Source organism: Schistocerca piceifrons, chromosome 7, assembly GCF_021461385.2.
Source record: "Schistocerca piceifrons isolate TAMUIC-IGC-003096 chromosome 7, iqSchPice1.1, whole genome shotgun sequence".
NCBI lineage: Eukaryota > Metazoa > Arthropoda > Insecta > Orthoptera > Acrididae > Schistocerca > Schistocerca piceifrons.
The window spans coordinates 284,851,682-284,995,860 of NC_060144.1; positions in this window are offsets into that span (position 1 = coordinate 284,851,682).

The following is a 144,179-nucleotide window of genomic DNA, read 5'->3' on the forward strand; positions in this document are numbered from 1 at the left end:
CGCTCTTGACAGAGGTGCTCTCCCAGTGAAGTACTGAGGGGAGACTTGTTCCTCGCTGCAAGAGCGACAATGGAACGGCGCCTCTCCACACCAGACGTGAAGGGGTATATCTTTCGGTCTCTTCCATTATTCCTTCAGCTCAAGGCGTCAGAAATATCGTCTGCCAATCAGTATTGCTCTTCTAAAACGGGAGAATGACGTTTCGTTTAAGGCGACCAATCCGGAAACCTGTATCATTGGCGTTTGCCTTCTCCCTGTGCAAATCTCTGAAACTGCATGATATGTGTAAAGAATGCGTAGGCTGGCCGCTCCCACACAATGTAGCGGAATTTGCTTTTAAGCCAAACACGGGGTTGTTCCCCCCTTTCACTTGGGCCCACGCTGTCTGCTAGACAGGCAGTCACTGGCCGACATGGGCTGGGTCATCCTCTGAAGGGACCAGCGTCCCGTTGTGCGGTTTCTCTCCTGAACTAAAAGCTTCTGTGACCGTCGTGTCTGGAATGGATGTGTGTACGCCAGCCTCGAGTATTTCAACCACAGTGTGCTTACTTGTTAATTGCATATCGTTTACATGAAATCCTACAACACTGACTTTATCTTATCGAGTTTGGATTCGAATGAAGCGTCGTGATGTGCGGAATATGATTGTGAGGGCGGAATATGTAAGCAATGAAGGTCAGGAGACCACGATGTCTTACAATGTTAGTAAACTGTCGAAGTGTCTGTAGCAAGATCCCCAAGTTAATCTCCGAAATAAACAGTAGAAATGCCAATATTGTATTAGGTACCGAAAGCTGGTTGAAACTAGACATTAAAAGCAGTGAAATTTTGAACTCGTATTGGACAATGTTTAGGAAGGATAGGTCTGATGTTATGGGAGGTGGTGTGTTCATTGCAGTTAAAAGCTGTTTAAATGCCGTTTAACCATTGTATTAGGATGTTTCTATAGACCACCAGTATCCGCAACAAACGTCGCAGAACGTTTCAGAGAATGTATTGACTACATAGGAAGTAAATATCCAAATTATCCATTAGTTATAGGTGGAGACTTTAATCTAGCATCCATTGACTGGGAAAATTACACATTTATCACAGGGGGCAGAGGCAAAGTTATTCTAGGAGCACTCTCAACATACAAGCTTGAGCATTTGGTTTGAAAACCATTTCGAGATGGGAACATATTAGATATCTTGGTGACAAACAGACCTGATCTTTTCGAGGAAGTTAATCTAGAAGAAGTTATTAGCGACGACAATGTCGTTGTGGCTTCTATATCAGTGGAAGTGGCAGAAAAACCAAAGACACAGCGTAGAGATTTCTTGTTTGGGAAAGCAAATAAAAGTGTCATTAATGAATATCTTCAAAGTCACCTCCAAGCATTCATCGCAGTACACAAAGATATTGAGCAGCTTTGGTCGGAATTTAAAGGTATTGACCACCATGTGCTAGAGAAGTATGTGCCTAGCAAAAGTGTAGGGGAGCAAAAGGATTCACCTTGGTACAACAAACATATCTGGAAGTTGCTGAGAAAGAAGAGAATTTTGCACAGTCGTTTTAAACGTAGTCACTGCCCCGCTGACAAACAGAAATTATGCAAAATGAAAGCAGCTGTCAGAAGGACAATGAGAGATTCTTTTAACGAATTTGAATGCAATATTTTATCTGCAGATTCTAAAAATAACCCCAAAAAATTTGGTCGTACTAAAATCTATGAACGCTACAAATAATTCAATACATTCTCTTGGTGACAGTACGAGTAATGTAACTGATGATGATAAACAGAAGGCCGAAATTCTAAACCTAGCTTTCAAAAACTCGTTTACGATAGAGGACTGCAGCACCATTCCCTCTTTCAATTATCGAACGAACGAAAGGATGGCTGACATAGTGTTTAGTGTATCTGGGATTGTAAAACAGTTAAGATCCTTAGACGCCAGGAAGGCATCTGGCCCAGATGGTAACCCTGTAAGACTTTATGTTGACTATGCTACAAATATAGCACCATTCTTATCCGTCATCTACCAGAGATCATTGGAACGGCGTAAAGTTCCACGGGACTGGAAGAAGGCCCAGGTCATAGAAATCTACATAAAGGGTAGAAAATCGGATGCACATAATTATCGGCCAATTTTACTGACATCGATTTGTTGTAGAATCATGGAAAATATTTTGTGTTCAGACATAATGACCTTTCTAGATCCTGAGAAACTCATCTGCAGAAACAGGCACGGTTTTAGGAAACAGCGGTCATGCGAGACACAGCTGGCCACTTTGTGCATGATATACAACAGGCTCTAGATACCGGCTCCCACGTTGGTGCCATATTTCTCGACTTTCGAAAGGCGTTCGACTCAGTTCGGCACTGTCGCTTGCTACAAAAAGTACGCGCTTACGGTCTATCCGATGACATATGCGGTTGGATAGAAAGTTTTCTAACAGGCAGGGAGCAGGGGTGAATTCAACAGAAACAAGCGTAAGTTCAGGTGTGCCCCAAGGCAGCGTAATAGGTCCTCTGCTTTTTACGATTTACATGAACGACCTGGTCGATGGTATTGACAGCGGACTTAGACTGTTTGCCGATGATGCTGTAGTCTACAGGAAAGTAGTATTACACGAAAGTTGTGAACAAATCAATGAGGATTTGCAGAAAATAATTGCGTGGTATAATGACTGGCAGTTATCTCTCAATATTAGTAAGTGTAACCTACTGCATATAACAAGGCGAGAATCCCAATTAATGTATGAGTACGAAATAAATGAACGGTCTTTAGAAGCGATAACATCAGTCAAGTATCTGGGTGTGACTATTCAAAATGATCTCAAATGGAATGATCACATTACACAAGTAACGGATAATGCGAACTCTAGATTGCGGTTTTATTGGTAAAATCCTGAAGCGATGCAGTCCTTCAAGAAAGGAAATAGCTTATAACACGTCAGTTCGTCGAGACTTGGATTATGGGACCCTTACTAGTTGGGTCTGATTCAAGAGATTGAGAAGGTCCAAAGAAGAATGGCAGGATTCGTGACTGGTACATTTAGCCATCGCGAGAACGTTACAAATCTCACAGAAAGTTTGAAGTGGTACACACTTGCAGATAGACGGAGCGCTAAACAGGAGCTGCTCACTAAATTACGAAATATGATCTTCACCAAGGGTGTAGAGCATATATTATTACCACCAACTTTCAAATTGCGCAATGATGATGATTCAAAGATAAGGGAAATAAGAGTACGTACTGTGGCGTTCAGACAGTCGTTTCCCCCTCGCGCGATCCGCGAGTGGAACAGTGGGAGGGGGTGGAGGGAGGGGTGAGGGAGGGGGGGGGAAATGTGACTTTGGCGCGAATTGAGCCCTCCGCCACACACCGCTTGGTGGCTAACGGAGTATATATGTAGATGTAGATTGAAAGTATGCCCACAAGAATTGAAACTGTCGTCATGGCTAAGGGTAGGTCAACACCATATTGAATTCCAGCAATACCGATGGAGGGCGCCATGAACTTGTAAGTCATTTCCACCAGGCGTCCGGGTACTTTTGATCACACAGTGTTGGTGTAAGAGGTTAACTGGAATGAAATATTTCCTGACAATGCACCATGTACACTATTGATAAATAACACCAAAGCAGTGGGCCAAACAGGTATTGAAATATATGCTTGTCATCTGCACGAAGTCCTATTACAAATTTTAAAATTATTTGTTTGTGTTTCATTTCCTGCTTAAGGGGACAGGCATTCTGCTAGCTTGTTAATATACCGAAACCGGTAGCATATTTACAATGTACACCCGATATTGTTATAGGCCGGTATGTCGACATTTCATCCTTCAATATATCTTTAGCTTCTGTCGATATATAGAGGGCGGAGAATGATATAGTCTTAAATATCAATATATGGGACTCCCTTTTTTATAAAAAAAAAAGTATCAGCAGTCCTACTTACAATCACGCAGAGGTCTCATTATGCGCTCGTTAACTGCTTGGTACACTGAACATAACCAAAATATTTAAAATTTGATAAATATATGGAAAAGATTTGTAATTAGGAGAATCATACTGGAAACGACTCCATATCGATTAATATATCATTTCGGAGGAACTTACATGGTGTATTTGATATATGTTCATGGCTGCTGCTTTTGCCGAATAATTTTGACAGTGAAACTTGCCTGTGATATTTGCCAACCTCCAATTTTTCATGCTTTATGTGTCTGCTATATCACGAGCGGTTTTTCTATGACAATGTGCACCCACTAATCGATGTCTGTGTTGCAATCATAATGCAGTTGTGGTTGTTTGTCTTAACTACATTCTCTTGTGAGCATTAAGGCTCGGCTAATAGGAATTCAATTTGACCAGTCCAGGTGCAGCGTGGTCTGTGATTAATGGGGAACAAAAGACTCCGTTCTATTTAGTTCTTTGATGTATTCGTTGCAAAGTGGAAGTGTAGCTGCTCTCATGTATATCATGAGAGAAAGAAACTGATTGGCGTTTACAGCTTCGGTTTGTATGTCAAATCTTATAACGACAGTTGTTATCTACATTCTCTTATAATAAGCGAGAATGTGATTATACATGCCGTAATGTGCTACTTGGTGTCCCATACTGGTGCAAGGTACTCACGTCTGTGCTGAACCATTTTGACTGATAATGTGGAACATTCAGTTTCGATTAATGTACGCCAGAATTTGTTTTCCCTGTACTATGGATTTTATTCCTAGATGAGTTATATAGGTCCACTCTTCACTCATCTAACGATTCTCTGTATTTTTGTCTACTTCATGAGTACTTAGCGAATGAAGATTTCGGCTTGCACAGGTGCAGATGTCAGGTAGTTCATTTAACTTGAATTATGTCCTTCATGTAAAATGACTGTGTATTTGGGTTGGAATAACACTATGGCACACGATTTTGGAAGTTTGCACAATTTTTGCTGTTCCTGAAGTATATTTTTGTGGTGATTTCGCATTGGTTATTAGTTTCTTTCTACCATGTACAGTTTTTTCACAAACCAAGTAAACCCAATTTTCATTTAATCCTAGGTAGCAAGAAGATAAGTTTTATTGCAAGTAAGGGAAATTTTATTTTGCTAAGACTGAGTGTATTGTGGATTGTATTGTGTATTAAATCGAGGATCTAGAAAAGACGGAGAGGCTTCGTCCCGCCGTAGCCGTCAGTGGTTTACAACCCCACAACAGGCCACAGCGGTCCACCCACCACACCGCCACCCCACACCGGTATGTGTGTAGGTATACGTGGAGACAGTGTTTGTGCAGCAATCGCCGACACAGTGTAACTGAGGCGGAATAAGGGGAACCAGTCCGATTCGCAGAGGGAGATGGAAAACCGTCTTAAAAAACATCCACAGACTGGCCGGCACACTGGAACTCGACACTAATCCGCCAGGCGGATTCATGCTGGGACCAGCACGCGTTCCATCTCGGGAAGTAGCGCGTTAGATCGCGCGGCTAGCCACGCAGGCAACACTGTGTGGATACAAGCCGTCTTGCTTGTCTTCTGTCAATTACATGGTGCATTCATCTCCACCTTGACACGACTGGTGACAAGCTGAACACTTTAGTTTCATCATGTTAAAAGTGATTATTTAAATCTGGGGAATATATTTAGTAGGCTACTGTGGTTGCCGGGAAATGCTTACAGTTCTAAGATGCGTGAGAACTGCTCACTACTTACAGGATATCTTTCGACTTAAAAAATCCACCTGAGAGGGCTCAATGAATTCTTTTGTCAATGAAGTTAAGCCGAGGTTATGGGTATTAGGCATGGTTCGTTTCTGTAGAAGGCTATAGGCAGTACCCTCAATTGCTGGCTGCCACCCAATGATTTAGGGTGAGAAAACACACATCTTGGAATGTGTGGGCTTACGGGAATTTTTAGAGCAAATTGATGAGAAAGATGTTCTCTGATTAGCCCACCTCTGGAGATTTTCTGTTGTGGGAATTTATGAAACGTGGCAGTTTTCCCGCTATTGGCGGAAACATTAACTTTTTCCTTGTTTAGTCGTTGTGGTCGAAACAGTGGAACCAGCAGTGTCGTGACCAGGGACACGTGAAGATTTGGATGTGGAAGGTGAAGGTTGCTGGATTTAGACGTCGAGGGTTCTGAACTTAGACAATGGATGGGAATTTACGGTGTGCGAATTCTGAATAGCGAAGTTCGTGTTGTTCACATTGGGCTACGCACAACCGACTTAAACACAACAGCAGACTGCTGAGAGTATACATCAGTATCAGTGGTAGGTGGGCGTTGACGTTTCTAAAGTGGCCATACCGTTAACACAGCACCGTTAAACACAGTTCCAGTGATGGTTTCGTTTTCATTTATTGTTCAGTCAACCACTGGAGTAACTACACTATTTGGTGGTTTGCAATCGTATCAGTGGTGGAATGTGCAGCTACGATACGGTAATGCTCTCCCAATTGCTTCATACCTTTCTGAAATCACTTTTTCTAAGAATCATCTCACTCAGTCCTATGATATGCCATTGCTTTTCGTACCATAAAACATCAATTTAATTTTATTTGTATGTCATTTGTAGTAACTTGCAGTTTACTTCATTTGCAACTGGGTTTTCTCTTTTGATGCTAGTCAATTGTCAGGATGAGCATTACTGCAAAGGGCATTTGATTCTAAAGCATTATGTCAGGGTGAAAAACACTAAATGAATTACTTTTTCTCTCTTAACAACATGTGGGCAGGGTGGGTTCTTCCTTAGCTCGGGTAAGAGGTAGAATGAAACAGCATTTTTACATAACATAACTTTTATTGAAGATTTGTACAACGGTTTCCTTACTGGACTGTTGTGGCTGGGAGAGCGGCAGCTGTGTCGTCTGCGAAGCCTTCATGCTGCGTGAGCGGCGGCGTCTGATTATACCTGGTAGTGTATATCTCGGGTCGCTGTGTCGCCCAGTTGACTGGAGATGCGAATCGCGAGATGGCCCGTTTAATTACTGAGAACGAAGTCGTGAATCAGATGGTGATACCTTGGATGTGGCGTCCCAGTGTTTCTCTTTGTTATGCAGCCACCTGTGTTGTGCGTCGGCCAGGGGAGCGGCGCTGCGGGGGAAAGCCAGTGTCCCGGACTCGAACAATGGACTCCAGCTTGCCAGTCTTCGGCTGTCAGATCTTCATCACCAGCTCACAGGTGACTGCTGATATGCGGCCGTCTCCTTCTCGTCCTCACGAGTCACCCGAGTACGTAAAAATCTGTCTTCAAATACCTTCTAACTTCTGTTTTCTGGCGGCGAGGCTGCTGCTTGCTTTTCCATTACAGTGGCGGACCTGGTGCTTCTGTGTACGATGTAGTCTCTTCCTGCGTGGCGGTCTTCAGCACCGAAACTGAACTGAAAACTACTCCTCTCGGGCCCACTGCATCTCGCGTATTTATTCACTTCACTGGAGGTGAACGACTTCACGGTCATTGCCTCTTCTGTCACGTTGAAAAGCTTCGAGAAGAATCTTCTTAGCGTCGGTCATTGGATCTTGGAATATAGGCGAGGGCCTGTGATCACATATGACAATTGAGAAACACGTGAGCCGGTCGGGTGATGCCCTGACGGCTGAATCGACAGCTTCTGCTTATGTGGGGAGGGCAATGGCTTCTCCTCGACGTGCTCAGTTGCAAGCGCCGGCCGTTCCCACTGCTGCTCTGTCTGCTGTTTGCCAGTGTGAAATTCTTCTAAACTAAACTTTTTCATTTATTTTCTAATTTCTGCTTCACTTCACATTGATTTCACTAATTTATTTACCTATCTTAAGTACCACTCAACACAATTAATAATTATTATTATTTGTCAACTAAGTAAATGTAGTCATGAAGTTGGTTTTTGAAGCAGTTCACCACCTTAGGATACTATGTTAGGGTCATTTTCGATATAGCGACTCTGTTGGGCATTTTAAATTTTACATTAGGTCTTGAGAGATGTATGATTGAGTCTTCGCAGTTCCATCACTCTGGTACAATTTCATTTCCACACAGAATGGGGTTTTGCAGCATGGAGTAGCTGGCCACACTTGTCACACCCATCTGGCTGTTAGGTGGGAAGCTGTAGTTCACTGTTGACATTCTATACTGTGAAGTATAATTTTCCGGTTTCTAAGAGTTGCTGCGAGTGTATGAATAACCCAAATGTATTACGTTATGTTTGAGAGAGCTACGTAATTGTTAAGCAGTGATAGAACGTTAATAGTCTTGAGAAAAAAATCTACCACACATGTTTTGGTACAATCATGACAAAAGCTGGGTACCGCACAGGGTACAACAAACATGTATTGAGGGAGTGAGAAATCAATATAATTCCCATGTTTTGAAGGAAGTCTCAAAGCAATGTACCAGGTGATCAAAAAGTCAGTATCAATTTGATAACTGAATAAATCACGAAATAATATAGACAGGTAGGTACAAATTGACACACATGCTTGGAATGACATGGGGTTTTATTAGAACCAAAAAAATACAAACGTTCAAAAAATGTCCGACAGATGGCGCTTCGTATGATCAGAATAGCAATAATTTTCATAACAAAGTAAGACAAAGGAAAGATGATGTTCTTTACAGGAAATGCTCAGTATGTCCTCAATCATTCCTCAACAATAGCTGTAGTCGAGGAATAATGTTGTGAACAGCACTGTAAAGCATGTCCGGAGTTATGGTGAGGCATTAGCGTCGGATGTTGTCTTTCAGCATCCCTAGAAATGTCGGCCGATCACGATACACTTGCGACTTCAGGTAACCCCAAAGCCAATAATCGCACGAACTGAGGTCTGGGGACCTGGGAGGCCAAGCATGACGAATGTGGCGGCTAAGCACACGATCATCACCAAACGACGTGCAAGAGATCTTTCACGCGTCTAGCAATACTTTTTTTTTGTTCTAATAAAACCGCATGTCATTCCAAGCATTCGTGTCAATTTTTACCTCTCTATCTACATTATTCCGTGGTTTATTAAGTTTTCAAATTTACACTGACTTTTTGATCACCCGGTACATTACTGTTATTTTTGTATCGTTAATTTGAAGGTCTTAACGTAAAACGTAAGGAGAATATAAAGTACCCTACCATTTCTTCGGCCTTACAAGCAGTTATGCTTAGTGAATCACTATTCCTTTTCCAAGTACCATTCTTGAAGATTTCCGACTGGAGAGCAGCTCAGAAGATAAATGCGATGATAATGATTAGAAGGCGGAAGTAGATTCTGTATCAGAATTATTTAGTGAAAATGAAATAAATAATTTAACTCATGACTTGAACACGAAAAAAAGATGCCGCCAAATAGCTTCGGTCAAGACAAAACAAAACATCTTCTACTGTGCGGACTACCATTCTCTTGGTACAGGAACAGGGAAAGGATATTAATAAAATTCGTTAAAGAAGAAGACTATATCGTTATAAGTTCTGATGTTGAGGATTTATGGGACTTTCTTAACATCACTTATGAATCACGTTAGTGGAGGTTATTTACAGCTACGTCGAAACACAGCCCAAAACGTCTACTTTTACGTGATGGAAGATTGTTTTGCTCAGTACCTGTTGCCCCTTCAGTACACTAAAACAAGACATATAAAAACCTCAAATTTGTGTTCAAAAACATGAACTAAGGAAAACATTCTTGGACAATATGTAGGGATTTGAAAGTAGTTGTCACATTACTTACCAAACAGTCTGGCTACAGCATTCCTAATTGTTATCCCGAAAAACCATTGAAAGGAACAAGTAGGCAATGTGTACATATTACAAGTCTCAGATAACAAACATTACCTGTTGCTCTTTTATGTGATATTTCCAAGGCGTATGATTGTTTATGCCATATTACTCGGTTAGAAAAACTATTCTTATGGAATTGACGGCTTTACACAGCTGGTTATACTCTTACTAAACAAACAGAATGCAAAATGTTGTGCTGAATAACTCAACAAATGTTAGAAGAGTAGAAAACTTCATTGATTGGGGAGAAATCACGATGGAAGACCCACAGGGCACAATTTTTTGTCAATTTCTATTCCTTTTAACGTGAATGACCTTCCACTTAGCAGTCAGTAAGCAGAATTACTACTTTTTGCAGATGATACTAGTCTTATAATAATTCCCTTTGGAGGGAAAACCATGGAAGGCATTATTAATGATGTGTTTCGAAGAACTATTAGGTGGTTCTCTGAAAATGAACTCACCTATAATTTTAAATAGAACACACTACTTACAGTTCTGAACAGCAAATAGAGGCGCACCAACGTCTAATGTAATATATGAGTAGGGCACAGTAAATAGTGTAGGCTCCAAATTTTTTGGTGTACATGTCGATTAAAACATGGACTAGAAGAAACTTAGTATTGAGCTCCTCAAACAACTAATTTCTGCTAGCTTTGCTTTTCACGTAATATCTTTTCTCGGAAACAAAAGAATTAACCTTCCAACACAGCATACTTCAAGTTAATAATATTTTATGGAATAACTTTATGGGATAACTCACGATTTACAAAGAAAATACTGATTTTATATAAACGAGCAGTAAGAATAATATGTGGTGTTCACCCAAGGTCGTCATGTAGGTACCTCTTCAACGAGTTAGCGATTTTAGTTACCCCATCGCAATACCTGTATTCGGTAATGAAATTTGCCTTAGGTAATCCATCAAATTTGAGAAGAACAGTAACGTCCATACCTATAACATTACGAGAACAAAGTGACCTTTATTATCCACTGTTAAGGATGTCAGTGACTCGAAAGTTGTTTATTATGCAGTTACAATAATTTTCAATCATTTGACAAATGGCATAAAAGGTCTGTTAGATGCAAAAAGAGATTAAAAACTAACAAAAAAGATATCTTCTATACAGCTCCCAACGCCATCAACGTATTTGTATTTAAAAAGTGGTAATACATAAGAAATGAAAAGAGACAACTTGCTTTTTAAGTATGATTACTTTAAAGTCATTAAAATAATGTGTTCATTGATGCTAACATGCCCCCTTACTACATATCTTGCCAACGGACTTATTCCACAACATTCTGATAAAAGCACGCTCCAACCTAGTTCACACAATATAATAAATGAACCTATTTTTCAACCAGGCACATCACGCTCATATTGATGAAACACTTTAGTAAACCACTTCCCGTACCTACAGACTGCTTGCTGTACTTGGTAACAAGATTTCCAAATGTATCGTAAGAGAAACTTAAAGAAAGGATCTTTTTAGGGCCTCAGATCAGGAATTTAATGAAACGCAATTTGTTTGAAAGTACAGTGAATTCAGTGGAGAAAAGTGCTTGCGTTTCATTTACAGAAGTAGTGACCAACTTTTTGGCGAGCAACAATGATCTAAATTATAAAACCATGGTTAAAACTGAGTGTTCTCGTGAAATTAAGATGTAACATGAGCTTGAAGCTTCATTTTCTACATTCAGCTTTTGATTTTTTCCCTGCAAACCTTGGAGATACAAATGTAGTACAAGGAGAAAAGATCCACCAGGGCACCAAGAAAATAGAAGAGAGTTAACATGAAAGATGGAATGCAAATATGATGGACAGCTGCTGTTTTATCCTAAAGGGAGATGGTGCTGACGAAGTGAGACAAATAAGGAAGAAAAGTATTTCCTCATGTCAGCTAGAACTCGATGTAGTGAAATTAGCCAAGAAAAACTAAACTGTCATACCTGCGGTGTGTTTTTCTAATGACTTTAAGCACTTTTGAGTGAACATATACCTTTATCTCCCCTAATACAATGTGTAGTGTTTGTGTACACTGTTACAAATGAAATTATTTGTTTTTAATGCAATTGAAAAATGTATTTTTGGAAAAGATATTTCAGGTAAAATTTCATACGTGATTTGTACAAAAATCTGACTTGATACATCATATTCGAAATCAGAATGAACAGTACTTTAAATATCATTTTATTGACATTAGACATCGTACCAAAGGTTTTAAAATGCAGCATAGTGTATTTAAAAGTTGATGCAAAAGCTGTCTATATTTATTCACTCACCATTTCGTTATTTAATTTAGAACATTTATAATGTAACGTTTTCTTTCAAGATGGTCATGGACTTATAAATTAATTAGCACTGGGAATTCAATAGGGGTCATTAGTTTTCAGCAAAATATTTGTTCGGTGACAATTGTTTTCCATGTGCTGCACGCATTTATTCAGCATGAAACAGTATTTCATATACGATTCTTGTGTGTTCCAGAAGATGAGTTGTCTTCGAGCTAAGGATACACGTATAACGTTCTATAAAGCATTTTTCTACGGATACATGCAGTAAAGTAATGCCTCTTAAAGCTTTTAAAATAAAAGAAACGTGTTTAATCTCCATCACCTTTATTCTTCTTTTCTAAGTATTTGCAGCCCGCTGACATCAGACTGCTTGTAACATGGCGGTGTGTAAAGTAACTGTGTCGGTGTGTGTGACAAACAGCATCCTGTAATCTAGTTTCGAACTCGAAGATTTCGACCACAAGTGGAGCTCCCTTCTTTCGGCAAGACAATGCCAGACCACAAACGAACGCTACGAAATCTGCAACATTCCGATTCCTACGGTTCACTGTCGTCGATCAACCTCCTTATGGTCCCGACTTGGACCATTCCAATTGTAATCCGTTTCCAACATCAGTAGACTTCATTTTGTTAGAGATGAAGCACTACAAGCAGAAGTGAGATTGTGGTTCCGTCAATACAGTCAAACATTCTGTAGTGGCAGTATCAAAAAACGGGTCTGTCATCGGGAGAAATATGTTCTTCACCAGGGTGTCTCTGTGGAAAAATATTTATGTAGACGTAGATGGTCAACATTTGTTTTATTTAAAAAGCTTCAGTGACTTTCCACACGAAATTCGGAGGCTTCACTTCTTAGCACGCTCTCGTATTACTCAGTGTTTTCAGTTCCTTTGTAGAAAAGCATTTACATTGCATTTATGCGCCAAACAGGCTCAGTGTACACACCTGTAAATTGGATGACACGAAAGATTTCTTCAGCCATTTAAGAGTTCTATTAACAGGAAACTCGATCATTCAAGTGAATTTAAAAGTTTTTCAGCCAAAATTCACTACGGCGAGGATTAAGTGAGAGTTGTATTAACCAATTATTGACAAGGAAATCAGAAGGCTTTAGTATAGAATTTTTATGCTGGAATAGTACTTTTATTGGTCATAGTGTCAGATAAAAAGGTGAATTTTAATCGAGCAGTTTAAAGTAGTCATTATATTATACTCTCAGAGTTTTAACCAAACACGAGATACTTGCAACCCCTCCAAAATTTCACTGTATTACGTGCGCCCTGTTTATGTGCTGTACAACTCTCCAATAATAACACCATGATATTTAGTGAACTGTATGGTACATACACAGTGCAAGCTCAACGCAGAGAAATCAAGAACAGTTCAGTATAATATGACACGAAAGTGTCCCACATTAACAGACACCGCGTAAGGATTCGCTACATTGCATGTTCTTAACTGCATTATTCTAAAAAAAAATTATTTGTCTTATAGAATCAAACTGTTTCCGATGACAGAGCCAAGCCACAAAATGAAAGTTTTTAAGAAGCACCTGAGGACTGATTCGTTAAAAAAAAAAATTAGAATTAGATAATGCTCATATGTAAATAAACTGTGCTAATGTTATTCCTTAAAAAACAGCAAATGGGGAGAATTTATAAAAGTTTGTATGTGGTCATTAGTCGTAACGAAAAGAAAAGAAAAACTAGAAAAGAAGGATAAATGAAATACTTGCTAGTTACCAAGTCATTTTGTATTAAAAAATCAGTTTTTCTCTAGAGGTCCGTAATAGTATGTAATGTATTAAATCCGATATCTGAAACGTCGTTCGAACGCGCTCTTCAGGACTTTGTGATATTCCCCGCCATTCCTGTTTTCTTGCAGGCTCAAGCTCCCTGTGAAGCACGTCGGAGAAAAGAAATGCTCTCCACCTTACAGAAAAAAAATGAAGCTTCATAACGTTCCTCCTTCTTGTCAACAGATTTGTCTCTAAAACCATCAGAGTTATCTTTGGCAGCGTCATAAATCTGAGATCGAGCTAGGATAAATGAGTGCAGCTAGTTGGCGCTCACAAATAATTCGGCGGAGGAGGGCGGCGCGGCGCGGCGCGGCACAGACAGGCTGCCGGAGTTAGGGGTAAGTGATAAACCGCCCTCATCGAGCCGCCCCCGCCGCCCCGGGCTGACGGGGTGCCGCGCCGGGCAGAGCCCCAGCCTGCGGCCAGATGATATCACTTAGGAGCTATTAAATAAGTTGGCCCCAACTATTTCTCCAGAGAATCGATTAAACGGAGGAGGAAAGGCGCGTGCGAACAAGACCCCGGGGGCTAATTAAATGTTTACCGGGCAGGGGTGTGGGGCGGCGAGCGAGACACGGGAGGGGCCGCGGGGATCACCGACCCCTGGCCCCGAAGCCGACCCGCCGCCTCCTGCCCGCATTATGCAAAGCTCCTGTTACCGCGCTGGCGGCGGCGCGCCGCGCCGGGGGCCCAGTGGAAACTCGCCTACAGGTAGGATGGCAATGCGCGACAGTTTATTTTCTGTTGCAGTTAACGTTATCGGGGGTCTTCAGTCTTCTGACTGGCTTCAAGTGATCCGCAACGATTTCCTCTCCTGGGACTACCTTTTCCTCTCAGACTAGCAACTGCAGCCTACGTCCTCAATTATTTGCTGGGTGTATTCCTATATCTATCTTCCTCTACAGCTTTTACCCTCTACAGCTCCTTTGGTACCATGGAAGATATTCTGTCACGTCTCAGCAGATGCCTTAACATCCTGGCCGTCCTTCTTGTCAGTGTATCCCATATATTCGTTTCCTTTCCGATTCTGCGGAGAACCCCCTCATTCCTAACTTTATCAGTCCACTTAACATCTTTCTTGTAGCATCACGTTTCAAATGTTTCAATTCTCTTCTATTCCGGTTATTCCAGAGTCCATGTTTCACTAGCGTTCAGTGCTGTGCTCCAAACGTACATTTTCAGAAATCCCTTCCTCAAATTAAGGCCTATGTTTGATACTCGGTAGAACTTCTCTTAGCCAGGATTGTCCTGTCTGCCAGTGTTAGTGTACTTTTGACGTCCCCCTTGCTCCGTCCGTCATGTGTTATTTCGCTACCTAAGTAGAACACCTTAATTTTATTTACTTCGTGATCACTAGTCCTCACGTCAAGTTTCTCGCTGTTCTCATTCCTGCTTCTTCTTATTACTTTCATCTTTCTTCGATTTACTCTCAGTTCTGTTCTCATTAGGCTGTTCATTCCATTCCACAGATCCTGTAATTCTTCTCCACTTTCACTGAAGGTAACCAGGGCATCAGCGAATCATGTGATTGATAGCCTTCCACCTTGAATTTTAATTCCATTTTTGAACCTTTCTTTTATCTCCGTCATTCCTTCTTCGTCCTATAGATTGAACAATAGGGGCGAGAGACTTCATCCTCGTCTTACACCCTTTTTAATCCGACAACTTCGTTTTCGGTCGTCCACTCATTGTTCCGTCTTGGTTGTTGTACGTATTGTATATTATCCCTCATTCCCTATAGTTTATTTTTCTCAGGATTTCGAACATCTTGCACAGTTTTTCACTGTCGAATGCTTTTTTCAGGTTGAAAGTCCTGTGAACATGTCTTGAATTTTTAGGGCTGTCTCATCGAAATCTGTACTCGGTAAATACTTGTAAGTGTGGCGCAAATTCTTGCAGATTGTACCACGTACGTTCGTAGGCTTCATCAACTAAGAAAAACACGTTCAACATGAGGGTGCCAAATGTTTGATACTATCAGGAATATAGAAGTAAGGCGGGTAATATACGATACGTAGAACAAACGTGAGGGAAAAATAAGAGTGGAAGGCCAGGAACGAAGTCAGCTGGTTGGAAAGGATATAAGACAGGGATGTCGTCCTGCGTCACGACTGTTCAGTCTGTACACGGAAGGAAGAATGATGGAAGTAAAAGCATGGTTCCGGAGCGAGGTTGAAATTCTAGGTGAAAAGATCACCAAAGACAAGGTTCGCTGATGACATTACTACCCTCTGGGAATTGTTGGAAGAATTGCCAACCATTGTGAACTGAGTGGACAGTCTACATATGTATTCACTTCCACATACGTACTCGACAAGCCACCAGATGGCGCGTGACAGAGGGTAACCTCTGCCACTGTTACTCATTTCCTTCCCTGTTCCACTCGCAAATACAGCCAGCGAAAAACGACCGTGCAGAATTCTCCGTACGAGAGCTGTCTAATGAACAAGTGCTATGAGTAAACCGAAGAAAGACGAAATTAATGAAGAGTAGGAATAACTTGATTAACAAAGAACACAACTTAAAAATTTGGCACCACGAAATTAAAAAAAAAGGAATTCACATTACTCACGAAGCCAAAAGTATATAGAAATACTACTGGCTTAGACAAAAGGAAATGGTATATTATCGATCTTTGCCTTAATTTGAGGAAGAAATTTTAACAGTATATATTTGTTGCTTATCATTGTACGGAAGTGACTATGGGAAAAACGGAAAAGAAAAGAATCGAGGCGTTTGAGATGTGGTGCAAGAGAAATACGCTGAAATAACGAGGTGGACTGATGAGAGATGAGGATATTGTCTGCAGAATCGACTCGGAGATTAATGTGTGAGAAAGAAAGTACGATGAGATAAGTTTTGGACATCAGGGAGCAAATGCAGTGGTGCAAGGGACAGCTGTAGCGGGTAGAAAATTGTAGAGAAGACAGACATTGGAATGTATCCAAAATGTAATTGAGGAACTGAAAGCAACTGGTACACTGACATGAAGAAGTTGACGCAGAGGAGCAATTGGTGGAGTGCCGTTTCGAAACAGTCAGAAGACTGCCGAAAAAGAAAAACATGTAGTGAGACTGGTTCCTGGTCACTCAGAGTAGCGCATGCGAGGAGCGAATGTTTTTCCACAGTGTTTATGAACTAGCAACAGCGTGACTGGAACCAATGTACTGAACCGACAATAGTTCATAGTGTGTTTTGTGATATCAGGAAAAACTGCAACTGAATCACTTTCGTTCAAGTACATAATTCAGAATTCAAGTCCTACTATTGTTTTATATTGATTTTCCACAAGGGAGAACTGTTTTAGTGGGCAAAGTAGAGATTTTCAAGTGCGTTCTCAGTGATCAGTATTCGTGAGCCAATATAGCAAGAAAGTACAGGGAAACAATAAATCAACATGGCGAATTTAGTGACAGGTAGATCACGTGGTACTACTTTGTCCACTTAAGTTAGATTTGTATATCCTTCTAAGAGACCGAGAAGCACTGAAGTCAGTGGACATAACTGCATTAAGAATTTAAAGAGAGATCCGTAGATTTCTTGTTTAAGATTTTCCAAAAGTACGTACGAATTTGTATTTAGTTGGTACCACTATGTATTTGTTTGCTTGCGCAACGATATTGCAATGAATGTATAGAACTTCGTATAAGATTAAGAACAGTGGCAACTCGTACAAATTTACAATGACTCTAATAGTGTCGTCACGCTTAATACGCGGAAGGTACCGAGTGTAGTGGTATGATATACCTATTTAGACTGAAACAAGTGGGATAGTTTAAAATGGTTAAAGTGATACTGTCTGCTTAAGCGACACTGAAGTATCACTCCAGTCCGCTTCAATTATTGCAGTATGCTTTAATATCTTTCTGTCACCAGTAAAAATACGAAAGATTTCCTGATGGAGTGCAAAACGTCTTTGTGAATAACTAATACTCTAAATATTACTACCAAATCTGCTACTACTGTATTAAAGTAACTCAGTACTCGATCAGTGATTTTGCCAGCTATATATGCGGATAGTCTCACTTCCGCTTTTGTCTATGACAGGTGACTTAATTCCACACACTCATAACACCATCACACTTATGAAAATAAGTATAAATATAAAATTGCAAGACGGTATCGTCGCGGAAATCTGGAAGTTACAAGACCCAGAACTCACCAAAGACATCCACAGGATCTTGTAAGATATCTGGAAGACCGTGAAAATTCCCGACTACTGGAAAACTGTCCTGATACACCCACTTCAGAAGAAAGGTGACAAGATTGACCCGAACAACTACAGAGGAATATCCACACTACCGGTCACATACAAGATAATCTCTAAAGCTTTACTAAACAGACTAGAACGCCAGACCGACCACTTCATTGGGGAATACCAAGCAGACTTCCGTAAAGGGCGGTCTTGTGCTGAACAAATTTGGAAACTGAAAATGATTTTACAACACAAACAGAACCTGATCATTACCTTTGTCGACTTCAAAAGGCGTGCGACTCTATCGACTGGAAAACTCTCTTCAAAATTCTAGCAGAATACAAAGTAGACAACAAAACACGGTCTATCATAGAGCAAACCTTGACCAACACGACCTCCAAAGTAAAGTACTCTGGGAAACTATCAGAGCCCTTTAAAATTTTCACAGGTGTCCGACAAGGAGATGGCCTCTCACCTCTTCCTTTCAATCTAGTGTTAGGTAAGGTAATAAAAGAATGCGAAACACCACAACAGGGGATAACCCTAGGAAACCTACAGATTAAATGCCTGGCTTTTCCAGACGATTTGGCGATTGTCACGAAAGGTATAAACGAAACAAAAGACGCTATTGAAAAACTACACGAAATCGCTTCTAAAAATGGACTACAGATCTCTTACGAAAAGACACAGTTTATGAGCCAAACTCTCATCTCTGAACACAAAGTACGGCACTATTTACAAAACGGCAAACTTCAAATACTTTGGTGAAACACTACAAATGAGCGGACATAACAGAGACTCAAACGAAGGAAGAAAAACTAAACTGGACAAGGCATACTAAGTAGTGTGGAATCATTACAACAAGAAGTCTATCTCACAAAAAGCTAAATTACGCCACTACGACACGGTGGTGCTCCCCGAAGCATTATATGCAGCAGAGACCACACTAATCCTAGGGCATACACGTATCAAACAACTAGAAAAAGTAGAACGGAAAATACTTAGGAAAATATTTGGCGCAAATAACAACAATGGAATATGGATCAAGAAACCTACAAAGAAATTATACAAACATACGGAGACAATCACAGAAAAGATTAAAAACGCAGACTACAATTCTGTGGACACCTATACAGAATGCCATCACACAGACTAACCAAACAGATCTTTGACTGGGTATCCACTAGAACTAACAAATGGGTGGCAGAGGTTAAAAACGGCCTGAACCAACTCGACATAACAACACACACAATAAACGACAGAATAAAATTCAGAAAGGTCATTAAGAAAAGCAAAATACATGATATAAACTGTGACAAACGAACACGCATAAAATGGACCGAAGAACGCAAGCAAGATCACAGTCGGAAGATGAAAGAAATATGGGCAGCCAAAAAGGCAATCAAGATGAAGCCGAAGACACGAAGCCGACAAGAAGCATGGACAGAGGACCGGAAACAGAAACACAGCGAGCGGATGAGGGAAGTTTGAGCAGCAAGGAAGGCAGCAAAAGGAATTGGCCATGTAGTTTAGTCCAACGGCGCTCTTTAACGGCAAAAGACCAATAATAATAATAATAATAAAATTGCAACAAAATTTATACGACTACTTAGATCTATATTATTTCTCTGGTTTGACTGAATGGTTGTACATCAACGTAGCTACAGTGGGTTTTTCTCAGAAATATTCTGAATGTTTAAAATGTTATAATTTTTCTGAAACTATTAGATAATCCCGATGCACAAACTGATAAGCAGACAAATACCGTAACACGAAAAGGCTCTAGTATGGTCACTACTCCTGTGTATGAATCCAAATGATTCTAATGTTGCTCTCATTGATATAGTATGCACCGGCGTGACTCACTGTTAAACTGGCCTCCAACACAAAGTTAAATAACAAAGCGATGACAATGAATTAGAAACAATTGAAAAATAACAAGGTGATGGCAACGAAAGAGAGAATAATTAAACAGCTTCTCTCATTAATCTATAGCTGCACCCCAAACCAAAGTTAAATTACAAGGTGATGACAACGAATTAGAAAACAATTTGACAATAACAAGGTGATTACAACTAAATAGCCGCGCGGAGTGGCCGCGTGGTTCAAAGCGCTATGTCACTGACTGTCTGATCCCTCCCGCCATAGGTTCGAGTTCTCACTCAGGCATGGCTGCGTGTGTTGTTCTTAGGATAAGTTAGTTTCAGGTAGTCTAAGTAGTGTGTAAGTCTAGGGACCCATGTCCGAAGCAGTTTGGTCCCTTAGGAATTCACACACACTTGGATATTTTTGAAAAACGAAATAGAGAATACTTGAACAGCTTCCCTGCTTAATATATAGTTGGTCCCCGCAACAAAGTTAAATAACATGATGATGACAACGAATTAGGAAGCAATTGAGGCTGATCCCCAAAACAAAGTTAGTTAACAAGGTGATGACAACGAATTGGAAAATAATTGAACAGCTACTCTCAAGGAAGTTATATAACAGGGTCATAAAGAATTAGAAAACAGTTGAGTAATGGTCGCAAAAGGAAAGTTAAATAACAAAGTGATGACAACGAATTGGGAAAGTGTGGAATACTTTGTCAGCAACGCAGCAGAGTTCCTTTTCTTGTGTTAAACGTTGCTACCAAGTGTCTGACTGCGAGTGATAGTGTTTGTACTTAGAATGTAATACCATTACGTTTTAGTATTGCTAATATTCTGAAATGAACAATTTGGTCACAACTATATACGACGTCTCCAGTTTAGCGTTTAGTTCCAATGTAAGCAGATAATAAAGTGCTGAAAATAGTGCCTACCAACACAGATGTGTCAGTGGGATTTCTTTCAGTCTCACCCGTGGCCTATCTCTAGTTCTCCCAAACCGGCAGTTGTTTTCGACGCTGCAGGAAGATGCAAAGACGGCAAAGATTTCATAAACGATCAAATTAATTATAAAGTTTGAGTTACTGCATCTGCTTCTCTGGTCCACCTTTCCGATCGACGAAACCTCTTAATACTCTTTATAAAGGATATTGAAATGGGAATCTTCTGCTCTGATATACGAACACAGTTTTTAAACACAATAATGGACTACCATGTAGAGCTTTATTTGATTAGCATGTCCTCAGTTTATTGATAGTTCACTATCAGATTTAACTTCTGGTTTGGTCCTAGCATTCAACGCTATTAACAACAGTTAATTAGTAAACTGTTTTATAATCTGGGCATCCGCTGCTGTTGGAAGACATGACGTTGGGATGAATTCCTGTAACAGCTGGTAAAATTTCTGTTTGATGGAAACACAACCGATTTAGCGGCCTAAATTGGCACCATCAGGCGCCACCTACTTGGTAAAAGAAGCGTCACAAGGACGCAAAACCAGCTGTGTTTTCAATAAACAGAAATTTGACCAGCTCTTAGCAAAATTATTCCAAACGTCAAGCGGCTGATTAGTTCCCAGTCCTCCTTCTCAAGACGAAACCTCGGTAGACAATTCCTTTCTTTAACAATGTTCGCAACACAGCTGCGATTCACAGTCATTCCTCCGTCAAAATGTGCCACTTTCTGCTTCACACGCAGTCCTTGTTGAATCATTCACCTTTTGCACAGGACTGGTCAGTTTAAATACTTTGTTAAGTCTTCACAATAATCCGTCTTGTGTGTCGTTCTTGTTAATCAATCTTTAATAATGAGTCACACTTCGCTGGTATTCTTTCTTGCAGTCTTCTCTCTTGCTATCTTCTCCACTGTGAACTTTTAAAATTTGAATCTATTCTTACGAATATCGGTAATTCATGGCAACAAACCCGCTGTGATCATGTGCTAACAATTTCTTTCTTTTGCTAGTCTTTGTTCTCTCAAATCTTTTCTGTCTCATATTACTGTTTCACTACTGTAATTCTCTTCTTCGCGTTACACTTTCTCGCTGTTACCACAAATAAAACCACCTCATTCCCACAAAATATCGCTCTTTCAACCTAACGTCCCTTTGTAAGTAGCCTGTTTACGTGTTTGTACGTTGAAGCGCTTTAGTATGCGTTAATATCACTGACAGCGCTGTGCGCCCTCTGTAAGAGACTCTGTGGCTGGTCGGACTCGCAGTTAGGAGTGAACTGCCAGCAGTGATGGAGATTGGAAGTTTATAGTTAGCAGTGATGGAGGTTAGAGGTCTGAAGCATTAGCGCGGGCGGACGGTCTGGACGTGTGTCCGTCATCGTCGTCGTCGTCGTGGTTTTCAGTCCTGAGACTGGTTTGATGCAGCTCTCCATGCTACTCTATCCTGTGCAAGCTTTTTCATCTCCCAGTACCTACTGCAACCTACATCCTTCTGAATCTGCTTAGTGTATTCATCTCTTGGTCTCCCTCTACGATTTTTACCCTCCACGCTGCCCTCCAATACTAAATTGGTGATCCCTTGATGCCTCAGAACATGTCCTACCAACCGATCCCTTCTTCTGGTCAAGTTGTGCCACAAACTTCTCTTCTCCCCAATCCTATTCAATACTTCCTCATTAGTTATGTGATCTACCCATCTAATCTTCAGCATTCTTCTGTAGCACCACATTTCGAAAGCTTCTATTCTCTTCTTGTCCAAACTATTTAGCGTTCATGTTTCACTTCCATACATGGCTACACTCCATACGAATACTTTCAGAAATGACTTCCTGACACTTAAATCAATACTGGATGTTAACAAATTTCTCTTCTTCAGAAACGCTTTCCTTGCCATTGCCAGCCTACATTTTATATCCTCTCTACTTCGACCATCATCAGTTATTTTGCTCCCCAAATAGCAAAACTCCTTTACTACTTTAAGTGCCTCATTTCCTAATCTAATTCCCTCAGTATCACCCGACTTAATTAGACTACATTCCATTATCCTTGTTTTGCTTTTGTTGATGTTCATCTTATATCCTCCTTTCAAGACACTGTCCATTCCATTCAACTGCTCTTCCAAGTCCTTTGCTGTCTCTGACAGAATTACAATGTCATCGGCGAACCTCAAAGTTTTTATTTCTTCTCCATGAATTTTAATACCTACTCCGAATTTTTCTTTTGTTTCCTTTACTGCTTGCTCAATATACAGATTGAACAACATCGGGGAGAGGCTACAACCCTGTCTTACTCCCTTCCCAACCACTGCTTCCCTTTCTTGTCCCTCGACTCTTATAACTGCCATCTGGTTTCTGTACAAATTGTAAATAGCCTTTCGCTCCCTGTATTTTACCCCTGCCACCTTTAGAATTTGAAAGAGAGTATTCCAGTCAACATTGTCAAAAGCTTTCTCTAAGTCTACAAATGCTAGAAACGTAGGTTTGCCTTTCCTTAATCTTTCTTCTAAGATAAGTCGTAAGGTCAGTATTGCCTCACGTGTTCCAGTGTTTCTACGGAATCCAAACTGATCTTCCCCGAGGTTGGCTTCTACTAGTTTTTCCATTCGTCTGTAAAGAATTCGTGTTAGTATTTTGCAGCTGTGACTTATTAAGCTGATAGTTCGGTAATTTTCACATCTGTCAACACCTGCTTTCTTTGGGATTGGAATTATGGAGATGGAGATGTGTCCGTCATGGAGATGTAATATTGTTGACGATTATATACTTTTGGAACTGGATGTCACGGACGATTGTATAAGTTTTTGAACTGGATGTCACATGATTAAGGTAAAAATCTGCTAAATACATTGTTGGCTCTGCAACAAACTCTTTCCTTTGCTAACCACCTGCCTATTAGTAGTTAGAGCGTACGGTAGTTAGAATCATTTTATTTAGCTGGCTGTATTGGTGCTTGCTGTATTGCTGTACTTCGAGTAATGAAGATTTTCTGTGAGGTAATAACTTATAAAATGTATGGGTTATTATTAGGATTTCTTCTAATTCACGGCCATTCTTCTGAGTTAATTTTAAAGCAGTCAGATCGCGTTATCTTTGAATATTGTGGGTAATTAATGAATAGGAGAAGTTTGAGTTGTGTTTGTCAGGATAAATTCTGTAGATCAGAAATGAAATGATAAAAAATATAGCAAAGTGACACTTACATTCAATTTCACTCGGCAATCTCAGAATTAAATAACGTAAAAGTTCCATCTTCACAGTTATTTCAATTTAAGTAAAAAAAAAAAATTAAACAAAGAAGTTTCACCTCCTGCCCGCCTTTACCCTACCACATCCCAACTTCATCTGTCATAACATCAGCATCTTGATCCTCTTTGTTTCATTTCATCGTCCATCCGTTACTACTACGAAAGGAACACCTTCTCACAAAATACAACTTACTGATTAAATATTCTATGGTTATCAGTCGAGCCGAGGCGTGGTTCTATGGCAACGTTTCGACACGTTTTCTTTTCGTCATCTACAAGCTAAGACTTCGTGTGAAGATGACGAGTAGGAAACGCAAGGACTTCGCCTGCGGATGACGAGTACGGAATTGTCGAAACGTTGCCGAAGAGCGACGCCTTGACTCGGCTGCTAACCCGAGAAAATTTTATCATCGAGATTCGATGAGAAAGCCTGTATCCCATAAAATACACCTTATTTACCACTAGCAAACTGACATGTCCCTTCCGCCCATCTTCAATGTAGCGCATCCCATTATCAACCGTCCATCTACATTTCTCGCTTACATCTTAATAAAAATTAGCACTGATCTTTAATTCCCGTATCACACAAGGTAGTCCCTTTTGCATAAAAGTTACTTACGCCAAAGTTACGTAGAACGTAGCAACGTATTACCACAATACACTGAATTCGTTTACATTTATGTTAACAAAATAATAAATGATAAACAAATTACAATAAATCATCGTTATGTATATCCTCTATCATATCAAATACGCTGTGTTAGTTTGTGGTGGAGAAAGGCGACATATACGGACATGTCCATTGTAAACACTGATTGTAAATGCTTTATATCTGCCAGACCTTTGTGTAATATGTTACTTTTATCCGTTAATATGACAACTGTGGCATGACATTCTGTTTCATAATGAACACGTTTTGTAGCCAAAAATTTTGAAGACCATAAGGTGACAGCAAAGTCTGTCGAAACACTGTTGGACAAAAACCCCATTTCGTAATAATTCACAGTTACTATTTCTGGTCTGAATACTGAGTCAACCAATGCATACTGACCTTCTGAAAGCAAGGGTGCAGCTCCAAAACACCACGTTGGGATACTTCTGAATCTATTTTTATTAAAAATAACTGTCTCTCTCAAGCTTTTGTGCCGGTCTGGACTATCCCAGTTTGGCACACAGCAACTCTTTCCCTTTGGAACTGACGGATCTCATCGATCGACTTAACGCGTTAACTTCCCGTCTCCTTGGGTACCAACATTACTTCTCGCATCATTAGTTGTACATATTTGCTCAGAGCTTCCCATCACACCACATAGTGGTGTACTGTAAAATGCTCATAATGAGCATTAATGCTTCTTCTAGAAACAGAACTAGTATATGAAATTGGGCTTTATCGACGTGTGTTCTACTGCTGCCATATCACAGAACACTCTGCTCTGTATCCCACTATACACCACAGTTCAACCTTTAGTCCTTCCTGGACCTCCAATAGGCCAGCTAGGTACTGTAATCGAGTGTAAGACTCAACTGCTCATGCACTGCACGGTGCATTCCTCCCTGTAAAGCTGTCACATTTAGTCTAGGACCTAATATGCCATCCGCTAGCGATTGTAAAAGTCTCACTACTGTTATTCTTAGAGCCGTTAAATTCAATGGGGTTTGTACCATGTTTAAATCCGGACTGACTGTTCCTATGGTTGTTTATACATGCCATGTTAGTTCTGTTGTCAGTTCCCGTATTGCTCAAGTGTTACTTAATATATCTTGTTCCAAGACCGTCAGTTCCGCGGTATGACTCTGTAATGCGTGGGGTGGTAGATCCATTACCTGGCGCTTTTGTTTTCTTAGTCACTCATACAAGACATGTAAACTCCGGTACTATCCTCGTATCATATTACACTGGATAGAATGACTACAGGAATCAGCGAATTTAATCATTTTTTATAATGATGTAGCAATATAGGTTGCACTGTATTTCAAACACATTTTAACAAGAGAATAAGAGAGGCAAATTGCTTACTGAACCAATAAATATCATTTAAGTTAAAATGGGGGTCTTATTACTTATTAATATACATTGGATGTATATTAATGTACCACTTACAATAATCAAGAAAGCTAAATATGCTCTTGAAAATATCCATAAACGAAGAGATATGGACAATGAAAATGTCATTGACATACTTATTAAAAAGAAACAGACGAATGAGCATGATAAATTGGGCAGAAGACGGATATATCCAGTGAATTCTGTTACAGAAATTTTTTTTCTATTAATGTCAAGTTCGTGTTTTTACATTCATGTCATCTTCTGTATCCAGAAAATTTATAAAAACTTATTTGTTGTAAGTTGACCTTTCTTATGGTTTATGTAATTCATAAAATCTTCAATATTAAAATAAGATTTTTTTTTACCCTGAGCTTTAAGCAACACCGAATTTTACTAATTTGTGGGTGGAGGACCCCAACTCTCATTTTATTAAGGGATATTCCATTCCCCAAACCACACCCCCCAAATTAGACACTTCCCCTCCTCCCCCCCCCCCCCTTGACCGACTTGTAGAATCGCCCCTGACAATGACAGAATTCTTTTTTGGATGGCAATGCACCATGTCATCAAGCTGCAACTGTTTGCGATTGGTCTGGAGAACATTCTGGACAATTCAAGCGAACTATTTGGCCACCCAGATGGCCCGTCTTGAATCCCATCAAACATTTATGGGACATAATTGAGAGATCAGTCCGTGCACAAATCGTGCACCGGCTACACTTCCTCAACTATTAACAGCTATAGAAGAAACATACGTCACTATTACTGGAGAGGACTTTCAGCGACTTGTTGAGTGTATGGCTTGTAGTGGATAAACTAGTATGGAAGCTGTATCAAACCAGCCTTCGGATTGAAACCACACTAATAACAATCAACTAACTAAAAGAAGTGGAATCAAGGTGCAGAATAACAATGGATGAAAATTCGCCTGCTTTACGTTTCATTTACTCATGTACTGAAACAGGTGTATTGGGAGTTTTGTTATTTGCATTTCTGGAATTTGTACATACTATGGATGTCTCAAACGCTAAGCGACGATTCTGAACTGCATATTAATCGCTCGCAGTCTTTGGTCGGAGTAGCTACGTCACTGGAAGATGTGCTTGTTTTGTCATCACTAGCTTGGCAGCGAGGAGCGCGGGAGTTTTACCGTTAGAGGAGTAGTGGGACAGTCGCCGAGCAGAGGACTCGTGGCAGCGTACACTTAAAGTTAAGTAAAATGATTTGTGTTTGAATATAGTGAAACAGAGGAGAAGGATTAGATTAGTGATTTAGAATGAAATAAGATGTAATGGGATTAGAAAAGCATATGACGAGGAATGAAGATAGTATTTTTTATTTTTTTTTTTTTTTTTGCATTGAAGTCGCGCGTGGTTTGGAAATATTGTAGAATGAGACATCCGTATCATGGAAATTTTGATTTGTCATTACAGATTGCGTAATTTTCATGTTTATTAATTTTTTGTCTAACATTTTTGTGTCACTAAGTGTTTGGTATCAATGTTGCCCTTTGTCATTGTTAATGAGTGTTATAACATGGATCTAATACAACTAATAATATATCACATAGTTAAAAAATAATTTGTTAAAGAAATATTTCCTCTAAGAGCATTGTCCGCATCCTTGACCCAAATCATTTTTATTTAAAGAGTGTCGCACTCGCTGACGTGTATAAAATAGTTTACTTGTAGTCTGGAGCATTGCACAAAGCTCTCAGCAACTACAGATAGAAATTTGCAGTCAGAGAGCAGAGAGCAGCAAGCACTCCGTTTCCAAACATTTACATTACGAGCTAAGATATTTGCATTTCAGGATGAGTTTGCTGCTAAAATTATCAACGCACAGGCAGCATTTTATGAGCAAATTTGTGTGACAGATCATTAAATTACAATAGCCACTTCGTTTAATTAAAGAGATTAATAGTGAAGTTCAGGATTTAATCAGTTTGCATTTGTTTGGCTTCTGTCGCAGTTAATATGCACAAAGTCACCCAAATCTAAACTACAGCATAGTTATAACTAACCAATCTAGCCTGTAAGAGTTCAAAATCAAACGAAACGAATTTAGAAAGGAAACTTTCAGTACGTGTTTCTAATTTTTATTTATTGTTTGCGTAAACTGACCAAAGAGGGCACTATTTGATACTGAATCAGGGGCAATGCATATCCAAAAATATTAGAAAACCTCAATTTCTATGCATACTTAGGGTTAAAGTATGTGCATCTCAGATATTAATACGAGAACAATCGTAATTACCAACACAAGTAAAAACAGTGACAAATAATAATAATTAGCATTCTTATTCCTTTTAAGGTGGCGTCTCTCTTCAAATAGGTGCATCCGAACGATTCTCTCAGATTCTGTAGCCACGATATTCATCTTTTTCCACCTAATCTGTTCCCTACAGCGTTTCCTTCCTCTATCAGTCTTAGAACATTGTATCTAGGCCCTATCATGAAATCGTCTAAATATTCTAGCTAGCCGGTTAAAGTATGTTCCCAAATTCCTTATCCATAATGATTCGCTTTAGAAACGCCGACATTGATAATTTTTGCGCCCAGTTAATTTTTAACACTTATCGATATATAGTCTCATTTCGAATTCTCATTTCTTTTCTATTGTTGTCTTATTAACTCTCCATGGCTCCATTCTATACACGAGTTGTGGGATTATAAAACATTTAACACTTGGAGTATTAGTTTCAAGTTTGAATTACTGTTGGTAAAAAACGACTCATATTAAAAAAGGCACACCAAGACTGCTTAATTCTGTTATTGATTTCTTGGTTTATCATTGGTACAAGTACCGAAACATTTATATTTTGGAAAGCTTTCACTGGAGTATTGTTAATGGTTTATTTGGCTTTGCAGAAATTCATTTTGACGACAAAATCGTTCCAAATCCTTTTAATTTCTGCAGATAGGGTCTGTAGCTGTGATACATTTTCTGCCATTTCTAGTGTGTCGTCAGTACAGCGTATGTTATTAATCACTCCTGCACTGACTTATATACCTGGTTGTATGTCTGACATAGCTTGCCTGAACATTGCCTTCGAATAATAATTAAATAGGAATTGGGACAGAACACAGACTATCTTATTCTTCACATTTCTCGGATTAGATTTGACTAGAACTACTTTCCGTTGCAATAGACCCCTAATGAGGAGATACTCCGTTATTCACAACATCTCAAAAAACAAAGACACACAATAAACACTCACATAGCAAGATAAGTATGCTGATATGTTGAAGATAGCACGAAAAGTGTTGAAACATGTTTGGGTGAAAACATAATTCCTCACGAATGATATAACTTCCACACTTCTTAAGTGAAATGGTCCTTATGGATAATATAGAAGTAGAAAAAATTGAAATATTGGGTACCCCAAAAATATATAGACTATTTTTACGTTTGATTTCAAAATTCAAAGTGATGTGAACAAATGTAGAAAGTAGCCATTTATCGAAAATGTTCAAATTGTTAGCCATTGTGATCCAGACACACCTGATAACTCTGACCGATGGAATCCAACACGTTCCTAATCGTCGTAATTTACATTTTGGCACATTATTTTTCAATGTCTGCTTTGAACTCATTGATTGTAGCTGATATTGTGCTACAAACACTATGCTTCACATGCTCCCATAGGAACAAATCCATAAGGATCAAATGTGGTGAGCACTAACGGTATTCGGTACTGCCTATTCGTCGTGTATGTGTTCATTAAGGTAGGCTCTTAGGTCGCATTAGAAGTGGGGAGGTGCATCACCTTGCGAGGAAGAACTTTTTCCATCTCGAAATATCTCTTCGATTCATGGCATGCTGTATTCCTGTAGAAGCTTTAGTGAATTTCACCAGTCACTGTATGCTCAAAAATTAAAGGTACAATAAAACCAAATGCTGATAAACCACTCCACACTCTAAAGTCTTGTAGGTTCGCATGGTGTTCCACTGTCACGTGAGGATTCTCAGTAGCGCAGTAGATACAACTGTGATGATTAATTGCACCATTTAACGTAACAGTGGCCTTGTATGGGGATTACCTGACCTGTGAGCATCTTGTTTGATCCCACTTACAAAATTCAATTCACCGGTCATGATCATCCTCATTCTGAGCGTGAGGTAATCTATGAGATGAGACGCTCGTTTTTGGAACTTGTGTCTCACGAGCCACTTGTCGCACAGGTATTCTAGGAGATTGCTGAAACCTATGGATAACTTCTCTTTCTTTTCTGGGACCGGTGGATGATCGTGATCTTCCGGAATGGTTCTGCTGGGAATTCCGGAAAGTTTGTTCCTGCTCAGACTAATCTCGCAGATGATTAATAAATTTCCTGATTTGCATTTTGTGAATTATAAACTGATCCTTTCCATGGCAAACCAGCTTTGGCCCACAAAATCCAATGGAACTCGATAAGTAAATAAATAAAAGAAGAAAAGAAAAGGCAAAATGGGGACAAGATGAAGGAGAACTGCCAAACGGCGAACATCTGTGAATGAAAAGGAACTGAAGGTGTTTCGTGATCCTAGTTAGTCATTAAGGGAACACAATTATTACTTTTAGTGGAAAATGTAATCATAGGTATGAGGAGTAATCACTAGGGGAGAGTTACCATCTGTGTATCTTATAAGCTGACCGGACATAAAATAGGTCAACCCTCTGTGCACACACAGATGATTCGTTAACCTTTGCAGATGGTGCAGCCATCGAACCATGTGCTCAAACGCACTCTCACTGTTTTTACAGGAGTACAGGGCAGCAGTGAACAGTGAGACAGTTAGGTTTCTAGCGTACAGTGTTCTTAAACATGGATAAATGTAAGTGCGTGACAGAGAAGCAAAAAGGGGCAGTCTTATTTCGCCGTGCCCATGACACTTCCGTGTGAGAAGTTGCTGTATTCACTGGTGTTTCTGTGAGGGACCGGGACGCTTTCCAAAATCGCCTCCAGGCCGCACAGGAATTGCTGCAGGCAGTGAATGATGGTCCACACCAACCTGTTAGCGAGAGAACATTGCAAAGAGAACTCCTTGCAGTGAACATTGGGAGTCGGTCGCCTCGCAAGAGGCCATTTCTCACACAGACACAGAAAGACGACGACAGTAAAGTTCTTTGGGCTGGAAGAATCTGGGTCTGGTTTTTTGAATACTCCCCCATCTATTATGTCTCGACTGATCTGCAAAATCGCCTGGTTTGAACCCCACAGAAATTCTGTTCTTATCGACTCACTTCCTAAGCGAATCCAGACAACTGTAGAGTACAGGGTCAGAATTACACCGTATTTAAAGATGCTTGTAGTGATCAGGTGTGACTAATTTTTTGTTCGCTGAACTAATACTGCGTAAACACACGATGTCATAAAATAATGGGACGACGCATAGTTACTTTACCCTCTGGCTGACGTTTGATAACGCATCTCAGACGTATCTGCAAGGATGCGAGAAGTAATAGGATGACGTTTAATTTTAATTTATTCACTAGTTACTGGGGAAAGAAACGTGACCAAAAACATCTTAGTTTCAAACGTCAGCCATTTTATTAGTTTTTCTAATTGCCAAAAACCGTGCACAGTATCCTGTAGATTGAGATATCTGCCTGTTTTTTTTTTATTTCAGACAATACAGACACATCGCATTCTTGTACAGAGAAAAATTAACTCCCTGGATGGGAGGCTTAACGACGCATGAATTTCTTTAGAAAATCGTAACAAGTCCAAAAATCAACAATTAATGTGCAAAAAATTTACGTTGGTTCCTTCATTAGGTTTTCCAAAAAGAAAAAAGGTACAAATCGCTTGTAACAACTTGCTGGAAATGAATGAAACTACGGAAGCATGTTGCCAGAGGTCTTCTAGTCGTAAACAGGAAACTAAACGTCACGTCTGCCCGAAGGAGGGGACGTGGTCGACTCTGGGGAAATTCAGCAGTAGAGGACCTCTAAATTGTTCTCTACAGATGACCTCTAAATTGTTAAGCAGGAGGTTCAACTGCAAACCACATTTAACAGGGATACAATGCACGTAATCTCACACTCCACAGTAGCACCTTAACTATACTGGGGTGGTCTCTTGCCCGTCGACCAGCACATTGCGTTCCATAGACATCCGTACATCGGCGGCACTGTTTACTATGGTGACAAATCGAAACTGAAATAAAAGAATATAACATTGAAGGAGTGTAATCAGTCGATTGGTATACATACAGTATTTACGAAAACGAGGACACCGACTGGATAGGTAGCTAAAGAAGTAAACGGGAAAAAGCCAATGGCCTAGAGCGTTTTTGGTAAACGAAATAGTGTTTTCAGGACTTTCATTCCGATGTATCTGAAAAGAAGAGTTGACAATTGGGTTTCATTCCAATGCTCCGTTTATGAGAATTAGAGACTGACCTTGAATTCGAAAGCTTTTTTATTTATTTATTTTTGGGTCATTAGTCTTCTGAATGGTTTGGTGTGGCTACCGCGAAATCCTCCCCCGTGACAACCTCTCCACCTCAGAGTAGCATTTAACAAACTACGCCTCTGTTTTCCTCGATAATCCTTACCCTCTCCCGCTCCCTCTGGTGCCTTGGAAGTTACTCCGTGATGTATTAAAGGGTCCTACCATCCTGTCCCTTCTTCTTGACAATGATTTACGTGTCTTCCTTCCATCACCGATTCTGCGGAGAACCTCGACATTCCTTATCTTATCAGGCAACCCAATTTTCGGCATTCGCCCGTAGCACAACATCTCAAATGCTTCGATACTCTTTTTACCGGTTGTATCACAGCCAGTTTTTCATTATCGCACAGTGCTGTGCAGCAAACGTTCACTCTCAGAAACTTCTTCCTGAAATTAAGACCTATGTATTAATATAATTCTTTTGGCCAGGAATGCCCTTTTTGCCAGTACTACTCTGCTTTTGATGTCCTCCTACCTCTAGGTTATTTTGCTGCCTAGGTAGCAGAAGTCCTTAACTTCATTTACTTTTTGGTAAACAATCCTGCTCTTAAGTTTCTCTTTGTCTCATTTCTGCTGCTGCAAAGCTGGTACTTTCTGCCGATGATACAAGTATAGCTATAACACCCAACAGACAAGAATTAACTGGTGAAATTGTAAACGATGTTCTTCAGAAAATCGGTAAGTGGTTCTCTGCAAATGGGCTCTCATTAAACTTTGACAAAACACAATATATACAGTTCCACACAGTAAATGGAATAACACCTTTAATAAATATAGACTTCGATCAGAAATCGGTAGCTACGGTAGGATATTCAAAATTTCTAGGTGTATGCATTGATGAGGGGTTGAACTGGAAAAGACACACTGAACATCTGCTGAAACGTTTGAGTTCAGCTACTTATGCTGTTAGCGTCTGCAAATTTTGGCGATATACATCTCAGTAAATTAGCTTACCATGCTTATTTTCATTCTCTGCTTTCGTATGGCATCATATTCTGGGGTAACTCATCACTGAGTAAAAGTGTGTTCATTGCACAAAGCCGGCCGCGGTGGCCGAGTGGTTCTAGGCGCTTCAGTCCGGAACCGCGCGACTGCTACGTTCGCAGGTTCGAATCCTGCCATGGGCATGGATGTGTGTGATGTCCTTAGGTTAGTTAGGTTTAAGTAGTTCTAAGTTCTAGGGGATTGGTAACCTCAGATGTTAAGTCCCATAGTGTTCAGAGCCATTTGAACAATTTCATTGCACAAAAGCGTGTAATCTGAATAATTGCTGGAGCTTATCCTAGATCATCCTGCAGATACTTATTTAAAGTGCTAGAGAGCTTCATTGTAGCCTCACAATACATATATTCACATGAAATTTGTTATTAACACTCCGAACGAAATCAAAAGTAATAGCAGTGTAGATGGCTACAACACTAGGAGAAAGGATGATCTTCACTACTCAAGGTTAAATCTAACTTTGGCTCAGAATGGCGTAAACTATGTTGCCACAAAAGTCTTTGGTCACTTACCTTACAGCATCAAAAGTCTGACAGATATCCATATAGCATTTAAAAGGAAATTAAAAGAAGTTCTTAATGGCAACTCCTACTCATTACATGAATTTTTGGGTATAGTAAGTGGGTAAATTCCGCAACCCCCACCAAAAAAAAAATTAAGTTTTATGTAATACTTTGCACGTTCCACATCATTACGAAGTGTCGTATTCATGATCTATGGAACACGTACTAAAATAATCTATTTCTTTCGTATTTCTTTGATTTACTCTCAATCCATATTCTGCACTCATTAGACTGTTCATTCTACTCAACTGATCCGGTAATTCTGCTTCACTTTCGCTGAGGCTAACAATGTCATCAGTGAATCTATCACTGATATCCTTTGACCTTCAGTTTTAATTACACTTTTGAACCTTTCTTTTATTTCCGCCACGGCTAGTTTGATGTACAGATTAAATAGTACAGTCGAAAGACTAAATCCCTATCGTACACCCTTTTCAATCCGAGCTGTTCGTTCCAGGTTTCTCACGTTCATTGTTCCCTCCTGGATCTTGTACGTCCTGTACATTACAGGTCTTTCCATTAGCTTATTCTATTTTTCTCAGAATTTAGAACGTTTGCAGCATCGCACGCTTTTTCCAGGTCAACAAATCCTGTCTGCTCATCTAAGAACGGAAAAGTATTAGGAGAGACAGGGAAGTGATCAAATGTATGGAAAGCAGACCGAAGTGGAAGTCGTAGTTGTCATTGTAATGGAAATTGAATTGAACTGGGATGGATATGCAGATGAAGAAAGATGGGTCTTTTAAAAGCAGAATAACTTCTCTCGTCCCATTATGTACGTTGCAGATCTTATTACAGAGAAGCTACACGGTCCAGTCACATTAACGTGACTACAGCCTATGTTCGTCATCAACTTGCAATAACTATTCACAGACGGCAGGTGGCAGCACTAGCAGTGGAGGGAATGTTAAGTGTTATTGGGTGACACGGACATCGGTGCAGTCGTTGACGTATTGCGGAAAAATAGCCATTTATCTGGCGGTTTAAAAGGCTTGATCATTGGCTTTCAGGTCAAGGATAGAAGAATTTTCAAAACAGCTAAGTTTGTGTGCCACCATGGTTAAAGTAAACTGTGCGTGCAAAATGGTGCTACCCAAATCTGTGGTGTCCCGCGGGCCGTAGATGACAGGGGTAAACGTCGGTTGTGGAGATGTGTTCTGTCGAACAGACGTGCAACTGTACAGCAAGGGGCTACCAGCAGTGTTTCCACAAGGACGTCTACTGAGGGGAAACAGGCGGACTTTCCAGATCTGACATGTTCTACGGTCCGTCGGAGTTATTGCCATGGTGTGAAACGTGTGAAAGCAAAGGCTCAAGGTCATAGGTTGGAGCGTTGTGGTCTCACTAAAATTTTTAACGTTTCCCTGGGATTCCCTGGGCGATCTCATCATTACGAAAAACACAATAAATCAACAGAAGTGTGCAACAATCCATGGAGACCGTGTCCACCTGAACATGCACTTTGTTTATCCTCAGCACGATGACGTCTACTAACAAGACTAAGCAACGGGTCATACGGCTCACAGCTTACGTGCATGGTTCGAAGAGCACCAGCCACATTATTACGACTGGACCGTGTATTCTGAAGACGTCATTTAGACAGATGGAATAATAGTTCTTGTTTCATTCAGAAGACTGGTTCACTGCAGCTTTCCATGCAAGTCGATCATGTACAAGCCTCGTTACACATTAACAACCTGTGCATTCTACATTCTGCATCCCTCTTTACAGTTTTTACCCCACACAGTCCCCACCGTCACAAGAATGTCAAGTCTTTGATGCTTCAAGCTGGCTCCAATCTAGCGATACTATTTTGATCCCAGAGGGGCAACAAATTTCTTTTTTTTTTTCCAGTTACATTCGGTACCTCTTCATTAGTTATTGAATTTACCCATCTAATCTTCAGCATTCTTCTGTACCAATGCATTTCCAAAGATTCTGTTCTCTTACTGTCTAATTTATTTGTCGTCCGCATATCACTTCACCGAGCGAGGTGGATCAGTGGTTAGCACACTGGACTCGCATTCGGGAGGACGACGGTTCAGCTCCGCGTCCGGCCATTCTGATTCAAGTTTTCCGTTATTTCCCTAAAATCGCTCCAGGCAAATGCCGGGATGGTTCCTTTGAAAGGGTACGGCCGACTTCCTTCCGTAATCCTATGAGACCGATGACCTCGCGGTCTGGTCACCTCTCCCACCACAACCCAACCCAACCCCGTATCACATCAGTATAATCTTACACTCATTAGAAATATTTTCAGGAAATACTTTCTAACACTTAAATATACACTCAGTGTTAACAAATTCTACTTGGCCGTCACCAATAATTTTTCCACCGAAATGAAAATACTCTTCTAGTAGCGTTCATTTCATAATTTGATTACCTTCGCTTCACCGTATTTAATTCCACTACATTCCATTAATGTTGTGTTACTTTTGTTTCTGTTCATTAGATAAACTGATTTCAAGATACTACCCTTTCCATTCAATTGACCTCGCCGGCCGGTGTGGCCGTGCAGTTAAAGGCGCTTCAGTCTGGAACCGCGTGACCGCTACGGTCGCAGGTTCGAATCCTGCCTCGGGCGTGGATGTGTGTGATGTCCTTAGGTTAGTTAGGTTTAATTAGTTCTAAGTTCTAGGCGACCTCAGAAGTTAAGTCGCATAGTGCTCAGAGCCATTTGAACCATCAATTGACCTCCTAGATCCTTTTGCGTCTGTCACATACTTATAATGTCATAAGCAATTATAAAATCTTAATCTTTCCTCCCTGAACTTTAATTCTTCTAAATTTTCCTTTGTTTGGTTTAAGCTTGCTCTGCGTTTGGACTGAATAATACTGGGATTTCACGTCCTTCTGAGTTTCTGCTTCCATTTCAGGTCTTTCGACGTTTTATAACTGCAGTCTGGTTCATGTTAGTCTTGGACAAACTTGTCACTCCTATTTTCCATCTGGTACCTTCAGATTATCAAACAATGAATTCCAATCAGCAGTACTATACTTTTCCTCTAAATCTGAAAATGATATATCTTTAGGTTTTGCTGTCTTCAGTCTGTTTTCTACTCTAAGTAGCAAAACAAATATTGCCTCGAGTTTCTCAAATTTCTCGGAAAAGAAATCAGTCCTCTCCAAAGTCAGGTTCGTTCCGTTCTTCTGTAAATAATTTGCAACAATGACTCATTAACCTCATTTTCCTGCAATATTCTCATCTTTAAGCACTTGTCTTTGGAATTGCGATTGTTATATTCTTCACGAAAATAGGATATTTCGCTGTTAATAATAGATTTCGATGTACATAATAGATATGATACGGCACTATGCGTAGATATTTACCCTGAATTTATTTCATACATTGGTGGTGACTTTACTCTCTTCAAATGGCTCTGAGTACTATGGGACTTAACATCTATGGTCATCAGTCCCCTAGAACTTAGAACTACTTAAACCTAACTAACCTAAGGACATCACACACATCCATGCCCGAGGCAGGATTCGAACCTGCGACCGTAGCAGTCGTGCTGCTCCGGACTGAGCGTGACTTTAACGTTAAGTGAAGACATAGTTTCATCACAAGGGTAGCAATTCGATCTAAACATAAAGTGCAAGGGCTATTCAGAAAGTAGGGAACGATCGGCTGCGAAATGGAAATCACGGAGGAAACAGTTAGCCACACCTTCCAGCTGTTTCTCTACACAGTCCCCGCCCCAACTTAGAGATCTGCCGTAGCCTTGTACCAACTCTCCAAAACCCTCGTCGCAGAAGGCAGCCGCCTGTGCTTTCCGACAATTCTCTACGCACGGTTGCAGCTCGTTGTCTGCGCCAAAATGTTCTCTTTATAGTCAGCGGTTCATTTGAGCAGAGATGACAGTCATAGAGAGCTGTACGGTGGGTGATCAAACCCTTCCCATCGAAAACGTTGCATGAGCGCCCGAGAGCTGCCATTAAGAAATAATTGTATGAAAGTTGCTTTATGTGGGGCTACATGAAATTAGGCGAAATCTCTCGCCTGGCACGTATATTTGGTAGGAGATACTATTTTCGAGGCACCTTGACGCCTCACTGTACGCTCAGAACTGACACGAGAGACGTGACGCTATCTGCGGGCATACTAAAGGCACTACCCAACACATGTGTGGAAAGATTCTTCGGATTAACACATGTGTGGAAAGATTCTTCGGATTTTCACCGTGTTTTCCATTTAGTTACCGATCATTCCTTACTTTCTGGATAGTCCTAGTACTTCCCACAGAAATCGAAATTATTAGCGCACACATGTATTTTCACCCGAAATGACTATCATAATGCCCCACTAACAACAAAATGCTGAAAAAAAAAACAATTAAACCCAATCGTAGCTACTTGTAAAACGTTTCCATATCTGTGGCTATACTATGACAGAGAGTCTAGCAAAACACGTTTGTCCTCCAGTTGTTCAGCCGAAAGAGTGTCGTACAAATGGATGGCGACTAGCGGTCGCGCCTTGGAAGGCAAGGAGAGGAAACTGCCCAGAGAGGTATTATGTGCCCGTCACCGGCTGCCTATCTTTAGGGACAGCTCGGCCTGATATAAGAACAACCAATGGCTGAAATCGGAAAGCGTCATGTGGCGTCACACCGTTTGTTTGAACTCTGGAATCCGTTACGTGAGGCCCCTCACTCGCTAACTGATGTGATTTTTATCTTGAATGCCAAATTTACGAAAGAGTTGTTAAAGGGTTGGATCGCAGCTAAATATTTGTGAGAGCCGTGGCTATAAATTATGGGTGCTACTCTTTTCAGTCACAACAATATCATCTGTGCTCTCAGGCTCCTGCCTATCCACATCATAGGAAAGCGTGACATGTTCGGAAATAAACAAATATTTGTTATAGGGAAGAATGTAAATGTAATTTAAGCTGTACTCTTAGATTTATGCCAAACAGCACCCTCGGAGATCACGACATATTCAGAAAAAAAAAAACGATCAAAGGACAAGAAGGAATACAAAAGTCGTTGCTGGTTGTTTCACTCGCTGCAATTTCATCTTTCCTATCTTAATCAGTCTGAAGTCAACAACGGAAGAAACTCATCACTGAGTGAGCACGCTCTTTTATGTAAATAACATCAAATGTTGCAGAACATACCACTGTAATGTGAATAAGAGATGGAGTAAACATATTACACTCTGGTGGACGTTGTGGCGTCAGAAAGGGCATCCGGCCACAAACGGTCACTATCACTGCCGCAATCTATATAACAATGCCGACCCGTAGAGAAACAGCAGGGACAAGAAAAATTTAGCAGGTAGCTTGCGTAAGAATTACCTTTACCATAGTTCATTATTACGATCAAAAATACTGCAAGGTACTTACACTGGGCCCGGTATCTTATAGGATCCTCTGCTGATTTCATTTTTTCATTGTTGAGAACTACCCACTAGCATTCTGTTAAGTTCACTTTTTCAGACAATATTTTGCCTAATGCCCTGTTTGAATCCAGCAAAAATCTCTGTAATTTTCTTGAAGCAACAATCTACGGGCTGTCACGTACTTGAAATGCAGCTGTACCAACACAGCAGCTGTACCAACGCAGCTTCATTCCTCTACCCTTTTCGGTTCATACAGCCATCGTCATTGAAGGGCTCAACAATGCATTAAATACAATATAGCATACACATAGAATTATAGATAAATGTTCTGAAAACTTGTAGTTGTATTGGTATTTACAAAGCTGGACATGGTGATTTATACATACATATAAGTACAGTGGCACCTCGCTAAGAACTTGCTCTTTTCTTGGATTATAGTAACTTACATCAGACGATCACTCACAAACTGTAAATATGATAATCTTCAGGTTACATCTTATATCATGGAAAAGTGCCAAAGACAATCTAAACAGAACTGAAAAAGGCATATGACCATTAAGGCCAAAGGAGTGTGGTCAAGAACAACAATAGGCTGTGTAGTCTGCTACTCAATGTCAACAAATACGGCGTATATATGTCGTTAATAATCAGTACATACTAATGCGGTTAAAGAAAACAATCGCCTACAGTGAATGCAGTGTATTAATACTGCAATTTGTCCTTCTAAAATAAGTGAATAAATTAACAAAAATTTTCTACATAAAATCCCCATTATCTAAAATGGTCTCTTTTTAGACCACTAATTGACTAATAATATAGTTCATTCTGCAAACAGAATGAAGTAGTTTAAGAGTATCCAATATTTTAGCTAGGAAATACATCACGTATTATTTGATCAGCTGGTCGAAAATGATGTAGACTAAGATTACAAAAGTCATGAGATACCTCCTAATATCGTGTCGGACCCCCTTTTGACCGGCATAGTGCAGCAGCTCGACGTGGTGTGGCATGGACTCAGCAAACTGGAGCTACCTTGCAGAAATATCTAGCCATGCTGCCTCTACGGCCGTCTATAATTGCGGAAGTGGTGGCAGCGGAAGGTTTTATGCACATCTATGGCCCATAAATATTTGATAGTGTTTATGTTGGGCGACCTGGGTGGCCAAATAGTTCACTCGAACTGTCTACAGTGTTCTTCAGCCAGTCTTGAACAATTATGGCTCGGTGACGATTCCATCATTGCTTGGGAAAATGAAGTCCAAAATGACAGCAAATGGTCTCTAAGTAGCCAAACGTAACGTTTCCAGGCAATGATAAGTTCAACTGGCCCAGAGGACTCAGTCTATTTCGTGTACACATAGGCCCCACCTTTGTGGAACCACAACCAGCTTGCACAGTGCTTAATTGACAACTGGGTCCACCGTGCGAGGTGCTACAGTGCTTCAGCCAAATGACGAGATATTTCCTTTGGAAGGGCATGGCCGATTTCCTTTCCCATTCTTCCCTAGTCCTATGGGACTGATGTTCGAATGGTTGGTTGGTTGGGACCAACGAACCAACCAACAAGGTCGGTTCATGGCTTCGTGGGACCTGCACCACATTCGAATGCTACCATCAACTCTTACCAACTGAAACGGGACTCATCTCACTAGGCTACGTCTTCCAGTCGTCTAGGGTCTAATCGATATGATCACGAGCCTAGAAGAGGCGTTGCAGGCGATGTCTTACTGTTGGCAAAGACACTCGCATCGGTCGTCTGCTGCCACAGCCCATCAGTGTCAAATTTCAACGCCCCACATTGATTTCAGCTTGTCTCTTAGCACTGACAACACTAACCAAACGCCGCTGCTCTCGGTCGTTAAGTGACGGTCGTTGGCCACTGCGATGTCCGTGGTGAGAGTTAATTCTTCGTATTAGATATTCGGCACACTCTCGACATAGTGGAATAATGAATTCCATAACGATTTTTCTGAAATGGAATATCTCACACATCTAGTTCCAAGTCCCATTCCGGGTTCAAAGTCTGCTAATTGCCATCGAGCGGCCATAATCACGGTGGAAATTGTTTTACATGAATCAAATGAATACAAACGACAACGCCACCAATGCAGTACCCTCTCTATTTGTGTGCGCGATATTACGTACATCACTGTATTTTATATCGCTATCCCATGACTTTTGTCACCTCAGTGTACTTCTGTGCTTTGCTCTTTGTCTGTCAATAAAACGAGTGTTACATTACCTATGAAGTTAACGTTCATCATACCTCTAAGAATACATGGCTATAAACCTATTAAAGGATAGCCTCACAGTGCTAACTTGTTATTTTTAAAATGAACCATGGACCTTGCCGTTGGTGGGGAGGCTTGTGTGCCTCAGCGATACAGATAGCCGAACCATAGGTCCAACCACAGCGGAGGGGTATCTGTTGAGAGGCCAGACAAACGTGTGGTTCCTGAAGAGGGGCAGCAGCCTTTTCAGTAGTTGCAGGGGCAACAGGCTGGATTATTGACTGATCTGGCCTTGTAACACTAACCAAACCGGCCTTGCTGTGCTGGTACTGCGAACGGCTGAAAGCAAGGGGAAACTACGGCCGTAATTTTTCCCGAGGGCATGCAGCTTTACTGTATGGTAGCATGGAGAGCTGCATCAAACTAGTCTCAGGACTGAAGACCACAACAACAACAACAACAACAACAGTCAGGGCCTAAGAATAGGCTAAAGAAATCCTACACACTTACAGGTGAAGGTCTGCATGATTTCGAATTTTCGGTTATGAATAGCAAGGTCGATGAAGCACGTTAGAAAACATAGTCCCCCTACACAAACCATTAAATAGCAGACATTTACATTGTAATGAGTTGCGTAAACATAATTTTACTAAATTTCACAAAACAGCATTTCAGTATCTAGAGCGCGTGTGCCAAGCATCATAGACCCATGCCAAGTAAAAGAAATTTAACTGTCCAGTTATCTTCAAAAGGTACAAATACTGAAGTATTTTTGACAGTGATTCCAAATCTGCAGCAAAATTAGTTAATAATTAGGTATTTTTCACTTGTTGCTTAAAAATAATAGAAGATGAAACAAAGTGCAGAATGGGAACTCGGTCCATGATGCTTGTGTCTCGAGGTCTATGTACTGTAATATTGGTGTGTATAGCTTCAATGAGACTACATTTATGTGACTCATGTTAAAGGAGTAAGTTACTACGTAATGTTTACTGTAGTAGGATAAAATTTTTTATAACCTGCTTAGTGTGTCTGGCGATAAATACTACGGTTTCTGACACCTAGTGTAGCCTATTATGCTATTACGTCTGGCATTCTGTTTTTCTTTTCTTTTAAGACCAACTAATACAAATAGCTGAAGTCGATGTTTCACAGCTCTCCCCTTAATCGTCTGTAAAGCGGTCTGATGGAGCATCGTTGTTTGACGGCATGATATCACCAGAAAGTACGGTAATTAAACACTGCTTTATACTGAATTATAAAATATTTACTTTGCTTATCTGGTGGGGATATGATATGAAATGACCGATTTTTGTGAAGTGCTAAATTTTACATTTATGAACATTCAAAGCAAGTAGACATTCTTTTTACCACTTTGAAATTTTATCAAGATCTGACTGAATACTAATGCTCTTCTTTCAGGCATTACTGCATCATCTCGAAAACGTCTGGAGTTGCTATTAATATACAACCTGAACAGCAAGGTTCCTAACACACTTCCTTAGTAAGCACCGGAGGTTACTTCTACATCTGTCGATAACCCTTTATCCAAGATAACTTGCTGCATCCGCCCTACAAAAATCCACAATCAATTCACAAATTTCGCGTGATACCCCAATACGATCACACTTTTGCTTACAAGTGTAGATGTGGTACTGAGTCAAATGCTTTTCGGAAAAAAAGAAATATTGCGTGTACCTGACTGCCTAGAAAAGCACCAATGGAACGCCGAGCTTAATGTCCCCATCCGATGGACGACCACTAACTAAATTAAACATAAGTGAGATGGGAAAACAGCGAATACAAAATATTATCCTGGTTGGAAATCTGTACAAAAATCAGATCTTCATTCCATCAATCTGATTTATTATTTCTATATTGATATCCATTAGCCTCGTTGATGAGAGGTTATCGCTCCGAAACCTAGCATAAATTCTTTTATTCTAAACATTCTCTTCAACTAAACATATCATATGTAATAAAAAGTTTGCATATGGTACCAACAAAACTCTACAACTGTAAGAGTTTAACGGAAATACTGTTAATTTTCTTCGTTTTAAAAAACAGAAATGTGAAACACTCTGCTCGAAACGCCTTCCGAGCGCTCCTTAGAACTGCTGTCTATTCCAAGAGCGCTCAGCTTCAGAGAACTGCCTTACGCCCTAATTAGTAGTTTTTTAGTAACTACAAAAAGGAGCGAGTTTTTAGTTAACGTGAGAAGGTGAAGTGAAGCGCTCTCGTACAAGTGCGACCTGCATGATGTAAACAGTGTGAGGACGAGCAACAGAGCGAGGCCGCTGGGGGACCTGCAGCATCATAACGGGTTTCCCGGTAGCGCTACGTGAGACGGGCCCAGCAGTTTGCTTTATGTAGGAGGAGGAGAGGAGGGCGCGCCTTGTTTGCTAAACAGCGCAGGCGGAACCAGAGTGCTCACGTGTGGGCCGCAGCTAATGGCAGGTGTTGAAGCCTTATCCGAGCAAATCACACAGCGCTGCAGCACTAATTGCGAGCAATTACCGGTGGTTGCGCGCGCTGATTAACCGAGCGCACCCTGGCGTAATTTAGGCCGGGGTCAAGCAGCCGCCTCGGGCACAGAATCGCAGTTATTAACGCAACACAGCGCGTGAAATTACTCGCATTTCGTGCCCGCGTACATAACCCGAAACGCTAGCGTCTCCGCTCGCAGAAGCACCCCGTGTGAAGTTGCAAATGTAAGTACCATTTCTCTGAGCGCAGAGCGGTCTTTCCCCGACCTGTGGGAAGACAACAAGGGTTCCGACAGAAATAAGAGCATTCTCGCGTGAATACTTCATTTGTTGAAGTTCTTTAGTGACACTGGCTATTTGTGAGGGCTTTATCTATAGTCTGCTTATTAACAACAGAAATTGGTGTATTCTGACACACTAACACGTCTACGAGATTTTTGGTCTAGTGTGGTGCATCGCCTTGTAGGGCAATGAATATAATTTCTAGCCAGGATAAAATGTCGATGGCTGGTTCCTTCTCCATCAGTGAAAAAAGCTGCAGGTATCTTATGCACATCTTCAGTTGTGTTCTGGACTATTTTATGTTAGGCCATATTCCAAGCTCACTTATTTTCACACAGCCAAATGATGTCTGTTGTATGATAACTGGGGACCTAGAAACGATGGAGGGGCTCTATCCCCGCAGCAGCCGCAGTGGTCCGCAACCCCACGATGACTACCGCAGTCCACTACACCCCTCCGCCGCCCCACACCGAACCCAGGGTCATTGTGCGGTTTGGCTCCCGGTGGACCCCCCAGGGAACAGCTCACACTAGACGAGTGTAACCTCTATGTATGCGTGGTAGAGTAGTAGTGGTGTACGTGGAGAAATTGTTTGGCAGCAATCGCCGACATAGTGTAGCTGTGGAGGAATAAGGGGAACCAGCCCTCATTCGCCGAGGCAGATGGAAAACCGCCTAAAAGCCATCAACAGACTGGTCAGCTCACCGGACCTCGACACAAGTGCGCCAGGCAGATTCGTGCCAGGGACCAGACGTTCCTTCTCGCTCTGGAAAGCCATGCATTAGACCACTAGGCTAACCGGGCTGGCTAAATGATGTAAATAAAAGTGTAATGGCATTCGGCACACCATCCTTTCTTAATCAGAAAGGTACCTGAACTTACACCAGTTTTTATATATATATATATATATATATATATATATATATATATATATATATATATATATAACCAGTTTATATATATAATTCGACATGACATGGACTCAGGTCGATGAAAATCCGCCGCAGAAATAATGAGCCATGCTGTCTCTATAGCGGTCCATGGTTGCGAAAGTGTTGCCCCTGTATAAGTTTGTGCTCGAAGTGACCTCTCGAATATGTCCTATAAAACTCCGATCGGATTCGTATAGGGCTATCTGGGTGCCTGAACACTTGCTCAAAACGATAGAATATTCTTCAATCCAGATGTGATCAATTGTGGGCCGGAGACATAGAGCACTGTCATAGGGACAGGAAGTTCATGAAAGCCAGCATACACATTTACAGTTAACGATCGTTTCAGTTGGGCCAGAGAACCCATGCTGTTCCATGTAAGAACCGCCGAAACCATTACGGATCCATTACGAGCTTGCACTGTGCCTTGTTGACAAGTAGGACTCATGGCTTTGAGGGCTCTGCGCCGTATTCGAACTTTACTCTCAGCTCCTACCAATTGAAATCTGGACTCATCTGAAAAGACCACGCTTTTCCTGTCCTCTAGGAGCCAAATGATATGGTAACGAGCACAGGACAGGCTCTGCAGGCGATGTCATGCTGGTAGCAAACGTGCTTGCATCGGTCGTCTCCTACCATAGCCCAATAGCGTCAAATTTCGCAGCACTGTCCTAAAGGGAATGTTCAGTGTACGTCCCACGGTGATAAATGCTGTTATTTCACCCAGTTTTGCTTGTCTGTTAGCACTAAGCAAACGCCGCTGCAGCGGGAAGTTAAGAAGGCCGTCGGCCACTGCATTGTCCGTCCTGCGAGGTAATGCACACTACTGACAACTTGGATCTCGTAATTTTGAGTTCCCTATCGGTTTCCGAAATGATATGGCCCATACTTCAATCTCCAACAACCACTCCGCGCTCACAATCTTGTAATTCCCGTAGTGCGCGGTTAATCACGTCACGGAAGTTTTCACATGGATCTTCTGAGTACAAATGAGTGCTACGCCAATGTACTGCCCCTTTATGCCTCGTGTACGAGATACTACCGCCATCTGTATTACTCATGAATTTTGTCACTCAGTATGTACACTATGTGATCAAAAGTATGCGGACACACCGAAAATATACGTTTTTCACATTTGGTGCATTGTGCTGCCACCTACTGCCAGGTACTCCATATCAGCGACATCAGTAGTCATTAGACATCGCGAGAGAGCAGAATGGGGTGCACCGTGGAAATCATGAACTTCGAACATGGTCAGGTGATTGGTTGTCAGTTGAATCCTACGTCTGTGCTCAAGATTTCCATATTCCTAAACATCCATAGGGCCACTGTTTACGATGTGATAGTGAAGTGGAAACGTGAAGGACACGTAAAGCACAGAAGCGTAAAGGCCGACCTCGTCTGTTGACTGACAGAGACCGCTGACAGTTGAAGATGGTCGTAATGTGCAATAGGTAGACATCTATCCAGACCATCACACAGGAATTACAAACTGCACCAGGATCCACTGCAAGTACCATGACAGTTAGGCAGGAGGCGAGAAAACTTGGATTTCGTTGTGAGCGACTGCTCATAAGCCACACATCATGACGATAAATGCGAAACGACGCGTTGTTTGGTCTGAGGAGCATAAACATTGAACGATTGAACAGCGCAAAAACGTGTTGCGGAGTGACGAATCACGATACACAATGTGGCGATCCGATGGCAGGGAGTGGGTATGGCGAATGCGTGTGGTGCTACTGTAGGGTCGTGCTTCTCATTGAGATGTCTTGCACCTCTTGTTGTCTTGCGTGGCACCATCACAGCACACAAATACATTCGTGTTTGAAGCACCTTCTTGCTTCCCACTGTTGAAAATCAGTTCGGGGATGACAATTGCATCTTTCAACACTATCGAGCACCTGTTCATAACGTACAGCCTGTGGTGGAATTATTACACGATAATAACATCCCTGTAATGAAATTACAATGAAATGAACACCCTTAGCTGCTTACAGGCGTTGATATACGTGAACGGGAACAGATGAAAATGTGTGCCCCGACCGGGACATGAACCCGGTATCTCCTGCTTACAGGGCACACGCTCTATCCATCTGAGCCACCGAGGACACAGAGCATAGCGCGACTGCAGGGATTTATCTCTGGCACGCCTCCCGCGAAACCCACATTCTCAACGTACTGTCCCCGCTTGTAAGCAGCTAAGGGTGTTTATTTCATTGCAATTTCATTCTAACGAGCTGTTTAGGCACCGATGGTATCTCTTCTTTCGGACATGTCTGAAGGAACAGATACCATCTTAGTAAATGTATAGTTAAGGCTCACCGGCCACTTGACCATTTTCTTCTTCTGTGCGAATGCACAAACAGTGCCCGAACTCTTACGGGAATCGGCAACGTGCCCCGAGTAATGAGTATAATGGGCGGGGGCACTACGAATGTAGTGCGGGACAATACGTTGAGAATGAGGGATTCGTGGGAGGCGTGCCAGAGATAAATCCCTGCGGTCGCGCCATCCTCAGTGTCCTCGGTGGCTCAGATGGATAGAGCGTCTGCCATGTAAGCAGGAGATCCCGGTTTCCAGTACCGGTCGGGGCACGTATTTTCATCTGTCCCCGTTGACGTATGTCAACGCCTGTAAGCAGCTAAGGGTGTTCATTTCATTGCAATTTAATTCTAACGAGCTGCTTGGTCACCGATGGTATCTTAGTAAATATATCCCTGTAATGGACAAGCGTGCACAGAGCCCGGACCTGAATCTTACAGAACATCTGTGGAATGTTTTGGAACTCCGACTTCGTGCCAGGCCTCACCACCCGAAATCGATACCTCTCCTCAGTACAGCACTCCCCAAGAAATTTTCCAGCACCTGATTGAATGTATGCCTGCGAGAGTGAAAGCTGTCATGAAGGCTAACAGACAAGTGTAGAATAAGGAATCTATTTAATTGAGTTGTAGCAATTTGTAAAGGTTCTTCCAGTATATCTTTAGTTTGCATTCGAACGACATTTTCTATTCGGTCTTTGCAATTTCATTTGTTCATAAATGTAAACCCTACGTATTGAGTCGATCGCCTTTAAATTTTGTGATCTATCGTGTAACGGAAATTGGAATAAAAGGAGCAGAAGATGAACTTCATCGCCGGTGCCTCCCAGGTGTCCAGACCTCACAACCTGATACCTTTATCTGTGCGTTACGTAAAGGAGCGTTTTTATCCCCCCTATGGCTGACAATATTGAAAGTCTGCTGTGAATTCAATGGCGAGAGACCATCCTCTTCGTGTGTGGCAAAAAGAAAGGAGCCACCATTATGATATCTGTCGTGTAACACTTAGCACTCACACTCAATGCATAAAAATTTGATCTTTTCTCTTTCCAGGAAAGTTGAAATTGTGTTTCTATCTTTTGTAGTCTGGAAGCAATAGATGTTTGGAATCAGTTCCTTCTTTTTGAATATCCCCGTATTACCGTTTTACTCTCGAAAAGCCAACTCTTAAATATTTCCATGTGACCACTTAATCTAATATTTTTTTTTTAATACGATGATTGTTTCTCACTATTTACGTGAACGTCAACAAAATATTTTCTCATTCAGAGGAAAATGTTGGACACTGAAATTTTGTAAAAATGTGCAGTCGCAACGAAACATGACTTTGTTTTAATAATTTCTATCCGAGTTCGCCTATTATATCCGTTGCACTCTCTCATCTGTTTAGCGATAATGCAAAACCCGCTGCCTTTCTCTGACCTTCTTCGATGTCGTCCGTCAGTCCTATGTCGTAAGAATCCCATACAGCACAGCAATACTCTAACATAAGAAGGACAACCGTAGTCGTTTTAGTGAATTTGTTGTTCGTTCTAAATGTTCTGCCGATAACACGCAGGAATATTAAGGGTCAACTTGGAGTAAAGATAATAGGAAAATTGTTGTTGTGGTCTTCAATCCTGAGACTGGTTAGATGCAGCTCTCCATGCTACTCTATCCTGTGCAAGCTTCTTCATCTCCCAGTACCAATTGCAAACTACATCCTTCTGAATCTGCTTAGTGTATTCATCTCTTGGTCTCCCTCTAAGATTTTTACCCTCCACGCTGCCCTCCAATACGAAATTGGTGATCCCTTGGTGCCTCAAAACATGTCCTACCAACCGATCCCTTCTTCTAGTCAAGTTATGCCACAATCTCCTCTTCTCCCAAATTCTATTCAATATCTCCTCGTTAGTTATGTGATCTACCCATCTAATCTTCAGCATTCTTCTGTAGCACCACATTCCGAAATTTTCTATTCCCTTCTTGTCCAGACTATTTATCGTCCACGTTTCACTTCCATACATGGCCACACTCCATACAAATACTTTCAGAAACGACTTCCTGACCCTTAAATCTATACTCGATGTTAACAAATTTCTGTTTTTAAGAACCGCTTACCTTGCCATTGCCAGTCTACATTTTATATCCTCTCTACTTCGACCATCACGAGTTATTTTGCTGCCCAAATAGCAAAACTCCTTTACTACTTTCAGCGTCTCATTTCCTAATCTAATACCCTCAGCACCACCCGATTTAATTCGACACATTCCATTATCCTCGTTTTGCATTTGTTGGTGTTCATCTTATATCCTCCTTTCAAGACACTGTCCATTCCGTTCAGCTGCTATTCCAGGTCCTTTGCTGTCTCTGACAGATTTAAAATGTCATCTGTGAACCTCAAAGTTTTTATTTTTTCTCCATTGATTTTAATTCCTACTCCAAATATATATTTTGTTTCCTTTACTGCTTGCTCAATATACAGATTGAATAACGTCGGGGATAGGCTACAACGCTGTCTCACTCCCTTCCCAACCCTACTTCCCTTTCATGCTCCTCGACTTTTATAACTGCCATCTGGTTTCTGTACAAATTGTAAATACCCTTTTACTCCCTGTATTTTACCCCTGCCACCTTCAGAATTTCAAAGTGACTATTCCAGTCAACATTGTCAAAAGCTTTCTGTAAGTCTACAAATGCTAGAAACGTAGGTTTGCCTTTTCTTAATCTATTTTCTAAGACAAGTCGTAGGGTCAGTATTGCCTCTCGTGTTCCAAAATTTCTACGGAATCCAAACTGCTCTTCCCCGAGATCGATTTCTACCAGTTTTTCCATTCGTTTGTAAAGAATTCGTGTTAGTAATTTGCAGCCGTGGCTTTTTAAACTGATAGTTCGGTAATTTTCACATCTGTCAACACCTGCTTTCTTTGGGATTGGAATTATTATATTCTTCTTGAAGTCTGAGGATATTTCGCCTGCCTCATACACTTGCTCACCAGTGATAGAGTTTTGTCAGGGCTGGCTCTCCCAAGGCTATCAGTAGTTCTAATAGAATGTTGTCTACTCCCGGGGCCTTGTTTCGGTTTAGGCCTTTTAGTGCTCCGTCAGGCTCTTCACACAGTATCATATCTCCCATTTCATCTTCATCTACATCTTCTTCCATTTCCACAATATTGTCCTCAAGTACATCACCCTTGTACAGAACCTCTATATACTCGTTCCACCTTTCTGCTTTTTCTTTTTTGCTTAGTACTGGGTGTCCATCTGAGCTCTTGATAATCATACAAGTGGTTCTCTTTTCTCCAAAAGTCTCGTTAATTTTCATGTAGGCAGTATCTATTTTGCTCCTTGTGAGATGTGCCTCTAGATCCTTACATTTCTCATCTAGCCATCCCTGATTAGCCATTTTACACTTCCAGTCGATCTCATTTTTTTGACGATTGTATTCCTTTTTGCTTGCTTCATTTGTTGCATTTTTATATTTTCTCCTTTCGTAAATTAAATTCTGTTACCCAAGGATTTCTACTCTCCCTCGTCTTTTTACCTACTTGATCCTCTGCTGCCTTCACTAATTTATCCCTCAAAGCTACCCATTCTCATTGTACTGTATTTCTTTCCCCCATTCCTGTCAATCGTTCCCTAATGCTCTCCCTGAAACTCTCTACAACCTCTGGTTCTGTCAGTTTATCCAGGTCCCATCTCCTTAAATTCCCATTTTTTGCAGTTTCTTCAGTTTTAATCTACAGTTCATAACCAATAGATTGTGGTGAGAATCCACATCTTCCCCTAGAAATGCCTTACAATTGAAAACCTGGTTCCTAAATCTCTGTCTTACCATTATATAATCTATCTCCAGGCCTCTTCCATGTATATAACCTCTGTTTTATGATTCTTGAACCAAGTGTTAGCTATGATTAAGTTATGCTCTGTGCAGAATTCTACCAGGCGGCTTCCTCTTTCATTTCTTACCCCCATTCCATATTCACCTACTACGTTTCGTTCTCTTACTTTTCCTATTATCTAATTCCAGTCACCCATGACTTAAATTTTCGTCTCCCTTCAATATCTGAATAATTTCTTTTATCTCATCATACATTTCATTAATCTCTTCGTCATCTGCGGAGCTAGTTGGCACATAAACTTGTACTAGTGTGGTAGGCATGGGCTTTGTATCTATCTTGGCGACAAAAAATGATTCACTATCCTTTTTATTGTAGCTTACCCGCACTCCTATTTTTTTATTCATTATTAAAACTACTCCTGCATTACCCCTTTTTCATTTGGTATTTATAACCCTGTATTCACCTGACCAGAAGTCTTGTTCCTCCTGCCACCTAACTTCACTAATTCCCACTATATCTAGCTTTAACCTATCCATTTCCATTTTTAAATTTTCTAACCTACCTGCCCTATTAAGTGATCTGACATTCCACGCTCCGATCCGTAGAGCGCCAGTTTTCTTTCTCCTGATAACGATGTCGTCCTCAATAGCCCCTGCCCGGAGATCCGAATGGGGGACTATTTTATCTCCGGAATATTTTACCCAAGAGGACGCCATCATCATTTAACCATACAGTAAAGCTTCATGCCCTCGGGAAAAATTACGGCTGTAGTTTCGCCTTGGTTTCAGCCGTTCGCAGTGCCAGCACAGCAAGAGCGTTTTGGTTAGTGTTCCAAGGCCAGATCAGTCAATCATCTAGACTGTAGCCCCTGCAACTACTGAAAAGGCTGCTGCCCCTCTTCAGGAACCACACGTTTGTCTGGCCTCTCAACAGATACCCCTCTGTTGTTTGCACCTACGGTACGGCTATCTGTATCGCTGAGGCACGGAAGCTTCCTTACCAACGGCAAGGTCCATGGTTCATGGGTTGGGGGGGGGGGGGGAGGGGTTGCTCCATAGGTAAGACAATTTAATTTATTTGTTATGTCCACAGTTACTAGTTTTGAACAGAGCCATAGGATTCAGTGTCCTAGGTACTGAATACTGAATGTATTTTGCAGTGACTGTATTTCTTTATTGGTATTGGAAGTTGCATTGCCCCACATTGCCCCATCGATTCGTATAAATTTTTCCAACAATAACGCAGAGTAAGCACACCACTTGCAGTTACAACACGCTACACGGTTATTCGAGTTATGTATCCATTCCACAGTACAGACATTCATTGAACGTAAGATTCTTTCATTTTTAAAAGAAGGCTTCACTTGGCGACAACTCTGTCAGTCGTTCGCTTTGTGAATTCTTTGATATTAAAATAGCCAGTTACATATATTCCTTTCTCTCAACTACTCTGTAGCAATACTAGTAGTTAGATTTTTGACGCAAGGCAGCTTACTAACTTGTACAAAATTTCTCCACAGTTCATGGGCATTCTTATGTTCGACCTTGTTTTCCATTGACTTCATTTCTCAATATTTTTTGTCTTTGGATTTGCACCCTGTATGTGATTTTCGATGCCGTGCGAAAGTGGTTCCGGCGCGTACGCTCACAGTTAAAGATATCGAGATGGACCATTCCCCGATTTTTGAAAACAGTGTTGAGAATGATAGTGAGCACTCTGCGGTGCAACAGTTGCAAAGCGCCACAGAAAACGTGAGCTCCGTTTCCAAAAGTAATGTACAGTTTCCTGTCACTATAATTTCACCCCGCAATCTGACTAGTAATGAGACAGCACATTCCGGTATTGGGGACGCTGCTGATCAGCACATGGCTGATATGCACAATTCAAAGCTTGATTGTTTACCGAATGAGATCAGTGATTTACCCACTTTTCACACAATTAATCGGTTTACCAATAGTATGTCAGGGGAACAAATAGTGCAAAGCAATCAGCCTATGCTTAAATATCAGTCAGATTGCATCAGTGGTAATTATGCAGATGATGCAACAACCGAGACGTCCATGGTTGTAGATGATGTCTCCACACCACATAGATGACACCCGATGCGTCAGTTGAAAAGAATACGGAAGTGATGCTTCAAAATCATATGCAGATGATGATTAAACAGAATACTCGGTTACGAGAAATAGGATAAAAACAAGGTGATGACACCACTCAGTTCAATGAACGATTTAATAAAAATGATGGACAATTTTCCATCATACGAGAAAAGCAAGTTGACACTATCACTCAGTTCAATGAACAGTTTTCCATTATACGTGACGAGCTTAAATCGTACACAGAAATGACTGATAACCGTTTTAAACAGGTAGAACGGATATTGAGACCAGTCAAAAACATCTTTCCGATAAAGTTGAAGCCATAGCCAGGCAATGCGTAGACAGTACCGAACCTCTAAGAGATGACATTAATGTTCTAAGACATCAATGTAGTGAAACCTAGAAAAAGCTTACAGATGAAACCTAATCAGTTAATACAAGATTAGATCAACAACACAGTCGGTTGGAAACACGTTCAACTGAGACCTTAGAAAAGCTATACATGACTTTCTCGGTAAACACACAGGGGAATGCAATCAGTTTTTACAGTCATTAGCAGTATAAACACAGGAAGTAGAAGAGCAGTTGATCACTACTCTTTCAACCCCCTGTTGACAATAGTACAACTTTCGTTACGGACGAGGTAGCACAATAAGGCAGTCACAGAACCAAATAGAGGCAGACGTAACTGATTTCAAAACCACTGTTGACACACGAATCTAGAAAGCTGAAGAAAAGTGCACAGGTGACATTGCGTCGTTAAACTTCCGTCTTGGCGGGCCGGTGTAGCCGAGCGGTTCTAGGCGCTTCGGTCTGGAACCGCGGGACCGCTACGGTCGCAGGTTCGAATCCTGCCTCGGGCATGGAGGTGTGTGATGTTCTCAAGTTAGTTAGGTCTAAGTAGTTCTAAGTTCTAGGGGATTAATGACCTCAGGTGTTAAGTCCCATAGTTCTCAGAGCCATTTGAACCATTTGAAACTTCCGTCTTGAGCAATTAGAGCTGGTGCAGGACCCTGACACAATTAAAGCAGAATTGAAAGAGAGGAACAAAACTACAGAAGCAGGTCGACGATTTGATTCAAACAATTCCACCCACATTATTACGCTAACGGAAAGGTGTGACGAGCTATCGGCAAGATTAGATACACCAGAAAACAAAACCGAAAATAAATGAGACGACTCAGCTCCCATCCTGTTTACTGGATCTTAGGAATATCGGTCAACGCAGCAAACATTAAACCAGCTTGGTGAACACAATAGGAAAGTTAATAGTTTAAATCAGGAAGTAACCAATATCAGAAAGTTATCTCCATGTAATCAGTTTCAAACTAACATACCTTACATACAACAGCAACGGTCACCTACTTTTCAGCCTCACGATAACATGAGCAGACTACAAAGAGCTCATGACATTAATACAAACCAGTCGTCACACAATCATTCGTTTTAACCTTCTCAAAATCTGCAACACGAAGGATTCGACTGTAAACATTTCCTGTCTTTAAAGAAATTCCAGGTATTTAGAAATAACCGTACAGACCTGCACCCCTTGATTGGGTGCAGCAGTTTTCATTTTCGCTGGCACCAAAGTGGCCAGTGACACACAAGCTCGAATTTATCTGTAGCTTTTTAGAGGGAGAATGTTCGATCTGTATGAGACCCATAGCAAGGGAATGCCACTCCGTCGAAGAGTTTCAAAATGCTTTTCTATCTGCGTATTGGTCGGAAGCAACTCAGCGAGGCGTTAAACGCCAGCTAATTAGTTTACCCTATTTTGAACACTCCAGTTTTCCAACCATCACCAAGTTTCTTGAGTATATGGTCCAACAAAACCAGTATCTCACCGAACCCTATAGCCAATCTGCGCTCATACAATTATACATCTCAAAACTTCCACGTTCATTGCGAGTTTCCCTTCTCACTGGACAACATAAGGAAAGTATTTCAGCATTCAGAGACTTATTATAATTGTTAGAAATTCAGCAATCGGACTACTAACTTGTCAATAAGAACTTTAATAATGTCAATCAAGGGGACAACTCATTCGGATACAACGAGCAAGCTCGTCCATTCCATAACAAGAGAAATAAAAGATTTGACTCCGAAAAAGATCTTTATGGACATGCTAATAAGAGACAACATTTTGATAACCAGTGTATTCAGCAGTAGTCACACTATCAGAATTTCGACGCCAAGAGTCACAGTTTCCAGACGCAATTCTGGCCTCAGCCGCAAAAGCCCGGAAATATTCAACAACAATACGGTCTATGAGCCGAACAGAAGGTCAATGTGCCACTGCCCTGATTCGCCAATACAGCCCAGTCTACTAACTTTACGCAGCTGCAAGTAAATAACGTCTCCCGCAAAAACCAATGATCACAGTCACGTGAAAAGATCAACAGCAACGAAACTTTCACCTTGAGCATAAAGGGAATAGTCAACAATTTAAGCGTAATTTTGACAATAACAGTTTTCATCACAATCATCCTCAGCAGTCTCAGTTTATTGTTAATGAACCTAATGTTCGTTTCCATCCGCCGCGGCATTCTGCAGACCAAAACAACTGTATAGTACATATAATTGAACCACTACAGCAATTTTATGCCACCAATCAACCCACTAGCAATGCATAACTAGAAACTACCGTCGCTGTTCAATCGGAAAACGCACATTGTTACTCTGCAGCTCATGATATCGTTTGGCAAAACGTCATAACTTTCGACTACATTAGGGACACACTATAACAAGAGAGACACCATACTCAAAAGGACATTTCCCATCCCATAGTTGAAATTGGCTTGTATTTATTTTCTGCAGTTATCGACTCTAGTTCACATTTAACGGTGGTAAATGAAACAGCATTTCAAAAATGGAACGCCCTACAATACCTCTCCTACTTTTCCTCTTTTACACTTGCTGATCACACATTTAATCCTGATATCTGGATCGTTCCTCTTTCAACAACCGCCGTCATACTTGGCATGGATTTCCTTGTCGAACGTGACGCTTTTATCAACTTTAAGAAGCCGTTACTTATGTTGAAATCCGATACGCTACAAATACCTGTCACTTTTCAGAATTTGTCAGTTGAGGAGCAAGACGTTAACAGAGTAGAGGTTATTTCAGGATCTAAGAGTACTAACTGGCATACAACACTCTCCACAGACATGTATTTCCGTAGTAACAACATCCCTGATGAATTTGACTACGACCTTGTGCCGACGACGAACAGTAAGGTAAATGAATATATTGCTTCGACCGACGATGAGCGCCAACAGTTACAGAATATTCTTTTACAGCACTCTGAAGTATTTAACAATGTACCACGTACCACGTCCAGTTTTGTTTACGAATTCCAAGTAAAACCGCATGATACATTTCAGACAAAACATTATTCCATTCCGTTCGTCTATAGAGATCTAGTCAGCAAGAACTTCAGGCTATGTTAGACCAGGGTATCATTGAACCAGCCGTTAGTCAATATATTAACCCTCTTCACATTGTTAACAAGAAAGATGGCTCACTTCGTCTTGTGTTGGATTCACGTCAGATCATCGAAATCATTATTACTGAAACCGATCGTCCGCAAACGCTGGAAGAGCTCTTGCAAGAATTTCACAGAACGTCAATCTTTTCTATTCTGGACCTAAAAATCTGGATTCTGAGAAATTCAACTGAATCCTAAATGCAGAAAATACGCTGTTTTCCTTAGTTTCGGTAAGTGCTATCAATTTTGTAAATTGCCTTTTGGTTTACCAATTAGCTCCGCTGCTTTCATCCGTGCGATGAATACTATTCTTCCAAATGAATGAAAGGACAGAAACACCTCATACATCGACGACCTTGTAATTGCAGAACCTTCTTGGTCAGAGCATAATTATATTCTTCGCATGCTATTGCAAACTTGTCATACGGAAGGTGTTACCGTGACCCTTAGTAAACCTCATTTTGGCAAGACTTCCATTAAATTTCTATGTCACGTAATTTCGGCAGACGGCGTTACGCCCGTTCCTGACAAACTACAAGCCATCCGTGACATAAAAGTTACGTCAACAAAAAACAATTTCGCAGCTTCCTCGGTTTGATCAATTTTTTCGCCGTTTCATACACCACTCTGCACTAGATACCCCTAGATTATGTCATCTTACTGGTAGAAATACTTTCTGATCGTGGGATGATCAAGCACAGTCCGAGTTTTTCAATCTGAAAAAGGCTTTACTTAACGCTCCACTTCTATCACATCCTGACCCCACGTAGAATTTCTCGATTGCTACAGAAAGTTCCAAGACTGCTCTTGGTTTCCATGTATTTCAGAAAATAGAGGAAATGGTTCAACTGTTAAGAAGAACATCGCGTTTGCTAGTCGCATCCTCACATCGGCTGACAGTATCAATGAACTCGAAACCTTATGTGTTGTATGGGCTTTACTATATTGCGGCAGAACGCAACAGTTTACACATATCACAGAGTTATTCAATTTCTTTCATCAGCTAAATTCACTCATGACAGACTTAGTCATTAGAAACTTTATTCGCAGGAATTTTATTTTACGATTGTCCACATCTCAGGAAGACAGAATACCGTAGCAGATGTACTTTTAAGCTCATTGTGCAATAACCAGCAAGAAACCGCCGCTAATTTCTACCATACTAATTTCAGCCTTTCTATATTGAACAGGTAGCTTTTGAAAATTATATTTCAGACTCATTAAAAGACGTCACCAGAGAGTAGAACAAAGAAGACTTCCGTAAAGAAATTAAATTTCTGTGGCGAGACACGAGCCAGACAACAATCAGAACTTACTACACCGTGCACAATAATATTCTGTTTCGCCACGCTCGCCCTGACAGCGATAACTGGACTCTCTGAAGAACTTGTAAATAAATTAATCAGGTATGCACACTTCAGTTACCCCCATTATGGTGCTCAAAATACGTTTTGATACTACGACAGAACTGTTATTTCAGAAATATGGAAAATTGTACTCGACGATTCTTGGTGACTTTCAAAATTTGGCAAAAAGCTAATCTTCTACAGTATCTCATATTGCCTCTCTGTACCCGATTGTACCCATGAAATTAAGACATATGGCAGCTGTTGATCTATTTGGATTTCAAGAACTAATAAAGATTTCTGTCTCATTTTCGTTACTGTAGAACTAACTACGAAATCTCTATCTTTCACTCCGTTGCGAAAAGCCACTGCTAGACCTGTTCTAATGCTTTTGCCAAACATATTTTTGCCTCATGTTGGACATGTTCAGAAGGTTATCTCCGACGATGGACCGCAATTTCCATCAGGGCGCATCATGAAACAGACCGGAAAACATTGTCGTATCTACTGTCACAAAAAGCATATTGGTTGTGATAAGCACATTTCAGGTTTTCAGGACGTCATTAATTCAGTACCAAACGACTCCTCCATGCTTTCGCCGTATCTTGTGTTGACAACTATAGATCCACCTAACAAAATTCGTGAAATTGTTTCTTTTCCTACAGTAAGAAGATTACGCCACCATTAAATTATAGACATCGCACTTAACAATATAAAGCGTGCTGCACAGTGCCGCTAACGTCAACAAAAGCAGATGAGTAACCTCCAGGAATTTCGCATAGGACAAAAAGTGTTGGTACACACTCACTACCTATCCAAGAGAGGGAAACGTCATTCTATGCGGTTCACATTGAAACTTTATGAATGAGAAAATCGCGAGGCAATCATATCAGCAACGTCAAGCGCTTTACAGATAAGCTTTTGCTTTGGTTTGTTTCACGTAGCTAAACAGAATTTTGATGATCACATGCTACAACAATTTTTTGTGCCTTTCAGTCTGATATATCAAATTTTTAAAAACTTTGCAGGAACTATAATACTTACCAAATTTCTTACAGTTGCCTGTATTTATATTACCAGCATCCATATATGCTTACTCTTAATTACGTATGAGTGTATATGATAATATGACACAACACAGATTCTCTTTACTTGACACGTTTTCCATGCTTATACAAATTCTATTGGTACCTTGTCTTCACGATTCCTTGTTTATTCAGCATTTTATTAGGTGGCGACGTTTCTGGTAGGGAGAATCTTGCAGGTCGGTTCTCTTACCGTAAGTTTAGGCCTTGCATGTTTTTCTGTTTCCATATGCGTATGTGTGAAAACAACTGAAAGAGACACCATTTATTTTGACGTGTGTCTAGCGGATCACATCCATTGAGTGGACCGACTGCTGCAAACATTTTCTTTCATAATAAGAATTTTGCCATTATTGCACACCTTATGCACGATAGTATTACTAATGACATTTATGTTATTGTCTCATGAATTATTACTACCTTTTTTGTTACGTTAATCACTCTTTGAAATCTATAATGTTGCCATGCTTCATTTATGCCTAACCTTATGTTAAATTGCTATATATCTCTTGCACTTGAGAATTTCACTGGTTTACTTGCTGTCACATAAGTAGATTTCGGAAATCGATGTACCATGTAACTGATGTTCATTGCATATACTCATCCATTTTATATATTTTGCAGAACCAATGTACCAAAGTCTCATTGCACCCAAACGAGACATTATGCTCATAAACAGAAACACAGGAAAGTGTGAAATGTGCCACCCATAAAGATGTTCAAGAAAGGCATTACATAGAAAGTATGACATACGCAACTTATATGGAATACTGAAAACCATTGGCACTACTCACATTGTTTCCTGGCTGGCTTTTATAACCATTTTTATATTGGTGTACTAGGTAAATTTGTCAGATTGCCTACAAAGATTCAGGATTAAGGATATTTTTTCTTTGCATTTTGTGTTAGGTATAGGAGTATTGTTAAATGAGTGTTCATGCCTTGAGCTGCACAAATTTTATGGAAAAATGATGGAATATTGATGTTCAATGACTGTTTGTGACCTGAGCTTCACTCCAATAATGAGAGTTATATAGACATATTGATGATTTTTATGTAATAATATTGTATGATGTTAATATATATGTTGTGTATGTTGTGTCCTTTCTAGGATAATTTGTCACCTTGTTACACATAACTGGAGGTGTTTGTGGAAGATTATCACAGAAGCTTTTCATGTAAAATATTTGTTTTTCACCATTCCTTATGAGGCTGCATATGATACTTGCTTCTTATGTTAGCATGTATGACTGTTTTTTCCAAGTTAATAATCACATTTCCAAGTTCCACTATTTCTGCAATTAATTCGGATCTCTGCACATTTATCTCATGATTTACTGTGATATGCCACATTTATTGAGTCAGTATTGCACATAGTACTCCTGTCTTTATGCTTGCATGTACTATAATCACGTTTTACTTTGGTTTGGCCATAGAAGTTCTTGACTCAAGATGAATGACGATTGACTTAATCATTTCCTTCACAGATAGTGTGAACTGCACTTATCAATCGTTCCCATATCCTTCCCAGTAGATATGCGCATTGTTAGAGATATAGATCATTTAATAGATAGTTGTAAGAAGCCCCAAGGGCGCTACACAACCTAAATATTGTGTCTTTACCCTCATGATACTATAATTTTTTGTCTATTTTATTTGTCTAATATTTTTTTAATGTTTTATTTGTCTAATATATAAACTCATAAAGGCCATACAGAGCTGTACTTTTATATAATACTGCTATTTATGTGCTTTGTTCTTGTAAAAGCCATGTCGAGTTACATATTCTCATTATTAATTTTTCATAGGTCTCTGAGTGCCACATAAAGCTATAGGTAAATGATATTTTAGGATACTTTTTCCGTTTTGATGTCTTTGTTACGTAAAACTATGTCACCTTGAGCCAGAAAGATGTTTCCTATCACATTTGCTATTAATGTCAGCATTTATTTTTATATGAAACCAGGCCACTGTGAGCCTCAAAGAAGAATTTTGTGACTTTTCAGTTATTAAGGTCAGCAAGTACTTCTGTAAAACTAGGCCACTTCCAATCATTTTATAGCTACTGAGATCAGCACATATGTGTGTAGAAAGGCCGTTTGGAGCCTCTGATTGATACTTTCTATACAATTGTTTTAGTTATTGTGATTTGCATGCATTCTAAGTACAAGGACACCTAAAGGCACTTAATTCTTGATTTTATTGTCAGGTTTTCTTAAGCAATTATGTCTCAATATTGCAGGTACAAGGCCAATGAGAACCACAGTGTAATGCTGCGAACCTGTAATATTCTCTGTAATGTTTGGTTATTCTATGTCTAACTGGCAGCCTGGTGCCACGCTTACTGATGTTTTATTCAGGGTTCACTTCCACTTTTGCCTATTCACTCTGATGTAAAGCATTATTGCTTCATCCACTCTGTAATTTGATTAAGATGCTGAATCTCTTCTGATCAGATAGATTACTCTATGTTGACATTGGTGGAAATGGTCATGTTCCACTACCTTACCTTTGCTACTTTCTTGTACCTTCCATTATCCAGTCTCTGTTCAAATGGCTTTAAGCACTATGAGACTTAACATCTGAGGTCATCAGTCCCCTAGACTTAGAACTACTTAAACCTAACTAACGTAAGGACGTCACACACATCCGTGCCCGAAGCAGGATTCGAACCTGCGACCGTAACAGCAGCGCGTTTCCGGACTGAATCGCTCGGCCACAGCGGCCACTGCCTACCTCTGTTCATAGCACTGGACCAATTTACTACTGATATTCACACTTCAACATAAGTGATTATTTACGTTGTTTGAATCTCAGAAGAGTCTCTACTGTGAAGAGCAGTGATGATGCTGGCCGTCACGTTACAGATATTATGGTAATCGTCAACTACAGTTTCTGGCAATCTGTTGCCGAGTACCTCTTGTATCTCTTCACATGACCGAAGAAAATAATATAGTGTTCAGATGGCCGGCCGGTGTGGCCGAGCGGTTCTAGGCGCTTCGGTCTGGAACCGCGCGGCCGCTACGGTCGCAGGTTCGAATCCTGCCTCGGGCATGGATGTGTGTGATGTCCTTAGGTTAGTTATGATACAGTCACTTCAACATGCGCAAGAGCTACAGCCATGACTCATCGTTTCCCTAGCCCAATCCTATACCATTGACGTTTAGGATTGTGTACTGATTCTGCTTTACATGATTTATATTTTCAGAAACCCTGTTTCGGAGACAATTTACTCATATTATAACTTAAAGTAGTAGATGAGTATTGCAGTTTAGGCAGCAAATTAACTGATGGTTCAAATGGCTCTGAGCACTATGGGACTTAACATCTGATGTCATCAGTCCCCTAGAACTTAGAACTACTTAAACCTAACTAACCTACGGACATCACACACATCCATGCCCGAGGCAGGATTCGAACCTGCGGCCATAGCGGTCGCGTGGTTCGAGACCGAAGCGCCTAGAACCGCTCGGCCACACCGGCCGGCAATTAACTGAAGATGGCGGAAGTAGAGAGGATATAATATTCACATTGTCAACAGGAAGAAAAGCATTTTTGAAAAAGTGAAGTTGACATTTGATCTAAATTTAAGAATTAAGAAGTGTTTTCTTAAGGTATTAGTGTCGAGTATAGCCTTGTATACCAGGAAACATGGAAGGAAAGCAATTCAGGCAAATACTAAACAGAACTGAAGAAACACATTTACTAAAAGAGGTGATCGATTGGTAGGACACATCCTGAGGCACCGAGCAATCGTCAGTTTGGTAAAGAAGGGAATTGTGGTGTGCACAAAATATAGAGTGAGACCAAGGCATGGTTACTTAAAGCAGACTGAAAGACTGTGAGATGATAAGGTTCGTGCAGGATAGTCTAACGTTGGGAATTGGATCCAATCAATCTTCTGAGCCGTTTCATAGATGGATTTAATCTAATGTAAAGATATCGTGAAGTAATCGCAGATATCACGGCAGGATCTTCCATCCGGACAACGTTAGAACACAGTATCTTTGACGTAGGTCATAGACGGCATTGTAATTCCATCCGTCCCTCCAATCCGCTGTCTCCGTGACCCCAGCTGCTCTCCCCCTGTCCACTCTCCGTCTGACGCTGCACGCTGCAGGTTGCGGAGTGGCTGCAGCGCCCGGTGTTTGCCCAGTCAACACCCGGCAGCCATCCGGGTTTGCTCTGCCTGCGGTCCTTCACCATCAGTTGTGACCCGGACCAGCGACACTACGCTGCTCCAGTTAAAACGATTATCAACTGAAGGGGTGGCACCTACTCTTTCAAGGTCGGACTGTAGGTCGATCAGAGTATCAACTAATTCATAAAAATCAAAGTTTGGAACCTAGCAAGGATATAGTTTGTCATTTGTAACACATGCTGACAAATGCTGTTGGTATAGTGCCGATTATCAAGTCAGATTTGTGACTTTTTTCTACAGCTGAAACAGATGTAGTTATTGGATAATTAAAGATTTTATATGCTAGTGGTCTTGACAGTTTTAGTTTGATGATGCAGTCTTTTACATTTCACTGGTACAACCGGCACTGTGAAATCAGAACGAGATTCAACCATAAATATTATAAAAAATTTCAGAACTACTTATCCATCGCCCATTTCGACGAATAAAGGAAACGAAACTATTCGTCTTGAGCAGGGCGATGTGTTGGAAGAAGGAGAGATTTCCACTTACTATCTATGATTGACCACCATTATTATTTCTTACACGCTCAGCAACACAAATTAAACTAAGAAAATGCTTATGTAACATTTTAATCTACCTCTCAGTTCAGTCAACGGGCAATGGCCAAGATATACTTCTTTGGTTCCTTAAACCTATGAGTTTTTGAGTTATGGGACAGGTTTTATTTTAAATAAAATACGAAAAACACATTGAATGGACAGAGGAAAAATATTCAGTAGCTCATTGATAATGTTTGACTGTATCAAGGATATAGTTTTCAAGATGATTTTAATTCTGGAGAAGAGCTGGTCATATTTGCCAAGCGCTATCGCACACGAAAACGACTTATGGAGTGAGAAAAACGGGCTCGTTAAGGAGAAAGAATGTACAATAAACGTTGCCTCGGTTGTGCAATAGGCAGAAAAAAGTTCAGTAAAAGAGTAATGTCAGCAAAGTCAAAATTCCAGATTCGAGTTTCAGTAAAGTTTTATCTGCCAGGAAGTTTAACGGTGTTGTTACTTTTGTAAGTATTTTTTAGAATTATAGTATGGTACTTGCGACTGCGATTTGTTGAACGTCTTCCGATGAAACATTTTGCATTCCTTAATCGTAATCGTTAACGTAATTGTAAGAAGTGGGGAATCTTTTTTTCTGTTTAAATGCGTCCACAGTACTGCACTGTCTTAGAAATGACAATATTTTTCTACTGGCCATTAGTGAATATGTTTTAAACACAATTGGGATTCAGATTACTGTGTCACGTTCAAGTGTCAACCGCAGAGACAGAAATTGCTTGAAGAGCAATTCCACCTTAGAAATATCGACGGGTGGGAAAAAAGCGTTAACATCAAATTACTTTTTCTAAACGTATTCATAACACTTGCTTCCACCCTATGAAGTGTTACATTCCATAACGGTTACTATCCTTTTCTTAGACCTGTACATACAGACTGAACCAAAAATTCACCGACAAACTTTCAGAGATTGTTCAGTGATACGTTCTGAATAATTCGGTATAACGGTCCAATACTTTCGCCACAACGAAGAAGCCTGTAATAGGCAATATCCGAAACGTACAATCCACAACACAGAGTATCGCGCCAACGTTCGGACTAAACTCGTCGACCCCGCTTTTATCACAGTGTGTTCAGTCAGTGTACAGTTCAAAATTTTGACCACGACGATCACGGCAGAGAGCAGGACGAAGCTCGATCGACTATCTTGCACGTCCAAGAATTCCACGATTTTGGCGTCCTACTTCCGCGGCTGCGATAATCTGGGCAACCAAGTCCATAGGAGTATCGAGGAGAGTCCTGTAAACTAGGCTCTCCACGTGGCCCCGGAAGAAGAACCTTGGAGTGACGTTTGGTGCTCGGGCTGGCCCTGTAATAGGACCCATTTCATGAATCCATTGGCGTCCAAACTGTACTTCAGTGTGGTTCCTAACATCTATTGCAAAGTGTGCCAGCACCCCATAATGGTGAAACAGCATAAGCTGACGAATTTTCAGCGGCAAAACTTCTAGGAACTATGAGAGAACATGTTGAAGGAACGTTTTGTACACGGCACCATTCAGTGTCTCAGGAAATAGGTACGGTCCAATCACAAAACAGCTGGCAATGCCAGCCCATTCAGGCAGAGAAAACTTCTACTGACCGACACACCAGTGCATGTGACCTTTCGCCATCTCACGCATGGCTATTCTTCCTGTTGAACATGCCCTCTATTGTAAACGAGGCCTCGTCTGCAAAGCAGGAAAATTGGGATTTTCTGTACACTGTTGGATTTTTAAAAAAATTGTTGGTTTTCTGAAGATGTCCATACAGCCACCTAGACACTGGAGATATTATACTAAAGTTAGTTTTGATAATTCAGAGTATACAATGGCTTAAGTATCACTTTGGCAGGAAGATAGATAGGTGGAACTATGGGCAGATTCGGAAATGAAAGAAATTTTACTTCCAAGGTATACTGAAACGAGTAAACGCGAAGAAAACATTACATATGACATACAAAGGAAGGAAACTACTGAAGGAACCAATCTGCTAACGGAACGCGAGGTGGGATGTTCGCTGGCGGCAATGATTGCACCTTCTGTGGGTGATACAGGTGCAGTTGATTTTATTAAAATATTCTCAAACCTCTTTATTGGTTCGTGTTCAGGGATCTTGCAATGCGTCAACTACAAGAGGCAGGTTGGTTCAAATGTCTCTGAGCACTATGGGACTTAACATCTGAGGTCATCAGTCCCCTAGAACTTTGAACTACTTAAACGTAACTAACATAAGGACATCACATACATCCATGCCCGAGGCAGGATTCGAACCTGCGACCGTAGCGGTCGCGCGGTTCCGGACTGTAGCGCCTAGAACCGCTCGGCCACTCCGGCCGGCACAAGAGGCAGGATTAGCCCCAATCACGTGTGACACATTCTCTTTCGTATCGGGTGTTCTAGCATACGTCACACAGCCAAAAGTTCGTTCTGATACGGAAGGATTCAGTTTCGCGAAGGCATCTGATTAAAGATGCTGAAGTGCTGTGACGTGGTTAACGTCGGTGTGGGTACAACTCAGCATAGTTGTGTCGCTCTTCCATTGCATTCAGTGGACCCGATATTGGCATATCAGCCAACTAACTCTTCGTCTGTAAACCTATCCACAGCGCCGCTGTTTATCACCGTTAGCACACGAGTAGCACTGCAGGCAAACAAAATCCCAGACGGATGCAAACTTGAAGGCAACGATGTAACGCGAGCATTACTGTCATCAACAGCAAGTACCCTGGTCGAATGGGAGCAAGAAGCATAGCTCATGCCGTCGATATTTGCGCTTGTGTGTACTATTTTCAGTGCAACATAGATACAAAGCTAATTGTGGCAAGAAACAAACGAAGTGCTTTAACTCTCTAATTAGCCTTTGGACACTGTGGACCCTTACACAAAAATTCTCAGAAACCACTGAAAATTTGTGGCGGTGTTCTGGTTAACTCGCTTTGTGTCATATCCAAAATATGAAAGAATTCTTTGTAATCTTTATAAAAGGACGTAATACTCCACTAAGAGGAGAAAACTGTGCTGAACTTGGTGTCTAAGAATGCACTCACCCAAGATGTCACAGGTGGCACTGGCGAATGGCGAAATCGTTATTGTCAGTAAACGCATTAGTTACAGCCCAGGCGACAAGTTTTGACATTTGTAGAATGAAGGAGTGTCGGAGTTATCTTTCTGGTAACTGTTTTGAATTACGGATTTCCATTCGATTTTCATTTTTATCTGTGAAGACTCCTTCACTTATTAATTTTTAATGGACCGTAAAATGTCACAATGATAACAGCCAACTGAAGCTGATACATTTGAACGCATCGATCTTGGATGTTATGTTGACTCCACTAGAGCCCCCAACGTGTCAGAGCCCTTGGGAAAATACCGTTGGAGAATATCTGTGCAGCATCAGTTGCAGGAATTTTCCAAAGGGGCCAGCGAGGTAAGGTGCTAACGAGTCTTGCAAAATTCAAATCGAGAGCTGCTTCTCATGTCTGGCAAATTATTAATATGCGAGTTTGGAGCAGGGGCAGCAAAAATCATCTGCGGGCCCCTGGTCTCTCTCTCTCTCTCTCTCTCTCTCTCTCTCTCCTTCTCTCTCCAGGCAGCTGTCAGCTGCACGGCGGGCCGGTCCTTGCAGACACTTTTCGGACTCATCGGCTACGCGACGCCGCGCGACTCCATGCGGGGCGACGTGCTGTCCTCGGAATAACTTGGCCCGCACAAATGGAATCTGCATTCTAAATTTAGCGAACTTGTTAGAGGAGCTGAAGCTTCTTTTATGAATAATTCATTAGCGAAAGTTGGAGCCGCGTGTGGCGGTGGCGGGAAGAGCGCGTTATTAGTAAACAGGCCGTTAATTGCAGACCCTCTGTGCGAGCCGTGGCCCGCTCGCGCTACCAAAACCCCTCCCCTTTAATTAACTTTAGATAATTCGGCGCGAGCCAAGTTTTCAGAAGAATGCCGACGGCTGAGCCGTGGAGGAGAAGTTAAGTGCGTTGAAAATTGTAGGGGCGCCCTTGCATCGGCAGCCGATCATGGGTGTCGGCCCCTGTGGGAGTGGAGCAGGGAAGAGGGGGGCAAAGGGGCGGGAGGGCAAGTATGCCCCTCGTTTCGGGATACTCACAGGCAGGCAGATGCTCGTCACACTTATCATCTCGCTGACTTAAGATTTAAGGATGAACTGATCAGAATCCGGATGAGGACACCTACTCATTTAATCATGTTGAGGGTCTCGGTTGCATTCACGAAAGAGTGGTTACGTGCTCTTGTACAGAAGTTACGTAATCCCCATTTGCGCTTGCATTCAAAACTCTTTGTGTCACCGTGACGGGTGTAGCAGAGGATGGTGTTAATCAAGCTTCCTCCCTCTTCCGTTCGTTAATAAGATTCCTTCAACATTATTTCGTTAACTTTACCTTCAGTTTGGGTGCAAGGAAGAAAACTAGATCGGGCAAATATCCCAAGATTCCACTTTCATAAACTGCTTCTTTGAATGTTCTGTGCCTGTTTCCGAATAATATCAGGTACCTGCAAGCTACGAATTTCAGGTTTTCTACAAATTAAGTACGTGACAGTTTGCGATGCTCTTCCCTGTATTAGCTTGAAGTCATCTGTTGGCCCTAGCTCACTTTAATCCCAGGGATGTGTTCCAATATATGCTGTTCCTCATGACTGTTTATTCTTTGTGGGATATTAACACTATGCCGTCCGGCTACCCCACAGTGGTGTCGTGTGCGAAATAGAGGTAAACGGCCGGCGACACCACAATGGTGTCGTCTGCATGGCCGGCGACAGCACATTAGTATCTTTTGCATTCTGTTGGTGTTTTGTTTAGGTAACAATAAGTTACACACGTCAACAAGTTTTTTTTTTATAAGTACTTGTGCCCTTTCATCATGGTAGACGAAAGAGACAATAGGATTATTTACGATGAATGCGCAGACGTCTTGTCTAACGTTACGGACACCTTGGCCGATTTGGAAGACGACATTGGATATAAAAAAAAAATTAGCAGAATCGTAGGAAGATAGTGAAATACGTCCAAGAAGAATTCGCCGAACGCTATGATTGCCAACTGATTCGGCTGAATCAGATGAATAATACACTGCACAGTGGTCAGACTTGAATTACTGAGGACCAATAATAAATTTGAAGGATCCCCGGGTCCAAACATATTTCCCAAAGATACACACAGCATCGAGGATATCGTACAATTACATATTGGGAACGACCTATTTGAATATATTAGGAACGGAACCAAAAAGTACTACAGTCAAAATTGCAATAGAAGGAAACTGTATTAAAAAATGCCAAATTTGTCAACGTCACTGACCCAAACTTAGAAAATGGTTTGGCTTGATATCCTTATGGGAATTGTAAGAAAAGCAAGGATCGATCATTATTGGTCAACGAATCCGTTGATAGACACACAGATATTTCGCAGAACGATGTCCCGCAACTGATTCAGACAAACATTATGATTTTTACATTTTTCCGACAGCAACAATAAACTGGATAGTGCCGAACGGCTTGTCAAAGTGCAGTTCGTAATTGATTATTTTTCCAAAATTGATGAAGGAATGATACGGTGGCGAGGATGGTTAAATTTTAAATTTTACCTTCCGTCGAAAATTACAAAATACGGCATACTCATTCGGATGCTGTGTGATTCGAGTACGGGATACATTTCCTCATTCAAGATATACTCCGGCGCTGGACAGCCTTTAGGAAAAACAGTGACGGAACTATTGACACCTTCTGATGGAGAGTGGCGTTACCTCTGCACAGATAATTATTATAACAGTGTAGAACTTGCAGAGAAGTTACTTGAAAAGAAAATAAGAGTTTGTGGAACCATACGGCAAAATAGAGGATTTCAGGAAAATTAAGGCGCGCAAAAGTCAATGTGTTTGAAGCTTGTCATCAACAGAAAGGTGACAAGCGGCCGGCGACAAGCCAAGTAATCCGACTTAGCGCTACCGGCGCCAAGCGAATAAATCTGTAAGAGACGTGCGGACGGCAAAGTGTTAAAATCACGCATTTATATGAAAACATTTTTATTTCCTATTCTGGTGCCGTCACGTGTAGGCTCTCATGAGCAAAGAAGAAAGAAAATAACAGAATGAAGTAATACCAAAAACATCAAACGATGTTTCAACTATAAAACTATGACGAATTAAAATCGACAAATAAGCTTCAAATCGTTGGTTTATTAGTACATCCAGAGTTAGCTACGTTATGTTTATGACAACATTTTCGCCAGGCAATTATTAGCTACGTTGTAATTTAAGATATTTAATGAATAATATGTAACAAATGCCAAATAACGTAAAGGGACTGTATACGAGATCAATACAAAAGCTATTTATCCTCTCACAGGAATGAATTCTTTCAGTTTTATAAATCACTAGCGGAGAAAACAGGTGTTGCCCAGGTATTTATTTACAGCTGTGTGTCTGCGTCCATACCACACTCCGTCTGGACTTATGCCTCATGCCGTCACATCTCCTGAACTATATGTCGTTAAACGATACACTTTGAGAAGTAAATGCAGCGGCATATGTGGATACTGTCTGCGAAATTTATTGCAAAGAAGTAGTAAATTTAAACATCATGCAAGTTGCGGAAGTTTTTCGCGCATGTCCACGTTGTTCTCTCTTTTGTCGCTACAGTTGTCTTCTGAGGAGGTATTTGTCACCTCTTATGGAGCACCATGCGGCAGGAGACAACTGTAGCGGAAAAGAGAGGGAACAATATGAATCATCCGAAACCTCAGGTACCACATAACCTGGGAGCAGAGACAGAACTGCAGACGGCGGCCACCGCCACGGAGAGACTGCTGGGGCATGCACAGACAAAATATGCAAATCCAATCATCACCTTGATTCGGCAGGAAGCGAACCTTGCTGGCGCGTACTGAACCGCACACGCCAGGGGAGTGACAGGGGCTCGAAAGAAAGCCGGAGCGGTCACAACAGCATAATGAATGTCTGCAACATTTCGATAGTGCTAGGAATGCGGCCGCAGCGTGTGGCCCTAGTACGGAATAACCTGGCACGGCCGCCGTCGGGAAAAAGAGCGAAACGGGCTGAGAGGGAAGACGGAAAGCATAGGGACGAATAGCACCGCCAGAAATGGCCGCAGTGGGCGCTGACGACTTTGGGAACTCCAGACACCGACCAGAGGTAAATGTGGGACACAGGCAGCTCGTCGATCAGTCGCAGGAAACCCCTGATGAATACGCCTAGCTACGACGGCGAAATGTTGTGTTGTAAAAACACAAACCTCCGACAGTACACCCGATTTACGAGATGACATGTCATTGTTTATGATGTCATTTTTCCTGAACTGTGCAATGTACAATGATATACGCTTAAGAGCCAAAGAAAGTGGCACCCCTGCCTAATATCGTGTAGGGCCCCTGCGAGCATGCAGAAGTGCCGCAACGCGACGTGGCATGGACTTGGCTAATGTTTGAAGTAGTGCTGGAAGGAAGTGGCAACATGAATCCTGCAGCGCGGTCCATAAATACGTAAGAGTACGAGGAGTGAAGTTCTCTTCTGAACAACACGTAGCAAAGCATCCCTGATATCCTCAATAATGTCCATGTTTGGGGAGTTTGGTGGCCAGCGGAAGTGTTTAAACACAGACGAGTTTTCCGGGAGCCACTCTGTAGCAATTTTGGACGTGTTGGGTGTCGCAGTCTCCTGCTGGAATTGCTCAAGTCCGTCGGAATGCACAATGGACATGAATGGTTGTAGATGGTCAGAAACGATGCTTATATACGTGTCACCTGTTAGAGTCATATCTAGACTTATCAGGGGTCCCGTATCACTCTTACTGCAAACGCCCCAAGCCCTTACAGAGACTCCACCAGCTTGAACAGCCTCTGCTGATATGCAGGGTCCATGGATTCATGAGATTGTCTCTATACCCGCACGTCCATCTCCTCTATACAATTTGAAAAGAGACTCCTCCGACCAGGCAACATGTTTCCAGTCATGAACAGTACAATGACGGTGTTGACGGGCCCCGGCGAGGCGTAAAGCTTTTTCGTCGTGCAGTCATTAAGAGCACACGAGTGGACCATCAGCTCCGGAAGCCCATTTTGATGAGGTTTCGTTGAATGGTTCGCACTCTGACACTTGTTGATGGCCCAGCGTCGAAATCTGTAGAGATTTGTGGAAGAATTGCGCTTCTGTCACGTTGGACGATTCCCGTCAGTCGTCGTTGGTCCCGTTGTTGCAGGATCTGTTTCCGACCGCAGAGATGTCAGAGATCTGATGTATTACCGGATTTCTGATATTCACAGTACACTAGCGAAATGGTCGTACTGGAAAATGCCTACTTCATCGTTACCTCGGAGATTCTGGATCCCATCGCTCGTGCGCCGACTATGACACCCCGTTCAAACTCACTTAAATCTTGGTAACCTGCCTTGTAGCAGCGGTAACCGATCTATCAAGTGCGCCAGACACTTGTTGTCTTATAAAGGCGTTTCCGACCGCAGCGCCATATTCTGTCTTTTTAGATATCTCTGCAGTTGAATATGCATGTCTATACCAATTTCTTTGGCGTTTCGGTGTAATTTAGCACTTATATATTTGTGGTATGTATGCTTACTTTTAGTAAAATGTGTCGCAAATACTGTTAGTAGTAAAGGAGTTATAGCTTATATCATCATTCCTAATGTCATACTTCTACTGCGCCTACAGTGGAAAAGCAGTAAGCGATAAAATTTTTGATTTTATCATTTTGCAAGGGTTGTCAATGAGAAAAAAATTCTTAAAGGTTTGAAATTATGTGTAAAACTTGTTGAAAATTGCTAAGTGCTCTCATGCACAAATACTGGATGGTTAAAATCTGCTAATTCATTCGACGCAGACTACGTCTCGTTTTCATTCCCACCTCCATCTCTTTCATAGGTAGACGGTTCTTACCCCAATAGCCATTGTCGCCTGACAGTAATGTACATGTGTAGCAATTTTCGTTCAAATAGGGCCGGTGGTTTCGTGGGAGATGTGGCACACACACACACACATACATACACACACAAACACACACACACACACACACACACACACACACACACATATCCATTTTTATGATATGTATTCACACTAGCAGTGAAAAAAATAATACCTTTTATTACAAGCACGAGTCGAACTTGTCCTCTAATTAACAACCGAGAAAATTTGTGGGCACGGCCTAAGTTTGTTCCATAACTCGACAGATGTAATGGAGTTAGTGAAAAAAACTGGAATCATTTCAGTAGTATCTAGCTATTAAAGAATTCGGTTTTCAAGTTTCTCGACAGTGCCTAGTAAACAGTTCTTTCCTAGCAGTTGATATCTCTTATAAGTCCACTGAAAATAGCAGTCACAGCCGAAATCTCGTTTGCACAGATACATCTAAGAAAAGCATGTATCTCTTTTCGTTCTGCATCGGGTGCATAATGCGAAAGAACCGTGTAAGAACTGACTTTTGCCAGCTCAGTAAAACCCGGGCGTCATTAGGAAGTGTCAAAGACGACGTCTACTTACGTCGGAACAAGCACAGATTCCGCATTAGTGAGGTAAGACATATATTGGAGAAACAGTGCGCATAATCGAAGATCGATGTCGGTGCGACACACTCAGTTCATGTATCCTAATAAGTCGCCGGTGTCTGAGCACTGTTTGTCTGAGATACGTGCGGTGGAATACGAGGGCTTCGAGATTTTAACACTAACTTTGAAATGCTGGGACAGCGTCGTTAGAGAAACCATCGAAATACGCACCAGGGCAATATCATCAACCGAGACCGGGGCAATAGTCTCAGCAGAGCTTGGAAAGCAGCACTGCGAGTAATTGAGGAGGCACTCAGCAAATACGACTACACTGCCGTTTGTAAAAAGTGCAGCACCGATAAGGAATTATCCGAATCGCGCCACACTTGGTGGAAGTGGCGACAGGTGACGGGTGTGCAAGCAATACGTGATAAGTTTAGCAGCGATATGGGGTACACGTAGGCCGAGCAGAGCCCTCTCTTGTCGGTCCGACAGGGTCGGTGTTGCGCCTAGTGTTGTCGGTGCAGAGCGCTCACACAAAGTGGAAACAATACAGTGAGTGCCAGCATGCCTCGTCGACGTCAAAGGGAGCCATGTCGGCATGTGAACGAGTTAGAACGGTCTCCGGGAAACGGGGTTGTCGTACCGTGACATTTCGGCTCGGAAAGGGGATGCTGCTACGTCAGTGATACGTATGTGGAAGCAGTGGAAAGAGGAAGGTCGTACGCAGCGACGTTCGGGAACTGGACCACGGAACATGACCACAGCACGGGATGACCGTCATGTTGACCGCATGGCCATTACGGACCGTACAGCATCATCCGCAGGGTTGACTCATCGCTGAAGCACAACAACAGATGTGAACTTCTTGCGCATTTTCAACTCCTCGCGGCGTAATGTACATTAAATTTCGGGCATGCAGTTGCGCAAATAAAATTTCCTCCACTGATATTTCGGCCGCGTATCGTCCGGCCACCCTTAGAGTGAGTAACAAGACTGACGACAAGATGCCAAGCACGGCCTTATACAGGGTGTTACAAAAAGGTACGGCCAAACTTTCGGGAAACATTCCTCACACACAAAGAAAGAAAATATGTTATGTGGACATGTGTCCGGAAACGCTTAGTTTCCATGTTAGAGCTCATTTTAGTTTCGTCAGTATGTTCTTCCACCTACGCTCAATGGAGCACGTTATCATGATTTCATACGGGATACTCTACCAGTGCTGCTAGAACATGTGCCTTTACAAGTACGACACAATATGTGGTTCATGCACGATGGAGCTCCTGCACATTTCAGTCGAAGTGTTCGTACGCTTCTCAACAACAGATTCGGTGACCGAGGGATTGGTAGAGGCGGACCAATTCGATGGCCTCCATGCTCTCCTGACCGGAACCCTCATGACTTTCATTTATGGGAACATTTGAAAGCTCTTGTCTACGCAACCCCGGTACCAAATGTAGAGACTCTTCGTGCTCGTATTGTGGACGGCTGTGATACAATACGCCATTCTCCAGGGCTGCATCAGGGCATCAGGGATTCCATGCGACGGAGGGTGGATGCATGTATCCTCGCTAACGGAGAACATTTTGAACATTTCCTGTAACAAAGTGTTTGAAGTCACGCTGGTACGTTCTGTTGCTGTGCGTTTCCATTCCATGATAAATGTGATTTGAAGAAAAGTAATAAAATGAGCTCTAACATGGAAAGTAAGCGTTTCCGGACACATGTCCACATAACATATTTTCTTTCTTTGTGTGTGAGGAATGTCTCCTGAAAGTTTGGCCGTACCTTTTTGTAACACCCTGTACTGCGGATTCGGGTCACAGATGCTGGTCGGCGGCAAAGAAATACGCTTACACATGTGCCGCCTGTGGCCAAGGCGTAGAGACATTCGATTCCCTTATCGATGAATGATCGGCGGGGGTGACACCATGACGACTTCTCTGCAGTTTAATTACCCCAAGAGCCGGATTCCATGCTTTAACCAAATGAAAACCATTATCTCTATTTATTAAATTGTTAGCTAATCTAATCTCTATAGCTTCCTTGAAGACACATAGATTCCCAAAAAGAAGAGGTGGATGTTAATATCTTCACATCAATGTAATTCATGAAATGCCCTGTATCAGTACAATGTTCGACCACAACTGACCTGTCTGGCTGTAATAAGCGTGTGTACCCTCGATGCTCCACACATCTCTCATGAACGTGCGTGTTGTTTGACCTATGTACGACATCTCACAATTTCCGCAAGGAATCTGATACACACCCGCTTTACGAAGCCGTAAATCGTTCTTCACAGAGCCAAATAATGCTGAAATCTTCGTGGCGTGCCGGAAGATCATCTTAACACAGTGTTTCTCTAGAACGGTCTATCTTCGAGGAATGAGCACCCACATAGGACAAAAGCGCACTAGATCTGAAGGAATTACTATCTTCTTCCCCATTACATACCTTCATTGTAGGGTTTGCATTGAATGCTCTACGAATTTGTTGCGGAGATAATCCATTCGATTTAAAAGTGCTCTTGAGGTATGAGACATCTTCTTGCAAATTGTTTTTATCGAATACACAGTGCGACCTATGGACACCTAGGTATGTGAAGGGTGATTGCAGCTACTGGCATGAAGATATAGATTTATGTGTGTTGGTTTCCGATATACAGCATGTCTCAAAAAGGGAGACACCCGTCTTTTTCTATTTCCACAGTAAATTTGATACTAGCGTGGATGGAATTCAGATGCTCAAGAAATCGATGTAATTCATCCATCCTGTGCGGCCATACCGAAAACGTGTCTTCCACGTACCTCCAGAAGACCTGTGGTTTAAAACTTGCTGAATCCAGTGCCCATAGCAACACCATCAATCTGTCCATAAAATTAATCAATAAACCGAAAATAAGATGATAAAAGCACATGTTCAAATAAGGCCGTAATTTTAGTATCAGAATGGTGGCCGATAAGAGATAAAGAGTCCTTTAAAAGCACCTTGCTGTATAATGATACCACGTCAAAACTAACAAGCACATCCTTACTATTTAGCCCGACATTGCCAGGTCTCTGAATAAAATTCATAGAATTACGAAAGTGGTGACTACATTTTCATATCAATGGTTTTAATAAGGAAACTAAATATTTGGCAGAAAAATACGTTGTTGAACCAATAGTGCTCGTTGTAGGTCTCATAGACATGCCCTCTAAACGCTCATCCATACCCGTCTTGTGACGTTTAGGAAGACCATAAAATCTCGGTGGTACTGCACATCGTACTTTTAAACTTCTTATGACTTCCTTCAGTAGTGATGAAGCAGTCAGCAAGGCAGCAGTCCTTATTGTCACGTTGTTAGTAGGATCTTTGTTCATCTTCCGGTACGCGCCAGAACTAAGTAGACCACGTATCTTTTCCTTGTAGACTTCCTGAGGCAAAAGGACGGTAGCATTACCTTTATCAGCACGCAGGACGACTGTGTCGGTATCCTCACACAGCTTTCGTATCGCACATCCTTCTTCCTTGAAAACATTGCTTCTTTGTGGACGATGCTTCGTAGTTGCTTGACAGGTTTCTCGTCTGATTTCTTCAGCAGAATCCTCTGATAGTGGTCGGACAGCTTCTTCAATGGCACTGATGAAAGATGATATCGGCAAAGTCTTTGGAGTAGGGGCAAAATTTAGCCTTTTACTTAAGACAGACAACGTAGCATCGTCCAGATCCTTACCCGTCAAAGTTATGACAGGACGTCGAATGACAGAGTCCACGTGAGAAGGCTGGTCCAATCGGCTGTACTTGGTAATCTGTCGTTTTGTGGCCACATCGCGAACCCAGTCAGACTTAGCCAATGTCGTTCCATCAATCCAGCCCCATGAGTCAGGAGATTAAACAGCTGCTACTGAAACGTCCCCTTTAGAAAAATGGTACGAGACTATGCTTAAACTGACACACAATATTTTTAGCGCAACGAAATCTGACTTTCAATAATCCCTACAAAAGAATGGCCCTGACTAACATTAACCTATACCTTTCACAAATCACTTACCTCACAAAAATCTTCGTTACTCGAACTACTGCAATATAGCGAGCGTCACTACTGCCAGCTAAATAAAAGATTCTAACTACTGAAGGCACTAACTACTGATAGGCATAGTTAGCAAATGAAAGATTTTGATAGAGAACAAATGATGTATTTACCTCAATTGTCATAATATATATAGCAGTTCATGATATCCAGTCTTACAAATTTCAAAACTCTGCCATCTCTCTCCCCACATCCACCACTGCTGGCGGCTCACCTCCAACTGCCCAGCGCTACGCGCAGTTAACATCCAACTGCCCAATACTACAATGGCAGACAACAATGCAAACTAGCCACAGACTGCACACAGCACAGCCAGTGATTTTCATACAGAGCGCTACGTAACGTTGCCAATAAGAAAACATAAACAGCCTACTTACATAGCCCCCATGCTCCCCACAAAAATTTTTACAAACTGTTTTGGGAACTGGACAATACAGATTTGAAAAAATTTTTCATAATTACAGTAAGAAAGATATCAAATGCACACACTTATTGATACAATGTTGGTCAAAAGATAAAATTTTCTCACAGTCCATAAAGACAGTCCTGATCATTCATCACAGTAAAATTGCAGTGTTTTTCTCAAAGTATGAGCAGTAAAAGAAAATGCACACGGAAGTAGATGATTTCCATGCAGTCTTGAAGAAGTAGTGTTGTCCTTCCAACGGAAAGACAGTGCTGACTCTCGACATGCAGACAGGTAATGGGCCACAACAGAGCAAACCCACAGCAGAGTCATTCGAAGTTTTGAAGAATATTGGTAGGTGGGTCGTCACAGAGCAGACCCATTGTAGTCCTGGTACTGCAGTCCTTGTAGAAATAATGGTAATGGTGAGTCAGCAAAGGTGTAGACCCACTGTAGTCCTTGTAGAGACGGCCAATAGCCATCTGTTGCGACTGTGCAGGTGCACAATCACCATCGAAGTGTCTTGCAGAGAATATAGCAAGTCCATAAACCACCACTTGTTCACTCACAAAAAATTTGTTTGAAATGTCCTTAGAACCAGCAATGCTGTTATCCAGTCCCTTTCTGAATTATTAACAGACGTGCAAACACTATCAGTCCCTACTTCTCACATATTGTCCATATACTATGACCAACAGGAATGTGTGCAGTAAAATGTAACTTACAAGTTACTGAATTTGATGAACTGGTGTCAAGTACAATTTTATAACATAAGAACACAATAACAACGGTACAAAATACATCATTAAAAACATAATAATACAGATAACAAAAGAAAAGAAATAAACATATACATCAGTGTTACAGGAATTATGACATAAGTAAATACATAAAAGATCAGAATAATTATTGAAACATCAACTTCACACATGAGCATTAAAACAGAACAGAATTAATAATGTCTAACATCTTTACAAAGTAAATAACATGTTGTTAATGCAAATTATATTTGAGGATAACAGTATTCCTCATCATAGTTCATGTAGCTGAGTATTAGAAAAGTTCTACAACATAAGTCTTATCAGATAAACATATAAAGACAGGAAGAACATAAATACACAAGGGTACACAAACACATAGTGGGATAACACAACGAAAGGACAGGGTTTGTTTTACTGCAGTATTTTGCAAACAAAACTTTCTTTACTTCTCGGAGATCTCCCTTCGTTCTTCATTATTTCCAAAAAGTCCTATCTATACCTGCTTTCTGTACTTTTCTCTTATAGCCTCTCAGTGCATTTCTTCAAATTCATTGCAACTCATTCTCTTATAGGCTACCCCCTCTTAAGCTAACTTAAATCTACTGAGCTCAGATGCTAAACTAAGGGACGAGGCAACGCAGCAGCACAAAACAATTAACACAAACAGCAATGACAAAAAAATTGGAAAATTGCAAAGCAAGCTACAGTAAATCTAAATTGCCAAGCAATGCAACATTACAACTAATATGAGCCAATGTACAGCAACAAGAAAAATAAATCAGTAGTAAAACTAGCTTAACAGAGTAATACAAAGTGAAATTTAGTAGCACTATGCCTGGCAAACAGCAGCAGCAAATGTAATAACTTATATCTAAATATGACAACGCTCAAGCAAAAAAATATTACATTAAAGACAACAATGCAGATAAAGGAAATGTATATTCACATCTTAATGTCTATGTAATTAAAGTGGTACACCACAACTTATTCTACAAAATAAATTACCAAGTACTTGAAAAGATAATTATGAATGCAGTTCCTGTGAAGGTAAATGTCTTTTACGCTCCCTCATTTTTTTTTTAATTATTATTGATTCGATCTGTAGACAGAAAATATTTATATTAGTACAGCTATAAAATTTTATTTTAACCAACGCTGAAGTGCAGCTAGAAACTAGATATTAAATAAAATGTGTTAATAAATACATAAAGCAAGCCATATGGCATTTCTCTAGCAAGACAATACTCGTGAATGTGTTTCATCATTTCATTAGGCATTTTAGTAAATATCATGAATTAAGAGCTCCACAGTATAATCATATGTTTTCAAGTTTGAGCTTGTCATATTTGCGATGCTTTCTACAAAGGAATGTCAATAGCGTAGATAATGGCCTCCCTTTTATTTTCTCCAACTGTGCCTCTGAAAGGTACACACTAATGGCTTTTTTCCAGGCGACTGTCGCCCAGCTGGGTGCCCACAATGCATTACATGCTGGTGCTCACTTAACTTTCTTACCGAAATATTTTCAACACCAGTTTGCACTACAGTGGCAGTCTCATATACAAAATGTCACGGGTCGAGAATTTGCGTTGCAAATGTGTAGATACAAAATCTTATGAATATAACAGTGTCCAAAAAATTTTCGCCGGCATTGTGATACATTCACGTATTTACACACATTTCATAACTCTTAAAGTACGATTCTTGGTTTCCAACATCTTTTTTCACAAGTCAGAGTCCCTAACCACTATTCATTACTCCTTACCTTATTACACATATAAATATTCGTCGACACTTCTTCAATATTTCATCATAACAGATACGTAGCATAATCAAATTCTTCATATAGCATCAGCTTATTGACCATAAACATACCACAACAGCATAATACACATAGTCATCGTAATAATAACATCATAACACCTCAGTCAACTCTCAAAATCGTTGTAGCTTCCTCCAATAATTTCAAAACCTAAAAAAAATTCTCTGTTCATGTCAAAAGTGTCATCTGCCTCAAACGTACTTTAAAAATCGTGATCCCATACCAAATACATCATTCAAAGCTCTCATAGTATCACAATGGTTCCGAAAAAATATGAACAGTTCACAAAGTATAGACAAAATACAATTTCATAAGTGTGAAATCATCCAACTGTGTAATTGCGTAAACATGTGTCACTGACAAGAAAAAAATTTTTGTTTCTCTGTTAAATAATCAGATAGCTGTGTAATTCTGTGTTGGAGAAATATGGTACCGATGTGTGAAAATGTATAAGCAAATACCATATTAGCTAGGGATCCTTGTACTTGCCACACACATGGTACACAAAGTAAGCGTGTACCCCCCCAGAGGATTAATGTAATTATACCCTCAGGTGTTACAGATTACAGCAATGGAATGAAATGTATCACGGAAAACTTTTTCTGTAATTCAAAAATCTTTAAAAATAAATGTTTTAAGTACAAATTTAATCACTCAAATACGTGTACTGTAGCACTGGTAAGAAATGGGCTTCGTGTCGTAATTATCGTCATCCGTAAGCAAAGTTTTGTGGAAGTCAATGTACTTCCCTTGTAATAAACAAAAGCGAAATGCTATGCGTATAGATATCGTAGTTATCACGTACATTACCGTGATCAAGAAAGTACTATACTATAACGTACTGTTGTGCTACGAAAAAGGCTGTCTCATTGTAGCTATACCACAAAAGGTACTACTAAAACATGTTTTACTTTCCAGAAGAATTCAGAAAAACTGTGCAGATATAAAACAGATACACCGAAAAAACAACATTATACATTGTCACTCATTAGTAGCGTCGTGATAAAATCGTGTAGCTGTCACATAAACTAACCACTGCGTCATCTGGTATCTCGGAGAAAGTACTTTAAATCCAGAATGTATTTTCAAGTAAACCAAAATGTTGCATGGAAATCTCATTAGCAGTACCAGTATATGTTCTAAGTATGTAAGCCTGATAGTCATTACGTAATCGTGCAACTAACAAGCAAGAATGTACAAGTAGAACACTGTGTCATCTGTTCACTATAACGATGCATTCGTAATTTCTGTTTAAAAATGTTCCCTAGGTTCTAGACTGGATATTTAACTTCAAAAATTGTTGCATGTTAACAGTTTCTTAAGTCTGACAAAGCATACTGGTAATGTAAAGTGAAAAGTTATATGGCAAAGACAAAGTTAAAAAGCAGATTATCTTTCAATAAACGGTTTTACATGTGAAATGTGGTGTAAACCTTTACTCTTCCTAATACGCAGAGGTTCAACTTGAATGGAATTATCATGCAGTATACGTCGGTGAGGAATGCTAAAGTTTTTCTCGAGGTTAGTGTCAATGTCATTTTTCTCTGATCCAGCCGGCGCACGCAGCTGCCTGTGGTGCGAGTCATTGTCTGTTTCTTTGTTGGCGCGTGTCGTTATTGGGAGTAGGAGACCTAACTTCTACAAATTCACCTTGTCGAGAGGGCCCTGCTCTGTTTGAATCCCGCCAGTTCTGATGCAATTCAGGTCTGTCGTTACGATCATACCGTCTGTCGTCATGTCGGTAGATTCCATAGTTTCTTTCTTGTCGGTCACATGGTGGAGAATTTCTCCCTGAATCGTAACTGCGCCCTGGACCGTTGCGTCTGAAGTTATTCTGTCCCCTGTGATAATAATTGTTTCTGTTACCATATTGTCTGTTTCTATGGTAATCTCTGTCATATTCATTATTACGGAAATGTGATCTTTCTCTGTAACTATTACTCTGCCAGTGGTTGTCATATGGGTGGTGTCTGTTTTGTTCACGATTTGCGTTGTAAGAATAGCCTTGTTGTGTCCAGTTATTATTTCTGTCGTCACGGAATTGTGACGGATGTGACCTGTAGTGATTGTTTTCCTGTTTTCGCATCCCGCGACTGTCTGTGTCAATTTCTAATTCTTGTAAGAGTCCCTGAAAAGCTTCAATGTCGTCTTTGCAACGTCCTGCCAAAATAATATGTCGTAAATGTTCAAGTAATTTGATTAAGCAAATGCGGATGAGTTTGACAGGTACTGATTCTTATGCAACATGTCTTCAAAATATTTCACAAGACTGGTAAATTCAGATTGTTCGAAATATTTCATCATTATGATGCTATGTTTTACTCGGTCTTGTGTAGCTTGAGACCAATATGCTGAGAGGAAGGCATGGTAAAATTCTCCTTCACTGTGGCAATCGTGAATGACCGATCGCATTCTTACAGCTGGTTCATTCTCTAAATAGCCACACACAAATTCTAATCTGTGCTCTAATGACCAGTTGAGAGGAAAACAATGAGAGAATTGATGGAGCCATGCTTGTGGATGAATGTCGTTGCCAGAATTCTTAAATGATTTGAATTTACGTGTAGTAATGAACAGCTTATAGTCAAAATCATCATGTCGGTGAGTCGCATGTCGGTCTTTGTTACATAGTTTTCCTGGGTTTTTGCAAGTTGCGTAACCGAATCGGTAGATGCAACTGAGTCAATTTTAGCTTGCAAGGTCTCATGATTTTCATGAACAATAATTTGCAGTTCTTTTATGGCTGCTTCGTGATTCTGTAATGCATTTTCATGCCGCAAATAAATAGGTTGAAAATGCTCACAATTTTGTGTTTTTACGTCGTTACAGACTTTTTGACATTTCGATTCGATTTTATGTAACTCAGTGGTTAAATCTTCACGTGTTTGTTCAAGCGTGGTGTGAAGATTTTGTTCCATTGCGTCTAACTGTTGCTGTGTTTGTCTCTGGTGTTGTTCCATTGTGTCTAACTTTTGAAGATTTTGTTCCATTGTGTCTAACTTTTGAAGCTTTTGTCCCATTTGTTGCATTAATTGTAATAACAATGTAATGGTGTCTGAAACATGTTCCTCAGTGCTTTTCGGCAGTGAATTTGCACCGGCAACATTCACATTTTGACAAGCGGAAAATGTGTCTTGACCCATTTGAGAAAACGGTGAGAACCCAAAACCTGAGTCTACAGTATTTGCATTATTGTGTTCTGTCATTCCCGATTCCTGAGGCGAGCTGTTGCCGACCGATCGATCGATAATGCTTCCCTGATCACTACCTGTTTCACTGTCTACACCATTATTTGACGCCCGCTCCATTTCCCTATGCACAGTTACCAAATTAACTACTTTGAATGTCTGTTAATTCATTACACAGCGGTGCTGGTAAGCTACGCTCGTCGTCACTATTATTTCTCTGTTTACTTTGGAGCCTTGTGTTACGTTTTTCACACGCCATTGTTGTCACAATATTTCACACGATAACACAGAAAATAAGAGAACACATTAAAATAGCGCTGAAAATAATATCTAGTTAATTGCAAGCTGTGAAGTACTTCGTGCAAATTTACATGCGTGCCACACCTGTTTTACTGTACAACAATGAAACTCTGCAACTACAAAGGAGATTCTCTCTACAATTACGCGCTAACAATAAACAAAATCTACACTAATTACACAAACTACAAGAAAAAAATCAGAAGATTCCAGTGAGGTATCCTCGGCTAAGGGATGACATATGAAACGTCCCCTTTGAACAGTTATAAAAGACTGTGCCTAAACTGTCACACAATATTTTTAGCGCAACGCAATCTGACTTTCAATAATCCATACAAAAGAATGGCCCTGACTAACATTAACCTATACCTTTCACAAATCACTTACCTCACAAAAATCTTCGTTACTCGAACTACTGCAATATAGCGAGCGCCACTACTGCCAGCTAAATAAAAGATTACAACTACTGAAGGCACTAACTACTGATAGGCGTAGTTAGCAAATGAAAGATTTTGATAGAGAACAAATGATGTATTTACCTTTATAGTCATAATATATATAGCAGTTCATGACATTCAGTCTTACAAATTTCTAAACTCCGCCATCTCTCTCCCCATATCCACCACTGCTGGCGGCTCACCTCCAACTGCCCAGCGCTATGCGCTGTTAACATCCAACTGCCCAACAATGGCAGACAACAACGCAAACTAGCCACAGACTGCACACAGCACAGCCAGTGATTTTCATACAGAGCGCTATGTAACGTTGGCAATAAGAAAACATAAACAGCCTACTTACACTACCTTCAAATGCAGATGATACAGGTGTTCAGAAACAATGTCCATTTATCGACGAGTAAAACGAATTCTTCCTCTAACAATATCAGAGCCAACCTTATATAAAATACTACTTACTGCACCGTTCTTAACAAAGTGAACCAACCTTGCAAATTTTGGGACAACTCCACGGTCCCGGCACTTCAGTATGAAACTCAAGGAACTCAACAGTCTTCCTCTCTGGTGTCATGATTTGTCCAAACTATGGACCAATGAAACCATCTTCTCCCGGAAGAGGTACTTGACGTGCAGTTTCACCGTATTCTTGAGAAACACTGTGTTAAGGTGATCTTCTGGGCCCCCACGAAGATTTCAGCTTTACTTGGCTCTGTGAAGGACTATTTACAGCTTCGTAAAGCGGGAGTGTATCAGATTCCTAGCGTAAATTATGAGATGTCGTACGCAGGTCAAACAACACTCACGTTCATGAGAGATGTTTGGAGCATCGAAGATACATACGCTTATTACAGCCAGACAAATCAGCTGTGGCCGAACGTTGTATTGATACAGGGCATTCCTTGAATTACACTAATGTGAAGATTTTAACATCCACCTCTTCCTTTTGGGAATCTATGTGTATTCAAGGAAGCTACAGAGATTAGATTACCTAATAATTTAATAAATAGAGATAATGCTTTCAATTTGGACAAAACATGGATTCCGGCTCTTGGGGTAATTAAACTGCATGGTGTCAGCGCCGCCGATCATACATCGATAAGCAAATCGAATGTCTCTACGCCTTGGCCACAGGCGGCACATGTGTAAGCGTATTTCTTTGCCGCCGACCAGCATCTGTGACCCGAATCCGCAGTACCGCCGCGGTGGAGTATAGAGGGTGAGTCCCCTAACGTTACCGCTGGATATGTTTCGTAAACCCCATCAAATACTGACGAACCGATTCCACAGACCGAACGTGAGGAGAGGGGCTAGTTTAATTGTTTAATACAAACTATACAAAAATGCACGGAAGTATGTTTTTTAACACAAACCTACGTTTTTTTAAATGGAACCACGTTAGTTTTGTTAGCACATCTGAACATATAAATAAATACGCAATCAGTGCCATTTGTTTGCATTGTAAAATGTTAATTACATCCGGAGATATTGTAACCTAAAGTTGACGCTTGAAACCTCCGACGTTCAGTTGCGTATTGTAACAAACACGGGCCACGGTCGGCGGGCAGCATCTGCAGGAACATGTTTACGATGACGGCCGTGTTTACGAGTGTGGCTATAGTGCACTGTTGTGGTTTGGTCTAGCTGTCGCAGTGTCCGCATGTAGCGCTTGCAGCTATTGTTATTCTGCATTCGTCTCCGCACGCAGACCAACTGTAGTACACCGTGTTACCAGACATCTGTGATAGTGTAGTGTTGTAGGAACTGTGACCATGGTGTATTCGAACTCTGAAAAGGCGGAGATGATACTCATCTATGGCGAGTGTCGACGAAATGCAGCTGAAGCCTGCAGGGTGTATGCAGAACGGTATCCGGGCAGAGAGCATCCAACGTGCCGAACATTGCAAAACATCTACCGCCAACTGTATGCAATAGGTATGGTCGCAGCACGCAAACGGGTCCGTAACAGGCACGCCACAGGAGAAGCGGGTGCAGTTGGTGTGTTAGCTGCTGTCGCCATGAACCGACACTTGAGTACACGGGACATTGCGAGAGCCGGTGGACTGAGTCAAAGTAGTGTCATGCGCATACTGCATCGTCACCGCTTTCACCCGTTTCCTGTGTCGCTACATCAGCAATTACATGGTGATGACTTTAATCATCGAGTGCAATTCTGTCAATGGGCATTAACAGAGAATGCGTTGCAGTTCTATCTGTTTACTGATGAAGCGGGTTTCACAAACCACGGGGCTGTGAATCTACGGAATATGCATTACTGGTCCGTGGACAATCCTCGCTGGCTCAGACAGGTAGAGCGACAGCGACCGTGGACTGTAAACGTATGGAGCGGAATCATTGGCGACCATCTCACTGGTCCTCACTTCATTGCAGGGGCCCGAACAGCTGCAACATACATCGCGTTTCTACAGAATGATCTGCCAACGTTGTTCAAAAATGTCCCACTGGAAACGCGTCGACGTATGTGGTATCAGCATGATGGTGCACCTGCACATTGCGCAATTAACACTAGGCTGACCGATGACAGGATCTTGGACGGGCGTTTCATAGGACGTGGAGGACGCATAAATTGGCCAGCCCGTTCTGCTGATCTTCTGGACTTCATTCTGTGGCGTACGTTGAAGGAGAGTGTGTACCGTTATGTGCCTAAAACACCAAAGGATATGAAACAACGTATTGTGGCAGCCTGCGGCGACATTACACCAGATGTACTGCGGCGTGTACGACATTCATTACGCCAGAGATTGCAATTGTGTGCAGCAAATGATGACCACCACATTGAACATCTATTGGCCTGACATGTCGGGACACACTCTATTCCACTCCGTAATTGAAAACGGAAACCACGTGCGTACGTGTACCTCACCCCTCATGGTAATGTACGTGTACGTCACTGAAAAAGACCAGTAAAAAGGTGTTAGCATGTGGACGTAATGTGCTGTTCCAGTCTCTTCTGTACCTAAGATCCATCACAGTTCCCTTTGTATCCCTGCGTAATTCGATGCTCTCCGATACTCACGATCGAACAGCGGAAGAGTGGTACTCAAGCGTCACCTTTAGGTTACAATATCTCCGGATGTAATTAACATTTTACAACGCAACAAACGGCACTGATTGCGTATTTATTTACATGTTCAGATGTGCTAACAAAACTAACGTGGTTCCATTAAAAAAAACTTAGGTTTGTGTTAAAAAACATACTTCCGTGCATTTTTGTATAGTTTGTATTAAACAATTAAACTAGCCCCTCTCCTCACGTTCGGTCTGTGGAATCGGTTCGTCAGTATTTGATGTGGTTTACGAAATATATCCAGCGGTAATGTTAGGTGACTCACCCTGTATAAGGCCGTGCTTGGCATCTTGTCGTCAGTCTTGTTACTCACTCTGAGGGTGGCCGGACGATACGCGGCCGAAATATCAGTGGAGGAAATTTTATTTCCGCCGCTGCATGCCCGAAATTCAATGGCCTAGGTCTGCTGCAGGTTGGACTGGTTTTAGGCATGCTATTACGTCGGCTTCCATTGTCTAGAAACCACAAGCTGCTCCGACTGGAATTGGCATGTGAATACCGTCACTGGGGTGCTGAGTGGCAACATGTAGTGTTTTCGGATGAGTCCCGCTTCAACGTGTCCTTCAGTGATGGCCGCATACGTGTCCGGCGGTACCGTGGTGAGCGCGACCTGGAGGGCTCCATTGTAGAGCGGCATAGAGGACAAACGGCAGGTGTGATGGTTTGGGGAAACATTTGGTAGAACAACCGATCTCGTCTCGTATGTATTGCGGGCACTTTGAACAGCAACCAGTATCTAACGGAGGTTATGGACCCTGAGATACTCCCCCCCCCCCCCCTGCTTTAGGCATCTTCACAGGCCACATTTCAACAGGACAATGCCCGGTCGCATATTGCGAAGAATGTACAGGCCTTCTTCGAAGAGTGACGGTTACCATTGCTTCCCTAGCCTGAACGTTCGCCAGGCATGTCGCCCATCGAACATGTCTGGGATCTGGTTGGTCGGCACCTGGTGCGTCTTGGTCCTCCAGTAACTGGTGGCACGGATTTGTCGGCTCGGATACAAACTTCATGGAGGGAAATCCATCAGGAACTTATTCAGAGCCACGGCGTATAGTAGATCTAATTGCAGCGCATTGTGTCCACAAGACGTACTGAATAATGGAGCTCAAAGGGCATGTACAGATTTCAGAAGGTAATCATTTGTTACTTGTCATGTATGTAACCTGTGGTATTAAAGCAATTGAAGTCATACGTTTCCTTCTTGGTGTTGCAATTTACACAATTGGTAGTGTAGTTGGTAGCCATTTCGGGAGGATTCCCTACATTCGCCGGCCTCTGTGGCCGAGCGATTGTAGTCGCTTCAGTCCGGAAACGCGCTGCTGCTACAGTCGCAGGTTCCAATCATACCTCGGGCATGGATGTTTGTGATGTCCTTAGGTTAGTTAGGTTTAAGTAGTTCTAAATCTAGGGAACTGATGACCTCAGATGTTAAGTCCCATAGTGCTTAGAGCCATTTGAACGATTTTGAGTCCCTACATTCACGCCACCGATGCCAAGGTACCACGACGAGCGTCTCTAGCCAGAGACGCCGAAGCACTCGGCGAACATGAGTCCATTGGAGGCTAAGAACCGACAATATATCTGTGGACTGTTCGATTAGATATTTAACTGCAGAGAGTACCCAGGTGAGGATATAGACTCTATTCACAATTTAGTACTATAGTTGATTGCATGGCCATCTTCCGCAGCAGCTGTTAAATTAGTTATTATTGGTTTTGCTGTCTTAAGCGTACTGAAATTTAATTAAACAGAATTGTACAACAGACGCGTTTCGCTTTTATTTATAAAGCATCTTCTGTGGATATTCTGCAACATCGATAAACATATTTGTACATTTTTGGTTGTTTCAGATTTAAAACTGAGTTTTGTTAATGAAGTTGGGATGAAAATTATTTAAGCTGCTTTTGCCTCTTTTTTACATATTATTCAAGCCACCCAGCTTCTTCCCTCCTTGTTGGCTGCGCTTGATTTCGAAAGGCTTCTTTTCACATGTGCACTCGGCATTTTTTGCCATTCTACAGTATTTATTGTGCTGCATTTGCGTTGTTTACACTTTGCCTCGCTTTTTTTTAAGTCGAGCTGAAGTTATGTATTTTCTCACTTAGCACAGTATTGCAGTGTTTATGTCTGATCGTTTGTTTTCCTGTAGGTTGTGAAATTTGCCAACCTGTGGAACTGCGTTCCTTTTCTTTCTTTTTAATAATTAATTCGTGTGTGTGTGTGTGTGTGTGTGTGTGTGTGTGTGTGTGTGTGTGCGTGTGTGTGTGTGTGTGTGTTTGTGTAAGGGTGGAATGCAGAGGGAGAGGAGGGGAGAGGAGAGGAGAGAAGAGGAAGGGAGGAGAGAGAGGAGAGAGAGAGAGAGAGAGAGAGAGAGAGAGAGAGAGAGAAGGAGGGGGGAGTTAGAAAATTTTTTTGTTTGTTTCACAGGGATATGAGAGGAGTTGGGATAGCGGATGATTGCGAGTTGTGATTTGATTTTTTTTTTTGGGGGGGGGGGGTTAGGTGGGTGGTTGGTGATTATAGGGAAGAAACAGGGAGAAGATGGGTGATAAATGGAGCCTGTGATTATATGTGTCTATTCAATGTTGTACTAAGTGGCCAATCAGTTTAAAGAGTACGTGGTTTGCCAAGTTGGTCAGATCATTTTCAGTTATTCCTTTTCTGTAATGATCTTTTGAATGTGTTAGTTCTCTCGTAAGGTGAGAAAGTAATTTTTATTGTCGTTTATGCTTGTGATTACTATGTCTGTGTCTCAGTCAGTAAGTAAACAAATAAATAAACGAGCCAACATAAACACCGTTATACTGTGCTGAGTAAGAACACACATAAAGCGAGGTGAAGTGCAAATAACGCAAATGCAGCCCAAAAAATACTGCAGAAGTGGAAAGATTGGCAAGTGTTCATGTGAAACGAAGTCTTCTGACATCACCTACTGCTGACAAGGAGGGAAGAAGCAATGGTTTGGAGAAGATATCAAAAAGAGGCAGAAACAGCATAAGTAATTTGCACTCAAATTTCATAAACAAAACGCTGCTTATGTGGCTGTAGGCTTTTCCGGTGTAAACTGTTGATGAAGGTTTCTCGGATCTCCAGCCGGATGCTAGCGTTCATCAAAACGCTGTTTTTAATCTAAAACATCACAAAATATACAAGCATACACTATGTGATCATACGTATCCTGACCCCTCCCCCCCCCCCCCCCCCCCCCCCCGGAACATACGTTTTCCATATTAGGTGCAGTGTGCTGCTACCTATTGCCAGGTACTCCTTATCAGCGACCTCGGTAGTCATTAGACATCGTGAGAGAGCAGACTGGGGCATTCCGCGGAACTCACAGATTTCGAACGTGGTCAGGGTGATTGAGGTGATTGGGTGTCACTTGTGTTAAACGTCTGTACTCGAGATTTCCACACTCCTAAATATCTCGGGCTCCACTGTTTCCGATGTGATAATGAAGTCGAACCGTGAAGGGACACGTACAGCACAAAAGCGTACAGGCGACCTCGTCTATTCACTGACAGAGACCGCTGACAGTTGAAGAGGGTCGTAATGTGTAATAGGTAGACATTTATCGAGACCATCACACAGGAATTCCAAAATGCTTCAGGATCCACTGCAAGTACTACGACAGTTAGGCAGGAGGTTAGAAAACTTGGATTTCATGGTCGAGCGGCTGCTCGTAAGGCACACATCGTTCTGGTAAATGCCAAACGTCGCTTCCCTTCGTGTAAGGATTGTAAACATTATATATTTGAACAGTGGAAAAACGTTGTGTTGGAATCAGGCGGCGATCCGATGGCAGGGAGTGAGTGTGGTGAACGCCCGGTGAAAGTCATCTTATAGCATGTGTAGTGCCACCACTAAAATTCGGAGGCGGTGGTGTTGTGGTGTGGTCGTGTTTATAATGGAGGGGGCTTGCGCCCCTTGTTGTTTTGCGTGGCGCTATCACAGTACAGCCACACACTGATGTTCTAAGCACCTACTTGCTTGCGCTGTTGAAGAGCAATTCGGGGATGGTGATTGCATCTTTCCGCACGATCGAGCACCTGTTCATAATGCACGGCATGTGGCGGAGTGGTTACCCGGCAATAACATCCCTGTAATGGACTGGCCTGCACAGAGTCCTGACCTGAATCCTATGGAACACCTCTGGGATGTTTTGGAACGCCAGGCTTCACTCACCGACATCTATATTTCTTCTCTGTGGAATACTCTGTGAAGACGGGGCTACCATTCCCCAAGAAACCTTCGCGCGCATGATTGAACGTATGCTTGTGAGAGTGGAAGCTGTCATCAAGGCTAAGGGTGGGCCAACACCATACTGAATTCCAGCATTACTGATGGAGGGCACCACGAACCTGTTAAGTCTTTTCAGCTAGATGTCCGGATACTTCTAATCACATAGTGTATGTATCCAATTTGCAGAAAAACCACGTCAAGTGCTTTGTACATAAAACCGAAAGGCGTATAGTGTAAAATTCTCTATAATGAAATTGGAGTAAGCTTAAGATGGAAAAACAGTAACAACTGATTTCAATTGAATCGTCTAGAAGAGCTGATGTAGAAAGAAGTGGAACACTGAAGTCCTAAGGAAGATGAATTTGATTTTCTGCAACGATGTGCATATTGTGCTAATGAGTATCACAGTAACCAGATTAGTTGAAGAGGAATGGACATCTCTAGAAAATGCAATTGCAGGAGTTGGAAATAAAATACAGGTACTAGGAAGATAACTGCCAAGATACCATGGGTAACAGAGGGAATACTTCAGTTCATTGATGGAAGAAGTAAGATAAAAGATGTTCAAGGAAATTCGGAATATAGAAAGACGTCACTCAGGAGTGAAATAAACAGGAGGTGCAGGAAAGCCAAGACGAAATGATTGCATGAAAGAATATGAAAGAACTGAAAAAGAAATGGGAATTGCACTGTAAAACACGGAGCAGAGAGCTGCTAGGGCTGGAAGATTACAGTGAAGGCTTCTATAAGCGGGACGACTATACGATGACATGATAGAAGAGGAATGAGAAGTAAATATCGAAGATATAGGTCATCCAGTATTAGAGTCACATGAACAGAGCCTTGGAAGACTTGTGGTGATGTAAGGAAAAAAGCATAGATTACATTCCTTAAGAACTTCTAAAATCATTGAGGGAAGTGACAACAAAACAACTGTTGAACTTAGTGTCAAAATCCTATGAGGCTTGAGATATATCATTAGACTTCGGAAAAACGTCATTCACACAATTCCGAAGATAGCAATGCGCATAAGAGCGACGACTATCGCACAATCACCTTAACTCCTCATGCATCCATGTTGCTCACAAGAATAATACACGGAAGAATGTGTAAGGAAATTGAGAATCTGCTACTGGACGACAGAGTAACTTTCAGAAAGAAAGAGGTAGTTCCAACTTTGCGACTGATAACTGAGGTAAGACTTAAGAAAAACCAAGACGTGTTCATAGGATTTGTCGATTTAGAAAATCGTTCGATATTGCAAAATGATGCAAAATCTTCGACATTCTGAGAAAAATAGAAGCAGCCTAAAGGGAAATACGGGTAATATATAATATGTAGAACAATCACGAGAGAACAGTAAGTATATTGGACTAAGAACGAAGAGCTTCAATAAAAAGTGAGTAAAACAGGGACGCAAATTTTACCTGCTTCTGTTCAATGCACGTATCGAAGAAGCGATGACGGCAATATAACGGTGCTTCTACAGAATTAAAAGTTACTAGTGATAAAATTGGCCGATGATATAGCTGTTCTGAGTAAAAGTGTAGAGAATTACAAGACCTGTTGAATGAATTGAACAGTAATGATTATAGAATATAAACTGAGACTAAACCGAAGAAAGACGGTATTAAGGAAGTCTAATATGAATGAGATTAGTGATAAGCTTAACGTCAAAATTTAGGACCACAGAGCAGAACTAGTTACAATTCTGCTACCTTGGGAGCAAAATAATTCATCACGGACAAAGCAAGAAGCACATAAAAAGCAGATTAACAGAGGGAAAGATAGTATTACTGGCCAAAAAAGATCTACTAGTTTAAGACATCAGGAATAATTTGAGTAAGAAATGTCCAAGAATGTATTAACACGGCAGAGTATAGACTGTGGGAGAATGGGAGAAGAGGAGAAACGAAGCGTTTAAGATGTGGTACTATAGAAGGATCTTAAAAATTAGATCGATTGATAAGATATGTATGAGGAGGTTTTCTGATGGATCAGCGAAAAAAGAAACTACCTACTGAAAACATCCAAAACAAGGAGGGATAGAATGAGACGATTTGTGTTACGACGTCAGGAAATAACTACGACAGAACAGACGGACCGGATAGGCGTTCCGTGGGAGGTACACTAATTTGGAGGTGGACTAAAAGATGTTTGAGATTTATCCCGTTATCAGCATCAGTCAGTTCCCCCCCACCCTCCATTCCCACCCCCCGCCCCCTTCCCCGAATCATGTGGAAACTAGACGACCGTGTGGAAGGTTCTCCTCGAGAACTGACACTACTAGTATCACTTACAAGGCGCTGTTTATCTACAGACTTCCCTTCGTGTGTACGGTTTTATTGATGGTTCGCCACACACCCCACAGCATGCTGGGATTTCTTTCATGCAACTTATTTATAAATGGGGCTGCCTTTACGAGAGGCGCTATGATCAATATTAAAAACACCCATCCTTGGGCCACACAGAATCACCATGATATGGTGGCAGCGAACGAACAGCGTTGGTTCAGTTTCAACGTGAGGTATGAGGGCGGTGATAGCTGTCGACCGCTTCGTGAGGCCAGTCACCTTTCCACAACGTCTCTCAGGAGAGTCGTATCTGAATTTCCTGCGGATGACCCTGTCACCCCTGACTGACGATGTAGCTCTGGCGGTACGAAGGGCCTTGTGGTTAATACATGATTGTCTTCCAGCTTACGGCTCCCTTAAAGCGAGCGCTAGTGCAGATAGAACATCGCTACTTGTCTGGTGTGTTCTAACGGATGGTTTCAATCATAGAAACTTCACGTGCGTTCCTTCTGGAAACACGTTATCCGTCGTATGTCTATATGCTCTAATGAATCGTTTCAAGTGGTTTGTTCTCATCCAAATAAATGTCCGCACCAGTTAGCTGAGTGGTATGCCCGCCCGGTTAGCCTTTCGATCTAACGCACTGCTTTCCGGGATGGAAGGCATGCCGGTCCCCGGCACGAATCCGTTCGGCGGGTTAGTGTCGATGTCCGGTGTGCTAGCCAGTCTGTGGATGGTTTTAAGGCGGTTTGACACCAAACAACATGCCGGCACGGTGGCTCAGCGTGTTCGGTCAGTGGGTTAACTGTCCTCTGTAATAATAAAAACTGAGTTAATCGATCAACAACGAATTTCAACGGATGTCTTACGACGTCCGCCCCGAGCAGATGCAACGAAAAAAATGATATTAAAAAAAAGTGGTCAGCGTGACAGAATGTCAATCCTAAGGGGCCGGGTTCGATTCCCGGTTGGGTCGGAGATTTTCTCCGCTCAGGGACTGGGTGTTGTGTTGTCCTAAATATCATCATCTCATCCCCATCGACGCGTAAGTCGCCGATGTGGCGTAAAATCGAAAGACTTGCACCCGGCGAACGGTCTACCCGACGGGAGGCCCTAGTCAATCGACATTTACATTTTTTTATCTAAGATAATCACCTTGTATATAAATAAAATATTTTGTAAGCGAATAAGGGGAGAGCGTTTACTTACCGAACAGAAATGTAAATTGCACAACGCCTTATACATTTGGAAAATATGCATCAAATGCTATATGGAAGAAGTAGTTGATACAAAATGAGTTCTTCACAATTCTCAGATACAAAGTAATGCGTTCCGTAGTAGAAGATTGCTATGACCGGAGCGCGCTTTTAAAACAGCGTGGAATGTATTACACATTTACAGATTTGCCACTCCAGGAGATGGTGGCCACGTTATAAGAGGGAGTCTGCGACGAGGGTACAACTGAGAGTAATAATAGAACTAATAATGCGACTAGACAACTTCAATGTTGCTCACTCAACTTTGGATAAGGATGGGACGGAGCAGAAGAGCTGTAACAAAAATCACGGAGGAATAGAACCTAATTTTGCACAACGATGGGTCACCGTCTCAGCGCCCAATCAGAAACAATCCGTTTATCGTGTGTGTTGCCGAATCTGTGATGGTCTCGTTTCTGCAGACTAAACTATCCAACCCGGCTGTTGAGAAGCCAGATGTAAATCAGAAGCGAGAGGATACGAGGAAGCGTTAAAGATGTGTAAAAGACATACCGCTTAAGTAACATACGTTAACCTGAACTGGCAAGTCAAAAATTAAAATCTCCTCATATAGCGTCGGAACACCTCGTGGACGATCGTCTGGCGTAAATCACTGCTGTCTACCTACTAAGAATGATAGTCAATCTACGCTTGCAAGATACAGAGGAGGATCATAGCCATTTTCTAAACGAATCTTTCGGTGTCAGAGAAGCCAACGGCAAACTTCTGCAGGCTAATGTACAGTCGCAATCTATACGACGTACATTATTTCATTCTATCGCACCCGCCTATGCAAGAGCGCAAACTCTTTCGCAGTCGCTACAAAGCACTGTGGTGGTGAAAACATTTAGAAATTGAAGATGTGATGAGTTGCTATATGTAAAGACTTATGCTGTTTATTTTGTAAGGGGAATAGATGCTGCATTTCTGTTTCAAGTCAGATCATCTCGCCATTGACGAATGTGTACTAGGATGTCAGTGTAAAAGTTCTCTGCTCGAGAAGAGGTCTGCTCTTTTTATTATTTAATAATATGTATGTTGAAGGTGACAGCACATTTTCTTTCTGTCTAAAGTGAGTTGTCAAAATATGTTATCAGAAGTGACGTCATGGGTGGGGGGAATAAAACTGTACACACTTATAGCTATTGTCGTCTGAGGACAACCGTTTGTCAAAAAGAGAACAGATTTCAAACATTTTTAAGAGGCTGTGAATATGTGACTTTCAAGCGGGTAAGAAAACTGATTTCATATTCTGTAAGATCTAGTGAATATGTGCCTTTCAAACCGGTATACTAGCTACCCGCTGTATGTAAACACGGGAAACTAACATTCAGTGGCCCAATTACAGGTCTGTAACGATGTTAACGTACTGGAAAGGAATGTGGGTGTGTTGGTACGAACGTTGCAATCTTGTTTTTGGAACGACTTCTGCATTTCGAATAGGCTACTGCACAAATTACATTACTTAGTAAACTACCGGTATTCAATCTTGAGTCAGTCTGAAAGCAGTGTTCACTGATCTGATCTCGCAGCCAAGAAACTGCGCTGCTTCTGATTCCTGTCAGATAAGTAAACAAGAAGTTGCAAGTATTCCTTCATAGATCCTCTGATCTTAAAAAACCAAGCACACCGTAGGAGAATGGACACAGTTTGTCCACAGAGCTGAATCTTTGTCACTCTACTGTTTGTAATATATTTACTATGACCGTACTCAATGCTTTAAATACATAAGTAATACTTCCAGAATTTGCCGGTTATGTATATATTTATCAAGAAAGGTAAGGGTTTGCGTTAAATGCCAAGAGTGAAGACTATATTTGAAATATTGTTATTTGGGCCTGATTTGTTTCAGACATAGGGTAGTCACAGTAGGTACAAGAGACAAACGGGAAGTGCGAATGCAGACATGGAAACGGCTTTCTGTAAACCAGTTCACAGCAAGTCGACATTACTTAAGTCACAGTCAATTCCAGTACTGTCCACAAAAGTAGTGCAGGTGGTGCATGGCAGTCCGTAGAATAGTTTGGATGAGCGATGGGCTACAAGTGAAATGCTCAGCCTATGGAGGCTGCTATTCAAAGTGGCATGGAGCCACAGAGAGTGCACACAGTACTTGCCGTGGACATTCCTGCTGAAGTTCTCTGTGGAGGGATAGCCCTGTTGCATGTTCCTCTCTTTCACGATATCGGTACATTTGTCCGATATCATAACTATATTCTCACACTTGACGGTGAATGGATCTAGCATTTCAGATTTCAAATTTTTACAAGATCCAGTTATTCGGGAGTTTGAAACTAGAATCATATGTCTCTCTCCGCCCGGCAGCTGTCAGATATCTCGACCTCCTCTAATAGTAAGCTTCAGCTGCATTTGCTCATTAAACGTGGTACTAAAAAGAGCGAAAAAGTAAATCGCTAACTCAAATCACCCCTGAGTAGAACATATAGGTGGACTAATGACGCACTATTTATTTATAAATTTACATATCCTGGAAATATGTCGGCTACAGTACACGTTATATACTCGTATATGGAATTTAAAGTATGTCGGTATTGTTAACGTCGTCTTAAGGGAACGCGAGTAATGACATTTAATGGATGGCAGCACTACAGAAGGAATAAGTGTGGAGAAGCAGTTGACTGGTTATGTATTTATTATGGCCCCACTCTGATTAACTTTGCATGTATTTAGGTGCAGATCTGATTAAACATTCCTGTCTCTTTCTAAATGTCAAGGTAAAATCTTTAGTGTTTACCATAGTGTTAGTGTTCCTACTGTAATGAAGGGCCTCCAATGGAGACGCTTGAATAGCCGCTTCACATGCTACTTCAGTACCACAACGTAAAATTAATGTGACAATGAATACTGAACGTGTAACGAGAAGGAGCCTCCGTAATATTACTTTTACCAGAAATCGTGTTTTTGATAATCAAATTAATGTATGTTTGGGCGTGATGTACAATTTGATGGAAAAAGCACATTAAAAATGATGGCAACCCGATGAATTTCTAATGAAATGAGTGTGTTTCGTAATATGTGATTTTGACTGTTCCCGAAATTCACTGAGTATCACACTCACTCGGACTGAAACGATTACTGACTTCAAACAGGTAAGGGAGATCCCACACTGATGCATGGGATTTAAATTGTTGTTGTTGTGGTCTTCAGTCCTGATGGAACGCGAGTAATGACATTTAATGGATGGCAGCACTACAGAAGGAATAAGTGTGGAGAAGCAGTTGGCTGATTATGTATTTATTATGGCCCCACTCTGATTAACTTTGCATGTATTTAGGTGCAGATCTGATTAAACAGCTCTCCATGCTACTCTATCCCGTGTAAGCTTCTTCATCTCCCAGTACTTACTGCAACCTACATTCTTCTGAATCTGCTTAATGTATTCATCTCTTGGTCTCCCTATACGAATTTTACCCTCCACGCATCCCTCCAATGCTAAATTTGTGATCCCTTGATGCCTCAGAACATGCCATACCAACCGGTCCCTTCTTCTTGTCAAGTTGTGCCACAAACTCCTCTTCTCCCCTATTCTATTCAATACCTCCTCATTAGTTATGTGATCTACCCATCTAATCTCAGCATTCTTCTGTAGCACCACATTTCGAAAGCTTCTACTCTCTTCCTGTCCAAACTATTTATCGTCCACGTTTCACTTCCATACATGGTTACACTCCATACAAATACTTCGAGAAACGACTTCCAGGCAAATCTATACTCGATGTTAACAAATTCATCTTCTTCAGAAACGTTTTCCTTGCCATTGCCAGTTTACATTTTATATCTTCTCTACTCCGACCATCATCAGTTATTTTGCTCCCCAAATAGCAAAACTCATTTACTACTTTAAGCGTCTCATTTCCTAATCTAATTCCCTCAGCATCACCCGACTTAATTCAACTACATTCCATGATCCTCGTTTTGTTTTTGTTGATGTTCATCTTATATCCTCCTTTCAAGACACTGTCCATTCCGTTCAACTGCTCTTCCAAGTCCTTTGCTGTCTCTGACAGAATTACAATGTCATCGGCGAACCTCAAAGTTTTTATTTCTTCTCCATGAATTTTAATACCGACTCCGAATTTTTCTTTTGTTACCTTTACTGCTTGCTCAATATACAGATTGAACAACATCGGGGAGAGGCTACAGCCCTGTCTGACTCCCTTCCCAACCACTGCTTCCCTTTCATGCCCCTCGACTCTTATAACTGCCATCCGGTTCCTGTACAAATTGTACATAGCCTTTCGCTCCCTGTATTTTACCCTTACCGCCTTTAGACTTTGAAACAGAGTATTCCAGTCAACATTGTCAAAAGATTTCTCTAAGTCTACAAATGCTAGAAACGTAGGTTTGCCTTTCCTTAATCTTTCTTCTAAGATAAGGCGTAAGGTCACTATTGCCTCACGTGTTCCAACATTTCTACGGAACCCAAACTGATCTTCCCCGAGGTCGGCTTCCATTAGTTTTTCCATTCGTCTATAAGGAATTCGCGTTAGTATTTTGCAGCTGTGACTTATTAAACTGATAGTTCGGTAATTTTCACATCTGTCAACACCTGCTTTCTTCTGGATTGGAATTATTATATTCTTCTTGAAGTCTGAGGGTATTTCGCCTGTCTCATACATCTTGCTGACCAGATGGTAGAGTTTTGTCATGACTGGCTCTCCCAAGGCGGTCAGTAGTTCTAATGGAATGTTGTCTACTCCCAGGGCCTTGTTTCGACTCAGGTCTTTCAGCGCTCTTTCAAACTCTTCACGCAGTATCGTATCTCCCATTTCATCTTCATCTGCATCCTCTTCCATTTCCATAATATTGTCCTCAAGTTTATCGGCCTTGTATAGACCCTCTATATACTCTTTCCACCTTTATGCTTCCCCTTCTTTGCTTAGAACTGGGTTTCCATCTGGGCTCTTGATATTCATAAAAGTGGTTCTCTTTTCTCCAAAGGTGTCTTTAATTTTCCTGTAGGGAGTATCTATCTTACCCCCTCAAAAAATGGGATTTAAAATAGGTGATAGATATGAGAAGGCCTAAAAGTAACTACTACGAAGAATTGCTTGTCTACTAGTGAAATCGGCAACGCTTCGCAATTGGTGTGCATGTATGGCAATTGGATATACGTTCTCCTTCTCCCCCTTCTCTCTATGCCTCTTCTCCTCTCCCCTCCCTTCGTCCATCTTATCCTCCCCTCTTGTATATCTGTCCATCGCCTTTCCCCCACTCCCTGTACATCTCATATACACTCTCTCTGTCCACGTCCTCCTCGCTCATCCTCCTCGCTAATCTCTCTGTCCATATCCTCCTTCTCCATCTTTACATCCTTTCCGAACCTCGTTTTCTGCCCAGCTCCTCCTCCCCCCGCCCCATTCTGGCCTTATTTAGTGTTACTGCAAACGGAAACTTTATTGGGAAAAGGAATCAAAATGAATGGGTAAATCAGTTGCGATCATTGGTACGCGGGATATGTGAGGGAATTTTCCAGGTTTTCGGCCTGTGAGGTGGTTTTAACATAGGAACAGGTAGATTCCCTTTTTTCCTCTTCTTTGTTAAAAATGAGAGCAAAAGTGAAAACAAAATGCACATTTTCACGGCACTGTTTAGCATATTCGTTCTCGCAGCCGGTTTTATGGCAAGTGTTTATTTTACAACATGTGTACATTCGTACTAGTTTCCTTGCCAAAGAAATACACCAGAACCTGAAGTCAACTGAATGTTTGCAACACACCAAATTGTCAGAAAGTGCTATCGGTCCAATCTTCGCAACACAAAATAACGTGGTTACGACCGACAACACATTGAAATATCGCTTTCAGTTGTATGCTTCTCCGCAAAATATCAATATTAACTGAGGAATTTGAGGTTCTGGAAACATGCACAGCAGAACCGTCAAACTGAAGTCGTGTTTCTTTCATTGAGATTTCCTTATAAAGGTAAAAATCCAAATTTCTGACTTTTCCGGTGGACTTTCCAAAAGTTTTCTTTGATATAAACCTTGTCCTGACAATAACAAAAAATAAATAAATACAAAATCGGTCGAGCTGTTCTCAAGTGATGACCCTTCATGCATGCGGCATCTGATTATTATTTAAAGAGATTACGTAAACGCTGGAGTCTTGCTATCCGTAGCGACTGTGCTTACCAGAGCCGGCGACGTGCAGGTGAAGACTGCGGCGGAGTGAAGGCGAGGAGACACGGCGACCCAGACTCTGGAGCTCGGCGCACGAATGGCGGGGCAGGTGATAACGGCGACTCTCCAGCGTGTGCTGGGGGCGGAAGGGGGGAGGGGTGCAGCAGCAAGGTGGCTTGGTTGACACACGTAAATAACGACGACTGTTCGTTTGGCTGTCCGGCAGCGAAGGTTTGCACCGCGACTGGCGGAACAACGAATCGACCAATTGTTGCCACGTGATTGACGTGACTTGTGTCACTTTCTGCAGGTCGGCTGCGCCTTCTGGACAGTAACTCGAACACCGTGACGAGAATGTTCTTGGCGTCGCGGTAGTCCATCCGTACCGCATTAACTGAATAAGTCTTTTTGACACAAATTTACGAGACGAGAGCTTCCTATAAAAGTGTGCAACGAAGAAACACTTATTGTGGGAAATAGCGTATCGTCATCCCGCTTTGGTGGCCTGTAAACAGTGTCAGTGTAGTCATTACTAAGAATTATTACTGTGATTGGTTTCTTGTAAGTGGTTGCTTCTATACCAAGGTAGTAAAAAGTAAATGACGGGGTTATTATAAATTATACCAAAGTAGCCTTTAATTGTCAAAAATGTAAATAACTGACAGCAATGTTTGATACCGCATTGAATGTAGTATATCTTCAAGTTTTATTTACAAATGTTCAATGTGGTTACCTTGTGTAACACGGCAAATGTCCCATCTGTAAATATCATCCCGCCAAAGCCCATCAAGTAAGTCTTGACGTATGGTGGCAACAGTTTGTGTTACGCACTGTCGCAGTGTTTCCCGGAAGAGGAGGAACAAGCACTCCGTCTGTAATGCAATCCATATGCTGTTGTAATTTAGGCATTAGATAATATTCAAGCATGTCCTAGTACGAGGTGCATTCAACTTCTAAGGCCTCCGATTTTTTTTCTAATTAACTACTCAACCGAAATCGATGAAACTGGCGTTACTTCTCGACGTAATCGCCCTGCAGACGTACACATTTTTCACAACACTGACACCATGATTCCATGGCAGCGGCGAAGGCTTCTTTAGGAGTCTGTTTTGACCACTGGAAAATCGCTGAGGCAATAGCACCACAGCTGGTGAATGTGCGGCCACGGAGACTGTCTTTCATTGTTGGAAAAAGGGCAAAAGTCACTAGGAGCCAGGTCAGGTGAGTAGGGAGCCATAGGAATCACTTCAAAGTTGTTATCACGAAGAAACTGTTGCGTAACGTTAGCTCGGTGTGCGGGTGCGTTGTCTTGGTGAAACAGCACACGCACAGCCCTTCCCGGATGTTTTTGTTGCAGTGCAGGAAGGAATTTGTTCTTCAAAACATTTTCGTAGGATGCACCTGTTACCGTAGTGCCCTTTGGAACGCAATGGGTAAGGATTACGCCCTCGCTGTCCCAGAACATGGACAGCATCATTTTTTCAGCACTGGCGGTTACCCGAAATTTTTTTGGTGGCGGTGAATCTGTGTGCTTCCACTGAGCTGACTGGCGCTTTGTTTCTGGATTGAAAAATGGCATCCACGTCTCATCCATTGTCACACCCGACGAAAAGAAAGTCACATTCATGCTGTCGTTGCACTTCAACATTGCTTAGCAACGTGCCACACGGGCAGCCATGTGGTCGTCCGTCAGCATTCGTGGCACCCACCAGGATGACACTTTTCGCATTTTCAGGTCGTCATGCAGGATTGTGTGCACAGAACCCACAGAAATGCCAACTCTGGAGGCGATCTGTTCAACAGTCATTCGGCGATCCCCCCAAAACAATTCTCTCCACTTTCTCTATCATGTCGTCAGACTGGCTTCTGCGAGCCCGAGGTTGTTTCGGTTTGTTGTCACACGATGTTCTGCCTTCATTAAACTGTCGCACCCACGAACGCACTTTCGACACATCCATAACTCCATCACCACATGTCTCCTTCAACTGTCGATGAATTTCAGTTGGTTTCACACCACGCAAATTCAGAAAACGAATGATTGCACGCTGTTCAAGTAAGGAAAACGTCGCCATTTTAAGTATTTAAAACAGTTCTCATTCTCGCCGCCGGCGGTAAGATTCCATCTGCCGTACGGTGCTGCCATCTCTGGGACGTATTGACAATGAATGCGGCCTCATTTTAATACAATGCGCATGTTTCTGTCTCTTTCCAGTCAGGAGAAAAAAATCGGAGGCCTTAGAACTTGAATGCACCTCGTACTATACGCTGATCGGCCAGAACATTGTGACGACTTACCTAATAGCCGGTAAGCCCACCCTTGCCAAGGCTAACAGCGGAGACGCGTCGTGGCAGGGATTCAGTGAGGCCGTGGTTCGCTGGAGGAATTGGCACAACATCTGCATGCACAGATCACCTAATTCCTGTAAATTTACGAGCTCCGATGCTACGTTCAATCACTTCCCAAGATGTGTTCGATGAGGTTCATATTTGGCTAGTTGAGCGACCAGCACATCAATCCGAACTCGCCACTGTGTTCCTCGAACCACTCCACCACACTCCTGGCCTTGTGACATGACGCATTACGTTGCTGAAAAACGCCGCTGTCGTCGGGAAAGATGATCGTCATGAAGGGGTGTACGTGGTCTGCAACCAGTGGACGTCATGGTGCCCTGCACAAGATTCACTGGACCCACGGATGCCCGCCGGCCGCTGTGGTCGAGTGGTTCTAGGCGCTTCAGTCCGTAACCGCGTTGCTGCTACGGTTGCAGGTTCGAATCCTGCCTCCGGCATGGATACGTGTGATGTCCTTAGGTTAGTTAGGTTAAAGTAGTTCTAAGTCTAGGGGACTGATGGCCTCAGATGTTAAGTCTCATAGTGCTTAGAGCCTTTTGAACCGTGGATACCCACGTGAAAGTTCCCCACAGCATAATGGAGCTGCCGCCAGCTTGTATCCGTCCCGCAGTGAGGGTGCCAAGGAGCTGTTCCCCTGGAAGACGACGGATTCTCCGCCCTCCCATCACAGTGATGAAGGCGTTGGGAATCATCAGACCACGCAACGCTCTGCCACTGTGCCAAAGTCCTGTGCCAAAGGTCACAAAACCATTTCAGTAGTAGTTACCGCCGTCGTGGTGTTATAACTGGCACATGATGGTTCGTCTGCTACGGAGACCCATTGCTAGGAATGTTCGATGCGCTATGTGTTCAGACAAAATGTACTCAGCGCAGCATTGAAATATGATTTTAGTTCGGCCACATTTTGTCGCCGTTCCTGTTTTACCAGTCTGCGCAACCTACGACGTCCGACATCTGCAACAAAATGTTGTCTCAACCTCGTGGCGTCTGGGCTTGTTTCCACCTTGGTTTCGCCACGTGTTGAAGACACCCATCACAGCACTTCTCGGACACCCGTCAAGTCTGCAATTTCTGAAATGCTCTTGCTGAGCCTCCGGGACATCAGAATGTGGCCTCGGTCAAACAAAGATAGATCGCGCGCCCTCGCCGTTCAACACAATGACACCACGCTCACAGATACTACATGCACCGTTCGTGTGTCTGACCAGCAGTCATTCCTCGCAGGTGACGCTGCTATTGCCTGGGCGGGTTTATACTGTTGGTAGGTCGGTAGTCATTATGTTCTGGCTGATCAGTGTATGCCATTTACAGTCAGTGAGTCAGAGACTGCTGCCACATCTCACCCATTTTCCTACTTGAAACACTTGGCGGCAACCCTACAGCACCTTTGCATTCATTGCATTGGTGGAAATTTTGGATATAAATTAGTGACCGTGCCTGCATTGGCGATAAAATGTACCAATGAGACCTTCACTTGCTGTGTTTACTAGGGCCATAAACAGTGCAGTACTTTTAAAATCAGTGCTTTACTAGTGAAACTCAACTTCTGCTACGCGTGTATGGCAGTTTGCTGCGCCACTTTTACTTTTTAATAAAGTTCTTTACTCACTTTTATTATCTTGGTCATTAGTCGTGTAGCATAATTCCCGTTCAGTGAGTTTCAGATTTTCTTACGTCTTGTATGTCCTGTAATTTTATGTGTTAATTATTTTAAGAAGAATTTCCTGTATTAATATTTGTGTTTTGAAATTAGGTTCTAGATGGTTGTCAAGTCTAAGGTCTGATTCAAGGAAACAATGATTGTAACACCTACAAACTCAGCATTCCCGTCGAGGAGATAGCTTAATTATTTACTTGTTCTATCTGTTTGATTCAAGTAGGCACCTGGCCTTGCTATTTTGGAGTAAAACGTACCTAAATTGTTTCGGGAGACATTAATTATTATATTTTTTATACTCCCTTGCCAGTGATTTAAAATCTATTTCCTTTGGACAGTTTTTTGGAAGTAATATTCGCTACCTTATTTTATGATAGATTTTATTGGCTTATAGTCGTGATCTCTTAAGAAGGTGGCTACTGTTGTTCGTGTGATTCGTGTTTCTGTATCTCACCTACGTGGTCTTTGTTAGCAGCGCCCCATAAGCCGTGAGCCGGTCGTTGTGGCCGAACCGTTCTATGCGCTTCAGTCCGGAACCACGCTGCTGCTATGGTCGCAGGTTCGAATTCTGCCTCAGGCACGGATGTGTGTGATGTCCTTAGGTTAGTTAGGTTTAAGTAGTTCTAAATCTACGGGACTGCTGACCTTAGATGTTAAGTCCCATAGTGCTTAGTCATTTGAAGCATTTGAATCTTAAGCCGTGTGAAGCGCGAGCCCGACATTTCTGCGGCTACCGACCGCGAGGGCCTGCACTGTGTTTGAGGCGTGTCTAATATTGCTATAGTGGAACTGTTCAGCTTGGTGGCTTGTCGTCTTTAAGTAAAGTTTCGCCCTTGCTTTCTTAAGCCTATTGATTTGCTTGCTTTAGTTTCTAAATATTCTGCCTGAATGTGAGCGATGTTGTATTTAAATTTTGGGATATTTCCTTTGCCCGTTCAAATATTTTGGTATATACCAATTGTGTTGAGGAAAATTTTAATGTAATTTCCTCTCTGACTGCCATATCCTTAGATATATATTCCTAATTGTAACTCACCAGTCTTTGCTTGATCTTAATTTCTCATTGTATCCTTTCTACGGGTGTAAGAAAATTTGTCAGATATGTCACGCTCGGGTGTTTATTCCAAATTACAAGTTCTTAACTTAATAACAATGCCTGTTTGAGGAGACTGAGCAAGAGCTATCTTTTACTTATTTATTGTTCGAGGGATTTATGATTATGATTAATTTTTTATTTGTGGCTGAAAGACGATAAGTTTAGTCACGTCTATCTGCGGCTAATATTTAAAAAGGCTTAAGCAAGAATTGAAAGGTTAATCATCTGAATCTGTGGTAAAAATTTTAAAAAACCCTATTTACATTTAACAACCTTTTATGTTCAGAGATATTTCTTGATTATTCTATTTTATATTGTGTTATCATGTGCACTGTAAATAAATATGGCCATTCAAAGGACAAATGATGCATTATCTGTGGACCAAATCGTCCATGTGATTCTTTTCCTATTCCGTCCTGTATCTTGAGGTCCCAATCAGGTTTCTACTCACTTTCATGGCGTGTTCCATCTCTTTGAATTTTTTGTAGATTTCTTTATTCCCACACGGGTACTACACTCAACATACTCAATCTGAGAAAAAATAATGTTGGACAATAGATTACAGTTGAGAAGATCTTTGTATCAGAATGGCTTTAGAACGTATATCCATGCCTTTTGCACCATCCGAACACACGTCACTGACCGACTCCAAACTTCCCTTATTCACGTGCTCCGCCCCTTTAGTTCCGCATTCTGCAGAGGAAGATGTAAAGACTAGCGGCTGATCGTCAACTTAAGCAAGTGTAGTGAAATAGCTGGAAAGAGACGAAAAGATGCGATGTCGTTTCACTGTACCATGAAATAAACTATCTGTTACTGTAAAGGCCACAGCTTTCTAATATCTAAGAGTTTCAGACCGGAGCGATTTACATTGAAAGTACCACGTATATTTAGTGGTGGGGAAGGCTGATGCCAGACTCATAATGATTTGAAGGGGAAGGCTGGGGCCAGGCTCGTATTTCTTTGAAGCATCTTGAGTATTACCTGTATTCATGGAAAAGAGAGTTGAGATTCGAAAAAGAGCTCCAACATTCGTCAATTGTTTGTTTAGTCAGCGTGAGAGAGGTCAGCGACAAGAAGACAGCGTACATCACCGTGAGACTTACACAAATATTTCGGTGGGCCCAAGTACGAAAATCAGTCAAGCAACGTAATACTTCCTTCAGCATACACATTCACAAAAAAAAAAAAAAAAAACAATTGAAGCATTCTGAATGGGACGAGTATGCGAAAAGAAACTGGACTGTATGAGGCTGTATGCGCTGTCATTCCAGCGACTGGAAAATCAGCAGTATGAGCCAACTTATCACGTTGACGATACATTCCCTCAGGCTTGGATGCATACAGTTATTGTTAGAAAGGCTGTCACAAAGTCTCTTCATCCTTTCCTGAGGCACGCTGACTCTCAACTGTTGTTAACCGATTCTTGTTATCCTGAATACTTTTAACACAGCCCTCTCAGTGATTGTCAGTCGTGGCCTGAAGTCATACCCGATAACTTTCCAAACCACGACGCCAGGAGTAGCACCGTTGTGCCTCTCCAAAAGACTGGAGGAAAGTAATTTTCTCCAGATCTCCACCTTCGTCACCAACGAATGTCTTCCAGGGCAGTATAGAACAATGATTCATCCCTGAACTGAAATCGACACCATTCATCAGCGGTTCTTGTTTCCCCGTTACTGCAGCACTCATAACGAAGCCATTTGCGTTGTGGTGTTAGCGACCAGTGCTGCAGGATGACTCATAATGTTGCAGTAGTCCAGTACTTGTTCTCGGATGGTACGTTCAGACGAGAAGAAGAAGTGCTTCGTGCACCATACCGTGATCCACCCTAGTCGTGGTGACACATGGCTGACTGGAACTTCGATGACGAATAAGCTTGCTCTCACAATCCGATGCTGTCCGACATCAGACCCCCGTCACAAAGGAATGCCGTGCACAAGATGCTCCATGCATGATTTGACCAGTCGGCCAAATGGAGACACAACGAGGCTCGTTTCAGGCTCTGTAAGCGACGGATAGCGTTTCCACACGCGAGTACGCAGCATCTTCGTGTCCTTATCGGTGATCACTCAGCTTGTGACGGTGTCTACCGCCTTTTTGTAACCTACCAGTCGTTGAAAGAACACAAAAGACCAACAAAACTACTCCACTCTGATTACCGTTCACCTTAATACAGACTATTGCAACTCTAATCATTTACCTACCTACTGATGGTGTGTAAACGTAGACACATTCACATCCAACACTGTCTTAAACGTTTTCACCTTTTTTGAGAAGCAGTGTATTTCTCGTGTAACGACCGCGTTTCTAAAATAACAGAAATTTGTGTTCATACGGAGAGATACCGACTTTCGTGCCGTGTCCAATCGATGAATGGAATAGGAAGTGGAGGGAGTGTGGGGATGAGACTGCTAGAACGAATACGCTATAGGATGGCTTGGAAGTAGATGCAGATGTTTGTATGTTGTAAAATTAATGTAATTCCTCTTCAGATATGGGTATTCCATCAACTTGAAGGAGTAAATAACGGTCCAGAATTTGTTCGTAATTTAATGTCTGATTCCGTGTTTTTTGTTTGCTGGATAGTTGCTGTAGTTTCGTTTCAAGATGGATCATGTTACCAAAGACAAGTAAGTGTACTTGGACGTCTATGTAATAGTTTCCTGTTCGTCAAGTAGAGGTCTGCTGTATTTGTAATTTAGTAATTTGTGTGTTAAAGATGAGCGAGTTGTCCCAGAATATTACCAGGAACGACCTCAAGGGTGTGGGAAAAAATTGTTTATCGGTGGTGACGTCTATGCGCATCAAGAACAGACCTGATGTTTAATTTTGTGAGACGTTGTGAATATTTGCCTTCCTAGCGATTCTACCTCCTATCCGCAGTATATAAAACGATGTCTTTAATTATGATACTGACGTAATTTGTAATTAGCGCTTCACATGAATTTTGAGGAGACGGCCTTTCCTGCGACTCGGAATTAACGAGTCTAATGAATCCCATTTTTACAGCTGAGACATATTAATGTTGATTCCTCTAGCTTCAGTGTGCTGTCAAAGCAAGTATGTGACGTAATCACTTCGAATCCTCGTCGCTAAACCGTTGCCCATGTCCGATAATACCATGTGCGCTGCAGACAGGGGTCGGGGCCGTTTATGCATTATTGCAAACTTGGGCGCCCTGCCACTGAAACACATATCCAGATTGGAAAGAGAAACCTAATATTATGCCGGAACACCGACGAAAGCGTCTGAGTTAGCGTATAATCTCTCATCCCGAACACTATACGGTGTACTCTACGTACGAAGAATATCAAAAAGCGTCTTGAAGTAGGCGGTACAAAAACTGCTTATACCGGGTTTTAACTTGAGACATTGTATGAAAAATATTCTCTAGTCTAAAAGTTAATATTAGTACCAGGAACATCTGTCTGTCTTACAACTGGTCATCTCCCAGCAACACCTCCTGCCTGCGCAATGTCAGCTCCGTTTTTAGAAATGGAAACCCTCTATCTTTATTTCGTATTCGGGTTCAACGTTCAAAAATAAGCACGGTTTGCTCAAACCATTGTACTCCATTCGTGATAGATGACGCTGTAAACGGCAAGTATCAAATGTAGCTGTTTTTGCAATTAGCAAATAATACATTATTCTACATTTCACTTCTAATTTAAATGTAAACCTTTGTGTTCTAATGGATGATATTTATGCTCGAAATTTACATTACTGTTGGTAATTTCATTGTACAGTTCAGTATGTCTAGTTAGAAACTACACTGAAGAGCCAAAGAAACTGTTACACAGGCTTAACATCGTGTCGGGCCCATGCGATCACGCAGAAGTGCCGCAACACGACGTGGCATGGACTGAACTAATGTCACAAGGAGTGATGGAGGGAACTGACACCGCGAATCCTGCAGGGCTGTCCATAAATCCGTCAGAATACGAGGGGTGGAGATCTCATCTGAACAACACTTTGCAAGGCATTATTCCAGATATGCTCAATAATGTTCGTGTCTGGGGAGTTTGGCGGCCAGCGAAGGTGGAGGCATTCTGTAGTAATTATGAACGTGCAGGGCGTCGCATTGTTCTCCTGGAACTGCCGAAGTCCGTCGGCATGCGCAGTGGACATGAACGGATGGTAGTGATCAGACAGGATGCTTACGTCCGTGTCACCCGTTAGATTCTTATCTAGACGTAACAGGGGTCCCATGTCACTCGAACTGCTCACGCTCCACCATTATAGAGCCTCCACCAGCTCGAACAGTCCCTGCCGACAAGCAGGGTACATGGGTTCATTAGGTTGTCTTCATACCAGTACATGTCTATAAATTCGATACAATTAGAAACTAGACGCGTCCGACCATGCCAAATATTTTCAGTCATCAACATTCCAATGTCGATGCTGACGGGCTCAGGCGAGATGTAAAGCTTTGTGCCGTGCAGTCACGGTACACGAGTGGGCTTTCGGCTCCGAAAGCCCATATCGATGATGTTTCGTTGAATCTTTCACACTCTGACGTTTGTCGATAGCCAAGCATTGAAATCTGCGCTAATTTGCGGAAGGTTACACTCCGGTCACGTTGAACGATGCTCTTCAGTCGTCGTGGGGACCGTTCGCGCAGGATATTTTAACGGCCGCAGCGATGTCGGAGATTTGGTGTTTTGCCGGATTCCTGATATTGATGGTACAGTCGTAAAATGGTCATACTGTAATATCCCCACTTCAACGCTATCTCGGAGATGTTGTGTCCCAGCACTCGTTAATCTAGATATTCTTGTATTGTAGCAGCAGTAATCGATCTGACAACTGCGCCAGACACTTGTTGCCTTTATAGGCAGTGCCGATCGCAGAGCCTGTATTCAGCCTGCTTACATAGCTCTGTATTGGAATACGCATTCCTATACCAGTTTCTTTGGCGTTTCGGTATACATTAAGCGTTATCCAGGAACAACGACGTGAATGCAATAATTTTCTTTTCCCATCGGGATGCTTGACGTTGGTGAGTTCTCTTGTCTCTCACCATTGGGGTCCTTGGTTTCGATGGGTTTCCTTGCCTGCCACCATAACTGCAATCAGCAATAAATGCCCAAATTGACGATCTTCCATTACGACAGGTTTATTAGTTCTTGCGTAGAATGTATGTGAGCAACTGATGACAACTGTGAACTACAACTTTGGTGAGACGCAAGGGGACTCGCTGGTATCGAGCATACCAATGGAACAGAAAACTTTTACATCTATGTCGTTATCCCAGGATCATGCTTAACATAGTTTCGAAGCAGACACAGGAACAGCCAAACATATTGCACTGTATATTCGAATCTGCAATACTGCAGTAAATTTTGAACATAAATATCAATAGTTAGAACACAAAGGTTTACATTTGTAACGTGAAAAAATGGTTTGAGTAAACCGTACGCATTTTTAGATGTAGAAACAGAGTATGAAATAAACGTTAGAAGTTCTCATTTGAAAATTCAATGTTGATCACGCCTAATAGGAGATAGCCAGTTGTAGCAGAGATTGTGTCCCATTTACTAATATTACCTTTCCATCTAGGACTGTTTCTTCATATGATACGTAGTTTTCAAGATATTTGATTGTCTCAGATTATAACAAATATCCTGTACATACAGGATGATTCAGGTGCCTCTAAGATAGATTTCATGCAATCCACAAAGCCTTTAGAAACCACACGCTAGATTTTCAAATATTCTCGATTGTTATGCTCAAACTATTATTCCTACAGAAAGAAATGAAATGAGTTTGTAGGACAATCATTAATATACGTTTTCCTTGAATAATTGGAAAACAGCAGCCTACAGTGAAAATTTATCCCAGTACAAATGTAACTAAATTAAATGTCCTGTTCATGTTTTTTGTAGGAGTAACAGCTCGTGCTTAGCGAGCAAGAGAAGATGAAAATCTACCCCTTGCATCCATCGACTATGCTTTATATCTGTTTGCATCCATGAAGCCTCGGCATTCGTTTCCCAGTTTCCTCTTGTTTGTAGCAACTGAGTGAGTGTGATTCAATCACACTGAAGCATCGGGTAGCTTGCTTTAGTGTAAAAATGCCTCAGAAGGGTCACAAGTTTTCTTTTCTTCATTTGTGCAGAATGGCGCATGATTCGGCTTCTCGTCATTGCTCATGACGCTGTTGAACAATACCGTTGGTATTTTCATGGTAATCGAAGTATTATAGTGATTTTAACCTGCCACACGATCGCGCTAGGCTTCTCAGCACGCATGTGACACAGGAACGAGCTGTTAAGCAGCTGTTCGAGAATAACAAGACAATATCAACCATGAAGCGTTTAAGGTGAGATGTTACTGTAGGATACTGAAAAGTAAATGGACCGCTACGATAAGGAAAGAACACAGAATCGACGAGGAAAGGAATACACGGTATGCACTCCAACATGAAAATGGTTATAGGACATGTGTGAAAACACTCACTGTACTCGAAGGGGCTGTGGCGATTATTGTAAATACAGACACTGGCTATAATACATAGAGCAAATAATTGTTCAAAAAGAAATTGACAACATTGTGATAAGTTGAATGAAGCCTTTAGAACTCGGTTAATAAGACCAAAGTCAATAATTAGCTACTAGTATCTCCTTTATTTCTTCTTCTCGCAGGTACTGGAAGGGATTACTTGGGCAACAATGGTAACATATATATGCCAGAAAAAGTTACCTAATGAGTCAAGAATGAGATTTTCACTCTGCAGTGGAGTGTGCGCTGATATGAAACTCCCTGGCAGATTAAAGCTATATGCCGGACCGACCTTTGCATTTCGCGGGCAAAGTTCCCGAGTTTGAGTCTAGTTCCAACACACAGTTTTAATCTGCCAGGATGTTTCGATGTCACAGTATGTTTTTTCAAAGACCTTCCTTACAAAATACGAATTTTTAATTGTCGAATCAAATTATACAAAATTCAAGTACAAAATATTTCCAGTTGGTGTTTTATGTGACTTATTAAGTCCATTTCATTGTGCCATCCATAGCATTCTCCTAGATAAATTCAAAGTTGCTGGTATCAAAGATGTTGGTGGTAATTGGTTTGCGCACACAGCGAAACAGCGTCTTCATATCCAGAAACAATTGTTACAGGTGTGCCAGATGTATGAGAGTATGATCCACATTTACTTTTACTTTATATAAATGGTCTGCCATTACCTATCTAATCCTTTGCTGACCATGAAAATGTTATACTTAAGACTAAAGGAAAAAACTTCAATCCTTGAGAATGTAAATAACAGTTTCTTGAAAATTAGTACGTGATTCTCTGCAAATGAGCTGTCATGGAGTTCAAATAATATACCGTACATCAGATTCTCCTCTTCACAAGCCTTGACCATATCTTTGCAATCATTGATGAAGATTCTTTATTTTTTATGTTTATAGTGATAAGAGCCTGAATTTGAAAGACATATTATAGATCTTAAAGGTGGAAGATGTACCCATTTACACGCTTTGTGGCTGAGACTGTTAAGAAGGCGACTTACTTTTTTCGGTTTTACCGTCATATTCTGGGACAAAGTATGAACGAGGAAAAAATCGTTAGTACATGGAAGTGTGTCATAAGTGTAGTATGTGGTGCTTAATCTGGGCTGTCTTTAAAATGTTGGCTCTACTGATAACAGCCTCAGAGTATATTTACAGCCTTTTGTGGTTTGTAGTCAGCAATAAACCCCTATTGAAAAATAACTGCGACGTTCACCAATGAAACTGGCCATGTGCGAGTAGTATTCGCCCACTGAGGGTTCCGTACAAACTTAATTATGTATATACATAGTTCATCCAAAATGGAAATCGAGAACATCAACGATTTCGGCCCGTTATCAGTATCGATACTGACAAAATATTGATCCTGGGAATTGCAAGACCGTATTAAAATTTCTGCAGTAGTTTCTCAGACTAGCCCGGACACAAGAAAAGAAGCAAACAGGGACTTCAGTTTTTATAACTAGAGAGAGAATATTTAATAAAATATTTTTTATTTACTTACGAAAACAAAATAATAAAATATATTTTATGATTACATGCAGTAATGTTCGTTTATTATGCTTTCAGTATGATGAATGTAAATGCTGAAGACATTTTCATGTGATACAATTATCATTTAACAACTTTCAGATGTTTTTACTTTATTGGTTCTGTGAAGCCTTGTTCCTTGACAAGTTTCGTGATTCTCAGTCAACGAGAAATACCCTGTTAGGAAATAACCTTGTAAGAGGTATGCGCTGCCTGCGATATGTAAGCTATAAGAGAATCTGAGACCAGAGAGCAGTGTTGACTGCAGTACGAACTGTGTAGCAGTAGCAGTAAGTTGTTGCTAGCGAGCAGTCGCCTGTCTGCGCTTGTCAGTCCTGTCTGGTGTATCATGTTGGCTGGGCCGGTCGCGGTGCAGCGATGCCGGAGCCTGAGTATTAATGTATAAGGTAAAAATGCAGCCTCACGCATATCTAGTAATATTATGTAAACTCACATGTAAATCTTTTAAAAATGTCCTAATAACAATCTTTGTCTAATTTCTAACAAGCATTCATTTCAATTTAAATAATTTAATATTTTTTTTAAATGCATGATCATTCCGATTGTTGCAAAAGAAAAATCATTTGCTTCCTTTCATAAATAACAAATGTATAGGCCAACATTGCACAGAGCTGTGCCGGAAAAGAGCTATTGTAAGAGCAGGCAGTTGCCGACTTTATCGAGGTGAGAATTTTCGCTTTTTATTCAGAATGATCTTACAGGGCCATGACGCAGCACTGCTGTCGTCCAAATTTTACCAGGTTACAGAATTTATTTTTTATTACGAGGTATAGGAATTTTTCTGTTTCGAGCTTATATTAAATAAGAAAAGAATTTTGTGGGTACATTAAATGGGAACTAATTTTGTTCAGAGGTTACACAAAAAATAGAATCATATTATTATTATTATTAATTAAGTTTTTTTATGAGGTTACACAAAAATTAGAATCAGTAACCAAATAATATTCATTTTTATTTATTTTGTGGGGAGGTTACACCCTGTTGGAATTTTAGACTGTGAAATTATGTGACATATATGGCCGTATCTTTTGACTGCATTAGCGTAGAAGCTTAAATTTTCTACACCGTCAAGGGATCATAGACGTTAGTATGTGAGATAAATTTTATCATAGACTTTAGTATTTGAGGTAAATTTGAACGTGGTACGCTAAACTGTTCTAGTGGAAAAGGGGTCTTCACAAAAGAACAGCAAAGAGACGTCCGGATAAAAATGACAAAAAATATTTTTATTCTTACAACAATTTTTGGATTTTTCCTGTGAAATTTTGGTTCTTACCAAATTTCACGATTCTTAGTCAACGGGAAGAACTCTATCAGTTCTGATGAGTGAGTTTTTGAGTATCAAAATATGTGACATAAATGGCCATATCTTTTGATTGCAATGGACTTGAAGTTTAAAATCTTTGTAGCGCCTAGGGACCATAGATCTTAATCCGTAACGTAAATCTGAGCGTGATACGTCCACCCATTCCTGAAGAAAAGGGTTCTGAACAGTCGGACAGACAGACAGAGAGACAGACAGATGGGCAACGAAGCGATCGCATAAGGGTTCCTTTTTTACAGAATAATTGTCAGAACGCTAAAAATACTAGGAAAGAGTTACGTTGTCATTCGGCCTTAGTATGGCACAGATACGACTTTGGTGTTTAGTAAAAGAATCTTTGACCGCATACTCACTGAACCAACAACATCCACCTGAAACAATGTAAACGACGGCCAAGATTTTCCCAGTAATTATAAGTCGGCTTTACATACTGTAAGTAGGCTGTTTAGGTGATTTTATTGGTAACGCCACGTAGCGCTCTGTATGAAAATCACTGGCTGTGCTGTGAGCAGTCTGTGGCTGGTTGGCATTGTTGTAATACTCGCCATTGTAGCGTTGAGCAGTTGGCTGTTAACAGCGCGTAGTGTTGCGCAGTTGGAGGTGAGCCGCCAGCAGTGGTGGATGTGGGAAGAGAGATGGTGGAAATTTGAGAGCCGATGATCTGGATGTGTGTCCATCAGAAACAGTAAATTTGTAAGACTGGATGTCATGAACTGCTATATATATTATGACTTTTGAACACTATTAAGGTAAATACATTGTTTGTTCTCTATTAAAATCTTTCATTTGCTAACTATGCCTATCAGTAGTTAGTGCCTTCCGTAGTTTGAATCTTTTATTTAGCTGGCAGTAGTGGCGCACGCTGTATTGCAGTAGTTCGAGTAAAGAAAGATTTTTGTGAGGTAAGTGATTTGTGAGAGGTATAGGTTAATGTTAGTCAGGGCCATTCTTTTGTACGGATTATTGAAAGTCAGATTGCGTTGCGCTAAAAATATTGTGTGTCAGTTAAAGCACAGTCTTGTATAATTGTTCAAAGGGAACGTTTCATACATCGACCCTTAGCCGAGGATACCTCACTGGAATCTTCTGATTTTTTCTTTTAGTTTGTGTAATTAGTGTAGCTATTGTTTACTGCTAGCGCGTAATTGAAGAGAGAATCTCCTTTGTAGTTGCAGTCTTTCATTGTTGTTGTGGCATGCATGTAGATTTGCACCAAGTATTTCGCAGCTGCGCTTGTAATTAACTAGATATTATTTTCAGTGCTATGTTAATGTGTTTTCTTATTTTGCTCTTCAAATTGTGCTTTTCTGTGTTGTCGTGTGAAATATTGTGACAATAATGGCGTGTGAAAAACGTAATACTAGGCTCCAAAGTAAACTGAGAAATGACAGTGAAGACGAAAGCAGTGTGTTAGCGCCACCGTGTAATGAATTAACTAATGTTCAAACTAGTGATTTGGTAATTGTGGATAGGGAAATGGAGCGGGTGGCAAATAATGGCGTAGACAGTGAAACAATTAGTAAACAGGGTAGCATTATCGATCGATCGGTCGGCAATAGCTCGCCTCAGGAATCCGAAATGACTGGACACAATCTCGCAAATACTGTAGATTCAGGTTTTGGGTCCTCGCCGTTTACTTAAATAAGTCACGACACATTTTCTGCTTGTCAAAATGCGAATGTTGCCGGTGCATATTCACTGCCGAAAAGCACTGTGGAACATGTTTCAGACACCAATGCATTGTTATTACAATTAATACAACAAATGGGACAAACACAGCAAAAGCTTCAAAAGTTAGACACAATGGAACAAAATCTTCGAAAGTTAGACACAGTGGAACAAAATCAGAGACAAACACAGCAAAAGCTTCAAAAGTTAGACACAATGCAACAAAATCTTCGGAAGTTAGACACCACGCTTGAACAAACACGTGAAGATTTAACTACTGAGTTACATAACATTGAATCGAAATGTCAAAAAGTCTGTAATGACGTAAAAACACAAATTTGTGAGCATTTCAAACCTATTTTTTCGCGTCATGAAAATGCATTACAGAACCACGAAGCAGCCATAAAAGAACTGCAAACTATTGTTCATGAAAATCATGAGACCTTGTAAGTTAAAATTGACTCAGTTGCATCTACCGATTCGGTTACGCAACTTACAAAAACTCAGGAAAACTTAAGGACACAGTAGAAAGACACATGGAGGAAATTAGTTCATTATCAGAGAAAGTAGTTGAACTTTCGGATCAGCTAAATAATTTATCTACGAAGGTAGATGATAATCTGAATGACACAAAACCGGTAGTCTATAATGACACAGAAGAGTGCGAACAAATTAGGAAATTCAAACAAAATCAGAATCAAATTAATACGCAACACCAAAGAGAAATCCGGGAAGTACAAGATCAGCTGACACAGGTAATACAAGAATTACGTATTTCAGAGGATACTCGCGACCCAATACGGGAAGAGGGACATAGAAATACGGAACAGCCACAAAATAATAACACAGCGCATTTCGGAAATTATGAAAGAAATTGGCAAGGTGCACCGAATTTTGAAATGGAACCGCCGAAACGACGTAACAATGACCGATACGTGACTCACCGACATGATGATTTTTACTATAAGCTGTTCATTACTACACGTAAATTTAAAACATTTAAGAAATCTGGCAACGACATTCATCCACAAGCGTGGCTTCATGAATTCTCTCATTGTTTTCCTTCCATCTAATCATTAGAGCACAGATTAGAAATTATGTGTGGCTATTTAGAGAATGAACCAGCTGTAAGAATGCGACCGGTCACTCACGATTGTCACAGTGAAGGAGAATTTTACCATGCCTTTCTCTCAGCATATTGGTCTCAAGCTACACAAGACCGAGTAAAACATAGCATCATAATGATGAAACATTTCGAACAATCTGAATTTTCCAGTCTTGTGAAATATTTTGAAGACATGTTGCACAAGAATCAGTACCTGTCAAACCCATACAGCCCCTGAGAACTCATCCGCATTTGCTTGATCAAATTACCTGAACATTTATGACATATTATTTTGGCAGGACGTTGCAAAGGTGACATTGAAGCTTTTCAGGGACTCTTACAAGAATTGTAAATTGACAATGACAATAGCGGAATGCGAAAACACGAGCACAACAATTACAGGTCACATCCGTCACAATTCCGCGATGAAAGAGATCATAACTGGACACGACAAGGCTATTCTCACAACACAAATCGTGACCAAAACAGACACCATCCGTATGACAACCGTTGGCAGAATAATAGTTACAGAGAAAGATCGCTTTTCCATAGTAATGAATGTGACAGAGACAACCATAGAAACAGACAATATGGGAATCAAAATAATTCTTATCAAGGGGGACAGAATAACTTCAGACGCAACAGTCCACCACGCAGTTACAATTCCGGGAGAAATTCTCCACCACATGACCGACAAACAAGAATCTAAGTAAACTACCGACAAAACGACAGACCTGAATTCCATCAGAACTGGCGAGCTTCAAACAGGGCAGGACCTGCTCGTCAAGGTGAATTTGTAGAAGTTAGGTCTCCTAATCCCAATAACGGCGCGCGCCAACAAAGAGACAGACAATGACTTGCACCGCAGGCAGCCACGTGCGCCGGCTCGCTCAGAGAAAAATAACATAGACGCTAACCTTGAGAAAAATTTTAGCATTTCTTACCGACGTATACCACATGATAATTGCGTTGAAGTTGAAACTCTGCGTACTAGGAAGAGTACAGATTTACGCCACATTTCACATGTAAAACCGTTTATTGAAAGATAATCTGTTTTTTAACTTAGTCTTTGCCATAAAACTTTCACTGCACGCTATTAGTACAATTTGTCAGACTTAGAAACTGTTACCATGCAACAATGTTTGAAGTTAACTATCCAGTCTAGAACCTAGGGAACATTTTTAAACAGAAATTACGAATGCATTGCGAAAGTGAACAGACGACATTCTTGCTTGTTAGTTGCACGATTACGTAACGACTATCAGGCTTACATACTTAGAACATACACTGGTACTGCTAATGAGATTTTAATGCAACATTTTGGTTTACTTGAAAATACATTCTGGATTTAAAATACTTTCTGCGAGATACCAGATGACACAGTGGTTAGTCTATGTGACAGCTACACGATTTTATCACGACGCTACTAATGAGTGACAATTTACAATGTTGCTTTTGCAGTGTTTCTGTTTTATATCTGCACAGTTTTTCTGTATTATTCCGGAAAGTAAAATATGTTTTAGTAGCAACTTTTGTGGTGTAGCTACAATGAGACTGCACACAGCACAGCCAGTGATTTTCATACAGAGCGCTACGTGGCGTTACCAATAAAATAACCTAAACAGCCTACTTACAATACTGGCTGGTTGAACTAAGCCGTTCAAATTAAATATCAGTTACGATTCATTCTGTTCTCACTGAGATGAATTTCAGATAGTCCTACTAAATGCTACGTAGTTTCTTGTTGTGGCTATATTATTTACTGAGATATCGGTACCAACTTTACTCCCTCAAATTAAACAACAGCAATTTTGACTGCTGGTATATTAGAGCTCATGGATACGAGTTCGTTATAGTTTCACTCTGCGAAGTATGAGAAGGGTGGTGCATGTGGCGACTAATGAGTACTACAGGAGGAAGTCGAGCAGATACTACAACACACACACAGATTATTAGTAATTTGTGAAAACTTGAGCGTGGTGAATACTTAACTTTGTAAACAATTATCGTCCAACACAGGTGACATGTATTTGGTGTTGTCGTTGAGATATACAGCACTAGCCCTTTGTTCAATAGAGAATGATAGTTTCACATATGAGTACAATAACCTTGAGCTGGACATTTCAGAGAAACCAATTCGCACGCACCCACATCTATGTTACGTCGACACAGTCGTCACTAGTGATGATCACAGCTGCCGCTGATTACACAGAGACTGGAAAGGGTGTCACTGCAATCGAACATAACTAACTTTCCTTCTGCGGCGGCATGAGAAATCACTTGGGGCGAGTCTACCCCGACGTCTCCGATCCGTTGGTGCGTCAGGCAGGGACTATTTTTACTTTTGGTGCCGTCGTGAGTTACCAACTTTAGCATCAGATCTCATTCTGCGCACGATACCATAATCAGTAGTTTCGGATAATTTACAATATTTATCCTGTTGCAAGGTAAATCCGACTGCTATTTTATGTGGAAGTTCTTCCTTGCAGATATAAGTACGTCACGTTTCAGAGCGGACAATCACTATGTTGAACTGCCACTATATGAGTAACAAAGGGGTATAACGGAAAATTATCTTTCTCTTCTCAGTAAAATTGTATGAAATGGTAGTTAAAGTGGAATAAAACTTTCACATATAAAGAAATTTAGTTCTTATGGTGGTTTATGTAGAATACGGAATGAACGCGAAGTACTGCAATGAACGGAGCTACTGAGCTTTGCGGCACTATGGGCGTCGACGACGTGTGCGTCATCGCGCGTCCGTTTTCAAGAGCATTCTTAACACAGAAACAAAGGGTGGCACTGAAATGGGTGTCGCAAAGAATAAACTTGAAGGGAGCGGCCTCTATTTCTATCCTTGATCGTCTTTGTATATTTGTAGGCTGTAACTTAATTTTTAGTTTTGTTAATAATGATACCTTTAGTAATGGTAACGGTTGGTTTATTGCGTCTTGAAAACTGTGACCAACAAGAATAACAATCCAGCGAATTTGCAAAAAGTTGTTACTGATAGGGTACTGGAATGGAATGCAGAGGGCAAGGGGCAAACTTACAACGAGAAGAACGACCTAGATAGACGTTCTGACAGCTGACATGTTCTTCTCATAATCTACATGTTAGCTCCTCAGATACTGTAATGACTCTCGAATAAATCAATCGAATTTCCTGTCATATCATGTGTCAATTATCCAGTGGAACAGCCAAGAAGCTAGGTTCTGATGAGACATTAGGGTAATAGATTCTTCAGTTAAAGAATTCTCTTAAGGAAAGAGAACCCTCATTAACTGAGACAAGTTGAACACCACTGGCAATGTTGTGTGATCTCTGGTGTGGAATTATTCAAGGTTATTGAATTAGATCGGCCTGCATTAAAGAAACTATAAAGGCTAAAAGTAAGGGCAGTTTACTAATGGAGTACTATCGGTACTCATGGAAGAAGTACTACTTAAAATACATATCTCTGTGGGTATTCACACGATTGATTTTCGGCGAGCGATGTAACGCAATACGAATAAAGCCGCTTCGCATTTGGTAGGGCGATCATCCAGATTTAAGTAAAGAGTGTCCCTAAAGTCCCTTTACAAATCCAAAATTTTATTACAACGGCAGTTGTTGAGATATTTTAACAACATTTCTTTTATTGCAATCAGTGTTTATAAAAGTTTTTTTTTTTTTACAGTGTTTAATACACGTCTCTATGGGCGCCTTTAGTTACACGAAACACATGAAGACGGTATTCGATTTCCTGCCATTTTCGATGCAGCATAACGTCATCAATGGTGGCAATGGCATTACGAGTCCTTTGCTTCAAGTCAGCAATGTCCCGTACCTGTGTTTCATACACGATATCCTTTACATACCCCCATAAAAAAAAGTCCAAGGGAGTGATATCTGGCGAACGCGGTGGCCAAAGAATTGGCCCATCCCTCCCAATCCATCTACCTCGAAATATTTCATTGAGGAACCGACGAACATGCAGTCCCCAATGTGGTGGTGCTGCAGTAATTGGTGACTCGTTGAAGGAAAATGGACCAATTATTCGGTTGCACATGATTCCACACCACACATTCACTTTTGAACTATCCCGGTCAAGCTCCCTAGTCACATGTGGGTGTCCAGATCCCAGTATTCTTACATTGTGTCTGTTTAATGTCTCAGAAACACGAAAAGTTGCCTCGTCACTGAAACAAACTCGCTTGAGGAATATTTCGTCCTCCGAATGGCGTTCCAGCATGTTGAGTGCAAACTCTGTCCGCTTTGGCTTCACATTTGGCTCAAGTGTCTGTAACAGTTGCGCTTTGTAAGCGTACAACCGTAAGTTCTTGTGAAGGAACTTACGCACAGTTGAATGTGGTAGTTACGACTGTCTGGCACCAGTGCGGATGGACTTGGTAGGTGAACGAGTGAAGACGTTTAAAACGCGATCGATGTTTTCCTCGGATGTTCTTGATCGCCTACTCGTCCCTTTATCCAATATTGTCCCTGTCTCCATGATTTTTTTGTGCCATACACGGTTTGAAGGGTGCGATGATGGATCTCTTCTATACTTCGTTCTGAAGTTTCGTTGAGTCTGCACATGCGATTTTGTCTCAATAAACCAGGACACACATTGTGCCTTCTCTTTAGGAGTTGCCATTTTATAGATGTTCAGTTCCTTCCAGCAACAGAGTATCATAAACACAAAATTTTAGTATATATAAAAACTTTAGTAAACAGTGATTACAATAAAAGAAATTTTGTTAAAATATTTCAACAACTGCCGTTGTAATAAAATTTTGAAGTTGTAAAGGGACTTTATGGACACCCCGTATTTAGCGTTGCCTCTAAACCGCTTAAGGCTAACACCGCGAAGGCTACTTTCGAAAGAACACAGAAGTTTTTCTTCATTATCTCTCCCAAGTTAGAGCTTGTGCTCCGTCTCTGATAACTTCTTCTACCGGACCTTGCAACTAGATCTTCCTTTCTCCCATTTCTCTTCGGAAGCACTCGCCCGTCTCTTTCGGTGTGGTTGGGCAGTTGTGAAGAAGTTACTGTCTGAATTAGCCGCTCGCCTGATTTAGCACCACTGAAATATTTCCTTTGCAGTAAGTCAGTACACAAATTCTGATATTAAAGTAGTATTTTATTCAAAATTAGTCTGTTTGGTAGAGAGAGTGGTTAGAATTGATTATGTTATTTACTACTACAATAGACATGACAGTACTTTGTTACTACATAGTCCGTGGCTGGGCTAGAGATACAAAAACATTCGTTTATATTTCAGTACCTGTTAAGGTTTATAAGTTTATTTCTGCAACACTGTACAAAGGAGATCAAATATTTTTATGCCTGTCGGTACAGTTCAATGCGGACATCGTCTGTAGTTCGACAGATATCGAAACGGTACTCCACTTCTAGACACATGTTCATAAGGATATTCTGCGACCTGTACTGAGACGGAGATCTGTTGTCTCAGATCTAGCAGATCTCGAAGCCTTGTTCTGTAAAAAATATCTTTGATAAACTGTCACGCACTGCAATCCAGCGAAGTCTGATAGGGAGACCGAGGCCACAGAAGCTTTCCACCCCCCTCCGATCCACGCTCGAGGATACGTCTCATGCAGTAACGTGGTAACATCCCCATAATAGTGGGATGGAGCACGATCCTGCTGGAAAATGACATCGGGAAGCATCTGTGGAACTGCATAGTTCGCCACCATGTCGAGAAAGTGCACTCTCGCTGGGGCGAATGCTCCTTGCGACTCAACCTTGTTCATGAAATGATGAAGATCACACCTTGGAGGGCGTTTCTATCGATTGCGTGTTTGCTCAACAACATAAAATGCCGATTTCTTTAGTGATAAGGATTTGTTTGCGTATATCTCTATCCCAAACATCCCGTATTTTTTTCATCATCCACTTTCTGCTGCTCCCGTATATTGAAGTGAAATTTCATAAGACGGTAAATGAAGCGTTGACTTTGGAATTACGATGACAAATAAAGAATGCAAAGCAGACACTGATCGTTCATTGTTGGTTTCTAACACACGTTACACACAATGCAATTATGAGCTGGTAACTTCGGACAGAAAGAGGGGCGAGTATTTACGCATAAATCAGCAGCGAGCTATTAAAGGAAGCAAAACCATCTGAAGCGTGATTGATAATTATGAAACGTACAGTACAGAAACTGAGTTAGGCCTTACTTAACCCCTGAGTAAGAGGTGATCAGCACAGCGAATCAATGAAGTACAGTGGGCATAATTTTGGACTAGAGTAACTACAATTCAAAAAATTTTACATAATACATGCGCGTATGTACAGCTATGGGATATTATGGGTCAATTTGTGGGTAGGATAATAGACGAATTCTCTGCCACACAGTGGAGCACAAGGTGGATCGATCGTCGTTAACAATGAAGAGTCCTAGAAATAAGAATAAAAATAAAATCATGATTCCCTGCGCAAAACGTTCTCTGCAACCCACCCTCACATTTAAGAGAAAGAAAGAAAGTCGGCTCAAGTTATCATCAAGTACACAATACACAATTCGAGACCATATCATGCTAGATAGATTCACATAAGAACAAACCGTTACCACTTGACTAAAATAAATACGGGTTCGAGAGTCTATATAAATTTGAAATCAAAATAACAGATTACAAAGAACAGTAGTAAAGTTTTATAACACATAAAAAATAAAATAACATGTAAATTTTTGTTTGCTTGCAGCTTTATGCCTTAAATCTCCACACCACAGTACCGTAGCACTCCGCTAACGGAGTCAAAACGAAACGGTTCAGCCCATTCCCATTTTATCAATTGCTGGATCATTTTCGTTTTGTTCGCCTAGTGACATGCAACAAAGATGAGGCGTGGTAATATCTGTGTTTGCTGGGACTGCTTGCATGAACATGGAAACAAAGAAACAAAAATTAAGTACGAAAGCTTAACTTTTGAGGTACTAGTTAAAACTTTGTGGTGATTACCTTTTTCACTGATATTTCAACGGACACTTGACAACTTGGGTGACTGCTAGGATTCGTTTAATTACAAGCTCCTTACGGATCCAGGCAAATTGCTTCTACACTGCGAGAGCCTCGCTTACTTTTGAATACCCAGAGATAACATTGCGACTGAGTGTCATGCGGCCAATCAAATATCTAGGTGTGTCCACAGTTGACTGTTACGTAGTACGGCATAGCACGCCGAGAAAGAGAGAGAGCAAACTCATTAGAATCAAACGTAGATAATAGAAAGAATTTGTCAGAGGAAGAAAGAACTGAGAGACTCTGTTCAAAGTCCCTCTTCACTTCACTAATATACTACACAATCTGAAAATGTGCATTGTAGACGATCCATACACAACCTCATTTGTTTCAGGAATTGCTTTTAATCATTTTGAATTTTACATAATATACACGGTGAACCAGAATTCCACCGAAAGATTTTTCAGAACTGGTAGTATGGACCAAAGTAAGAAAAGAATTCCGCAAAAATGGGTTCTAAAATGCTCACCTCAAGTGTTATGTGCAGTTGTCAAATAAAAGAGATGTGCATCAGAGCAGCGAAGACGAACAACTGGTCATGGCTCTTAAAGAATGCGCTCTAATGCTCATTTTTACTGCACATTCCACACTTCCACATCAAAGTTTGTCAGTGAAGTTCTGGTTTACCTTGTACAAATATAAGTATAGGTACATATGCACATACATGCCTACTGTGCAGTTCACGCGTAAGTGTCTGGCAGAGTATTCATCCGATCACTTACAACTATAGGGCTGTTCTAACAAGACGAAACAGATTCAAACATTTATTGCATCCAGAGTGAAAAAGACAGAAACACAGTTTCCATGTTAATTCAAAGATAAAAGTTCAAATTCTTTTGCAGTTAGTGTAGGCATCATGTGTTACTCGACAAATATCAAAACAATGGCTCATTTCCTGTCACACACGAAGCAGCTGCTCTCGCTATTGAATTCACAGCTTCAACAATACGACGTCCAAGCACGTTGCCTGACTAACACCATTCCAGGATGTGGGATTGGAATAAAAGGAGCAGAAGATGAACTTCATCGTTGGTGTCTCCCAGGTGTCCGGACCTTACACCCTGTGACTTTTATCTGTGGGTTACGTAAAGGACAGCGTTTTTATCCCCCCTATGGCTGACAATCTTGAAAGTCTGCTGTCAATTCAATAGCGAGAGACCATCCGCTTCGTGTGTGGCAAAAAGAAAGGAGCCACCATTATGATATTTGTCGTATAACACTTGGTGCTCACACTCAATGCATAAAAATTTGACCCTTTCTCTTGCCAGGAACGTTGTAATTGTGTTTGTATCTTTTGTAGTCTGGAAGTAATAAATGTTTGAAATCTATTCCTTCTTTTTAAATATCCCCATATTTCCCTATCGTTTTACTCTCGAAAAGCCAACTCTTAAATATTTCCACGTGAGCTCTAATTTCTCTTTCTTTTATTACGATGTTTGTTTCTCACAATGTACGTGGACGTCAACAAAATACCTTCTCATTCAGAGGAAAATGTTGGACATTGAAATTTTGTAAAAATATGTCGTGCCATATCCTTTGCACTCTCTCATCTGTTTAGTGATAATACAAAACCCGCTGCCTTTCTTTGAACTTCTTCGATGTCCTCCGTCAGTCCTATGTGGTAAGAATCCCACACAGCACAGCAATACACTAACATAAGAAGGAAAAGCGTAGTCGTTTTAGTGGATTTGTTGTTCCTTCTAAATGTTCTGTCAGTAAGACGCAGAAACATTACCGGTGTACTTGGAGTAAAGATAACAGGAAAATTATCTGTCTCAAAATGGACCGCGTAATATGTCGAGTGTCACTAACAATGACCAGTCACATGAGTAAACGGAGGGAAATGGAATCTGAGAAGGACCTCTATTTTTCTAAAAAGTATATAAAAGAGTAGATACAGAGATACGGTAGAATCCTCTAGTGAAGCACGTCAGATTTCAAAACGTATCACGAGTGATGCTGAAATTAGTTTAAGAGAACAACTGTTACCGCCCTGGTGAAGACAAGTAGTTGGCCAAAAATCTGATAAAATTTAGGAAAAAAACATGCTACTCCGTTAACAGATCTACATCTACATAGATATTTCGCAAGCCTCCGTACGGTGCGTCGCGGAGGATACAGTGTATCACTTTTAATAATATCTTGTTCCACTCGCAAATAGAGGGTGGGGACAGCGAGTGTCTGTATATATCCCTAAAAGCCTTGATTTCTCTTATGTTTGTGGTCGTGATGAGTAATGTACGTTGGCGACAGTACACTCATTCTGCACTCAGCTTCAAATGCCTATTCTCTAAATTATGTCAACAGGTTGTTCAAAAAGAACGTTGCTGATGTCCAGCGATTTCCATTTGTGTCCTTAAAAAATCTCTGTAGTAGCTGCCCGTTGATCTAACCTACTGGTAACAAATCTAGCAGTCCGCCTGCAAATTGCTTGTATGGCTTCCTTTAATCGATCTGGTGGGGATCCGAGACAGTGGAGAAGTACTCAGGTATGGTTCGCACTAGTGTCCTATATGCGGAATTCTTTACAGATGTACCCCACTTTCCTAAAACTCCCCCAATAAACAGAAGTCGACCATTTACCTCCCCCACTAAAATCCTTACATGCTCGTTCCATCTGATACCACTTTGCAATGTTATGTCCAGATATTTGATCGACGTGACTGTGTCAAGCAGTACATTACAAGACTGACTTTCCTACTCATCCGCATTAATTTACATTTTTCTACATTTAGAGCTAGCTGTCATCGCACCATCTAGAAATTGTGTCAGACTTGTGATCTCGAAACCTGTGTTGGTTTTTTTAAAGACTGAATAAATCCGTAGACAGTATTTTAGCTACTGACGTGCCATGCAAGTCCGTAAAGAATCTTTATGAAGTAAGACATTTGTTGCTTGGTTTTCGTGGTTGTGACTGCCTATTGCGCAGCACCGATCTCTTTCGCTACGTTATACCAACGCCCTCTGGGAACAATGTGGCGTTAGCAACGGAAGCTCTCTTGCCAAAGCAGTGAGAGAGCTGGTTAATACATTGAAAGCGATGGTAATATAATTAAACATTCGTTGTCTAGTGCAACGGATATGTTACCGACAACAGTCTTCCCAAATTTCTATCTAATAGGCACGAAAAAATATACGGTTTGGAATTCGTCGAAAATGAGAAATATTGATGTAGTCTTCCAAACACACATTTTTGTGCACCATAAACACCACGTAAAGACGAAATATGACACCCCTACGAGTCACAGACGTCATTAGACTTCCTGAGACAAAACTGGACCTGTGTTGTATACGAATAACACCTAATATTAGTATATTTCGAGGAGTGCTACTCATATTTAAACAAATTTGGAAACCGTGGAGAGAAAAACTGATAACGCACTGTTGACTACAGTTTGAGAATATTTTCACGGTGGCAGGCTGGAAACAGCAGGGATGTGCACGAAATATTTCTGCTCTGTTACTTTTCTGTAAAATGGCTGTCTCTGACGGAAAACTTCTCTGGGTAACGGCTGAATTCCTTTCGTCGTGCCAGGTGGAATCTGAAGTATCTCTACTTCCTTGTCAGGATGAGCACAAAATACAGCTTTTAATGAATTAGAACTTTCATGACCTGACCACGAATGTAGGAGCAGAGATTTGTTCCCGCAGAACGGAAGAAAAGCATGACGCACGAAAATTGTAAAGTTTTTATTTCCCATCTTCACGTCTCTGAGGCGTCTACCACAAGTAGAACACTGTTCTTTTGACGCATGGTCCAAAACGTCCGGTTCATTCTTGAAGTTTAGGCACCAATGAATCATCAAGAGTAATTATGGGCATTATAGTGTGGGAATGTGTGAGTGCAGTCGTGGGCTGCCGAGTCGCCTCGGTATATTTCTTCCCTTTGAATGACAGTGCTCTTTACACACTAATACGACTTTGAGAAGCTGTAAATTCTTTAGTGCCTGATATGTTGGCAATATCCATTGCACTGTCACGTAAAGTTGTATCGCTGACACTAAATGACTTTTGTATGGCTTCGGCAGATATCTCAAAAAGTTGTGTATTTAACTCCGTGGATATTTCCAGTCGGCTCTTACGTCGTCCTCCGACTCCGCTTTCCATCTGAACAGTTGACGTTCGGAACTGACATGTAGGTGTTTCATACCACTTTCTTCCAACAGCACATCATCGCTTCTGCTTCATCTGGTTAGGTAATATCAGTTTCTGGTGCTGGTTTCGGAGATATACAGCTTCCTTCAGTTTCCTCTCCGTCTATGGATTCGCAGTCTGCAATATCAAATTTTTCAGTAGCTTCTAGCCATATGTCTGCGCTATTTACATATTCGTCCAGAGATTTAACTACCATTTCGCGAGTCATGTAGTCTTCACTCGTGTTTTCTGTTGATGGTTTCAATTTTCTTATGTTGTATATCTCCTTAGCGGTCAGCAAAATATTTACCGGGTTCTTCATCACCTGTGAGGGAAGACTGAATGTTCAGCCTAAAGTGGTTTGCGGATTACAGACATATATGTAACTAGCGTCAGGACTATGTATTTCGTAATACGTACCACAAATTATAAGAAAGAGCACACCAAATAAACGTATACTGGTTGACATTCTTCTCCAAAACCTTGCAGCGATATTCCTGTTTAGTGAACGCAGCGACAAGACGGTCGCATTTCCTGACCATGCGCGCAACTCGCACTATACCAATAGCTGGCGACTCGCAATATCCAGCCTTCACTGAAAGCGACGAACAAGAAAAACAGACGTTTTTGTGACTGTTTAGGTGACTTCCATTTCATGTCAGAAACTACAATTTTGCTTGTGGATCTTTTTCACAGTTAACTAACAGTGGTAAAAGTCTGACCACTCTCTCGTACAGTCACTCAGCGACGACACTTTCCCATACACCGCAGCTCCGTCAGCAAACAGCCGCATATTGCTGCTCGTCCTGTCTGTTAGAGAATTTACGCTCAAAGATAATAATAGCGGTTACACTTCCATGGGGTGATCCTGCCGATATCCTTGCCGCTGAGATCGTTCGTTGTCGAGGACTACGTACAAACTGTCAGATTTCATTGTTATTCCATCGGACACTTGCAAACTTGTGGCAGTACCAGCAGTCATTCAACTACGAGATCCAACTTTGCACAGTGTGATATCTGTCGATCAAAGTTCTGAATGTGATGGAAGTGGCCAGTAGCATAGCACAGCAGGGAAACAACCAGCGACCGTATTCAAATAAAACTCAAGTGATGAGGAGTTTGTCGGCTAAAGAAAGAAATAGATTCCATTATGTGTCACCCTTTTACACACTAACGCAGCACACGTTTTGAAAATGAGCATTGTAGACGAGCGGGAAACAGTCGTGGTACTTGGAGGGAACTGATCTCCATCACTTTGCAGACGGTACGGCTGCACTTGCCATTCAGAGGCGGGCAAAAAGAGCCAGGCCGTATGCTGCGCACGCGCCGCGCTGTGGAAAATATTCGCCGCGGCCGGTCATCGCTCATGGCTGCCGCCTTGGCAGTCGGAACCACGGCGGAGCCCGGCCACATACGTCATCCCAGACTATAAAGTGCTGCCGCACTTCTCTCTCTCCTGCCTCCGCCCCCCTCCCCCCTCTCTTCTACCTCAGCTCGCCTAACACATCGAGCTGTTGAGCCAGTACTACTTTCGGGGTTTGGCGAAAGGATTCAGGTATCATCTGGAAACAAATCAAGCTGCGACCATGAAACTAAGTCTTCCACCAATTCACCATTCAGCAGGACATACCAGTATATTTTCCTGATGGTTTACTTGATGGAGATTTCGGTTGTAGATGTCAGTATTTTGGTCTTCCAGCAAACGATCCACTTCGAAAATCACCGTACTATTATTATTTACTACTTGCGCCTGACTGTGTTTCCGGCAGGTAAACAATTATTTATAAGAAAAAAATGCCATGGTGTGTATTCATTCCTATTATTAGCACATTTCCTCCTCCCCCTCTCACTTTGTCCATCTTGTCCTTCCCCAAATCTCTGTCCATCTCCACCACCCCCTCTCTCTGTTCACCTCCTCCAATCCCCACTCTCTGTCGAAAACCTCCACCCCTCTCTGCATCCATCTACTCTTCTCCCCTCTCCTGCTCTCTCCCTGTCGATTTCCGTTTTTCTGACCACTTCCTCCTACCCCTCTCTCTGTCCACCTCCACCTCCTCCCCTCCGTATGTTTTCATCTCCTCTTTCCTCCTCCCTATCTATCCATATACTCTCTCCCCTCGTCCTTCCACGTTATCACCCCCACCCCAATAGAAGACTGGTGGTTCTCTATTTCTAGATTGTAAAGATGATGTGTAGCGAATTTGGTTGAAATCATTCAGGGACTTAGGATGAGATTTTTACCAGTGGCTTTGTCCACGTACTAATGTGTGGAACGTGTTTCACATGGATATAACATATTTCCCATTTATTTCTACTCATATTTCACCTGTATCTCTAGCGTATTTTACTCTACATTTCCATTGTCACGGAGCTCAATGTTTATTACGTCGTACGCCCTGGACTATGTATCGTACAATGATACAATTTTCCAGGTATATCCTGTGGAAATGGAAATGCCGTATGGCTAGGGCCTCCCGTCGCGTAGACCGGTAACCTGGTGCAAGTCTTTCGAGTTGACGCCACTTCGGCGACTGGCGTGTCGATGGCGATGAAATGTTGACGATAATGACAACACAACACCCAGTCCCTGAGCGGAAGTAATCTCCGACCCAGCCGGGAATCGAACCCGTTCCGTGAGGTATGACATTCCGTCGCGCTGACCACTCAGCTACCAGCGGCGGACGTTACATCAAGCGGTATATGTGGTTACTGTGTGCTAAAAGTCTTGTGAATTGAAATTTTAAACATTTTATTGGTTGTGAGCAAGCAACCGTACGCTATTTAATTTCAGGACGTGTATACAGCCACTTTGGTTGAACAAAATTTGTCAGTTGACCACGGTTTCGTTTGCACTACGGCAATCTTCATCAGACTAAAAAGTTACACGGAATACATGTAATCACACCATGGTTAAAAACGTCTGAGCAAAAGTGCACTCGTCTATGACATTTCTCTTTGACGAGAGCACTTTTGCTCAGACTTTTATAACCTTGGTGGTATTCCGTGTAAGTTTTTATTCTGATGAAGATTTTCCTAGTGCAATCGAAACCGTGGTCAAATGACAAAATTTTGTGCAACGGAGGGGGCTGTATATATTTCCTGAAATTAAGTTGTGAATTGAGTCAGTAGCAAAGAAATAATAAGTTAAAACGTCGTACATGACGTGTCTCAGAGCTTATGACGTCATATTTGTAGAATTATGTGTCTTAGGGTGACAAATTTCTGTAGGCACGTTCAGTGGCATGTGTGGATACTGTCTGCAAGCTATGTTGCAAATAGAATTACAGTAAAGAAGTAATAAATTAAAAAGTCTCACGTGATGCCACAGTTTTCGCGCATCTCAGTATTTAACGCCATATCTCCAGGCTACTTGTCGTAATACGATACACTTTTTTTTAGATAGATTCAGCGGCATATGTGGATATTGTCTGTCAAATGTGTTACGAATATAGTTATTAGTAAAGGGGTAAGAAATTAAAATGTCTACATGATGTGGTGGTTTACCGCGCATCACAGTGTTAATGACATTGTATCTCCTCCACTATGTACCGTACAATGATATAATTTTGCAGGTACAGCCAGTGGAATATTCGAATACTGTCTGCAAAAGGTGCCACGATTACACAAATGGCGTTCAAAAAGTTTTGCACAGTCGTCTCTAATTGTTTTATTTTTTGCAGGAGGAGAATGAAATTTTTTGTGAATATACTTGGAACATTTAGCTATAAGTTGGTACATAAAGGTTTTTTCTATTATTTACAGGTGAGCCATAACGGACCTTGAAGTAGATGCCAGGTTCCGACAACGGTCGGTGATGGAGTTCCTCTTCAAGACCAGCAATGACTCTGCCACATCGATTCACAGGAAGTTGCTCCCTGTTTATGGGGAGCACGCAGTGGATCGCAGCAGTATCCCGCGGTGGTTGCAGAGGTTTGAAAAAGGTGATTTCTCTCTACTGGACAATCCACGATGAGGTAGACCATCGACGGCAGTAAGTGACGTGAATGAGGAGACCATTGATCACATCACCCAAAATGACAGATGTGTGACGACATGACAGCTTGCTAAAATTAATCGTTTGTCATTGGGTAGTGTGGTATCACTGGTACGGGTACGGAGAAATCTGTGCACGTTGGGTGCCTAGATTTCTGACGAGAGAAATGAAAACGATGAGGAAGAATGTGTCTCATGAAGACCTTTACAGATTAATGGAAACAGTTTTCTGACGGCATTATTACCCAGAATGAAACATGGTTGTTTTTGTCCGAACCTGAGAGCAAAACCCAATCCATGAAGTGGCGTCATCCGGGTTCTCCTCGGAAGAAGGAACCAAGACTTTCACGAGCAGCAGGCCTCCTTTTACTGGGATCAGTATGATGTCAGTTTCATTGACTTTTTGGAACCTGGCTCCACAAGCTGCGACGAGCCATCAAGACCCACAGATTCAGGGTCAGCTCATCAGACTACACCATGACAATGCCAAACACCATACAACCCTTATGACGCAGGAGAAAAATCAGGAAAATGGGTTGGGAAATTGTTTCTCATCCTCGCTACAGTCCGGACTTGGCTCCGTGTGATTTTTACCTCTTTGGTCGTCTGAAGGCCCACCTGCCCGGTAAAACATTTGATAGTGAGAAAGACCTTATTTCCTGTGTCAAGCAATTATGTAAAAGTCAAACCCCAGAATTTTACCAAAGTGCATTTACGTCATGGAAAGAACGCTGGGTTAGAAGCGTCACAGCTGATGCAGGCTATATGGAGTAGGGCCAATGTATAGCTAAATGTTAGAAGTATGTTCACAAAAAGTTTCATTCTCCTCCTGCAAAAAGCAAAAAAATTAGGAACGACTGTTCAAGCCTTTTGGAACGCCCTTTATTTAAGTAAAGAAGTAATAAAACGTCATGATTCATACAGCAGTTTAATAAGCAATAAAATTTTATTTCTTTTCATTGTTATGTTATGTGTGAGTCGTCAGTGATAAAAAGGTTTGTAAAGGTTTGAAGTTATGTGTAAAGTTTATTGAAAGTCACCAAGTGTTCTCAACGTGAAATACTGGATGAAGAAATTACGAGTTTTCTCCCTTCGTAGGGTACACTTCTCTTTCATCTAAACTGTTTTGATAGGTAGGAATATACACGGGTAGCATGTGAGCTTATTCATGGTATAAGGTATCTCCATTAAAAATTTTATCAGAAACCGTCCAGCTGTTTCAGGGTGAGGAAGAAACACACACACGGGATGAACTATTAAGCTACGCCTCTGTTGCCCATAAACGTCAGTTGCACCCAGAGTCGCGAGCAAGATGCAGGGCATAGTTGGCAGACCAGTAGATGTTCCGTGGTGTGTTCTTCTCCACAGTCACGGTTGGTGGTATCCACAAGGAATTGCCATTCACTTTACACATTGTGGAGTAAATGTGCATGCATCAGAGACAACGTTGCTGGTAACAAGGACATCAGTCGTGTATAAACCTTTAAGCTTGTGTGAGTAAAACGAAACAAGTGCAGAGTCATAGAAACTTAGTCATTACTAAACACGTTGTTGATTACTATGGATGGCATATGCTGGAACGCCAAGCAGCTCTTATTGGATCTGTGAAAAATGATCTGCTTTTACGAAATGAGGGTATACACGAAATTCCATGAGAGGGTGGTAAAAGGTACATAGGGCAAACAACACAGTCTGTACAAGAACGTTGCATTAAAAAATCAACGATTCACGCGCCTTTTACAGCCTAATCTGCCGTGGTTGGCCATTCCTTAGATAAGAGGAAAGTTAAGATACTGTGCCACAACCTCATCCTACTGTGATTCAGTAGTTAAGGAAGCTGTGGAAATGCAATTAGCAGACAACCTCCTCAACCGAGACGAGGGTTTCTAACTCGAAATGTCATGGAAACCAATTTCGGGTTGTGTTCTCAAAAATGGTTCAAATGGCTCTGAGCACTATGGGACTTAACTTCTGAGGTCATCAGTCCCCTAGAACTTAGAACTACTTAAACCTAACTAACCTAAGGACATCACACACATCCATGCCCGAGACAGGATTCGAACCTGCGACCGTAGTAGTCGCGCGTTTCCAGACTGTAGCGCCTAGAACCGCTCGGCCACTCCGGCCGGCTTGTGTTCTCAAAGGAAATAGTTTGCATCGCCTGGAAATCCGACATATGTAACTGATAACAATCAATAATATACTTCGTAAACACTGAGGATTCGTCGATTCTTCATTTGCTTTGTTTAAAACGGATACGCATAATGTTTTATCTATAACTGACGTTCTTGATAACAACATGGTTATCTCTGACGCATTCGCGATTACTCGACGGTGTGTACAGCCACTTAAAAACTTGTAAGCGACTCGCCTCGACACTGATTAAGATTTGAATAGAAGTCATAGGCAATGGCGAGCGAAGACTGCCGCCATAAGAAGACGCACTCATTCTGGGACGGCCTTGACAAAGAAGGCGGAGGTGTGGACAGAAGTTCAGGGCACTCTCATGCCCTTGTGGTGGGAAACTGCCCTAAAACGCGGAAAAATCAGCAATGATCAACGCGATGAGGATGCAGAAGGCAAGGGAAACACACGTGTATCCACAAGACATGACGCCTGCAATTGAAAAAGTCTCATTTTGATCTCTTCACTGGTAAAAGATTCCGGACTATTCTTTCATCTCTTCTCTGGGAAGGGACTGCCAACGGGAAGCTGACCATGAGAAAAAGTTTCAATAACCAACGAAAGGGTAACGTTATACAAGTTGGGCCTTGGAATGGCAGAAGTTTGTACGTGGAAGGGAAATTAAGAAATCGGAAAAGGGAAACTCCAAGTCTCAGTCTCGATATAGGGCGAGCCAGTGAAGTGAAGTGGAAGGCAGAGAAGGAATTCTGGTCAGGCGAGTGTGGGGTAATATCAAAATCACCAGAAAATGGTATAACGGTAGTAGGATTCATTATGATTGGGAAGGTAGGGCAAAGTGTGAGTTACTGTGAACAGTTGAGAGATATGTTTGTTCACATCAGAATCGACGGGAAACCAACACCGATAGTGATACTTCAGGTATAAATGCTGATATCGCAAGCAGAGGATGAAGATAAAGAGAAACATGTGTGAGGATCCTGAACAGGAAACTCTGTACGTAAAGGTAGACGAAAATCTAATCGCCATGGGAGATTGGAATGCGGTTGTAGGAGAAGGAGTAGAAGATGGGATTACAGGAGAATATCGGCTTGGTAGTACGAACGAGAGAGGTGACAGACTAATTGAGTTCCGCTTAAATATCAGTTAGTAAGAGCGAACACTCTGCTCCAGCTTAACACGAGGAAGAGGTCTACTTCGAAAAGGCCGAGAGACAGGGAAAGATTCCCATTAGAGGACTTCAGTGTCTGGCAGAAATTTCGAACTGGGATATTGGGGTTAATCAGATTCTGACCACAATTTAGTAATTAAGGGACTATTCAGGAAGATTCTTTGCGTAAGGCGGTGAGATACGGAAGTACTAAAGAATGAGGGACAAAAGTTATCTGAGGAATTTCTATGAGTCTTTAAATACTGTGATAATGAATAGCTGAGTTGGCAGTTCACTTTAAGAGGGACAGACAGCCTTAAAATGGGAAATCACAACATAATTTGGAAACAGAAAAGTAGGTACAAAGAAAATAACTGATGAAACTATGTATAACAGGATAACAGAAAAGTATTACAGTAGATCGACGGAAGAATGTGCATGGAAATAGAGGAAAAGGAATTACTTCTTTTTTTTCTTTTGAGTCATCTTTCTTCCGCCACGAATTCCTCTCCTGTGCCAGCCTCTTCATCGCAGAATAGAATTTGCAATTTACGTTCCCAATCATGTGCAGAATGTATTCCAGTCTCTGCCTTTCTCTGCAGTTTATACCATTACAGCTCCCCCTAGTACCATGAAAGTTATTCTCTGATGTCTTCACGGATGCTCTACCATCCTATCCCTTCTTCTTTTTGGAGCAGTCTTATTTATTTATTGTTTTGCATCTAATATAGAGTAAGTTAGGTTTACCAATCTCGGAGTCAAGTGTTGTGTATCGTTAGTCTGAATGTAATCTGCGGCTTTGTCAGGTGCTGTTTGAGCTTATAATAATGGGGTTTTTCATCTGTTTTGTTTTCTCTTTTTCGTACATCTTTCAACTTCGTTAGCAATTTTCGGAGTAAACGGCAGTATTGTTGAGAATTTTCGTAAGATAAGGGGAACTGGAAGACCCTATCCCGACAATGTTAAATTTAGTGGCTTTGCTTCCCCGTATTTCAGGAACCACTGAAGCCATTGACATGAAACTTTTAGAGGACGTTAAACTGTATGTTCCGAATCTACTGAACTACAATAATTGCATTTCAGCCACTGCTTTTGGAATTACAATTTTTTAATTACAGAGTTAAAATTTCGTGTACTTTTTTGTACGTTATCATAAATAATTTTAATTGTACCTAACATTATGTTCTTCTTTTAGTTCAGTAGACCCAGGATATGTATGCTATTACTCCCTGAAAATTTGAATACTCTACTCGAAGTGGTTTCTGGGATTTAGGGAAAAATATAACAGAAAATATAAATTTTCCGGAACAGCTTCTAAAGTTTCAAAAGACTATAAGACGTGCGTTAATATATTTCAATATAATATTATTGGATTGGCAAATGATATTAAACTTGTTTGACACCTTTGTGTAGGCTGATATACGTCCTTCCAAAACTCAAATAGAGCCCACTTGGAAATTTTTGATAAGGCATCTGCAACACGTTTGCGTGGCCGTCTTCCACAGCATCTGTTATATACCAATGATAATTGTTTTTTTTTTTGTCATAAGCTCGCTATAGTTTAAGAGTATTTTACCAGAAGCATTTTGCCTTTACTTATAAAGCATTGTATTGGTCATTCTCCAACTACAGTATATATAGTATGTCTCTGCATTCCGATATTTATAGATTAAAATCATTAGTCTTATACACAATTAGGGTACAATGGACATGCCGTTTTTGCCTCTTGTTTACCTGTTTTCAAGTCTACTGCTATTTCCTCCGTTGTTAGCAGAATGCCCCCCCCCCCCCCCCCCCGCCCTCTCTACCTCTCTCTCTCTCTCTCTCTCTCTCTCTCTCTCTCACACACACACACACACACACACACAACAAGATTACAAAAGTTTGAAAAAAACTGTCCACCCAAGGTTGTCTTTACTCACAACCTACAGAAAATAAATATGAACACGGTGCTGAGTGCGGGCCACGTGAAACTGCAGTACTGTTTCTCTAGTGAAGTTTACAAAACTGAAGTGAAGCGGAAAAAAAAAACACAAATCCAGCGTAAATATAGCGATTCATTACAGTGAAACCATTTCGAATACAGAATAAGCAAACAGTTTCTACCCGCCTTCAGCCATCGCAAACAACAGGGTAAACAGGATGTAGAATCACTATAAGTACAAAGAGATTCAGAGGAGCGACGATTTCTGAATTTTTTTTTGGCAGGCTTGGGCGATTTTTAACCCTGAGTTACATAAAGAAATCCGCTCACGCCATATTGGCATTTAGTACACATGCTTTGCTCTTCCAACGTTTCTACGAAAACAATGACAGGGTTGAGGTTGCACGTAAACAATTTCGTCATCACTTCAATTCAATACGCCACCATATAGTTCCATCAGCACATGTAATTAACACATGGATGTGTAGTTCTGAGGAAGCACGATCGACTGTGTAAGAGAAAACTGCAGGCAATAAGGGAATCGCTCCTATACAAGATTGTTTTGTAGCTGTTCGAACTACACTCATAAGAAGCTCACATCGTTCAATCTGTCACTAAGCATCCTATTTACAGCTGCATAATTAAAATGATGGAAGAATATCGGTACATGACCATCCATACAAATTCCATTTAGCCAAGGATCACCTAATACAACGTCAGTTCCACGACTGAATGCTTCAGAAGCTAAAAGATATCAACGCATTTGTTAACAAGGGGTGAATGTGGAACAACGTCCATTTCCATCTTAATGGATTTGCTAACAAACATAATTTTCGTTATTGTGCACGAGAAAATCCTACTCAACCACACCGACGTTCACTGTACAACAACAAAATTACCGTATGGAGTGATATGTCATATAGCACAACAGGGCATAATATTTTTTTAGTACAGCGGCAAGTTCCAAGAAAACGGTTCAACGTCACATAAAGCACAAACATCAAAGGTTTCTGTACGCCGTCCGCGAAATTTTCGAGAAACATAATTAAATAGACCCCCTCTCAGTGACAGATTCTTGTAGGATCACCTTAAAATCAAAATGTATCGTAGCTGACCTGCTACAACAGAGCAGTTGAAAGCTAACACCGAAGGAGCAATTGCTGTTGCTGTTGAAATGTCACTTTGAAAAATGCTCAGTTTATCCAAGCGACTGCAGAAATGGTTGCGGAAAACTGGAGTTCATCTGAAAGACTTCCTTTGCAAGAAATAAAGTTACTTTATGTATTCTTTAACTGCATATTTTTTTGCTGTTTGTTCCAAATAATTCTGTTTAAAACATGTTTTCGATACAAAATTGTAAATTGAAGGGAGGAGGGGGGAAAGGAAACCAAAGAGAAGGAACTAATGATATCAGCTGCATCGGGACTTTGTGCGGATTCAGCGACGCCGAGTGGAAATACATGCCCGATTGGGGCTCTAAACCGGGATCTCCTGCTTACTGAGCAGTTGCGTTAACCTCTTCGCCACGCGGACACATTGTTTATCGCAAATGCGCTATCTCGGCTCGCTGCCTGGAACATTCCCACCTATCGACACATATCGGCAGTCATCGTCCATGCTCGCTAATTTTAGATTCGCACTGAATGTCGAATGTAAATGTGCATCCACACTGAAGTTGTGGATTGACTGCCCATCGAAGCGAATCAGTTATATGAATGTGTATTGCCTGTTCTTTCGGACGTGCACAAATGAACAGACTTCACACATTCATATAATATTTTACTATTTCAACTTTCTGTTGCTCTGAATCAGCGAGTTCAGTGCGCACGAATTTTATAAAAGAAATTGTTTTTAATCTATACATATCAAACCGTATACACAAATAATTTATATGCCATATTTCCAGAATGACCACAGAAAACGCTTTATAAATAAATGCAAAACATTTCTGGTGACCTCTTCAACAGCAGTAATCTAAAGACAAAGAACCAGTAAACAATGATCACAGATGTAATTTGGTATATTAAATGAAGGCCAACAAGAAACTGTGTATGTGAACCGAGATTTGTCTGGTAATGGAAAAGGCGTATACTTTAAGATAGTTTCATCATTATCTTGTTGTACTACGATCTATACACCCATACCATTAGATATACTGTAGAGCTACATTTCTTTTGTAGTTAAAGTCACTGTACAAAAATTATCTACATTAATATAACATATCAAAATGTGGCTGCAGCCTTTAGCCATGTTATTAATAAAAATTATTTACTATGAGTACAAGGAAATCCACTTTTTCCCATATATGGTAATTACAGATGTTCTTCTTATGTAATTAACAGAGCCTAATAATTACACACATTTCTAACTCCCAATATGACGGATATTACTGGCAGCTACTCGAATGAAAACACTACCAGCTGTAGACGAATGTTTATCCACCCGAGAGTAATTATGGTTTTTAAAATGAACTGCAAAATGGGAGAAGAAACGTAACTGCTTGTGGTTATTATAGTAATTCCCATTTTTAAAATTTGAGTCTCATTTTCCAATCTAAGTATAACGTTTACATTGCTGATGACATTGGCTATTCCAATTTTTAACTCTAGATACACTTCAAACTACAGCGAAGTCATAAGGTACAAGTGTTTTATTGCATTGTTCCATTAACGTGCAACTTTTGTAAGTGTTGCTACCATGGACCCAACTGTCGTTACTTGAATCATACTATCGACGTAGCATTAACTGTTTTGTTAACCAAACACTACGATCATTAACAATATTACACGTACTGTTATTGTTGCCATTACTGTTTTATTCTGGAGCTACGCTCCCTGTTGAATATGAATCCTACAGAGACGAATCGTTTGTACGTAAATGTTCCATGCGATGGATACGGATTTGGCTCCTAGTCCTGCAAAGGATTACGTGATAGGAGGATCGAATGGGAAGACACTCCGCAAAAATCAGTAAACGTTAGTGAAATGTATTGTAACACACACACACACACACACACACACACACACACACACACACACACACACACACATAGTCTTCCACAAAGATTTAGTCATGCTGCCGTTCGAGCGCTGAAACTAACGGACAATTTGCGGAGTTGCTGCAGTTATCTACAAGGAAATTCTGTGTCTTGAAAACAGTAGTAATATCTGGCGAGATTTTGACAATAGGTCATCCTGGTGCAAAGAATATTAAGTACTGTTAAAGCACTGAACAACACGCCACTGTGCATTTCACAAACAAGGCGTAATACTTTGACTACGAGATTAATGAATCAAAACCAGAGACTGTCATGTTATACTTCTATAGATTTGTTTTTGGAGGGAGTCCGCCTTGAGCAAAACATAATTTTTTTTTTAAATTTCCATACATGTGTCGCTTAAGTTACAGTATCACCAGCGAGATTTTACTTTCGTATTACTAAAAAGGAGAACTGCTTCTCACTATTTGCACACATATTTGTGTTTTTAAGACAGTATTCACAAATTTGAAGAAACAGAAAGCTTCTGTATGTATATCTTGTTATCACAAGTTGTTATTTTACATGTGTTATTATGTTTTTATAACTCTTGTTGTATTTCACAGTTTGTCACCTGCACTGTATAATAGTCATTTACTTCGAAATTTTACGAATGGGAATGTTGTGGTTAGGCACGACTAATTCTTTGTGGAAGACTATGTTTCTGTTTGCAATATATTTCACTTACATTTTCTGATTTCTGTATTTTATTCACTGAAGACATGCACAATTTAACTCTTACTACAACTTTTTACAAACTGCGAATACAGGATGGCGGACGGCCAAATAGTTGAATGTGTTCTGTGCGGAAGTTTTGAACCATTGTGGGGTATATCAGCCATTTTATACGCGCTCGCGTGCGTGCGTCGCTCGCGCTCGCGCGTGCGCGCGCGCGCGCGCTCGCGTGTGTGTGTGTGTGTGTGTGTGTGTGTGTGTGTGTGTGTGTGTGTGAGAGAGAGAGAGAGAGAGAGAGAGGGAGGGAGGGAGGGAGAGAGGAAGAGAGAGAGAGAGAGAGAGAGAGAGAAAGTGAATGTGTGTGGATTTTGTATATTGAATGTTTATGTATAAAATAAATAAAAATAAAGAAGCAAATAAAAACTCAAAACACACACACAGACATGCACAAAATGACAGATAAACCTCACGAGGACTCAGTACTCCCACTTAGGACACATTCAACTGTTCAGCGTTCCGCCATCCTGTTTTCACAGTCTTCTACACAGAATCAGTCAGGTCTAACGATAAAATTCCAGTTCCTGAAATTTCGAAATAAATAACTTTTCTGCATTAGGTTCTACGTGTGACTGCAAATGACGATCTGTGAAAAACAACACTTGCTATAAAAATCATAAGAACCCAAGAAAACCACTGATTGTGATAACAAGGTATATAAATAAATCTTCGTACTTCAAATCTGTAAATACTGTCTTAAACACTCAAATTTAAATATGTCGAAATAGTAAAGAGCAATTTTCCTTTTTATTAGTACGAAAATAAAAGCCCACTGGTGATACTGTAACAACAGCGAAACGGATATAAGAAGTGAAAAAAAAGAATAAGTATTTTGTTTAAGACAGATCCCCAGAAGCAGATTAATAATCGGTAAAAAAAAAAAAAAAAAACAGACAGAAGAGC